Here is a 144,179-nt window from a genome sequence, read left to right as displayed (position 1 = left end):
ATTACGGGGACTCATGGGGGGTTGAGTGTCTGTTGGGACAAATGCTGGGAACCAGATGAGGGAATTTACATCTGTATGTGGGGCTTGGAACACATCTGCCCCACAGGCATCTCCATCTTTTTCCAAAGACAGTGGCAGGATGCTGGGAAAGGGATGAGGTGGGACGTCAGCACACGGGCGTGCGGAGTCCCATACACTCAAATCCCGGTGAATGCCACTGAGCTCTTCACCCGCCCCCGCAAGCCCCCGCCCACGATTCCGGTAGCCAAAGCCTGCAAGGAAGGGTGCCCCACCACTACCAAGGGACCCGGGAACGGATTGGTATTAGTGCCCGCAGGTCAGGTGCTGTACCAAAGGGTGCACTACGCGGTGGCCTCGGTGATTTTAAACCTCACTGAGGTGCGATTGCCAGAGTGGTGCCCCAAGGAAATGGAGCAATTGTACCAGGTCCTGTTAACAAACATGTTCAGACAGTTTTACAAGTTCGACTTTGCCGATGTTGACAGAGCCAGGCTGTACACCACACTACATGAGGTCTTGGACAGGGTAGGGAGACAAAGAAGGGGTACAGTAAATGATATTTTTACAGCCTTTAACACAAGGACTTCTGTCATCAACACTCTGGATGACGTGGAGCTGCAGACTCAGATTAATGGCTTAAAAGGACGGTTAAGAAAGATGCTGACGGACGAGAATAAGGTAGTGGGTTCTGAGTTACATGAGGACCAGGCCATGACACTACACTTAAAAGAAATTATAGCTGAGCTGGAGAAACATGCTAAAACGGTAAATGCTCTCATCAGGGAGGATCGGAATGCGTCAGATCAGGCTGCGCAGAACGAAGCGTACGTGCTGTACGGGGCGTTGTTACCGGGCGAGGGCCGCAGTAATCTGGAGGGTTTAAAACAAGGTTTGGTCCCCTCCTGGATCAGCAATAAGCACCTCGCAGCCCTCCACCCTTTTGAGAACGCATTGAGTCCGTGCCAGCTCAGACTAGCTTCAGAGGCCTACCCAGTCCCAGTGGACTTTGGGAGTGTGGTGATTATTCTTGTTTTATAAGAAGCATTGTAATTGGTTGCCTGTTTTCCTGCCTTGAGATATATGCTGTAAACTTATTGGTTAGTTGATTCCATGTGACCTGTGGTGGCCATCTTAAATTCAGTTTTCTACAGTTTGGTTGAGACTGGGTGCTCAACATGTACTTGCTGGTTTTTTAAGGTTAATAAAGCCTAGCTTTTGAAAGGCAATCTACTCTTTATTTCAATTTATTAACCTTTTTGCTATAATGGAACGATATCTTCGACCGGAACGATTTAATGCTGACCCTAATTATGCAGGAGTGGATGATCAATGGAGACATTGGTATCGTACATTTAAAAACTTTTTGGGTGTGTTGGATCAGCAATCTCTAAATAAGTTGGATATACTAATCAACTACATTGCTCCGGATGTGTATAAGTATATTTTGGACTGTGAAATGTATGAATTGGCTATTGCTACGTTGGAAATTTTTTTTGTTAAACCCAAAAATGAGGTATTTGCATGTCACCTTTTATCTGCCCGTAGGCAGCAGGCGGGAGAATCCTTGGATGCTTATTTACAAGCACTCCGGCACCTTGGTGCTAACTGTAATTATAAGGCCATGTCTGCAGAAGAACATAGGGAAGAGTCGGTACGGGATGCATTTATTAATGGATTACTGTCTAGATCAATTCGTCAGCGGTTATTAGAAAATAAGATCTTGGATCTTAAGAGTGCTTTTGAGCAAGCCTCTACATTGGATTTGGCTCAGAGAAGTTCGGATTCTTATGCTCTTTTTGATCGGCCTGCGACCGTGGTTTCAGCAGTTTTGGATGAAAGGGAGTTACGTGGATTTAATAGGAGTGGTTTATCAGATTCCGAAACAGTTTCTACTTCGGCAGCTGTTGCCTCTAGGATTCAGAAGTGTTATTTTTGCGGGAACGCCCGGCACCCCCGTCTGAAATGCCCTGCCCGGGAGGCTGTGTGTAGTAAATGCGGCAAGGGAGGTCATTACGCATGTGTTTGCAAATCGGTTGCCTCCTCTGCGACCATTCAGCCTTTAGATAGGGCGTTTATTGCATCAGTTTCTGCCGCCTTTTCCCATGGCCTAAACAAAGCTATAGCTATGGCCCAAGTTAATGGGTTAGAAGTGAAGGCCCTTATAGATACGGGCAGTACTGAGAGCTTTATAAGTCTTCAGTTTGTGAGGGAGAAGCGTTTGAAAATTTCGCCTGTTTCCTATCAGGTGTGTATGTCTCAGACGACTCTCACCTCACAAGTAGCTCGTTGTTGCCTTGTGAAATTAATTCTCCTAGGTAATATGTATACTGATATACGCCTATCCGTTCTGCCTAATCTCTGTGCGGACATTTTGATTGGTCATGATGTGCTTCAATTACATTAGTAACTGACCAAAAATCTGTGTCCTTCATGTTTGATGTCAAACATTTCGGAAAGATTAAGAATGATAAAATAATGAGGTGGAGGATTGAGTTGGCATGCTACCATTTTGGTATAGTCTATCGTCCGGGGAAGGATAATGTTGCCGCTGATGTGCTGTCGAGGGCTTATTGTTCTGTGCTTCACGGAGATACGTTTATTAATCTTCATAATGCTTTGTGCCATGCTGGTGTTACGAGGATGATACACTTCGTACGCAGTAAGAATTTGCCCTTTTCAGTTGAAGACGTCAAGCGGATGACTTCATCATGCTCTGTCTGCGCCTGGTGTAAACCGAATTTCTTTAAGCCTTAACGAACTCATCTTATAAAGGCTACTTCTCCCTTTGAACGCCTGAGCGTTGATTTTAAGGGGCCTCTTCCTTCAACGACTCAGAATCGATATATATTTACTGTTGTGGATGAATTTTCAAGGTTCCCTTTTGCTTTTCCTTGTGCAGATGTATCAGCTGCTACAGTTATTAAATGTCTGACTCAACTTTTTGTCATCTTTGGGATGCCTGCGTATATCCATTCGGATCAGGGAAGTTCTTTTATGTCTTCCCAGTTGAAGGAATACCTCCAGAGTCGGGGAATTTCTACTAGCAGAACTACCCCGTATAATCCCCAGGGTAATGGACAGTGCGAACGATACAATGGGGTGATCTGGAAGGCAGTTATGTTGGCTTTGACATCCCGGAACCTTAAGAATACACAGTGGGAAATGGTACTGCCTGATGCCCTGCATTCCATTAGATCATTGCTTTCAACGGCTACTAATGTGACCCCCCATGAAAGGCTCTTCAACTATCCGCGGAGATCCACTACGGGATATTCGGTACCTTCATGGCTTACTATGCAGGGACCTGTGCTGCTCCGACGCCATGTTAGACTGTCAAAGTATGATCCTTTAGTGGAGGAGGTGGAGCTATTGGAGGCAAATTCCCAATATGCTCACATTCGATTCCAAGATGGGAAAGAAAGTACGGTTTCAGTTAAAGACTTAGCTCCTTGTGGTGGCCAGCCCTCTCCTGAGGACATTAACAATAGCCATAATTCAGATAATGTTGATGTCGTCACAGATACTACGAACATTTCCAATCCTATTGCAGACACTTACAATTCTCTTAGTCTGCCCCCAATGGATATTCATGACCCTCCCAGTCTACCTTCTAATGGGACTTCCAATCCGGAACCCGTTGATAATCGGGATATTGATAGCCTCCCTGCAGAAGATATTTCTGTGTCTCCTGGTGTGGGAGGGCAAGGAACTCCACCAAGGCTAAGAAGGTCGACACGAACAAGATATCCGGTCGACCGATTAAAAATGGGCTTTTAAAATAATTAATAATTTAGTAGTAAAATTTTAAAATTGTTGAAGGCATTATACATGTATTGCTCTAGTCATAAATAACAAATTGTAAACTGTAAAGGCTACCTAGGTTGAAGTATATTTTAAAAGGAGGGGTGAATGTGGTGATTATTCTTGTTTTATAAGAAGCATTGTAATTGGTTGCCTGTTTTCCTGCCTTGAGCTATATGCTGTAAACTTATTGGTTAGTTGATTCGATGTGACCTGTGGTGGCCATCTTAAATTCAGTTTTCTACAGTTTGGTTGAGACTGGGTGCTCAACATGTACTTGCTGGTTTTTTAAGGTTAATAAAGCCTAGCTTTTGAAAGGCAATCTACTCTTTATTTCAGGGAGGTCTAATCATACCATTATGGGTATAGTGGTAAGAATGCCAGTTATGGGAAAAACAGCTAAACCCGCCCCGGTATACAGGGTGGAGAACATTGGAGTCATTCAAGGGGGTGCACACATTCGCTACACAGCGGTCCCACCGTATGTCATTCGATGGTAGCATGCAATGATGGGTACTGACCTCTCAGGGTGCCGGAGCCGGGGAGCACACATCATCCTGGGTCCCCAGCACTTGAATGCCTATTCGAAACCACAGTGCGGGTTTAGAACTGCTGGCTCGAAGCCTTTAAATTGCACCATGGAGGCAATGGCACAAGGCCATGTGCCCCCGCAGGTGGCATATATAGGAGGTGGGACTTACTGTGCCACCACTGCAGTGCCCCACTACCAACATGGACAGCACGGCTGGTGTCCGGTCAGTGACAGCAGTTTCTGCTTCAAACCCAAGGCAGAAGTTCAAGTGGCCCAAGAGCGAATTGTCCCCATTCCTGAACCTTCTACTGTTCACATCACTGTTAAAGAAAATTTCACCGATCTGCAACGATTCATTGCACATTTTGGGTATATCATTCCCCCTCTCCCTGAACACCTCACCAAGATACTAAAAGCCATTGCCGTTTCACAGAAACATTTTTACACGCTGGAGCAGAAGACGTTAAAAATAGGGGCAGGCATATTAGATATAGTGACCCCACAGTGGTGGGACCTGTTCACTAATATAGAAGTCCCTTCTTGGATTAGGATAGCCTCCCACATCCTTGTAGTGTGTCAGGTTTTTATTGTGATTTATTTGCTGTTTGTACATTGTAAGAGGGACAAGCATGTCCAGAAGTATGAGAACAGAGGAGAATGGAAAGAGCATTATGTGCGGGTAGAAGAGGAGACACCCGTTTCGTTTTTGCTGCTATGTATAAAGGTAAAGTTTCCCTCCCTCCTCTATTTTTTGATAGTGTTCATGTATGATTTACTGTGTATGTTTCTTTCTTTATGGTATTTTTATTAGATGTGTTGCTATTAGTAAAAGAGTATATGTATGAACCAGGTGGTGTAGGGGTATTAGGCCCCCCTCCACGCCTGGAAATATGTGTGTCAGATTTTAATTCCAATGTATTGCCATCTATAGATGCTTAATGTACACTGCGGGTTTTCTGAAATGAGAAATGCATGTGTCGTGGGGTCGTAGATAGGTAAATACAGGGGATGGTTTGATTATGGAGAGTCAGAAAATTTTGCTCACCCAGAATTATGATACTTCAAGCAAGTTATAGTATCATCAGGGGGGACTGTAAGATTCGCAAAATTGAACATTGCCCTATAAGGGTCTATTGGCAGAAGAGGCCTTAATTTTAAAGACTGTTTTAAAATAAGCCCAGAAAAAGGGGCACACAAATGGCTGCCAGACCCCGTGGCCAGCTTTTGGGACACTTTAAAATGGTTCCTGCAGTCCCCAGACAGCTTGTTGTGGATTTAGCCCACAGGAGGTCCTGGAAGGCAGTTTCAGGGAAAACGAAACCAGACAGAACCACATACATATGGATTGGATGCAGATCCAGTCAGATCAGCCTGTAGATAAAGGCCATCTAAATGTTTGCCCAGACAAAGGGAAACAGTTTCAAATTCATAGGGGGAACATCAAGAACCGTTAAAGACATCAAGAGGACATTAAAAACAATACAGGGTCATTCCAGACCAGAGATGGCCGTTACCGGCCATCCCAAAGTAGTTTAAAACATAATAACTACCCCGCTGTGCTACAAGCCCGCCAAAAGTTAAACAAAGACTAACCTTGATTTGGCGGGAGATAAAAGCCTCTTTTGAGAAGTATATCTGGGGACCCGGAGTAGCTATCGACATTCCTTCGCAGATCGCCAGCTAGGAAGGGTTGAAGAAGGAAGAACATCGCAAGCCATCGAAACACGCAGCCCTGTTCGGTGCAGAGTTCGAGTGGAGACGACGGAGGATCGAGGTTCGAGATGGGAGATCAAGTCAGCATCTAGCCCCGGGGTAACCGTCGGGAGATCATTGACCAACCCCGGGACGCTGACAAGACAGGAAGATACCTATATGAAAATGGTCAAACAGTCGGTCTCTCCCCTCACCAACGTCCAGGCCTGCTGACATCCAGCCTGTCCGTGATCTCCACCTCGAGGGAGGAGAAGGTGTGTCGCAGCCCGCTGCATTCCGCTGACCACGTGGAGGCAGGACGCCTGAAAGGATCAAAACGCAGACCTGTTTCAAAACTCTACTTTTCCAACTGGATTGGTGAGCATGTTTCTGGCGCCTCAGAATCTGATCTAGCTAGGCTTAGGGAATGGGCATTTTGGGTATAATTAACAATGAGATCTGTGTGTTTCCCCATTTCGTGATGACTTTTGTAAAGTATAATATGCCTGTATATATCCTAACCAGTACTGTATTATGATTTGTTTTTCCCTCCCATGTACCTTATTGGCTTGCAGTTTGATCTGTTCCTTTATGCAACAAAGTTTCATTTCATTTTCATTAAACCTGGTCTATAGAGTTTTCTTTGCATTGTAGTTGCTGCCTCAAAACCCAGTGTCTAGAACCTAAGGGGCGAGTGGGTCGAACCACTCAAGGTTTTACTGTGCAAGAGAGAGGGAGGCCTCTGGAGAGAGAGAGACCTCTGTGATCTAAGAAAACCCCTTACAAGCCCCCGACCCGAATTTCTGTGCCATTAAAAAAATCAAAAATATTTAATTAAATGGCATTTTAATTCATTTGAAATATGTAATTTTTAAAAATTTATTTCATGTGTTCATGTATTTTTTAAGTGATCCCCATTCATACTTATGTGGATTCAGTTTGTACGGAACTCCCATAAGTATGAATGAGGAATTCCCTTCTTTTATTGGTTGAGCCGGCCCACGTGATTGCAGGGGTGATCCTGCACCCCTGAGATATGTGGGCATCTACCAGCGGGCACCCAGAGAGGCCCAGGATCACAAGTCTCTGTACCTCCCAGACCACCAGGTAAATTCGTAGGTGTTTTACAGGTCAGAGGCATCTGCCCACGGGAAGCCTCCGGTCGCAAATTTTGGGCCGTTATCTATTCTCTCAAGAGTACTTCTGTAGTAACAAAATCATCATTGGGCCTGATAATTTACATCCTAGGGTACTTAAGGAAGTGGCCCTGGAGATAGTAGATGCATTGCTGGTCATCTTCCAGAACTCGATAGACTCTGGAACAGTACCCATGGATTGGAGGGTAGCTAATGTTACACCACTATTCAAAAAAGGTGGTCGAGAAAAAGCGGGGAATTATAGACCTGACCTCGGCAGTGGGGAAAATGCTAGAGTCCATTATAGAAGATGTAATAGCAGAGCACTTGGAAAGCAGTGACAGGATCAGACAAAGTCAACATAGATTTACAAAAGGTATATCATGCTTGACTAATCTACTGGAATTTTTTGAGGATGTAACTGGTAAAATAGATAAGGGAGAACCAGTGGATGTGGTGTATTTGGGCTTTCAGAAGGCTTTCGATAATGTCCCGCATAAGAGATTAGCTTGCAAAATTAAGGCACATGGGATTGGGGGCAAGGTATTGACTTGGATAGAGAACTGGTTGGCAGATAGAAAGCAAAGAGTTGGAATAAACGGGTCCTTTTCCGAGTGGCAGGCAGTGACTAGTGGGGTACCGCAAGGATCGGTCCAGCTGTTCACAATATATATTAATGATCTGGACGAGGGAATTGGATGTAATATCTCCAAATTTGCAGACGACACAAAGCTGGGTGGGAGGGTATGCTGTGAGGAGGAAGTCGTGAAACTCCAGGATGATTTGGACAGGTTGGGTGATTGGGCAGAAACATGGCAAATGCACTATAATGTGGATGAATGTGAGGTTATCCACTTTGGTGGCAAAAACAGGAAGGCAGATTATTATTTGAATGGCAATAGATTGGGAGAAGGGGAAGTGCAACGAGACCTGAGTGTTCTTGTGCACCAGTCGCTGAAGGTAAGCATGCAGGTGCAGCAGATGGTTAAGAAGGCAAATGGTATGTTGGCCTTCGTAGCAAGAGGGTTTGAGTACGGGAACAAGGATGTCTTGCTGCAGTTGTACAGGGCCTTGGTGAGACCACATCTTGAGTATTGTGTGCAGTTTTGGTCGCCTTATCTGAGGAAGGATGTTCTTGCCATGGAAGTACTGCAGCGAAAGTTCACCAGGCTGATACCTGGGATGGCAGGAATGACGTATGAGGAGAGATTGGATCGATTGGGCTTATACTCACTGGAGTTTAGAAGATTGAGAGGGGATCTCATCGAAACCTATAAAATTCTGTCAGGCCTGGACAGACTAGATGCAGGAAGGATATTCCCGATGGCTGGGGAGTCCAGAACCAGGGATCATAGTTTAAGGATAAGGGGTAAGCCATTTAGGACTGAGATGAGGAGGAATTTCTTCACCCAGAGAGTGGTGAACCTATGAAATTTTCTGCCACAGAGGGCGGTGGAGGCCACTTCATTAAATATATTCAAGAAGGAGTTGGATATATTTCTTAAGGCTAAAGGGATCAAGGGATATGGGGAGAAGGCAGGGACAGGGTACTGAATTTGGATGATCAGCCATGATCTCATTGAATGGCGGAGAAGGCTCGAGGGGCCGAATGGCCTACTCCTGCTCCTATCTTCTATGTTTCTATGTTTCTATCAGTCTGACTATCATTGCTATATTATTCTGTAAGGATCAATTGGAAAGCCTTGATTAGAAACTCAGGCATGCTTTCAAAGCTTTCTTTTACTTAATTACAAGCTTTGATATGCTCGAAGCATTAAAAGAAGTGTGCACTTAGGAGCTTATTAGGATATAACCTTTAAGAGACATATTTTACTTTATGAATATACAATCTGAAAAATAATACAGATCAAGGATTTTTGTGTTTAACAATAATTATTTTGAGAGAGGGAGGATCATTTCTTGAAAGCAGACGTGATGCCATAACAATGGAAAATATCCTTATTGGGCATTAGGGACAGATCTTGTTTGATGTCTAAAGTCTAGTGTTTGGTAGAACTGCTGAATATATTTCTCTTTGATTAAAAGTAAATTAAAATAACTGTTTGTGATTTAAATAAATTTGTCCAGAGCAATTATAAAATAGTTAATTAAAATTCAATTGAGCATTTTAAAGTATCAATTATATTTATAATTCATGTCAATATTAAACTCATGCCAAATATCACATCACATTATATTGCTTTAGGTTAACAATGAGAATATATGCAGTAGAAATCTTTAACAATGATGATATCATGTGGGACCTGCTGGCCTAAACACCTGATATGTGCTCCCGGCAGTGAGGCTCCATGACGGAAGTGTAAATTTGTAAAATTACCCCTCATTTGGTTAATTGTACATTTGTAGTAATCGTTTACAGATGTTAGTAAAGGAGTATTGACTGCTTTCTTCAAATAATGCCACGAGTAGCGTCGCATCCCACTGAAGTGGCAGGTTTAGCATTCCATCCAAAGAAAAAGGGAATTATCATGATTTTATAAAATAGTTTGTGATGAAGAAAGGGATTAGTAAAGCAGGGTATTTTACCAGTGTTAACAATATAGGCAAACCTTACTCAACACTAATTCAGCAAAACCACATACTGTCCATGTGATACTGTGCTGGGATTGATAACCACCCTCATATGATCACCAAGGATATGCACAATCTTATCCTGCATAATTCCATGTGAGCTATTGTGTTCATATTCACATACAATGCATTGTATTGTAATAGGTAACCAACCAATAAGAAGGTTTGCATGTACATGGTATAATTTTGCCATAGCTCCTGAATGGATGAGGACTTGGGTTGGCATGTGCCGCTTTGGGCTGCTGGGAGGAGAGGGAAGATTTATTGTAATTATCTATAGAAGAGAATTTTGAGCAATCTGCAAAGATCATTCTAGATAAAGGATGAGATAAAGACAGTAGTGAGAAAGGATCTTAGCTCGGAAAATCAAAATGTAAAATCACTTTGGGTGGAGCTAGGAAATGAAAAGGGGCATAAAACACTGGTGGGAGTAGTTTATAGCTTCACTAACAGTAGTTGTAATGTCGGGTACAGTAAAAATCTGGAAAGTGGAGGTGCATGTAACAAGGGTAATAAAGTAATCCTGGGGGACTTTAATTTTCATATAGACTGGGCAAACCAAATTTGCAGTAATAGTGCAGAGGACGAGTTTACAGAATGCATTCAAGATAGTTTTCTAGATCAGCATGTTGAGGAACCAACTAGGGAGCAGGCAATTTTAGATCTAGTATTGTGCAATGAGTCAGGGTTAATTAATAGCCTTGTAGTAAAGGAGCCTCTGGGGAGCAGTGATCATAATATGAAGGAATTTTATGTTGAGGTTGAGAGTGAGTTAGTTAAGTTGGAAATAGAAACATAGAAACATAGAAGATAGGAGCAGGAATAGGCCATTCGGCCCCTCGAGCCTGCTCTGCCATTCAATGCAATCATGGCTGATCATCCAAATTCAGTACCCGGTCCCTGCTTTCTCCCCATACCCCTTGATCCCTTTAGCTTTAAGAAATATATCCAACTCCTTCTTGAATATATTTAATGAATTGGCCTCAACTGCCTTCTGTGATAGAGAATTCCGCAGGGTGAAGAAATTCCTCCTCATTTCTGTCATAAATGGCCTACCCCTTATCCTTAGACTGTGACCCTTGGTTCTGGACTCCGTGACCATCGGGAACATCCTTCCTGCATCTAGTCTGTCCAGTCCTGTCAGAATTATATAAGTTTCAATGAGATCCCCTCTCATTCTTCTAAACTCCAGTGAGTACAAGCCCAATCGACCCAATCTCTCCTCATACATCATTCCTGCCATCCCAGGTATCAGCCTGGTGAATTTTCGCTGAACTCCTTCCATGGCAAGAACATCCTTCCTCAGATAAGGCGACCAAAACTGCACACAATACTCAAGATGTGGTCTCACCAAGGCTCTGTACAACTGCAGCAAGACATCCTTGTTCCTGTACTCAAACCCTCTCGCTACGAAGGCCAACATACCATTTGCCTTCTTAACTGCCTGCTGCACCTGCATGCTTACCTTCAGCGACTGGTGCACAAGGACACCCAGGTCTCGTTGTGCTTCCCCTTCTTCCAATCTATTGCCATTCAGATAATAATCTGCCTTCCTGTTTATGCCACCAAAGTGGGTAACCTCACATTTATCCACATTATATTGCATCTGCCATGCTTCTGCCCAATCACCCAACCTGTCCAAATCATCCTGTAGTTTCTCGTCATCCTCCTCACAGCACACATGCCCACCCAGCTTTGTGTCATCTGCAAATTTGGAGATATTACATCTAGTTCCCTTGTCTAGATCATTAATATATATTGTGAATAGCTTGGGTCCAAGCACCGATCCCTGCGGTACCCCACTAGCCACTGCCTGCCAGTCGGAAAAAGACCCGTTTATTCCAACTCTTTGCTTTCTGTCTGCCAACCAGTTCCCTATCCAAGTCAATACCTTGCCCCCAATTCCATTAGGGTCTTAAATCTGAACAAAGCAAACTATGTAGCTATGAGAGGCAAGTTGACTAAGGTAGGTTGGGAAGCTAGATTAAACGATATGATGGTAGATAAGCAATGGCAAACATTTATAGAAATAATTCATAATTTGCAATAAAATATACATTCCCTTAAGGAATAAATACCCCACAGCAAAAATAGTCCAACCATGGCTAACAAGAGAACTTAAAGATTGTTCTGACGAAAGGTCATCAACCTGAAACGTTAACTCTGTTTCTCTCTCCACAGATGCTGCCTGACCTGCTGAGTATTTCCAGCATTTTCTGTTTTTATTTAAATTAAAGATAGTACTGGATTAAAGGAAGAGGCTTATAATGTTGCCAAAAAGAGTAGCAAGTCTGAGGATTGGGAGGACCAAGAAATTGATAAAGAGAGAGAAAATAGAATATGAGAGTAAACTAGAAAGAGACATAAAAACAGATAGTAAAAGCTTCTCTAGGTTTGTAAAAAAGAAGAGATTAGTGAAGGTAAACATGGGTCCCTTACAGGCAGAGACAGGATAAATTATAATGGGGAATAAGGAAATGGCACAGGCATTAAACAAATACTTTGGGCTGGATTTTACCAGCCCTGAGGAGGCAGGTTTGGTGGCGGGACTGCTGGAAAAATGGGAAAAATTGGGAGCGAGTTCCAACCCCGCTCCCAACCCACCTCTGAACCATCTTCCCGGGAGGCAGGTCCCCGACTCGTGAGGGACCCATCTCCTAGTGGCGGGGAGGGGATTAGAGCCAATTAACTGCCTGTTAACAGGTAGTTAACAGGCAGTTAAGAGGCTTTTCCCCATTTTCAGCCTGCTGATGCGGCTTTCCCGCCAGGGTCGGCGAGCTGTGGGTTTGCTACAGTGTAAGTGGGCAAATGACAGCTGCAGAGGTAGTGTGATGGGTGCAATGGTGCACAGGTAAGTATGACAGGTGAGAGAATGTAGTGAGAAATATTTTTAATCTGTTTACAGTATATGTATCTGCAAGTGACAAGATTTGATGTTTCTGTGATGTCTCAATGCTGTCAAACAGTAACAATTCATCTGTCAAAAAAATATGGTGCCTGTCATTTTAACAAAACCGGCAGATGAAGTGTCATGCACTGACGTCATCTGACACTGGCTTTCCCTTAATTGGCCGGCAAGCCCGCAGGGCGAGCTTAACAAGGCCAATCAAGGGAAAATAGCGTCAGGTCATCAGACGTCACTGGGGGTGGGACTAGAACCCAGAAACCAGCAGTCCCGCTCCCACGCGCCTCCTCAGGTAAGATCCCGGCCTTTGTATCTGTCTTCAAGGAAGAAGACACAAAAAAATAATTTAGTATTAGTAAAGAAATAGTACTGGAGAAATTAATGGGATGAAAAGCCGATAAATCCCCTGGACCAGATGGCCTCCTGGTCCCTGTGGGTAGAGGACCTCTCTTGGAGTGTTGCCCCCCTGCATAAAGCTGGCATGCTGCATGTGAGACCTTGGGTGCCCCTTCCCTGGCTTGCTGAGCCATTTGTGTCAATGGTGAGGCATTTTTGCCATTTTTTGAGGTTAGGAAGGGAATTCAGCTTTAAGAGCTCAACATTCACATTTGGGACTTATTTTTAACGTTAATTTTTTTTTGAAAGGCAGAAAGGGCTGGAAACTGCATTGTTTCACTTCATTGTAATTTGTATTGTTTGAGTGTGCATGGCCCCTTTAATCCTCAGACCACTTCATTATCTACAATTCCTTGCGAGCTCCACAGCCTCGCTTTCAGAGGCCTGGGAAGTGGCAACACTGCTCCTGGACAGGAACTGCACCTCGGATGCCTGCAGCAACGCCACCAGGATGGCGTTGCATGGAAGGTAAGCGCTGTGCCAACAATCTCCATCCCCCCAGATCAATTTTGCTCCGTTAGCGTTGTGGAAAATTTCAGCGGCCGTTAACTCCAGTTGCTGGTGACACTGGCAACTTTGCTGGCTGAAACAAATTTCTCCCCCTATGAATTTAGTACTCATTGGCTGGCCCACTGTATTGGAGAGCATGCCCACAATTTTGGTCACAGAATGTAAACAGCATTATTGTAGGTCAACAAACAGGTGTTGAGGGTTTTGTGGTCGGGAGGCCCTGCTGAACTTAACAGCAGGGCCTGATTAACATTATTTGTCTCTGCTTCCCAGCTGCAGTCAACCAGATTGACAGGCTGGCTGGCTGGTAGGCAGGAAGGCCTTCGGTAGTAGGCCACAGCTGGGGAGCGGAGAGGAGGGAGGGAGAGATTGTGGGACAGGAGCCATGGATCAACCGGAGGGTCGGAGTCATGAGGGGACTGGAGAAACATTGGGGAAGGTGGGGTGGAGACATCGGGGAGCCGGAAACACATCAGGGGGTGGGGGGGTGTCAAAGACACATCGGGGGATCATGAGGCACATTGGGTGGGGTACAGAATACACTCGGGGGGTGGGGGGGGGCAGAGACACACTGGGGAGACCAGAGGCACACCAGAGGGACGGGGGTCACATTGCAGGGACCGAATACTCTTCAGGGGGTCCGGAGGGAGGGAGGGATCGGAAAGGCCGGAGGGGAGATCGGAGGGATGGTGGTTGGGGGGGGGAGGCCGGAAGGGTCGGGTCGGTGGGAGATCGTGGCTCGCACGGGTTTTCAATCGCTTGGGGGGTGGTGGGTTGGATGAGCGGGTTAGCTGGATCCAGCAGGTAAGTAGAAAAGCCCTTGAAAGATTTTACCTGCTGGATCCAGCAGTCCTCGCCTCCCTTTAGCTGCCGGGTGAAATTTAAAAGGGAGGGTAAATCTGAGGCACGCAGCCTCACTATAATATTGAGGACATTGTGGATATTACATTTAAGCAGTTGGTCACACCGCAGGCAAAGGTTGCACAGGCAGAAAAGGAATGGGTGACCAACAGGCAGAGTAGTAGGCGCAGGCAGGTAGTGCAGGAGTCCCCTGTGGACATCCACCTCTCAAACAGATATACGACTTTGAATACTGTTGAGGGGGATGGTTTATCAGAGGAAAGCAGCAGCAGCCAACTTCCTGGCACCAGGGGTGGCTCTGCTGAACAGGACGGGAGGAAAAAGAGGGATAGAGCTATAGTAATAGGGGATTCAATTGTAAGGGGAATAGATAGGCATCTCTGCGGCTGCAAACAAGACTCCAGGATGGTGTGTTGCCTTCCTGGTGCAAGGGTCAAGGATGTCTCAGAGCGGCTGCAGAAAATTTTGGAAGGGGAGGGTGAACAGCCAGTTGTCGTGGTGCATATAGGTACCAACGATATAGGTAAAAAATGGGATGAGGTCCTAAAAGCTGAATATGGGGAGTTAGGAGGTAAATTAAAAAATAGGACCTCAAAGGTAGTGTTGTGTATGTACCTTTAAGGGAATAACTGGTCTCAGACTGCAGTACCGGCAGTGACCACCCCTGTATAAAAGACCCTAGCAGGCTTCTGTAGTTTCAGTTCCAGGTTGTGTCCATTCAGTAAAGACTTGTTATAATCAACTCCTGCAGTCCGTGTCTCAATTATACATGGACATAATACTGGCGACGAGCAGATACGAACTTACCTACAGTCTGCACCACCTCATGGGGATTCATCCCTGAAGCGAAGTTATCAGAGGTCGAGGCCAGAAGGAAGAAAGAAACAGTAGAAATGGGCGTCGACCATGGGCTCCGCCTCTGAGACAGCGGAGTTGAAGATTTGCAGGAGAGGCTGTCGAGAGCGGGGCTTGGTTGTCCTATCGATGGTGCTTCAGCTAATCGGGCTGGTGGCAGGTAGTACACTGAACCTTCCTGGGCTGCAGCGGTCTAGAGCTCGAGCGGGTGGCTTGCAATGGGGCCGAGCAGCGTTGTCGGGAAGAGGAGAGAGAGAGAGAGGGTGGAGCACACAGGGCGCGGCCGGTGCTATGAAGCCGGGCAGCGTACAGACCCGAGAAGAGGGAGGGAAGAGTCCCGCAGGGTCGTTCCGACGACGGGGAAAAAATTAAACGTGCAGAAAGCCGCGAGGAGCTGCAGTTTGCCACGGAAACCGTGGAGAGCGGCGTTAGCAGCAGCGCGGGGGGGAAGTGCGCGAAGACCATAGGGCATTGCCATCAAGACATAAAACGCCAGCAACAGCACTAGCAACAGCGGAAAAGACAGAAAGCGTGGGAGGCGCCATCTTAATCCCGCGGGGAAGAAGGCAAAGCGCGGGAGGCGCCATTTTGTTCAATCGGGGAAGAAGGCAAAGCACGGGAGGCGCCATCTTAGATTTCCAAGATGCCGAAGACTGGCTATATCACTGCCTTCGATAATGCAATAGAAGACTGGACCACGTATGTGGAAAGAGTCGAGGTATATTGCGAGGCAAACGAAGTAGCCGATGAGAAAAAGGCATCGCTACTGCTAAACTTAATGGCCGCAAGAACGTACGGCCTATTGCGGGACCTGATTACTCCAGCCAAACCGAAGGCGAAGAGTTTTAACGAAATTGTTGCGATCCTACAGGAACACCTAAATCCTGCACCGCTGCTGATAGCAGAAAGATTTAAATTCCACAGGAGAAATCAGCATAAAGATGAGAGCAATGCTGATTACCTTATGGAACTACGCAAGCTATCAAAGCACTGCCAGTTCGGAGCAGGACTGGCAGATACCCTACGGGACAAATTTGTCTGTGGACTCCTGAGTGAAGGAACCCAGAAGAGGTTACTCTCAGAGAAAGAGCTGACGCTAGATAAGGCTTTCAGCGTGGCAGTATCGTACGAAGCAGCAGCAAGGGGAGCTGCGGAAATACAACAAAAGCCACAGGAATACGGCACCCACGAAATGACACGGGGATTTGCAAAATGTTATCGCTGCGGCAGAACAACCCATGACCAGAAGGACTGCTGGTCCAAGGACAAAATATGCAGGCAATGCGGAGAGATGGGACACATTGCATGAGTTTGCAGGTCTGGGAAGAAGACCAACGACAACAAAAAGGCTACTAAGGAACCATACAGGAAAGTTCAAAAGATGACGGACAGTAGTTCCAAAGACCAGATTCTAGAGTCACTGGAAAATGTCAACTCCACACCACGATCTGATACACCTGGCGATGAAACCGAAGTACCAATTGCATCTACCACAGAATCGGTGATATTGGAAGCAGACGAACCAAACAACGACATTGATCCCGACTCAACTTTGCCAGAAGAACCTGATACCCCAAAGAGGCGTTATCCAGACAGAATCAGGAAGCCTCCTCAAAGACTGAACTTATAATTGCTTAACTTCAACCAATGTATCTAGCAACCGTAATTGTAATTGTAATTAATTATTACTTAGTTGTTAAATGAATGTTATGTACTGTTTATCTAAAAGGGGAGGAATTGTTGTGTATGTACCTTTAAGGGAATAACTGGTCTCAGGCTGCAGTACCGGCAGTGACCACCCCTGTATAAAAGGCCCTAGCAGGCTTCTGTAGTTTCAGTTCCAGGTTGTCTCCATTCAGTAAAGACTTGTTATAATCAACTCCTGCAGTCCGTGTCTCAATTATACACGGACATAATAGGTAGTAATCTCAGGATTGCTACCAGTGCCACGTGCTAGTCAGAGTAGAAATAGAAGGATATGTGGCTAGAGGAATGGTGCAAGGGGGAGAGATTCAAATTCCTGGGACATTGGAACCAGTTCTGGGGGAGGTGGGACCAGTACAAACCGGATGGTTTGCACCTGGGCAGGGCCAGGACCGATGTCCTAGGGGGAGTGTTTGCTAGTGCTCTGTGGGTAGGGTTTAAACTAAAATGGCAGGGGGTTGGGAACCTCAGCAGGGAGACAGAGGAAAGGGAAACAAGGATAAAAGCAAAAGATAGGAAGGAGAAAAGCAAAAGTGGCACTCAGAGAAGCCAACGGTTTAAATCAAACATGGCCACAGCAAATAATAATTCTAAAAGGTCTAAGAGCGTTAAAAAAACAAGCCTGAAGACTTTGTGTCTTAATGCGAGGAGCATTCGTAATAAGGTGAATGAATTAGCTGCGCAAATAGAGGTAAACGAATATGATTTGATTGGGATTATGGAAAGATGGCTCCAGGGTGGCCAAGGCTGGGAACTCAACATCCAGGGGTAATCAATATTCAGGAAAGATAGGCAAAAAGGAAAAGGAGGTGGGGTAGCATTGCTGATTAAAGAGGGGATTAACACAATTGTGAGGAAGGATATTAGCTCTGATGATGTGGAATCTGTATGGGTAGAACTGAGAAATACCAAGGGGCAGAAAACGTTAGTGGGAGTGGTATACAGACCGCCAAACAATAATGCTGAGGTTGGGGGTGGCATTAAAAGGGAAATTAGAGAAGTGTGCAATAAGGGCACAGCAGTTATCATGAGTGAGTTTAATCTACATATAGATTGGGCTAACCAAATTAGTAACAATACTGTGGAGAAGGAATTCCTGGAGTGTATACGGGATGGTTTCCTGGATCAATATGTCGAGGAACCAACTAGAGATCAGGCCATCTTAGACTCGGTATTATGTAATGAGAAATGATTAATTAGCAATCTTGTTGTGCGAGGCCCGTTGGATCGGAGCGATTATAATATGATAGAATTCTTCATTAAGACGGAGAGTGAAGTAGTTGACTCAGAGACTAGGGTCCTGAATTTAAATAAAGGAAACTACGATGGTATGAGGCACGAGTTGGGTAGGATTGATTGGGGAATGTCACTCAAAGGGTTGACGGTGGATAGGCAATGGCAAACATTCAAACACCGCATGGATGAACTACAGAATTTGTTCACCCCAGTTTGGCATAAAAATAAAACAGAAAAGGTAACTCAACCATGGCTAACAAGGGAAATTAGGGATAGCATATGATCCAAGGAGAGGACATATAAATTGGCCAGAAAAAGAAGTAAACCTGAGGATTGGGAGCAGTTTAGGATTCAACAAAGGAGGACAAAGGGATTAATTAAGAAGGGGAAAATAGAGTATGAGAGTAAGCTTTCCGGGAACATAAAAACCGACTGTAAAAGCTTTTATAGGTATGTGAAGAGAGAAAGATTGGTGAAGTCAAGCGTAGGCCCCTTGCAGTCAGAATCAGGGGAATTTATAATGGGGAACAAAGAAATGGCAGACCAATTTAATACATATTTTGGTTCTGTCTTCACAAAGGAGGACACAAATAACCTCCCAGAGATGTCGGGGAACATAGGGTCTGATGAAAGGGAGGAACTGAAAGAAATCAGTATTTGTAGGGAAATGGTGTTAGGGAAATTGATGGTATTGAAGGCCGATAAATCCCCAGGGCCTGATAATCTACATCCTAGGGTACTTAAGGAAGTGGCCCTGGAAATAGTAGATGCATTGCTGATCATCTTCCAACATTCCATAGAATCTGGAACAGTACCCATGGATTGGAGGGTAGCTAATGTTACCCCACTATTCAAAAAAGGTGGTAGCGAGAAAACGGGGAATTACAGACCAATAAGCCTGACATCGGTAGTGGGGAAAATGCTAGAGTCCATCATAAAAGATGTAATAGCAGAGCACTTGGAAAACAGTGACCGGATCGGGCAAAGTCAACATGGATTTACCAAAGGTAAATCGTGCTTGACTAATCTACTGGAATTTTTTGAGGATGTAACTGGTAAAATAGATAAGGGAGAATCAGTGGATGTGGTGTATTTGGACTTTCAAAAGGCTTTCGATAAGGTCCCGCATAAGAGATTAGCGTGTAAAGTTAAGGCACATGGGCTTGGGGGCAAGGTATTGACTTGGATAGAGAACTGGTTGGCAGACAGAAAGCAATGAGTTGGAATAAACGGCTCTTCCTCCAAGTGGCAGGCAGTGATTAGTGGGGTCCGCAGGGATCGGTGCTAGGACCCCAGTTATTCACAATATATATAAATGATCTAGACGAGGGAACTAGATGTAATATCTCCAAGTTTGCAGAAGACACAAAGCTGGGTGGGAGGGTGTGCTGTGAGGAGGATGCTGAGAAACTACAGGATGATTTGGACAGGTTGGGTGATTGGGCAGAAGCATGGCAGATGCAATATAACTTGGATAAATGCGAGGTTATCTACTTTGGTGTCAAAAACAGGAAGGCAGATTATTATCTGAATGGCAATAGATTGGGAGAAGGGGAAGTGCAACGAGACCTGGGTGTCCTTGTGCACCAGTTGCTGAAGGTAAGCATGCAGGAGCAGCAGGCGGTTAAGAAGACAAATGGTATGTTGACCTTCGTAGCGAGAGGGTTTGAATACAGGAACAAGGATGTCTTGCTGCAATTGTACAGGGCCTTGGTGAGACCACATCTTGAGTATTGTGTGCAGTTTTGGTCGCCTTATCTGAGGAAGGATGTTCTTGCCATGGATGGAGTGCAGCGAAGATTCACCAGACTGATACCTGGGATGGCAGGAATGACGTATGAGGAGAGATTGGGTCGATTGGGCTTATACTCACTGGAGTTTAGAAGATTGAGAGGGGATCTCATCGAAACCTATAAAATTCTGTCAGGCCTGGACAGACTAGATGCAGGAAGGATATTCCCGATGGCTGGGGAGTCCAGAACCAGGGATCATAGTTTAAGGATAAGGGGTAAGCCATTTAGGACTGAGATGAGGAGGAATTTCTTCACCCAGAGAGTGGTGAACCTGTGAAATTTTCTGCCACAGAGGGCGGTGGAGGCCACTTCATTAAATATATTCAAGAAGGAGTTGGATATATTTCTTAAGGCTAAAGGGATCAAGGGATATGGGGAGAAGGCAGGGACAGGGTACTGAATTTGGATGATCAGCCTTGATCGCTTTGAATGGTGGAGCAGGCTCGAGGGGCCGAATGGCCTACTCCTGCTCCTATCTGCTATGTGTCTATTTAAATTACCAACCCGCCTCCTGGAAGTGGACTGGTTGCCCGTGCCTCCCACCACCCCCACCGCCCCCCCACCCCCCATCCCGCCTCCGTTAAATCCAGAAATGGGAGGGTTGGAGGCAGGTTTGAGATTTTTGAAATTGTAACATCCCACCCAACCCAAACCCACCCGGTTTTGGGGGTTAAAATTTCCACCTTAGTGTCAGCATCATCACTCACTGTACTGTACTGTTTATATCACTGCGTGCATGTCATAAAAGGAACTTATACCATGTGATTTGCTATTCAGTGAAGCGTTTAAGTGCTGAGAAAGGCTTTTTGTTTAGCTGAAATGCATAATTAATAGGATACAGTGTAGACAGCAGTTTAAGATGGTTTTACCCTTTGAATGCTGAAATCTTATCATCTATCAAAATAAGCGCATAGAGGAAATATGGAAATAAATTTCAATAAATCTTTGCTGAATATTTTTAAATAAAAATTTTTTAATGGACAGAATCATAAAACATCTGTACATATACATTACACTCGGATTAAACTGAAAGTCAGAGGCCTAGAAATTGGGTATAGCCCTGCTTGGGGCGTTAGAATTTGCGGAGCGCAAATTTTATAGCCAGGCGCAACTTATCGACACCTCGTGCGATATTGGGTTGCAGCGCCCCAAAGTTGATTGAGGCACGAGTTCAGGCGTTACACGGGGCACCTAAGGCGCTAACATGCTGGCGCAACCCAATATCGGGGCATCCAGCTGCAGCGCAGGTGCTCTCAATTACCCATGACTGTTAGAGCCGTATATTTTTGATGTTGTGTGTCCTTCAATAACTAGACACGAGACTGCAGGAACAATCAACTGGTATTTACTGGATGAGGGTTACTCTAAAACTAAACGTACAGATCCCTACTCAGGGTTTATATACAGGTGTGGTCACTGCCGGTACTACAGTATACAGGAGCTGTAAAAAGTAGTTCTCCCCTTAAAGGTACATACACTCCAATTCCTCCCCTTTTAGATTGACAGTACCATAACATTCATTTAACAATTAACACTTTTAACATGCACATTAACTGAAAATAGTCCATTTATAAATTCAGTCTTTGGGGCGGCTTCCTGATCCTTTCTGGATAGCGCCTTTCCTGAGTGTCTTGTTCTTGGTGCGGAGGCCCCCTGTCGTCAGTTGGTTCATCAGCTTCCGATGCTACTGTTTCTGGGGTAGATGCTATCTGTATGTCGGGTTCATCACCAGGTGCGCGAGACATGGGGTTGACTCGTTCCTGTGACTCGAGGATCTGGTCGACATGGCGTCTCACAATGTTCTCCCCAACATCCACTGTGTACATTAGTGGGCCCTGCCGTGTGTATATCGTTCCTGGTTGCCATTTCTCTGTTCGGTAGTCGCGGGCCAAGACTGGTTGCCCTACATTGAAGCTCCTTGTCGGCTTCTCATTGATGTGCTGGAATTGCTTATTCTCAACATCTCTTCGTACATTTGGTCTGAGCAAATCCAGACGAGATCTCAACCTTCAGTTAAAGAACATCATGGCCGGGGTCTGGTTGGTGACTGCATGTGTCGCATTTTTGTAGGCTAACAGGAAATTGTCCACCTTATGCTGCAGTGGAATGTCATCATCGCACATGGCCCTTACTGCTTTCTTAAACGCTTGTACGAACCTCTCAGCCAATCCATTTGTGGCTGGATGATACGGGGCGGATGTGTAATGCCTTACCCCATTCCTTTTCATTAACCTTTGAAACTCTTCGGACACAAACTGTGGTCCGTTATTGTAGTGTATGTACCTAGAAGAAGGAACTATATTCTGCAGCCCCTGTATACTGCAGTAGCAGTAGTGACCACCCCTGTATATAAGCCTGTGTAGTAACTTTGTATAGTAGTTCCAGTTTTGTCTCCATTCAATAAACACCTGTTATAACCAACTTCTGCAGTCCGTGTCTCAATTACACGTGGACGTTACACTGGCGACGAACAGATCCGAACTTACCTACAGTTCTGCACCGCCTCATGGGGATCCATCCCTGAAGCGAAGTTGTTAGAGGGCGAGGCCAGAAGGAAGAAATCCAAAAAGAAAAAAAAACAAACAGAAGAAACGGGCGTCGACCATGGGCAACCGCCCTCTGATTCATCAAAGTCGAAGATTTGCAGGAGAGGCTGTCGAGAGCTGAGCTTGGTTATCCAGTCTATGGTTTTCCAGCTAATGGGGCTGATGGCAGGTAGTACACTGATCCTTCCTGGGCTGCGGCGGGCTAGAGCTCGATCGGGTGTCTTTTCAACGGAGCCGAGCAGCGTTGTCGGGAAGAGGAGAGAGAGAGAGAGAGGGTGGAGCACACAGGGCGCGGCCGGTGTTCCGAAGCCGGACAGGGTACAGACCCGAGAAGAGGGAGGAAAGTGTCCCATGGGGTCTGCTCTGACGACGGGAACAGTAATTAAAATAAAAGAAATTAGAAGCGCAGAAAGCCGCGAGGAGCTGCAGTTTGCCACGGGGACTGCGGAGAGCGGCGTTGGCAGCAGCGCGGGGGGGGAAGTGCGCGAAGACCATAGGGCGTCACCATCAAGGCATAAAAACGCCAGCAACAGAGCTAGCAGCAGCGGAAAAGACAGAAAGCGCGGGAGGCGCCATCTTAATCCAGCGGGGAAGAAGGCAAAGCGCGGGAGGCGCCATTTTGTTTAATCGGGGAAGAAGGCAAAGTGCGGGAGGTGCCATCTTAGATCTCCAAGATGCCGAAGACTGGCAATATCACTGCCTTCGATAATGCAATAGAAGACTGGACCACGTATGTGGAAAGAGTCGAAGTATATTGCAAGGCAAATGAAGTAGCCGAAGAGAAAAAGGCATCGGTACTACTAAACTTAATGGGCGCAAGAACGTATGGCCTATTGCGGAACCTGATCACTCCAGTCAAACCGATGGCGAAGAGTTTTAACGAAATTGTTGGTATCCTACAGGAACACCTAAATCCTACACCGCTGCTGATAGCAGAAAGATTTAAATTCCACAAGAAAAATCAGCATAAAGATGAGAGCAATGCTGATTACCTTACGGAACTACGCAAGCTATCAAAGCACTGCCAGTTCGGAGCAGGACTGGCAGATACCCTACGGGACAAATTTGTCTGTGGACTCCTGAGTGAAGGAACCCAGAAGAGGTTACTCTCAGAGAAAGAGCTGACGCTAAATAAGGCTTTCAGCGTGGCAGTGTCGTACGAAACAGCAGCAAGGGTAGCTGCAGAAATACAGCAAAAGCCACAGGAATACGGCACCCATGAAATGACACGGGGATTTGAAAAATGTTATCGCTGCGGCAGAACAACCCATGGCCAGAAGGACTGCTGGTCCAAGGACAAAACACGCAGGCAATGCAGAAAGATGGGACACATTGCACGAGTTTGCAGGTCCAGGAAGAAGACTAACGACAACAAAAAGACTACTAAGGAAAAGTACAGGAAAGTACAAAAGATGACGGACAGTAGTTCCGAAGACCAGAAGAGTGACAGTGAATCCAGGAACAAGAGACTAAGCTGTCTCAAACTACACAGCGTAATCACAAAAGAGGATCACCGAACCATTTGTGTCACCCTCACGATAGCAGGGTCCCAAGTCAAAATGGAATTGGATGCAGGATCAGCCCTGACCATCATGAATCGACGAGACTATGAGCGGCTATTCTCACACTTACCCTTGAAAGACACATCCATTGTCTTGAAGACATATACGGGGCAGAACGTATACCCCAGAGGGAAAATAAGGGTGCCTGTCGAATACAACGGCAAGGAAATACAGAAATTGTATCTGTACATACTGCAAGATGGTGGACCACCGTTATTGGGACGTGAATGGATCAGAAAGATAAGTTTAGACTGGCACTCCATTCAGGCACTGACGGTGGCTGGTAAAAAGGATGACGACGTCACACCTGGACGATTGTCAAAAATCTTGGCTAACGCTAAAGAGGTATTTCAACAAGAACTGGGAACTCTTAAAGGTGTAACCGCCTCGATAAAAATAGAAGAGAATGCAATTCCCAAGTTTTTCAAAGCAAGACCGGTACCGTATGCAATTCGCCCAGCCGTCGAGGCAGAGCTGAAGAATCTGGAGAATGCAGGCGTGTTAACTAAGGTAGATTGGAGCGAGTGGGTGGCACCCATCATTCCTGTTATGAAGAAAACATTAAACAATAAGTCTGAGGAGCCAAGGAAGGTTCGCATCTGTGGGAACTTCAAGGTGACTGTGAACCCAGTCCTTCACACAGTACAGCATCCTCTTCCGAGGATGGAAGATATTTTCGCCTCACTATCTGGAGGGAAACATTTTACAAAAATTGACCTAGCGCAAGCATATCTGCAGATGGAGGTTGAAGAATCCTCGAGGAACTATCTCACGATAAACACTCACAAAGGTCTTTACCAGTATAATCGACTGGTATTCGGAGTTGCATCAGCTCCGGCTATATGGCAAAGAGCGATGGAACAAGTCCTGCAAGGGATTCCGGGGACTCAGTGTTACTTGGACGACATCCTAGTGACGGGTGAAAATGACAGTGAACACCTTGCCAACCTAGAGCAGGTGCTCACTAGACTAAGAGAACATGGGCTATGAGCCAATCGCCTCAAGTGCGAGTTTTTTAAGAAACAAATATCGTATTGTGGCCACGTGATTGATGAAGAGGGGTTACATAAGTCCCCTGACAAAATTGAAGTGGTAGTTAAGGCTCCAGCGCCTGAAAATGTGTCGCAACAGAGGTCATTCCTCGGATTGGTGAATTACTACCACAAGTTTTTGCCGAATTTGTCCACAATTCTGCACCCACTGAACGCCCTGCTACAAATTGGAGTAGCATGGAAATGGAGCGATGAATGTAAGCGGGCCTTTCAGAAGTGTAAAGGCCTGATCACTTCAAGAGAAGTATTGGCTCACTACAACCCATCACTACCGATAAGATTGGCGTGTGATGCGTCTCCCTACGGCGTTGGAGCGGTACTGTCACATAAATCCCTTGATGGTTCAGAGAGGCCGATAGCTTTTGCGTCATGCTCGTTAACTGCAGCCGAGCGTAACTATGCCCAGATTGACAGAGAGGACCTCAGCCTGGTGTGGGGGGTGAAGAAGTTCAATCACTACCTGCACGGACAGAAATTTACTCTACTAACTGAACATCAACCTCTTGTCTCCATTTTCAACCCTAAGAAGGGCGTCCCGATAATGACAGCACAACGGCTACAGAGGTGGTCCCTTTTCCTAGGGGCACACCAATATGACATCAAGTAAAAAGGAACTAAGCAGCATGGGAATGCTGATGGATTGTCGTGCCTACCGTTGCCGACGGTGGAAGAAGCACCTGCAGTGGATCCTGTGGAGATATTCCACTCGACCATAGTCAAATGCCTACCTGTGATGAATGCAAACATAGAAAAGGAAACACGAAATGACCCGACACTCTCCAGGGTCTATGATTTAACGGTGAAGGGATGGCCAGCACATGGCGAACCACTGTTGCCAGCATTCTCGCCGAGAAGAGAACAGCTGTCAGTGTGCCGAGGAACCTTGATGTGTGGATCCAGAGTAGTAATCCCACCCAAATTGAAGGATAGCGTGCTCAATGAGCTTCATGAGGATCATCTGGGAGGGGTAAAAATGAAGAACTTAGCCAGAGTGTTTGTGTGGTGGCTGGGAATCGATAGAGAAATCGAAGAGATGACCAAGAGCTGTACAGGATGCCAGAAGGTCCATGGCAAAGGGTACACGTTGATTTTGCTGGTCCATTTATGGACTCGATGTTTTTAATTGCGGTGGATGCACATTCAAAGTGGCCAGAGGTAATAAAAATGTCCTCAACCACCACAGAAAAAACTATCACAGTCTTACAAACCATATTCGCCAGAAATGGGCTGCCTGAACAGATTTGCTCAGACAATGGACCACAGTTTGTGTCTGAAGAGTTCCGGAGGTTCTTAAAGAACAATGGTGTTAAGCATTACACATCCGCCCCATATCATCCAGCCACCAATGGATTGGCTGACAGGTTCGTTCAAACATTCAAGAAGGCTATCAAGGCAATGTGTAATGAAGACATACCCCTACAACACAAGTTGGATAACTTCTTGTTTGCCTACCGGAATGCGACACATGCGGTTACCAACCAAACTCCAGCCATGATGTTCTTCAATCGAAGACTAAGATGCCGCTTGGATTTGGTTAAGCCAAACATCAGAAGAGTTGTGGAGAACAGGCAGTTTCAGAATATGAATGAAAGGCCAACCAGGAGTTTTAAGATAGGTCAACCAGTTTTGGCCTGGGACTACCGCACAGAGAAATGGCAGCCAGGAACGATCTGCACACGGCAAGGACCTCTAATGTATACCATGGACGTTGGGGAGAGCATTGTAAGACGCCATGCTGACCAGATTCTAGAGTCACTGGAAAACGTCAAATCTATACCACGATCCTATACACCTGGTGATGAAACCGAAGTACCAATTGCATCTACCTCAGAATCGGTGATATTGGAAGCAGACGAACCAAACAACGACGTTGATCCCGAATCAACTTTGCCAGAAGAACCTGATACCCCAAAGAGGCGTTATCCGGACAGAATCAGGAAGCCTCCTCAAAGACTGAATTTATAATTGATTAACTTCAGCTAATGTATATAGCAACTGTAATTGTAAATATGTTATTTAATTATTAATCGAATGTTATGTACTGTTTAGCTAAAAGGGGAGGAATTGTAGTGTATGTACCTTGAAGAAGGAACTATATTCTGCAGCCCCTGTATACTGCAGTACCAGTAGTGACCACCCCTGTATATAAGCCTGTGCAGTAACTTTGTATAGTAGTTCCAGTTTTGTCTCCAGTCAATAAACACCTGTTATAACCAACTTCTGCAGTCCGTCTCTCAATTACACACGGACGTTACAGTTATCAGAGCAAATCTGCTCTGGCAAGCCGTTCCTGGCAAATATGGTTCTTAGGACTGCAATAGTTTTCTCCGTGGTGGTGGACGACATTTTGATCACCTCAGGCCATTTCGAGTGCGCATCCATGGCTATTAGAAACATTGAGTCCATGAATGGACCAGCAAAATCAATATGCACCCGTTGCCATGGAGATGAGGGCCACTCCCATGGGTGTAGAGGGGCATGTGGTGGTGCATTTTGGACCTTCTGGCATCCTGAGCAGCTCTTTGTCAGGTCCTCGATTTGCTGATCGATCCCCAGCCACCACACATAAGCCCTAGCAAGGCTTTTCATTTTCACCCCTCCCAGATGGCCTTCGTGAAGCTCATTGAGCACACTCTCCGTTAACTTGGGTGGCATTACCACTCGGGATCCACACATCAAGGTCCCCTGGCATACTGACAGCTGTTCTCTTCTGGATGAGAATGCTGGCAACAGTGAGTCGCCATGTGTTGGCCATCCCTTCACCGTCAAGTCATATACCCGAGACAGTGTCGGGTCATTTCGGGTCTCCTTCTCTATATCAGCGTTAGTTACTGGCAAGCGTTCAATTATAGTTGAATGAAATATTTCGATAGGGTCCACTGCTGGTGCTTCCTCCGCAGTAGGCAGTGGCAGGCATGATAGCCCATCAGCATTTCCATGCTGTTTCGTGCCCTTATACTCGATTTCGTATTGGTTCGCCCCTAGAAAAAGCGACCATCTTTGTAGCCATTGCGCAGTCATCACCGGCACGCCCTTCTTTGGATTAAAGATGGAGACAAGTGGTTGGTGGTCCATCAGCAAGGTGAACTTCTGCTCGTGCAGATAGTGGTTGAACTTTTTCACTCCCCACACTAGGCTGAGTGCCTCCCTGTAAATCTGGGCGTAGTTACGCTCGGCTGAGGTTAGTGACCGAGACGCAAATGCTACCGCCCTCTCCGAGCCGTCCGGGAACTTGTGCGATGGCACCGCTCCAATGCCATAGGGTGAAGCATTACACGCCAACCGAATTGGTAGTGCTGGGTTGAAATGAGCCAACACCTCTTTTGATGTGATCAATTCTTTGCACTTCTGGAAAGCTCGTTTACATTCGTCATTCCACTTCCATGGTACCCCCGTTTGCAATAGGGTGTTCAGTGGGTGTAGTACTGTAGACAAATTCGGCAAGAACTTATGGTAGTAGTTCACCAGCCCAAGGAACGACCTCAGTTGTGACACATTTTCCGGTGCTGGAGCCTTGACTACTGCCTCAATCTTTTCAGGGGACTTATGTAATCCCTCTTCATCAATAATGTGGCCACAATACGAGATCTGCATCTGGAAAAACTCGCATTTGTGGCGATTTGCTCGGAGCCCATATTCCTTCAATCTAGTGAGCACCTGCTCCAGGTTGGCAAGGTGAGCACTGTCATTTTCGCCCGTGACCAGGATGTCGTCCAAATAACTCTGGGTCCCTGGAATCCCTTGCAGGACTTGATCCATTGCCCTTTGCCAAATAGCCGGAGCTGATGCTACCCCGAACACCAGCCGATTGTATTGGTAGAGACCTTTATGAGTGTTGATCGTGAGGTACTGTTTCGAGGCTTCTTCTACCTCCATTTGCAGGTACGCCTGGGCCAGATCAATCTTAGTGAAGCATTTCCCTCCAGATAGCAAGGCGAAAATATCTTCAATCCGCGGAAGCGGATATTGTACCATGTGAAGGACTGGGTTCACTGTCACCTTAAAGTCCCCACAGATGCGAACTTTCTTTGGTTCCCCAGGCGTATTACTCAACGACCGCTTCATTACAGGAATGATGGGTGTGGCTCACTCGCTCCAGTCCACTTTGGACAGTACTCCTGAACGTTCCAAACCTTCCAGCTCTGCTTCGACGGCTGGGCGGATCGCATAAGGCACCGGTCTGACCTTAAAATACTTTGGGCTTGCATTTTCCTCTATTTTGATCATCGCTGTTATGCCTTTTAGTGTTCCAAGTCCCTCCTGGAACAATTCTTGTGCGTCAGTTAGTATTTTTGACAGTCGTCCAGGTGTGGCGTCATCATCCTTTTTGGCATCTACAGTCAGTGCTTGTATGGAATGCCAATCTAGCTGTATCTTCCGGATCCATTCGCGTCCTAGTAGTGGTGGTCCTCCATCTGGCAATACATATAGGTCCATTTTTGGTGTTTCCTTACCGTTATATACAACGTTCACCCTTATTTTTCCTTTGGGGTAGACTTTTTTTCCCGTGTACGTCTTCAAGACAATCTCTGTATCTCTCAAGGTTATATGTGAGAATAGCCGCTTGTAGTCCCTTCGGTTTATGACTGTTAGGGCTGACCCTGTGTCCAATTCCATTTCCACTTGGACTCTGTCTATCTTGAGTGTAACCCAGATAGTCTGGTGATCCTTCATTTCGGTTACCTTATGTAGTTTCAGACAACCCAGCTCCTTGCTTCCGGAGTCTGTATCACTCTTTTGTTCGTCTGAACTACTCTCCATCACCCTATGTACCTTCTTGTACTTCTCCTGTGGAGATTTCTTGCTGCTGGTTTTCTTTCCCGACCTGCAGACTCTTGCTATGTGTCCTACTTTTCCACACTGTCTGCACACTTTGTCCTTAAACCAGCAATCATTATGGTTGTGTGTTGTTCTGCCGCAGCGATAGCACTTCACTGTTCCGTATGACATTTCATTTGTGCCATATTCTTGCAGTCTCCGTTGTATCTCTGCAGCACCCCGTGCGGCTGCTTCGTGTGTTACTGCCATGCTGAAAGCCTTGACCAGCGTAAGATCCTTTTCTGATAGAAGCCGTTTCTGGGTTCCTTCACTTTGAAGCCCACACACAAACTTGTCCCTTAAGGTATGTGCTAGTCCCGTTCCAAACTGGCAGTGTTTCGATAGCTTGCGCAGTTCCGTTAAATACTCAGCATTACTTTCATCTTTATGCTGGTTCCTTTTGTGAAACTTAAATCTTTCTGCTATCAGCAGCGGTGTGGGGTTTAAGTGGTCCTGTAGGATTGCCACTATGGCCCCGATTTTCGGGAAGCTGTCGGGCGGCTTTTCATGCGGCCGTGGTCCGAAAATCGCGGAAAATGCGGGTCGGGACCCCCCCGCCTGATTCCCTGCCCCGTCCGACTTTCGGACCACCGTTTCCACGCGCCCCGCTTCAGTCCCGCCCGCCGCTGGCGGGACTGCTCGTCGGAGCACTAATCACCAATGATCACCTTGTTAAGGATGATTTTCCCGTGCCGTTGCGACTTTGGGGCTTTCCCCACCTGAAACCCGCCTGCGGGGAACCCCGCCGATGAGAGCTGGTGTGAAAACAGCTGACTTGCTTGCTTGCTGCAGCAGGTCGCTGAGGGCTGAAGAGATTTAAAGAGGCAGCATTTGCAGGCTGCAGGACCTTGTTGATCAAGGCTTGGGGGAACTATTTGAAGCCTTAGGAGCAGCTGCAGAAAGTTGGAGCCTCACACACTTCTTCAGTGTGAGCTCCTGGGAAGCCCCTCTCACCACCCTAACTCAGGACCTCCTCAACCGAGGCATCTGCTAGAAGCATGGGAGGCCTTTGGCACCTTCCCTTCCTGGCATTAGAGGATCTCCAACAGCAGAGGCGGCAGCAGCAGAACCAGGAACAGCAGGATGATTACCAGGAGCACCAGGCTGCTGCTCACGCCAGAAGGGGCCAGCGCTTGGAAGTGGCTTGAGAGCACCTTGCTGCGCTTTAGGGGGCCAGTGGGACCCGTTTCTGCACTGGCAGTCCTACTCAGAAGGACTTCCATGAAGATCTGGTTTCTCTGTTCAACAGATGGCCAACGCTCCTCAAGAGATGTCATTCTCTTATGAGCACTCACCATGTTTTCCATATGCTGGCGAGTTATCTCCTCCATGGAGGTTGCCAACCTTTCCATGGTGCTGCGTTCATGCACCAATGACTCCACAAAGGCTCTGCTCATGGTCGCTATGGACTCCTCCATTCGCTCCACACTCACAGCGACCCTGGAGACAAAACCTGCCAGAGACTCCTGCATCTGTGCATGGAGATCCATCACCTCTTCTCTTGCGGATGGACCCAGAGGCAGAGGGTCGAGATGCAGCACAGCTGAGCTGAGCTGGCAGAGCCCTGCGCCCTCCGACGAGGACTCTCCACTGCTGTCCCTGTCTCCAGAATCTGCTGAGGCTCACTTGTCAGCTGTGAAACACCAGGTGACAACACTACTCTATGTCCCGAAGGTCCCCCCGAGGTGTGAGTGTCTGCGCTGGTGCTGGGTGTGCTTACTTCTGCTGACGCTGCGCCCTCAGAGGTTGGAGCTTCCTCTGAGGAGTCTGGCTGCACAGCCTCTTCCTCCTCCACAGTGAGGACGGGGGCCTGGATGGTACTGTGGGGGAGTAAAGGAAGGAGTTACAGATGTAATGCCAAGGTTCCTCTGGTGACTCCCAACGAGTTGGCATCTGCTGACACCTGCATCCATGCAGCATTGGTCTCAGTGGGAGGCCTCTTCCTCCCTGACCTAGGGAAGAGGACCGCCCTGTGGGCCCTAACCCCATCCAATAATGCCTGCAGCGAAGCCTCATCGAATTTGAAGGCATCTCGGGGTCTGGCACTGTCCACAGCTGCTGTAGGCTCCTCTGCCATCCTGTATGGTTCGTTTGGAAGCCTTCAGAGGATGCAGTGCTTGCCATGGACCTTGAAAGCACCACGAATGATGACATCATACTGTGGGGATTTCTGACTCGATTTAGACAATTAGCAAGGCTTCCCACATGCTGGGAATTAATTGGCCAATTGAGGGAAAATTGCGTGGGGCTGGCTGACTCTTTTTTATGTGTGTCAGAAACCCCACATTTGGGGAAATCCAACCATTCCCCACAGAAGCCAAAAATCGGGGCCTATGTTTCCAAAATCCTTGTCCACTGGCTTCTCTGGGGTTACTGGGTTTCGCAGTAAGCCATACGTTTTTGCACCCATGGAATTCAACAATACCAGTGCTTTCCTCTCATCTGGCACTTCATTCGCCTTGCAGTACACTTCTATGCGTTCGACATATGTCGTCCAATCTTCGACTCCATTGTCGAACGCTGTGATACTGCCACTCTTCGGCATCCCTGGGTGTGGTTAGACTGGCTCAAAATGGCGTTTTCCCGCACTTCCCTTCATCTCCGCTGCAGCTCAAAATGGCCTTTTCCCGTGCTCTCCCTTCTTCTCCGCTGCGGCTCAAAATGGCGTTTTCCCGCGCTCTCCCTTCTTCTCCGCTGCGGCTCAAAATGGCGTTTCCCACGCTCTCCCTTCTTCTCCACTGCGGCTGCTCGGCCCTTGAACACCGGCTGCGCTCTGCGCATTTCCCTTTCTTCCCCGCTGACGCTGCTCATCCCTTGAACACCGGCTGTGCTCTGCGCATTTTCTTTCGCGCCTCTCTCTCTTCTCCCGTCGACGCCGTTCGGTCCTGAACACTGGCTGCGCCCTATGCGCTCTACCCTCTCTCTTCTCCCGTCGACGCCGCTCGGTCCTGAACACCGGCTGCGCCCTGTGCGCTCTACCCTCTCTCTTCTCCCGTCGACACTGCTCGGCCTTTTCTGTGCCGTCGGTCAGCTCTAGCCGCCGCTGTCCGGGAAGGGTCTACGCCGTACCTGTTGCCAGCCCGTTTCGCTGGACCACCATGACTGGAGAACCAAGCCCAGCTCTCAACAGCCTCCCCTGCGATGCTCAATCTCTGCTGGATGACTGGGTGGTTGCTCGTGGTCGACGCCCTTGCTTCTGGCCTCAACTTTCTTCCACTGTTCTCCAGGAGCGAATCCCTGGGAGGTAATGCAGAGTTGCAGGTAAGTTCGGATCTGCCTTGTCGCCACTGTTAGATCCGTGTATTTTTGATGTTGTGTGTCCTTCAATAACTAGACACGAGACTGCAGGAACAATCAACAGGTATTTACTGGATGAGGGTTACTCTAAAACTAAACATACAGATCCCTACTCAGGGTTTATATACAGCTGTGGTCACTGCCAGTACTACAGTATACAGGAGCTGTAAAAAGTAGTTCTCCCCTTAAAGGTACATACACTACAATGACCACGAGGCTTGCAGGTGCCGGCCAGCTCTTAAAGGGGTGGGTCAGGCAGCTCCAGCATCCACACTCTGTGCCTTGTAGGCCTGCAAATCGGCGCAGGCCCTTCTCTGGCGCAAAAAACTTGGATCAGATGGAGAGGGTGAGGCAGAGAGCAGAGCGCTTCACCACTGAGTCTCTGGAGGAATTGGTGTCCGCAGTGGAGCGCCGGCGAGATGTCCTATACCCAGACAATGGCAGGAGGCCTAATCATAAGGACTACCGACGAGCTTGGAGGGATGTTTCTCAGAGGGTCAACTCCAGCAGCATGGCGACCAGGAGCTCTGTCCAGTGCAGGAAGAAATTCAACGACCTCACTCGGGTCATCAGGGTGAGTGGAGTTAATGTAAACTTATGCATCCCTCCATGAGCACCTGACTTTATGGCTACAGTGTGCGCGATACCCCAATGGCCATCTGTCAGCGAGCACCCATGGCCCTTTCTGGTCACACACATCCACATTTGACTCAGGGCATCATGTAAAGACTGTACCACCATGGGGGGCATGAGATCATCACTCAGGGCATCATGTAAGGGATGTTCCACCATGGGGGGCATGAGAACATCACTCAGGGCATCATGTAAGGGCTCTTCCACCATGGGGGGCATGAGATGATAACTCAAGGCATCATGTAACATCACTTCCCGTCCTTTGCCCTGCAGGCCAAGCTGGCGCGGAACCGAAAGGAGCAGCTTCGCACCGGAGGAGGCCGTCCTCAAGTGGAGCCTCTGACGGATCTCGAGGAGAGAGTCCACCAGATTGTGGGAGGAAGTCTGAGTGGTCCTGTCACCACTACAGCTGCTGACCCCATTGTCCACAGCGATGGTAAGGTTCTCAACTATTACAGCTGTCACCTTTCAGTTGTTTCCCCCGCCAGCATGCTTTCTCAATGTGGACCCATGTCATAGCATTGCCGCACTGTTGCATCCCTTGCTGCCAAACTGTCCTTTTGCTAAAGCCACTCTTCAACCTCCCTGCTTTCAGATGCTGCATCACCAGCTCGGGAGCCGGCCCCTCAAGCTGCCAGTGCAAGTGCCTCCGGAGGCGACGACCAGGAGGAAGCTGGACCATCCGTGCCTGGGGATAGTAGTTCCCTTGAGGGGAGGCGGGGGGGGGCTCTGATGAGGAGCCAGTTGCAGGGACCAGCGGCCTGCAGCAACGCGCGAGGGGTAGGGACGCTCGGGGGCCGTCTCCCCGGAGGGCGAGGAAGGCCACCATGACTGCTGCACAGAGTGCAGAGGAGGTGCGGTGCCTTGCCGAAATGAGCGCCCAAGCCCGGTTCAGGCACACTGAGCTTATTATGGCTGCAGTGGGGAGGATGCCTGAGTCCATCGACACACTGGCAAAGAGTGTGGTGGACTTTGGGGCAGCAATGGAAAGGACTGTCCAGGGCTTCGGGGCAGCAATGGAAAGGTCTGTCCAGGGCTTGTCCGAAGCAGTGGCAAGGACTGTTCCGGCCTTGTCTGAAGCAGTGGAAAGGACTGTTCATGGCTTCTCCGAAGCACTGGCACCTGCCACGCAGGTCCTCACTGCTGCCACGCAGTCACTTACTGGCCTCATCCACACGCAGATTGAGGCCACTCAAACACTCACTGCTGCCACCATAGCTGCATCAGGCAGGATCACCCCAGGCCCTTGCAGCACCACAGCAGGCCATGAATCTGTGGAGCAGTCGATAGCGGCGGATGATCCGGTGCGGCACCGTCAGAGTGCCAGTGTGTCGGCCGACAACGGTGCAGGTGTCCTCTCTCTGCATGTGACCCGTCCTGATGCCTCCGCTGGCACGTCAGCAGAGCAGCTGCCACCACCTGCGCGGCACACTGCTAGCAGACATGCCCAGTTGGAGCAGCCTGCTTGCGGGACCTCCAAGCCCAGAGGTCATCCAGGCCGTCCCTCAGGGGCTTCAGCGCTTCCAGACACTCAGCAGGTGTCCCCCAGCCTTGACGCAGCCACTGGGGTACAATTACAGAGGAGCTGTAGGGAGGGAAGGGGCCGACCTCGTAAGAGGAGTCGGTCTCCATCAAGGGGTCACCAGTAGAGGGAGGTGCTAAGACGTCTCTTTTTCCAGTTTTAAGGCAGTCCACACCTGTTGTGTTTGTTTGTTATGGTTTGGTTAGTTTCGCCGGGTTGCCACACAGTTATCTGTTAGTTTGTTAGTTATGATTTCTGTTGCCATTACGTTGTCATGCTGGAAGGAAGCACCTGTTTGAAAATAAAGAAAACGTTTTATTTACAATCGACCTATACACTACTTACATTCATCGATGCCTTCATAGGCTTACAGCGAACCGGAGGGTGCTGTTCGAATCACAGCTACCATTCCGTCCGAGGGGCCTAGAACCGAGTCCTTATGAGCCTCTGACGAACGGCCCTTCCAGTTTCTGGAGCCCTCCCATCTTCCTGCTCCTCCTCCTCCCCCTCCTCCTCCACCTCCTCGTCCGCCTGCTCTGCTGGACCTTGAGGGTCGGCTGGCATTGGCTGGGTGCGTCGAATGGCCAGGTTGTGGAGCATGCCACAATCTCCGGCGAGTACTGTAGGGCACCCCCCGAATGGTCTAGACAGCAGAAACGCTGCTTCAGCACACCAATTGTGTGCTCCACAATGTTCCTCGTGGCCTGATGGCTGCTGTTGTAAAGTTCTTCTGCTGGGGTGCCGGGCAAACGGAGCGGGGTCATGAGCCATGGGCAGAGAGGATAGCCCTTGTCACCCAGAAGCCAGCCTCGTGGGTGAGCCGGGGCCTCAAAAAGGTCAGCCACTGAGGTCTGCCGCAGGATGAAGGCATCATGGCTGCTGCCAGGGAATTGTGCGTTCACCACCATGAACATCTGCCGGTGATCACAGACCAGCTGCACATTAAGGGAGTGGAACCCCTATCGGTTACGGAACTCCTCCGGATTCTGCAATGGCGCCAGCAAAGCCACGTGTGTACAATCAATGCCCCCCTGCACCATGGGGAAGTCCGCAATAGCCGCAAAGCCCTGTGCGTGCTCCCCCTGCTTCTCCAGGGTCACAGGGAAGGTGATGAATTCACGCCTCCTTTTGTAGAGGGCAGATGTAACTTGCCGGATGCAGCAATGCACCGCAAATTGAGAAATATTAGATATGTCCCCAGCTGCTGCCTGAAACGATCCGCTAACGTAAAAGTTGAGCGCAACAGTGACTTTCACGGCCACCGAGAGAGAGGTCCTGCACTATATCCGCGGCTGCAGATCCCCAGCAAGCAGGTGGCACAGCTCAGTGACAACATCCTTACCAAATCTGAGCCTTCGCAGACACTGCTCCTCCGACATGGTAAGGTAGGAGACCTGCTGCCTGAAAACCCTGGCAGCGTATGGTCGTATTTGGCGACGTCCATTGGCCCTCCTCCTTCTGGCCAATCCCGGCCCTCTCTCCCTCCATCACTGTGGCCTTGCCAGTTGTTCAGCCAGGATGACGTTCCCCTCCAAAGCAGCTCCCATTATTCTGGCTGACGAGGAAGACACAGTCAGCTTTCTGGATCCAACTGTTCTGGACAGGGTTGAAGGTCCCAAGGCTCCTTTGGCTCAATAAGAACAAGTCTGTGCCACTGAAGGTCTGCAACTCTCTCCAGCAGCTAGCAGTTTTATACTAGTGCTGTCTGGTGTGTCCGAGAGTAATAAGACACAAGACTGCAGGGTAACGATACAACAGATGTTTACTCAACGTGGCTCACTCTGGAACTGAACTGTACAGATTACTACTCAGTGCTATATACAGGTGTGGTTACTGCCAGTACTGCAGTGTACAGGAACTGTAAAAAGTAGTTCCCCCCTTAAAGGTATATACATTACAATTCCTCCCCTTTTAGATTAACAGTACCATAACACTCATTTAACAATTAAATATCAAACTAATTACAATTAACACTTTTAACACACAACGTTAGCTGAAAATAGTCCATTTATATATTCAGTCTTTAGGGAGGCTTCCTGATCGTTTCTGGATAGCGCCTTCCCTGAGTGTCTCGCTCTTGGTGCGGAGGCGATTCTGGCACCCTGTCGTCGGTTGGGTCATCAGCTTCCGATGCTACTGTTTCTGGGGTAGATGCGACCTGTACGTCGGGTTCCTCACCAGGTACGTATGGGCGAGGCATGGGGTTGACTTGTTCCTGTGACTCTAGGATCTGGTCAGCATGGCGTCTCACGATGTTCTCCCCAACGTCCACTGTGTACATTAGTGGGCCCTGCCGTGTGCATATCGTTCCTGGCTGCCACTTTTCTGTTCGGTAGTCGCGGGCCAAGAATGGTTGCCCTACATTGAAGCTCCTTGTTGGCTTCTCATGGATGTGCTGGAATTGCTTACTCTCAACATCTCTTCGTACGTTTGGTCTGAGCAAATCCAGGCGAGATATTAACCTTCGGTTAAAGAACATCATGGCCAGGGCCTGGTTGGTGACTGCATGTGTCGCATTCCGGTAGGCGAACAGGAAATTGTCCACCTTATGCTGCAGCGGAATGTTGTCATTGTACATAGCCTTTATTGCCTTCTTAAAGGTTTGTACGAACCTCTCAGCCAATCCATTTGTGGCTGGATGATACGGGGCGGATGTGTAATGCCTTACCCCATTCATCTTCATAAACCTCCGGAACTCTTCGGACACAAACTGTGGTCCGTTATCGGAGTAAATCTGTTCTGGCAAGCCATTCCTGGCAAAAATGGTCTGTAGGACTGCAATAGTTTTCTCCGTGGTGGTGGAGGACATTTTGATGACCTCAGGCCATTTCGAGTGCACATCCACGGCTATTAAAAACATTGAGTCGATGAATGGACCAGCGAAATCTATATGCACCCGTTGCCATGGAGAGGAGGGCCACTCCCATGGGTGTAGAGGGGCATGTGGTGGTGCATTTTGGACCTCTGGCATCCTATGCAGCTCTTAGTTAGGTCTTCGATTTGTTGATCGATTCCCGGCCACCACACATAAGCCCTAGCAAGGCTTTTCATTTTCACTCCCCCCAGATGACCTTCATGTAGCTCATTTAGCACTCTCTCCCTTAACTTGGGTGGAATCACCACTCTGGATCCACACATCACTGTCCCGTGGCATACTGACAGCTGTTCTCTTCTGGATGAGAATGCTGGCTATGTGTTGGCCATCCCCTCACCGTCAATTCATATAGCCGTGACAGCGTCGGATCATTGTGGGTCTCCTTCTCTATATCCGCGTTTGTTACTGGCAATTGTTCAATTATTGACTAATAAAATATCTCGATAGGGTCCACTGCTGGTGCTTCCTCCACAGTAGGCAGTGGCAGGCACGATAGCCCATCAGCGTTCCCATGCTGTTTCGTGCCTTTATATTCTCTTTCATATTGATTCGCCCCTAGAAACAGGGACCATCTTTGTAACCGCTGTGCAGTCATCACTGGAACGCCCTTCTTAGGATTAAAGATGGAGACAAGTGGTTGGTGGTCAGTCAGCAAAGTGAATTTCTGCCCATGCAGATAGTGCTTGAATTTTTTTACTCCCCATACTAGGTTGAGGGCCCCCCTGTCAATCTGGGCGTAGTTGCACTCGGCTGAGGTTAGTGACCGAGACGCAAAGGCTACTGGCCTCTCCAATCCGTCTGGGAATTTGTGCGACAGCACTGCTCCAATGCCATAGGGTGATGCATCACATGCCAAACGAATTGGTAGTGCTGGGTTGAAATGGGCCAACACCTCTTTTGATGTGATCAATTCTTTACACTTCTGGAAAGTTCGTCTACGTTCGTCATCCCACTTCCATGGTACCCCTGTTTGCAGTAGGGTGTTCAGCGGGTGTAATACCGTAGACAAATTTGGTGAGAACTTGTGGTAGTAGTTTACCAGCCCGAGGAACGACCTCAGTTGTGACACATTTTCCGGTGCTGGAGCCTTGACTACTGCCTCAATCTTGTCAGGGGACTTATGTAACCCCTCTTCGTCGATGACGTGGCCACAATATGAGGTCTGTTTCTGGAAAAACTCGCACTTGTGGCGATTAGCTCGTAGCCCATACTCCTTTAATCTGGTGAGCACCTTCTCCAAGTTGGCGAGGTGATCACCATCATTTTCGCCCGTGACCAAGATGTCGTCCTAATAACACTGGGTCCCTGGAATCCCTTGCAGGACCTGATCCATCGCCCTTTGACAGATAGCCAGAGCCGAGGCTACTCCAAACACCAGCCGGTTGTATTGATAGAGACCTTTATGAGTGTTGATCATAAGGTAATGTTTCGAAACTTCTTCTACCTCCATTTGCAAGTACGCCTGGGCTAGATCCATTTTGGTGAAGCGTTTACCTCCAGATAGTGAGGCGAAAATATCCTCAATTCGTGGAAGCGGATATTGCACCGTGTGAAGGATTGGGTTCACTGTCACCTTAAAATCCCCACAGATGCGGACCTTCTTTGGTTCCCCAGGCGTATTACTCAACGACCTCTTCATTACAGGAACGGTGGGTGTAGCCCACTCACTCCAGTCCACTTTGGACAGTACTCCTGAGCGTTCCAACCCTTCCAGCTCTGCTTCAACAGCTGGTCTGATCGCATAAGGCACTGGTCTGGCCTTCAGAAACTTTGGGCTTGCATTTTCCTCTATTTTAATCGTTGCTGTTATTCCTTTTTGTGTTCCTAGTCCCTCCTGGAACACTTCTTTTGCGTCAGTTAGCATTTTTGACAGCCGTCCAGGTGTGACGTCGTCATCCTTTTTGGCCTCAACCTTCAGTGCCTGTATGGAATGCCAATCTAATTGTATCTTCCGGATCCATTCACTTCCTAGCAGTGGTGGTCCTCCATTTGGCAATACATATATATCCATTTTAGGTATTTCCTGGCCTTTATATGTCACTTTCACCCTTATTTTTCCTTTGGGGCAGGCTTTTTGTCCCGTATACGTCTTCAAGACAATCTCTGTAGCTTTCAAGGGTATGTGTGAAAATAGCCGCTTGTAGTCTCTTTAATTTATGACTGTTAGAGCTGACCCTGTGTCCAATTCCATTTCCACTTGGACTCCGTCTATCTTGAGTGTAACCCAGATAGTCTGGTGATCCTCCATTTCGGTTACCTTATGTAGTTTCAGACAACCCAGCTCCTTGCTTCCAGAGTCTGTGTCACTTTTCTGTTCGTCTGAACCACTGTCCATCACCTGGTGTACCTTTTTGTACTTCTCCTGTGGAGATTTCATACTGTTGGTTTTCTTCCCAGACCTGCAGACTCTTGCTATGTGTCCTGCTTTCCCACACTGTCTGCACACTTGGTCCTTGAACCAACAATCTTTCTGGTCATGTGTTGTTCTGCCACAGCGATAGCACTTCCCTGTTCCATAGGACATTTCATTGGTGCCATATTCTTGCGGTCTCCATTGTATCTCTGCAGCGCCCCTTGCAGCTGCTTCATGTGATACTGCCATACTGAAAGCTTTGTCCAGCGTAAGGTCCTTTTCTGATAGAAGCCGTTTCTGGGTTCCTTCACTTTGTAGCCCACACACAAACTTGTCCCTTAACGTGTCTGCTAGTCCCGCTCCAAACTGGCAGTGTTTCGATAGCTTGCGCAGCTCCGTTAGGTACTGAGCATTGCTTTCGTCTTTGTGTTGGTTCCTTTTAGGGAACTTAAATCGTTCTGCTATCAGCAGCGGTGTGGGGTTTAAGTGGTCCTGTCGGATTTCTACTATGCTTTCAAAATTCTTGTTTACCGGCTTCTCTGGGGTTATTAGATTTCGCAGTAACCCATAGGTTTTTGCACCCATGGAATTTAACAGAACCAGTGCTTTATTAGCACCTGGCACTTCATTCGCCCTGCAGTAAACCTCAATATGTTCCACATATGTTGCCCAATCTTCGACTTCATTGTCGAACGTAGAGATACTGCCACTCTTCGGCATCCTTGGGTGTGCGTTAACTATCACAAAAGGCGCCTCCCGCGCTTCCCCTTCTTCTCCGCTGGCATGAAATGGCGTCTCCCGCGCTTTCCTTCCTTCCCGCGCTTGCCCTCCTTTTCCGCTGCGGCTTCTAAAAATGGCGTCTCCCGCGCTCTTCCTTCTTCTCCGCGGCTCAATGGCGTCTCCCGCGCTCTCCCTTCTTCTCCGCGGCTCAATGGTGCCTCCCGCGCTCTTCCTTCTTCTCCGCGGCTCAATGGCGTCTCCCCTTTCTTCGCCCCGCGGACCCTGTTCAGCCCGTGAGCACTGGCTGTGCTCTGCGCATTCTTCTTTTTATATTTTTCGACGCCGCTCAGTCTAGAACCCGGCTGTTTCTTACCCTCCCTCCCTCCAGTTTGTTTTATTTTCCTCGACGCCGCTCGGTGATCAACCCCCGGCTGCGCCCTGCGCTCTTCACCCTCTGTCTTATCCCGTCGACGCTGCTCGGCTCTCTCTCCGCCGTCGGTCGGCTCCAGCCGCCGCTGCTCGGGAAGGGTCTGCGCTGGACCTGTCGTCAGTCTCTTACTGCTCGTTGTGGCTGGGGAACCAAGCCCGGCTCTCCACAGCCTCCCCTGCGAAGTTGGATCTCTACCTGGCTGCTGGGCGGTTGCTCGTGGTCAACGCCCGTGTTCCTGGCCTCGACTATTTAAAAAAAAAATTTTTTTGTTGCAGGTAGATTCGAATCGACACTCGTCGCCACTGTTGGATCCATGGTTCAGTGGATATGCTCTTATTAAATAATCACACGGATGCTGTACATTAACAAATAACAGGTCTTTACTGGAGGAGGGTAGTCTCTAGACTGGGGGTACAGAGGCATGCGCAAAGCTTATATACCGGTGTGGTCACTGCCAGTACTACAGTATACAGGAGCTGTAAAAGTAGTTGTGACTTAAAGGCACATACACTACACTTCCCTCCCTCTTCTCGGGTCTGTACGCTGCCCGGCTTCGTAGCACCGGCCGTGCCCTGTGTGCTCCACCCTCTCTCTCTCTCTCCTCTTCCCGACAACACTGCTCGGCCCCGTTGAAAAGCCACCCAATCGAGCTCTAGCCCGCCGCAGCCCAGGAAGGATCAGTGTACTACCTGCCACCAGCCCGATTAGCTGGAACACTATAGACTGGATAACCAAGCCCAGCTCTCGACAGCCTCTCCTGCAAATCTTTGAATTCGATGAATCAGAGGGCGGTTGCCCACGGTCGACGCCCATTTCTTCTGTTTGTTTTTTTTTCTTTTTGGATTTCTTCCTTCTGGCTTCGACCTCTAATAAATTCGCTTCAGGGATGGATCCCTGTGAGGTGGTGCAGAACTGTAGGTAAGTTCGGATCTGTTCGTCGCCAATGTAATGTCCGTGTGTAATTGAGACACAGACTGCAGAAGTTGGTTATAACAGGTGTTTACTGAATTGCAGCACTAAGCATTTGCGTGGCATCTGCCTGTGCTACAGCGAAGTGCTCCACACACCTTGCCAGTGCATCAATGCTTTTGGGCACCATTCCCACTGCACCCATGAGCTCAGTGTGCATGTCCACTGCCTGAGTGTTCATTTCAGCGATGAGCCACTCCTCCTCTGCGTCCAGTGCAGCAAGACTCGCTGGCCTACTCTCCCTCCGGGGAGAAGGCCCCCAAGCTTCCCTCGCCACATTGTGTTGTGTATGTACCTTTAAGGGAATAATTGGTCTTAGACTGCAGTACCGGCAGTGACCACCCCTGTATAAAAGGCCCTAGCAGGCTTCTGTAGTTTCAGTTTCAAGCGCAGACTTTACAGTGGCGACGAGTAAGTTCGAACTCACCTGCAGTGTGACATCATCTCACGGGGATCTCGCCTGAAAGGAAGGTCCTGGAAGGTCGTAGTCTGAGCAACAGGCGTCGACCGAGGGCAACTGCCCAAAGAATCCATCGGTGTTTGGAGAATTGCGGGAGAGACTGTGGTTCCAGCGAATCGTGCTGGTAGCAGGTAGCGCGCTGACCCTTCCGGACTGCGGCGGGCTCAAGCTCGATCGAGCGGCTCTACAACTCGGGCCGCGCAGTGTCGCCGGGAAAAGAAAACAAGAGAGAGGGGGTGGAGCACAGGACAGCGGAGAGAAACTAAACGGGGGAGAAGGAAAGCGAGACGCGCCGAAGCTGCGGGTCACCGCCATTACCCCGTAGAACGCTAGGAGCAGCGTGGCAGTAAGGGGAAGAAGCAAAAGCGTGGGAGGCGCCATTTTATTCCATTGGGGAAGAAGCAAAAGCGTGGGAGGCGCCATTTTAAATCGCCCAAGATGCCGAAAAGTGCCAGTATCACTGCTTTCAACAACGAGGTAGAAGACTGGACCACGTATGTAGAAAGAATCGAAGTGTACTGCAAGGCAAATGAGGTGGCCGATGGAAAGAGGGCGTCGGTATTATTAAATCTGATGGGTGCGAATACGTACGGCCTATTGCAGAATTTAATTACCCCAGCTAAACCAATGGAGAAAAGTTTTGAGGAGATTGTTCATATCTTACAGGAACACCTAAGCCCTACACCACTGCTGATAGCAGAAAGATTCAAGTTCCATAAAAGAAACCAGCACAAAGATGAGAGCAATGCTGACTATCTTACGGAACTACGCAAGTTATCGAAGCACTGCCAGTTCGGAGCAGGACTGGCAGACACCTTACGGGATAAGTTTGTCTGCGGGCTCCAGAGTGAAGGAACCCAGAAACGACTACTTTCAAAAAAGGACCTGACGCTAGAACAGGCTTCCAGCGTGGCAGTATCCTATGAAGCAGCAGCACGGGGAGCTGCGGAAATACAACAGAAACCACAAGAATACAGCACTAACGAAATGGCGTATGGAGCCGAAAAGTGCTATCGCTGCGGCAGAACAACCCATGAGCAGAAGGACTGCTGGTTTAAAGACAAAATGTGCAGGCAATGCGGGAAGATGGGACATATAGCAAGAGTGTGCAGGTCGGGAAAGAAGACCAACACGACAAGAACTACTAAGGAACAGTACAGGAAAGTAAAGAAACTGACAGATAGTAGTTCAGAAGATCAGGAGAGTGATAAGGACTCCGGGAGCAGGCGACTAAGTTGTTCAAAGTTACACAATGTGATCGCAAAAGAAGATCACCAAACCATTTGGGTCACCCTCATGATAGCAGGGTCCCCAGCAAAGATGGAATTGGACACAGGATCAGCCCTAACTGTCATGTATCGACGAGACTATGAGCGGCTATTCTCACACATACCCTTAAAGGACACGTCCATTGTATTGAAGACATACACGGGGCAAAAGGTCTACCCCAGAGGAAAAATAAGGGTGCCAGTTGAATATAAAGGAAAGGGAACACAGAAACTATACATGTATATACTACGAGATGGAGGACCACCATTATTGGGACGTGAATGGATCCGAAGACTACAATTGGATTGGCATTCCATTCTGGCACTAACTGTGACTGACAAAAAAGATGATGACGTCGCACCTGGACGTCTGTCACAAATTCTATCTGACGCGCAAGAAGTGTTCCAACAAGGACTTGGGACTCTAAAAGGAGTAAAGGCAACCATAAAGATTGAGGATAACGCAACCCCAAAATGTTTCAAGGCCAGACCGGTGCCATACGCAATACGCCCAGCTGTGGAAGCTGAACTGGAGAGTCTGGAGCGTTCGGGGGTGCTGTCTAAGGTGGACTGGAGCGAGTGGGCCACACCCATCGTTCCTGTAATGAAGAAAGCATTGAGCAGCCAAGGAAGGTTCGCATCTGTGGGGACTTCAAGGTGACTGCGAACCCAGTCCTGCACACACTACAGTATCCGCTTCCATGGATAGAAGATATTTTCACCTCACTATCTGGAGGGAAATGTTTTACAAAGATTGACCTGGCTCAAGCGTATCTACAAATGGAGGTGGAAGAAGCATCAAGGAAATACCTCACGATAAACACTCACAAAGGCCTTTACCACTACAATCGAATGGTATTTGGGGTAGCATCAGCCCCGGCTATATGGCAGAGGGCAATGGAACAAGTCCTGCAAGGGATCCCGGGGACCCAGTGTTATTTGGCCGACATCCTGGTTACGGGCGAAAATGACAATGAACACCTTGCCAACCTGGAACAGGTGCTCACGAGGTTGCAGGAATACGGGCTACGAGCCAACCATCCCAAATGCGAGTTCTTCAGGAGACAAATATCTTATTGTGGCCACATGATTAATGAGGAAGGGTTGCATAAGTCGCCGGACAAGATTGAGGCTGTAGTCAAGGCTCCAGCACCAGAAAATGTGTCGCAACTGAGGTCGTTCCTCGGGTTGGTGAACTACTACCATAAGTTCTTGCTGAATTTATCTACAATTCTGCACCCACTGAACGCCCTCCTTCAAACTGGTGTAACATGGAAATGGAGTGATGAGTGTAAGCGTGCCTTTCAGGAATGTAAATGCCAAATCACTTCAAAAGAAGTATTGGCCCACTACAACCCAACACTACTGATTCAGTTGGCATGTGATGCGTCACCTTATGGCATTGGAGCGGTGCTGTCACACAAATTCCGTGATGGTTCAGAGAGGCCAAAAGCCTTTGCATCGCGCTCGCTAACCTCAGCCGAGCGTAACTACGCCCAGATTGACAGGGAAGCCCTCAGCCTGCTGTGGGGGGTGAAAACATTCAATCACTATCTGCACGGGCAGAAATTCACCCTACTGACTGATCATCAACCCCTGGTCTCAAATTTTAACCCAAAGAAGGGCGTTCCGGTGATGACGGCGCAACGGCTGCAAAGATGGTCACTTTTTCTAGGGGCACATCAGTATGACATAGAGTACAAGGGTACGAAACAACATGGAAATGCTGATGGGCTGTCGCGCCTACCGTTGCCTACGGCGGAAGAAGCACCTGCAGTGGACCCTGTGGAGATATTCCATGCGATCATAGTCGAATGTTTGCCTGTTACAAACGCAAGTATTGAGAAGGAAACCCGAAATGACCCGACACTCTCTCGGGTCTATGATTTGACAGTGAAGGGATGGCCAGCATATGGCGACTCACTGTTGCCAGCATTCTCGCCAAGGAGGGAACAGCTGCCAGTGTGCCGGGGAACCTTGATGTGTGGATCCCGAGTGGTAATTCCACCCAAGTTGAGAGATAGAGTACTCAATGAGCTTCACGAGAGTCATCTGGGAGGGGTAAAAATGAAGAGCCTAGCCAGGGCGTTTGTGTGGTGGCCGGGAATCGATAAAGAAATCGAGGATATGACCAAGAGATGCACAGGATGCCAGAAGATCCAAAACGCTCCACCACAGGCCCCGCTACATCCATGGGAGTGGCCCTCATCTCCATGGCAACGGGTACACATTGATTTCGCTGGTCCATTTATGGACTCAATGTTTCTAATCGCTGTGGACGCCCATTCGAAATGGCCAGAGGTCATTAAATGTCCTCCACCACCACGGAGAAAACTATTGCAGTCCTAAGGACCATCTTCGCCAGGAATGGGTTGCCAGAACAGATCTGTTCCGGCAATGGCCCACAGTTTGTGTCTGAGGATTTCCGGATGTTCCTGAAAAATAACGGGGTGAAACATTACACATCTGCCCCATATCATCCAGCCACAAATGGATTGGCTGAGAGGTTTGTTCAGACCTTTAAAAAGGCCATAAAGGCAATGTATAATGATGACATACCACTGCAACACAAGGTGGATAACTTCCTGTTTGCTTACCGGAATGCGACACATGCAGTAACCAACCAAGCTCCAGCCGGACTGTTTTTCAACCGGAGACTAAGATGTTGCTTGGATTTGCTCAAACCAAACATAAGACGAGATGTTGAGGATAAGCAGTTCCAGCACATAAATGAGAAGCCAACTAGGAGCCTCAAGATAGGGCAACCCGTCTTGACCCGCGACTACCGAACAGAAAAATGGCAGCCAGGCACGATATGCACACAGCAGGGACCACTAATGTACACAGTGGACGTTGGAGAGAGCATCGTGAGACGCCATGCTGACCAGATTCTAGAGTCACAGGAACAAGCCAAACCTGTACCACAAGCATGTGCACCTGGTAATGAGCCCGAAGTACAGATTGCGTCTACCTCAGAAGCAGGGGTATTGGAAGCTGACGAACCAACCAATGACAATGAGCCAGAATTGACTCCACCGCCAGAACAGGATACTCGAGAAAGGCGCTATCCAGTCCGGATCAGGAAGCCTCCTCAAAGACTGAACTTATAAATGACTATTTCAGTTGATGTATATATTACTGAGAAAATTGTAATTGTAATTAGTTATTATTTGGTTGTTAAATGAATGTTATGTACTGTTTATCTAAAAGGGGAGGAATTGTTGTGTATGTACCTTTAAGGGAATAACTGGTCTTAGACTGCAGTACCGGCAGTGACCACCCCTGTATAAAAGGCCCTAGCAGGCTTCTGTAGTTTCAGTTTCAAGCTGCCTCTTGTTCAGTAAAGTACCTGTTAAACTGTTCTCCTGAAGTCCGCGTATTATTGAGGCGCGGACTTTACACATTGCGTTGCTGCAGCCCACTGGGTCTCGGAGCTTCATCCTCATCAGACCCTTCCCCCCTGCTCCCCTCCAGGGAAGATATGGTCCCAGTGTGGGCATGGGCTTCCTCGGGAGAGGATGGCGCAAAGGCTCCGGCTTCCTCTTCCTCCTTGCCTGCGGCTTCGCTCCCACTGGCAGCTTGAGGGCCCGTCTCCTCAGCTGGTGAAACATCATCTGAAAGCAGGGAGGTACAAGAGTGGCTTTAGCGTGAAGACAGGGGGGCAGTAAGGGAGGAAGGAGTGGAGCGATTTAGTAAGTTGGATTGAAAGTGTCAAAGGCTGGTGTTGTGAGGGACAAGTGGAATGAGAGAGGAGAGAAAGCTGATGACCTTACCATTGCTGTCCTGAACGGGGTCGACCTCTCCAGGGGTGACGGGACCGATCACCTGGCTTGCCACAATCCTGTGGACACGTGCCTCAAGATCACTGAGGGGTTGCAGCTGAGGTCGCTTTCCACCCGTCCGTTGCTGATGTCTCCTGTTATGAGATAGCTTGGCCTGCAAGAAAAAGGATGGCGTCTGAGTAAATATACAGCCATGGTCTTGCCTGATGTGCCTCCCATAGTTAAATAGCCCTTAAGGTGTGGAATGTGCATGTGTGTTTTATGAGAGGGCCATAGCTGTTGGATGAGTGTTGGGCATTGGGGTTATAAGACCCTCTGGCCATAGAGTGAGGTTGAGATGGCGGGATGGAGAGGTATTGAAAAAAGCCACTCACCCTGACGACCCAAGTGAGGTTGTTGAACTTTTTGCAACATTGCATATGGGTCCTGGGCACCATGCTCCTGGAGGAGACGCTCTGTGACACCTCCCTCCACACTCTTCTGTAGTCGCGCGGCAAAGGCCTCCTGCCACTGTGTGGTGATTATTTCCTATGTTTAATAAGAAGTATTGTGATTGGTGAATGGGGTGGTTGTTCTCTGTGTTAGTAAGAAGTATTGTAATTGGTTGTTTGTTTCTACCTTGAGATATATGCTGTAAACTCATTGGTAGTGGATGTCAGGTGATTTGTGGTGGCCATCTTAAATTCAGTTCTCTCCAGTCATGGTTGGAGACTGGTGTTGAAAGATGTGCTACTGGATTTTTAAAGTTAATAAAGCCTAGATTAGAAAGGCAAATCTATTCTTTATTTCAATTTATTAACTTTTTATCAGAATGGAGCGATATCTTCAACCGGAACGATTCAATGCTGACCCTAATTCTGCAGGAGTGGATGATAAATGGAAACATTGGTATTGTACATTTACAAACTTTTTGGGTGTGTTGGAACAAGAGTCTCTGAATAAGCTGAATATGCTGATCAACTACATTGCTCCGGATGTGTATAAGTATATTTTGGACTGTAAAACTTACGAATTGGCTATTTCTACATTGGAGAAGATTTTTGTTAAACCAAAGAATGAGGTATTTGCACGTTACCTTCTATCTGCCCGTAGGCAGCAGGTGGGAGAATCTTTGGATACTTATTTACAAGCACTTCGGCACCTTAGTGCTAATTGTAATTATAAAGCCGTGATGGCCGAAGAATATAAGGAAGAATCGGTACGGGATGCTTTTATTAATGGACTACTGTCTCGATCAATTCGTCAGCGGTTGTTAGAAAATAAGACTTTGGATCTCAAGAGTGCTTTTGAGCAAGCTTCTACATTGGATACGGCTCAGAGAAGTTCGGATTCTTATGCTCTTTCTAATCGGCCTGTGACTGTGGTTTCGGCAGTTCTGGACGAAAAGGAATTAGGTAGACTTAATGGGAGTGGTTTACTAGATTCTGAAACATTTTCTACTTCGGCGGCTGTTGCCTCTAGGATTCAGATGTGTTATTTTTGTGGGAACGTCCGGCATCCTCGTTTGAAGTGTCCTGCCCGGGAGGCTGTGTGTAGTAAATGCGGCAAGAGAGGTCATTATGCACGTGTTTGTAAATCATTAGGTTCAATTACCTCCTTTTCTGCGACTATTCAACCTGTAGAGAGGGCGTTTATTGCATCAATTTCTGCTGCATTTGTTCATGGCCTAAACAAAGCTATAGTTATGGCCCAAGTTAATGGGTTAGAAGTGAAGGCTCTCATAGATACGGGCAGTACCGAGAGTTTTATAAGTCTTCAGTTTGCGAAGGAAAAGTGTTTGAAAATCTTGCCTGTTACTTATCAGGTGTGTATGGCTCAGACGACCCTTACTTCACAAGTAGCTGGTTGTTGCCTTGTGAAATTGATTCTTCTAGGTAATACGTATACTGATATATGCCTATCTGTTTTGCCTAATCTTTGTGCGGATATTTTGATTGGTCATGATGTGCTTAAATTACACGAGTCTCTCAGTCTTTCCTTTGGAGGGACTAAGCCACCCTTATCCATTTGTGGATTAACTTCTTTATCCATTTCTCCATTATCACTTTTTTCCAATTTGATGCCGGATTGTAAGCCAATTGCTACCAAGTCAAGAAGGTATAGCAGTCAGGATAGAGAATGTATTAATTCTGAAGTCCAACGTCTTTTATTGGAAGGAATCATTGAACCTAGTTGTTCGCCTTGGCGGGCTCAGGTAGTTGTCACCACTAACAAGAGGCATAAGAAATGAATGGTGATAGACTACTCTCAAACTATTAATAGGTATACTCAATTAGATGCGTACCCTTTGCCTAAGATTGATGAGCTTATCAACAAAGTATCTCAGTGTAAGTTTTTTAGCACTATTGATTTAAAGAGTGCTTATTATCAGATTCCTATTGTTAAGAGGGATCAACCATATACAGCCTTTGAGGCTGGTGGAAAGCTGTATCAGTTTTGCCGAATACCATTTGGTGTTACTAATGGTGTTGCTTGTTTTCAACGGGCAATGGATGCGTTTATAAGTGATAACTCTCTCTCTGACACCTTTTCATATTTAGATGATATCACCGTGTGTGGTAAATCAAGGGTGGAGCATGATTCTAATTTAGAAAGATTCCTTCAAGCTGCGGAAAAAGTTGGTTTAACTTTTAATAAAGAGAAGTGTATCTTTTCGACTACTGAGGTAAATCTACTGGGGTATATTATCTCGGGAAATAAGATTAAACCAGATCCAGAACGTCTGCGACCATTGATCGATTTACCTTATCCTACTAATTCTAAGGCTTTGCAACGAGTTGTTGGACTGTTTTCTTACTATTCTAATTGGATTGCAAACTTTTTGCAGAAGATCCGGCCCCTTATATGGGTTATGACATATCCTCTATCATGGGAGGCCAGGACATGTTTTGATAAATTTAAAAAGGATATCCTAAGAGCAGCTGTGCATTCTATTGATGAGCAGGTTCCCTTTGTAATTGAGACAGATGCTTCTGATTTTGCAATTGTGGCTACTCTGAATCAAAATGGAAGACCTGTGGCCTTTTTCTCACGTACTTTGAACAATAGTGAAAAAAGACATTCTTCAATAGAGAAAGAGGCATATGCAATAGTAGAAGCACTGCGTAAATGGAGACATTATTTATCAGGGTGACATTTCACGTTGGTAACCGATCAAAAATCTGTGTCCTTTATGTTTGATGTTAAACATTTTGGAAAGATCAAAAATGATAAAATAATGAGGTGGAGGATTGAGTTGGCATGTTACCATTTTGATATAGTTTATCGTCCGGGGAAGGATAATGTTGCTGCTGATGCACTGTCGAGGGCTTATTGTTCTGTGATTCATGGAGATACGCTTATTAATCTTCACAATGCCTTATGTCATCCTGGGGTTATGAGGATGATACACTTCGTACGCGGTAAGAATTTGCCCTTTTCAGTTGAAGACATCAAGCGGATGACTTCATCATGTTCTATCTGTGCTCGGTGTAAACCGAATTTTTTTAAGCCTCAACGAGCTCATCTTATAAAGGCTACTTCTCCTTTTGAACGTCTGAGCGTTGATTTTAAGGGGCCTCTTCCTTCAACGACTCAAAATCGATACATATTTACTGTTGTGGATGAGCTTTCAAAGTTTCCTTTTGCTTTTCCTTGCGCAGATGTATCAGCTGCTACAGTTATCAAATGTCTGACTCAACTTTTTGTCACCTTTGGGATGCCTGCGTATATCCATTCGGATCAGGGAAGTTCTTTTATGTCTTCCCAGTTGAAGGAATACCTTCAGAGTCAGGGAATTTCTACTAGTAGAACTACCCCGTATAACCCCCAGGGTAATGGACAGTGCGAACGATACAATGGGGTGATCTGGAAGGCAGTTATGTTGGCTTTGACATCCCGGAACCTTAAGAATACACAGTGGGAAATGGTACTGCCTGATGCCCTGCATTCCATTAGATCATTGCTTTTAACAGCTACTAATGTGACCCCCCATGAAAGGCTCTTTAATTACCCGCGGAGATCTACTACGGGATATTCGGTACCTTCATGGCTTACTATGCAGGGACCTGTGCTGCTTCGACGCCATGTTAGATTGTCAAAATATGATCCTTTAGTGGAGGAGGTGGAGCTGTTGGAGGCAAATTCCCAATATGCTCATATTCGATTCCAAGATGGGAAAGAAAGTACTGTTTCAATTAAAGACTTGGCTCCTTGTGGTGGCCAGCCCTCTTCCGAGGATACTAATAATAGTCATGATTCAGATAATGTGGATGTTGTTACAGATACTACGAATATTTCCAATCCTATTGCAGATAATTATACTTCTATTAGTCAGCCTTTGATGGATGTTCATGACCGTCCTAGTTTACTTCCTGATGGGATTTCCAATCCGCAAACCGTTGATAATCGGGATATGGATAGCCTTCCTGCAGAAGATACTTCGGTGTCTCCGGGTGTGGGAGGGCAAGGAATTTCACCAAGGTTAAGAAGGTCGACACGAACAAGATATCCGGTCGACCGATTGAAAATGGACTTTTAAATTGATAGTAATGTTTTAAAATTGTTGAAATATTATATTTGTATTTTAGTTGTAAATAAATTAATTATAAATTGTAAAGATTATTTTAGGCTGGAGCATGTTTTAAAAGGAGGGGTGAATGTGGTGATTATTTCCTATGTTTAATAAGAAGTATTGTGATTGGTGAATGGGGTGGTTGTTCTCTGTGTTAGTAAGAAGTATTGTAATTGGTTGTTTGTTTCTACCTTGAGATATATGCTGTCAACTCATTGGTAGTGGATGTCAGGTGATTTGTGGTGGCCATCTTAAATTCAGTTCTCTCCAGTCATGGTTGGAGACTGGTGTTGAAAGATGTGCTACTGGATTTTTAAAGTTAATTAAGCCTAGATTAGAAAGGCAAATCTATTCTTTATTTCACACTGTCAGGGTAGAGTATAGATCTTCTGTGCTCCACCGCGCCAACCAAAGCCTCCAAGGCCCGCTTGCTGAAGCGCTGAGCTCGTTCTCTCACCCGCTCCATACTCCTTGGCTGGAAAATGTAGGCACAGGTCTCTCCAGGCCGAGATTCAAGTCTCCAATGAGCAGGGTGTGGCTGGAGAGCAAGACCGACCATCCCCTTTAAGAACTGACCAGCGCCAGTGTGTCTGTGTTCCATCGCTAATTGACAGCACCAGCGCTGCGCCCCCCTCTGAGTTAGCGCCTCACTCCTCGGTCTTTGCACCTTAAGACAGGTGTGCAGTGCTTGATTTAGCACTCCAATCATCTCCAGGGGTGATAAAAGCCAAGTTTGCAGTTGGAGGCGATAATTAGTGCCAGGCGCTAAACTTTGCGCCCGGCCGATAATCGCGCCCCAAACGGGGCGATACCGAATTTCTCCCCCTTGGTTTACACTGGCACCTGTTCCTCACTCTCACACCTCTTGGCTTCAGTGCACTGAAAAGTCAGTCAGAAAGAAAGAACTTGCAATTATATAGCACCTTTCATGAACTCAGAACATCCTAAAGCGCTTCACTCCAATGTAATACTCTTGGAATGTAGCAGTCCATTTGAGCTCAGTGATGTCCCACAAACAACAATAAGATAAATGACCAGATAACATGTCTTATTTATGTTGGTTGAAAGAAATATATTGACCAGGAAAGCAGGAGAACTCCCCTGCTCTTCTTTGAATACTGCTATGCGATCTTTTACACCTGCCTGAGAAATGTTAATTGGTTTAACATTTCATCTTAATGTCAGCAGTCGCTCAGTACTACATTGAAGTTTCAGCCTGGACCATATGCTCAAGTCCTGGAGGGTCTCATGACCTCGGGGCAAGAGTTGTACCATTGCGGCAAGGTAGACCAACTTGCTTGCTCCAAGCGAAACAATTATTTCTGTTTTGAAGCATATACAAAATCGTTCTTCATTGGTGTAAAATCAGTACAGGACAAAAGCAATGTAATTGGTCTAGGAATGAAAACATAGAAAATAGAATTCCAGCAGAGGTCCAGTAGGTCGAGTGTCCCACTCACCACAAGAATGCAGTCTTGACTCCAGCCAGTTTTCAAGGGTCACTGCCAGTTGCATTTTTTTTGGGTGAGCTTCCTGGTCTCTGCTGGGAGGTCTGCCCAGATGGGGGGGGAGGGGCAGGGGGCGGGGGGGTTGGTGTGGGGGGGGGGAGTGTGGGGGGGCGGGGGCTGGGAGGTCTGCCCAGATGGGGGGGAGGGGCAGGGGGCGGGGGGGGTTGGAGTGGGGGGGGGGGAGGGTGGGGGGGCGGGGGCTGGGAGGTCTGCCCAGCTGGGGGCGGTGGGGGTGGTGGGGTGGCGGGGGCTGGGAGGGGTGTTGGAAACGTAGAGATTTGTTGCAGGAAGCTTTGATGGTCCCAGCAACAAAATGTGACCAATGGTCTCTGTTGGTCACTGGAAAAAAATGTTAAATGTTGTTTTTGTGAAACCCCATAGCCTGTACAATTAATTACCCTGTCTAGCTGGATGGCAGTGATAAACAGGCATCCCTTGCATCCAGTATTGCTAAGGTATAATTTATGAAAAATATGTTTTCTGCCCATATTTGGGCTGATATATTATATATGGGTGTGAGTGGGGGGCCGGTGGAAGAGCTGCCGAAGAATAACATAAGAACAAAAGAGTTAGGAGCAGGAGTAGGCCATACGGCCCCTCAAGCCTGCTCCACCATTCAATAAGAGCATGGTTGATCTTTGACCTCAACTCCACTTTCCTGCTCGATCTCCATATCCCTTGATTCCCCTAGAGTCCAAAAATCTATCTGTCTCAGCCTTAAATATACTCAACCATTCAGCATCCACAGCCCTTTGGGGCAGAGGATTCCAAAAATTCACAACCCTCTGAGCGAAGAAATTCCATCTCATCTCATAATTAAATGGCCGACCCCCTTATCCTGAGACTATTCCCCCTAGTTCTAGACTCCAGCCAGGGGAAACAACCTCTCAGCATCTTCCCTATCAATCCCCTTCAGAATCTTGTATGTTTCAATGAGATCACCTCTTATTCTTCTAAACTCCAGAGAGTATAGGCCCAATCTACTCAATCTCTCCTCATAGGACAGCCCTCTTATCCCAGGAGTCAATCTAGTGAACCTTTGTTGCACTGCCTCTAAAGCAACCATACCATTCCTCAGATAAGGAGACCAAAACTGTGCACAGTGCTTCAAATGTCGTCTCACCAAGGCCTTGTGCTATTGTAGCAAAATGTCCTTACACATGTACTGCAACCCGTTTACAATAAAGGCCAACATGCCATTTGCCTTCCTAATTGCTTCCTGTACCTGCACGCTAACTTTCTTTATTTCTTGTACGAGGGCACCTAAATCTCTTTGAACATCAACATTTAATAGTTACTCACCATTTAAAAAATATAGGGCGAAAAATTCAGGGGTATAATGCAGCAGCCAGCAACAAAAATGGCTGCCTGGCACCTCCCCTTTAATTTGCGCCGCCCCAACCGCACATAGGCCCCCCTTGACTCCATCGGACATAGCGTCCGCGATAATCAGGGGCCGCTACCGAAGATCGCGGCCAGGGCATTGCGCACGACGATGATGTAATCGTTGGAGGTGCAGTGCCGCGGGGAGCTAATGGTTACTGCCACCGCTAACCTCCAAATCAAACAAATCTTTCCCCCAAAGACTCCCATTTGGGACTTCTTTATAATGTTAATTGTTTTTAAAAGGCAGTAAGGGCAGAAAACTGCTTTTTTTCACTTCATTTTTATTTTATTACTTCAGAAGGCATTGTCCTTTCAATGCATTGCCCTTTTAATTTCCCACAATGCTTAGCAAACTCTTCTGCTTCGCTTCCAGAGGCTTTTGGGAAGCTGGAATGCCGCTCCTGGACGACAACTTCGACTCCCATGCCTACACTAATGCCACCAAGAGGTCATTACACAGTAAGTTAGCGCTGGGCTAAAAATCTTTAGCCCCTAGTGTGAATTTTTCTCTGGTAGCGCTTTGTCCATTTTCAGCAGCCGTTAACCCGAGGCTGTGGTGACTCTGGCAACTCTTGTGGCAGCCACAAATTTTTAGCCCATTCTATTTTTCTATTCTTCCTACCAAAGTGAATAATCTCACATTTCCCCACATTATACTCCATTGCCTACTCACTTAACCTGTCTGTATCCCTTTGCAGGCTCTTAGTGTCCTCCTCACTGCTTACTTTCTCAGCTAGCTTGGTATCATTACCAATCTTGGATACATTACACTCATTCTCTTAGTCATAGCGTCATAGAGTCATAGGCCTAGAAATTGAGTGCCCTTAGCGCCGATTTTGCAGCGCTAGAGGGCCTAGCGCTGCATTTGGCGCCGGCGCCGAAATTGCCTGGGGCCCTTACGCCGCGGTAGACCGGTAGCGCTGCGCCGGCACCGATGACGTCATCGGTGTGCGCAGCGTCCCGGTTGCCATGCCGACGGGCCCCAGCGCCGAAATTCAGTTGCGGCCGCCTCGCCCGTGACAGCCGCAACTAAGACTCTGGCAACAGAGTCTTACGAGTCTTTGCGCCGGCGCATTAAAGGCCCCGCGGCGGCCGGCCGCTTTCCCGCCGGCCGCCTGGCCGCAGCTCCCTCCCCGGACTTCCCCCCCCCCCCCCCCCGGAACAGAAGCAAGCCCGGCACTTGTCCGAGGTGCCGGGCTCATTTTTTAAAAGATTTTCGCGGCCCGCGATCGGGTGCAGGCAGCTCCTCCTTAAGGGAAGGAGGAGGCCTGCACTTCCCGAGCCTGCCGCACCGCATCAGGTGCCGCAGCGCCGGAATTGCGGCGCGAAACGGCAGTTAGCGCTGATTTACCGCCGCAAAGACCCTTCAGTAGCGCCGGCAGCCGTTTGGGCGCGGCCCTGCTGAATTTTTGGCGCGCGCAGGGGGACTTAGCGCCGGCACTAACTTCCGGCGCTAAAGCCCTGGCTAAGCCAAAACTCAATTTCTAGGCCATAGAGTCATACAGCACGGATAGAGGCCCTTCGGCCCATCGTGTCCGCGCCGGCCATCAAGCCCTGTCTAATCTAATCCCATATTCCAGCATTTGGTCCGTAGCCTTGTATGCTATGGCATTTCAAGTGCTCATCCAAATGCTTCTTAAATGTTGTGAGGGTTCCTGCCTCCACAACCCTTTCAGGCAGTGAGTTCCAGACTCCAACCACCCTCTGGGTGAAAAAGTTCTTTCTCAAATCCCCTCTAAACCTCCCGCCCTTTACCTTGAATCTATGCCCCCTAGTTATTGACCCTTCTACTAAGGAAAAAGCTCCTCAGTATCCATCCTATCTATGCCCCTCATAATTTTGTACACCTCAATCATGTCCCCCCTCAGCCTCCTCTGCTCCAAGGAAAACAAACCCAATCTGCCCAGCCTCTCTTCATAGCTGAAGCGCTCCAGTCCTGGTAACATCCTGGTGAATCTCCTCTGCACCCTCTCCAAAGCGTTCACATCCTTCCTGTAGTGTGGCGACCAGAACTGCACACAGTATTCCAGCTGTGGCCTAACCAGTGTTTTATACAGCTCCATCATAACCTCCTTGCTCTTATATTCTATGCCTCGGCTAATGAAGGCAAGTATCCCATATGCCTTTTTTACCACCTTATCCACCTGTTCCGCCGCCTTCAGGGATCTGTGTACTTGCACATCCAGATCCCTCTGACCCTCCGTCTTGCCAAGGGTCTTACCATTCATTGTGTATTCCCTTGCCTTGTTAGTCCCCCCAAAGTGCATCACCTCACACTTTTCCGGGTTAAATTCCATTTGCCACTGATCCGCCCATCTGACCAACCCATCTATATCGTCCTGCAGACTGAGGCTACCCTCCTCGCTATTTACCACCCTACCAATTTTTGTATCATCCGCGAACTTACTGATCATACCTTTTACATTCATATCCAAGTCATTAATGTAGACCACAAACAGCAAGGGACCCAGCACCGATCCCTGTGGTACCCCACTGGCCACAGGCTTCCAGTCACAAAAACAACCTTCGACCATCACCCTCTGCCTTCTGCCACTAAGCCAGTTTTGTATCCAATGTGCCAAGGCACCCTGGATTCCATGGGCTCTTACCTTCTGGACCAGTCTCCTGTGCGGGACTTTATCGAAGGCCTTACTGAAATCCATGTATACCACATCCACTGCGTTACCCTCATCCACACACCTAGTCACCCCCTCAAAAAATTCAATCAAATTAGTCAGACATGATCTTCCCTTGACAAAGCCATGTTGACTATCCCTGATTAATCCTTGCCTCTCCAAGTGGAGACAAATTTTGTCCCTCAGAATTTTTTCCAATAATTTTCCTACCACTGATGTTAGGCTCACTGGCCTGTAGTTCCCCGGTTTTTCCCGACTTCCCTTCTTGAATAATGGTACTACATTAGCGGTTCTCCAGTGCTCTGGCACATCCCCTGTGGCCAGAGAGGTCCTGAATATATGTGTTAGAGCCCCCGCAATCTCTTCCTTTGCCTCACACAGCAGCCTGGGATACATTTCGTCCGGGCCTGGGGATTTATCCATTTTTAGGCCAGCTAAAACCACCAATACCTCCTCCCTCTCGATGTTAATATGTTCGCGCATATCACAGTCCCCCCGCCCTATTTCTATGTCTACATCATCCTTCTCCATAGTGAAAACAGATGCAAAAAATTCATTTAGAACCCCTCCTACATCTTCCGGCTCCACACACAGATTGCCACTTTTGTCCCTAATGGGCCCTATTTTTTCCCTAGTTATCCTCTTACCCTTAATATACTTATAAAACATCTTAGGATTTTCCTTTATTTTGCTCGCCAGTGTTATTTCATGGCCCCGCCTTGATCTAATTTCTTTTTTAAGTATCCCCCTGCACTTTTTGTACTCCTCTAGGGCTTCCTCCGTCTTTAGCCTTTTGTATCTGCCAAAAGCCCTCCTTTTTTTCCTAATCCATTCTCGTATATCCCCTGACATCCAAGGTTCCCTGTGGTTTTTGGAACCACCCTTGACCTTTATGGGAACATGTTGCCATTGTATGATCTCAATCTCCCTTCTGAAAGCCTCCCATTGCTCCGATGCGGATTTTCCTACAAGTAGCTGATCCCAGTCCATTTTGGCCAGATCCTGCCTTATCCTATTAAAATCGGCCTTCCCCCAATTTAGAACCTTTATTTCCGGCCCATCCCTGTCCTTTTCCATGACCACCTTAAGGCCTAGAAATTCAGTAAGGCGCTGCAAGCTTTGCGCCCAGTTACCGCCTAAAGAGGGCTTCTGCGCCAGTAGAGGAGGTTGCGCTGATATTGAGCTCAGCGGTAATGGCGGCGGTAGCTGGTAGCGCTGCGCCAGCACTGATGACGTCATCGGTGTGCGCAGTGCCCCGTTTCCGCCCCGATGCCGGCCCGACGCCCATATTCAGTTGCCGCCGCCTCCTCCGTGGCGGCCGCTACTAACATCCGGAGACCAGGGCCTTACTGCAGCCTTAGTGGGGCGCATAAAGGTGGAGGTGCAGCCGGCCGCTTTTTCGGCGGCCGCCTGCCCGCACCTCCTTCCCCGGCCTCCTCCACCACCCCCCCCCCGCGGCATTGCCGGCTGCTTTCTGCGAGCCCGGCACTTCTCCGTGGTGCCGGGCTCATTTGCCGGCACAATCCAGTGGCGATCTCCCCGTTGCAGGCACCTCCACCTTAAGAGAAGGAGGAGGCCTGCAGTACTGCAGCCTGCCGCACCGCATTGGGTGGCGCAGCGGCACCTAGAGCGTTGAAATTCAGTTTCAGCGCCCCAAGCGGGGGCGGGCACACCCTGGAATAGCGCTCGATTCCGACTTGGGGCGCAAAAAGTGAATATCTGACGGTCGCACATGGCTCCGTGCCCAGCGCTAACTTTTGGCCGCTAGCCAGCTGGCGGGGCCATAGTGAATTTCTAGGCCTAAATCTCACCATATTATGGTCACTGGTACCAAAGTGCTCACCTACTAGCACTTTTTCCACTTGGCCGGCCACATTCCCTAGAATTAGGTCCAGCACCGCCCCCTCTCTTGTAGGACTTTCTACATGCTGGCTCAAAAAGCTCTCCTGGATGCACTTTAAGAATTCTACACCCTCTGAGCCTTTCACACTCTGACTATCCCAGTTAATATTGGGGAAGTTGAAATCCCCCATTATTATTACCCTATTATTTGCACATTTCTCTGAGATTTGCCTACATATCTGTTCCTCTATCTCCCCCTGACTGTTTGGAGGCCTATAGTACACTCCCAGCAAAGTGCTTGCCCCCTTTTTGTTTTTAAGCTCCACCCATATGGCCTCATTAGAGGAACCTGCTAATATATCATCCCTCCTTACTGCAGTAATTGACTCCTTAATTAATATTGCAACACCCCCTCCTCTTATACCTCCCCCTCTGTCTCGCCTGAAGATTCTGTACACCGGAATATTGAGCTGCCAGTCTTGCCCCTCCCTCAACCATGTCTCCGTGATAGCAACAATATCGTACTCCCATGTGTTTATCTTCATCTAAGTCATTAATATAGATTATGAATAGCTGAGGTCCAAGCACTGGTCCTTGCGGCACCCCACTAGTTACAGCCTGCCAACCTGAAAATGACCCATTTATCCCTACTCTCCATTTTCTGTCTGTTAACCAATCCTCTATCCATGCTAATATATTACCCCCAACCCCATGAGCCCTTATCTTGCATAACAATCTTTTATGTGACACCTTATCAAATCCAAATATACTACATTCACTGATTCCCCTTTATCTACCCTGTTAGTAACATCCTCAATAAACTCTAATAAATTTTTTAAACACAATTTCCCTTTCATAAAACCATGTTGACGCTGCCTAATCAAATTATGATTTTCTAAATGCCCTGTTACCACTTCCTTAACAATGGATTCCAGTGTTTTGCCGACGACTGATGTCAGGCTAACAGCCCTCTAGTTCCCTGTTTTCTCTCTCACTCCTTTCTTGAATAACGGGGTTACATTTGCTTCCTCCCAATCTGCTGGGACCATTCTAGAATTTAGGGAATTTTGGAAGATCATAACGAATGCATCCATTATGTCTGCAGCCATCCTTTTCAGAACCCTAGGATGTAGGCCATCAGGCAGAAGGGATTTGTTGGCTTTTAGTCCCATTAGTTTCTCAAGTACTTTTTCTCTACTGATATTAATTACTTTAAGTTCCTCACTCTCAATAGCCCCTTGGTTCCCCACCATTTTTGGTATGCTTTCTGTCTTTTCTACTGTTAAAGTCTCTGCCATTTCTATTATAATTTCTCCTGTCTCAGCCTCCAAGGGATCAACGTTTACTTTTGCTACTCTCTCCCTTTTTACATACTTGTAGAAGCTCTTACAATCTGTTTTTATATTTCTTGCTAATTTACTCTCATATTCTATTTTCTCCCTTTTTACCAATTTTTGCTCATTCTTTGCTGGTTTCTAAAGCTCTCCCAATCCTTAGGCTTACTATTATTCTTTGCAACATTATAAGCCTCTTCTTTTAATCTAATACTATCATTAACTTCTTTAGTTAGCCACAGATGGATCACTTTTCCCATGGAGTTTTTATTTCTCAATGGAATGCATATTTGTTGAGAATTTCAGAATATTTCTTTAAATGTTTGCCACTACTTATCTACTGTCATACCTTTTGATCTAATTTCCTAATCTACATTAGCCAACTCGCCTCTCATGCCAAGTAATTGGCTTTATTTAAGTTCAAGACTCTAGTTTCAGACTAAGTATTTCACTCTCAATCCAATGTGAAATTCTATCATATTATGAGCGCTCTTCGCAAGATGGTCCTTTACTATGAGATTACTAGTTAACACTGTCTCATTACACAATACACGATCTAAAGTTGCCTGTTCCCGGTTTGGTTCCATAAAGTATTGTTTTAGGAAACTGTCTCAAATGTATTCCATGAAATTGACAACTTTTGCCAATTTGATTTGCCCAGAAGATTAAAGTCCCCCACAATTTTTGCATTACCTCTGTTACAAGCTCCTATTAATTGTTGATTAATCCAATAGTATAACTATTATTTGGGAGCCTATAAACTACTCCCACCAGTGTTTTCTGCCCCTTGTTATTTCTTATCTCCACCATGCTGATTCTGCTTCCTGACCTTCCAAGCCGAGAACTTTTCTCACTACTGTACTTATGTCATCCTATATTAACATAGAAACATTGAAGATAGGAGCAGGAGTAGGACATTCAGCCCCTCAAGCCTGCTCCACCATTTAATGAGATCATGGCTGATCATCCAAATTCAGTACCCTCTCCCTGCTTTCTCCCCATATCCCTTGATCCCTTTTGTTGGATCTGTGGTTCAGTGGATAAATAATCACACGGATGCTGTACATTAACAAATAACAGGTCTTTACTGGAGGAGGGTAATCTCTAGACTGGGGTACAGAGGCATGCGCAAAGCTTATATACTGGTGTGGTCACTGCCGGTGCTACAGTATACAGGAGCTGTAAAAAGTAGTTCTGACTTAAAGGCACATACACTACAATTCCTCCCCTTTTAGATTAATAATAATCCCCTTAATATTCAAATAACAATTACATTTTTACATGTACATTAAATAACAAAAGTCCATTTATAGATTCAGTCTTTGGGGCGGCTTCCTGTCCCTTTCAGGAGAGCGCCTTTCCAGAGGGTCTTGTTCTTGGTGCAGAGGCGATTCTGACCCCTTTTCATCGGGTAGTTCATCGGGTTCCACTGCTACTGCGTCTGAAGTAGATGCTACCGGTATGTTGGGTTCATCCCCAGGTACTCGAGACATGGGGTTGACGCGTTCCTGTGACGCTAAGATCTGATTGACGTGGCGTCTCACAATGTTCTGCCCGACATCCACTGTGTACATTAATGGCCCCTGCCTTGTACATATCGTTCCGGGTTGCCACTTCTCTGTTCGATAGCCACGGGCCAAGACTGGTTTCCCTACATTGAAGCTCCTTGTCGGCTTCTCATTGATGTGCTGGAATTGGTTGTCCTCAACATTTCTTCGCACATTTGGTCTGAGCAAGTCCAGACGAGATCTCAACCTTCGGTTAAAGAACATCATGGCAGGGGTCTGGTTGGTAACTGCATGTGTCGCGTTTCGGTAGGCTAATAAGAAATTGTCCATCTTATGCTGTAGTGGAATTTCCTCGTCGCACATGGCCTTTATCGCCTTCTTATAGGTTTGTACAAACCTCTCAGCCAATCCATTGGTGGCTGGATGATACGGGGCGGATGTGTAATGCCTTACCCCATTCCTTTTCATGAACTTTTGGAACTCATCAGACACAAACGGTGGTCCATTATCAGAGCAGATCTGCTCTGGCAAACCGTTTCTGGCAAATATGGTCCATAGGACTGCAATCGTTTTCTCTGTAGTGGTTGAAGACATCTTTATCACCTCAGGCCACTTTGAATGAGCATCCACTGCTATTAAGAACATTGAGTCCATGAATGGACCAGCAAAATCAATGTGCACCCGTTGCCATGGAGAGGAGGGCCACTCCCATGAGTGTAGAAGGGCATGTGGTGGTGCATTTTGGATCTTCTGGCATCCTAAGCAGCTCTTAGTTAGGTCTTCGATTTGTTGATCGATTCCCGGCCACCACACATAAGCCCTAGCAAGGCTTTTCATTTTCACTCCCCCCAGATGACCTTCATGTCACTCATTTAGCACTCTCTCCCTTAACTTGGGTGGAATCACCACTCTGGATCCACACATCACTGTCCCCTGGCATACTGACAGTTGTTCTCTTCTGGATGAGAATGCTGGCAACAGTGAGTCGCCATGTGTTGGCCATCCCCTCACCGTCAATTCATATACCCGTGACAGCGTCGGATCATTGCGGGTCTCCTTCTCTATATCCGCGTTTGTTACTGGCAATCGTTCAATTATCGACAAATAAAATATCTCGATAGGGTCCACTGCTGGTGCTTCCTCCACAGTAAGCAGTGGCAGGCACGATAGCCCATTGGCGTTCCCATGCTGTTTCGTGCCTTTATATTCTATTTCATATTGATTCGCCCCTAGAAACAGGGACCATCTTTGTAACCACTGTGCAGTCATTACTGGCACACCCTTCTTAGGATTAAAGATGGAGACAAGTGGTTGGTGGTCAGTCAGCAAGGTGAACTCCTGCCCATGCAGATAGTGGTTGAATTTTTTTACTCCCCATACTAGGCTGAGGGCCTCCCTGTCAATCTGGGCGTAGTTGCGCTTGGCTGAGGTTAGTGACCGAGACGCAAAGGCTACTGGCCTCGCCAACCTGTCTGGGAATTTGTGCGACAGCACCGCTCCAATGCCATAGGGTGATGCATCACATGCCAAACGAATTGGTAGTGCTGGGTTGAAATGGGCCAACACCTCTTTTGATGTGATCAATTCTTTACACTTCTGGAAAGCTCGTCTCCGTTCGTCATCCCACTTCCATGGTACCCCTGTTTGCAGTAGGGTATTCAGTAGGTGTAATACCGTGGACAAATTTGGTAAGAACTTGTGGTAATAGTTTACCAGCCCGAGGAACGAACTCAGTTGTGAAACATTTTCCGGAGCTGGAGCCTTGACTACTGCCTCGATCTTGTCAGGGGACTTATGTAACCCCTCTTCATCGATGACGTGGCTGCAATACGAGATCTGTTTCTGGAAAAACTCGGACTTGTGGCGATTAGCTCGTAGCCCATACTCCTTTAATCTGGTGAACACCTTCTCCAAGTTAGCGAGGTGATCACCATCATTTTCGCCCGTGACCAAGATGTCGTCCAAATAACACTGGGTCCCTGGAATCCCTTGCAGGACCTGATCCATTGCCCTTTGCCAGATAGCCGGAGCCGAGGCTACTCCAAACACCAGCCAGTTGTATTGATAGAGACCTTTATGAGTGTTGATCGTAAGGTAATGTTTCAAAGCTTCTTCTACCTTCATTTGCAAGTACGCCTGGGCTAGATCAATTTTGGTGAAGCGTTTACCACCAGATAGCGAGGTGAAAATATCCTCAATACGTGGAAGCGGATATTGCACCGTGTGAAGGACTGTGTTCACTGTCACCTTAAAATCCCCACAGATGCGGACCTTCTTTGGTTCCCCAGGCGTATTACTCAACGACCTCTTCATTACAGGAACGATGCACCCACTCGCTCCAGTCCACTTTGGAGAGTACTCCTGAACGTTCCAACCCTTCCAGCTCTGCTTCAACAGCTGGTCTGATCGCATAAGGCACTGGTCTGGCCTTCAGAAACTTTGGGCTTGCATTTTCCTCTATTTTAATTGTTGCTGTTATTCCTTTTAGTGTTCCTAGTCCATCCTGGAACACTTCTTTTGCGTCAGTTAGCATTTTTGACAGTCGTCCAGGTGTGACGTCGTCATCCTTTTTGGCCTCAACCTTCAGTGCCTGTATGGAATGCCAATCGAATTGTATCTTCCGGATCCATTCACGTCCTAGCAGTGGTGGTCCTCCATTTGGCAATACATATATATCCATTTTAGGTATTTCCTGGCCTTTATATGTCACTTTCACCCTTATTTTTCCTTTGGGGTAGACTTTTTGCCCCGTATACGTCTTCAAGACAATCTCTGTAGCTTTCAAGGGTATGTGTGAAAATAGCCGCTTGTAGTCTCTTTGATTTATGACTGTTAGAGCTGACCCTGTATCCAATTCCATTTCCACTTGGACTCCATCTATCTTGAGTGTAACCCAGATAGTCTGGTGATCCTCCATTTTGGTTACATTATGTAGTTTCAGACAACCCAGCTCCTTGCTTCCGGAGTCTGTGTCACTTTTCTGTTCGTCTGAACCACTGTCCATCACCTGGTGTACCTTTTTGTACTTCTCCTGTGGAGATTTCTTACTGTTGGTTTTCTTCCCAGGCCTGCAGACTCTTGCTATGTGTCCTGCTTTCCCACACTGTCTGCACACTTGGTCCTTGAACCACCAATCTTTCTGGTCATGTGTTGTTCTGCCGCAGCGATACCACTTCCCTGTTCCATAGATCATTTCGTTGGTGCCATATTCTTGCGGGCTCCATTGTATCTCTGCAGCGCCCCTTGCGGCTGCATCGTGTGATACTGCCATACTGAAAGCTTTGTCCAGCGTAAGGTCCTTTTCTGATAGAAGCCGTTTCTGGGTTCCTTCACTTTGTAGCCCACACACAAACTTGTCCCTTAACGTGTCTGCTAGTCCCGCTCCAAACTGGCAGTGTTTCGATAGCTTGCACAGTTCCGTTAGGTACTCAGCATTGCTTTCGTCTTTGTGTTGGTTCCTTTTATGGAACTTAAATCGTTCTGCTATCAGCAGCGGTGTGAGGTTTAAGTGGTCCTGTAGGATTTCTACTATGCTTTCAAAATTCTTGTTTACCGGCTTCTCTGGGGTTATTAGATTTTGCAGTAACCCATAAGTTTTTGCACCCATGGAATTTAACAGAACCAGTGCTTTATTAGCATCTGGCACTTCATTCGCCCTGCAGTACACCTCAATACGTTTCACATATGTCGCCCAATCTTCGACTTCATTGTCGAACGTAGAGATACTGCCACTCTTCGGCATCCTTGGCTGTGCGTTAACTATCACCAATGGCGCCTCCCGCCCTTCCCCTTCTTCTCCGCTAGCACAAAATGGCGTCTCCCGCGCTTTCCTTCCTTCCCGCGCTCGCCCTTTTTCTCCGCTGCGGCTTCTAAAAATGGCGTCTCCCGAGCTCTTTCTTCTCCGTGGCTCAATGGCATCTCCCACGCTCGCCCTGCTTCTCCACGGCTCAATGGCGCCTCCCGCACTTCCCCTTCTTCTCCACAAGCACAAAATGGCATCTCCCGCGCTTTCCTTCCTTCCCGCGCTCGCCCTTCTTCTCCACTGCGGCATCTAAAAATGGCGTCTCCCGCGCTCTTTCTTCTTCTCCGCGGCTCAATGGCGTCTCCCGTGCTCTCCCTGCTTCTCCGCGGCTCAGTGGCGCCTCCCGCACTCTTCCTTCTTCTCCGTGGCTCAATGGCGTCTCCCCTTGCTTTGCCCCGCGGACACTGATCAGCCCGTGATCCCTGGCTGTGCTCTGCGCGTTCTTCTTTTGATATTTTTCTACGCCGCTCACTCTAGAACCCGGCTGTTTCTTACCTTCTCTCTCTCCGGTTGCTTTATTTTTTCTCAACGCCGCTCGGTGTTCAACCCCCGGCTGCGCCCTGTGCTCTTCACCCTCTGTCTTACCCCATCGACGCTGCTCGGCTCTCTCTCTGCCATCGGTCGGCTCCAGCCGCCGCTGCTCGGGAAGGGTCTGCTCCGGAACTGTCGTCGGTCTCTTACTGCTCGTTGTGGCTGGGGAACCACGGCCGGCTCTCCACAGCCTCCCCAGCAAAGTTGGATCTCTGCCTGACTGCTGGGCGGTTGATCGTGGTCGACGCCCGTGTTCCTGGCCTCGACTATTTTTTTTTTATGTTGCAGGTAGATTCGAATCGACACTCGTCGCCACTGTTGGATCCGTGGTTCAATGGATAAATAATCACACGGATGCTGTGCATTAACAAATAACAGGTCTTTACTGGAGGAGAGCAATCTCTAGACTGGGGTACAGAGGCGTGCGCAAAGCTTATATACCGGTGTGGCCACTGCCGGTACTACAGTATACAGGAGCTTTAAAAAGTAGTTCTGACTTAAAGGCACATACACTACACCTTTAGCCTTAAGAAATATATTTAACTCCTTCTTGAATATATTTAATGAATTGCCTCAACTGCCTTCTGTAGTAGAGAATTCCACAGGTTCACCACTCTCTGGGTGAAGAAATTCCTCCTCATCTCAGTCCTAAATGGCTTACCCCTTATCCTTAGACTGTGGCCCCTGGTTCTGGACTCCCCCGCCATTGGGAACATCCTTCCTGCATCTAGTCTGTCTAGTCCTGTTAGAATTTTATAAGTTTCAATGAGATCCCCTCTCATTCTTCTAAACGCTAGTGAATATAGCTCGAATCGACCCAATCTCTCTTCCTATGTCATTCCTGCCATCCCAGTCTGGCGAATCTTCGCTGCACTCCCTCCATGGCAAGAACGTCCTTCCTCAGATAAGGCAACCAAAACTGCACACAATACTCAAGGTGTAGTCTCACCAAGGCCCTGTACAACTGCAGCAAGACATCCTTGCTCCTGTACTTGAATGCTCTCGCTATGAAGACCAACATACCATTTGCCTTCTTAACCACCTGCTGCACCTGCATGATTACCTTCAGCGACTGGTGCACATGGACACCCAGGTCTCGTTGCACTTCCCCTTTTCCCAATCTATTGCCAGTCAGATAATAATCTGCCTTCCTGTTTTTGCCACCAAAGTGGATAACCTTGCATTTATCCACATTAAACTGCATCTGCCATGCATCTGCCCAATCACCCAACCTGTCCAAATCATACTGGAGTTTCTCGGCATCCTCCTCACAGCACACACGCCCACTCAGCATTGTGTCATCTGCAAACTTGGAGATGTTACATCTAGTTCCCTCGTTTAGATCATTTATATGTATTGTGAATAGCTGGGGTCCTAGCACCGATCCCTGCGGTACCACACTAGTCACTGCCTGCCACTCAGAATAAGACCCGTTTATTCCAACTCTTTGCTTCCTGTCTGCCAACCAGTTCTCTATCCAAGTCGGTACCTTACCCCCAATCCCATGTGCTTTAACTTTGCACACTAATCTCTTATGCGAGACCTTATCAAAAGCCTTCTGAAAGTCCAAATACACCACATCCACTGGTTCTCCCTTATCTATTCTAACAGTTACATCCTCAAAAAATTCCAGTGGATTAGTCAAGCATGATTTACTTTTTGTAAATCCATGTTGACTTTGTCCGATCCTGTCACTGTTTTCCAAGTGCTCTGCTATTACATCTTTTATAATGGACTATAGCATTTTCCCCACTACTGATGTCAGGCTTACCGGTCTATAATTCCCCATTTTCTCCCTACCACATTTTTTAAATAGTGGGGTTACATTAGCTACCCTCCAATCCATGGCAACTGCTCCAGATTATATAGAATTTTAGAAGATGACCAGCAATGCATCTACTATTTCAAGGGCCACTTCCTTAAGTACCCTAGGATGTAGATTATCAGGCCCTGGGGATTTATTGGCCTTCAATCCCGTCAATTTCCCTAACACCATTTCCCTACAAATACTGATTTCATTCAGTTCCTCCCTCTCAATAGACCCTATGTTCCCCGACATCTCTGGGAGTTTATTTGTGTCCTCCTTTGTGAAGACAGAACCAAAGTATGTATTTTATTGGTCTACCGTTTCTTTATTCCCCATTATAAATTCCCCTGATTCTGACTGCAAGGGACCTACGCTTGACTTCACTAATCTTTTTCTCTTCACATATCTATAGAAGCATTTACAGTCTGTTTTTATGTTCCCTGAAAGCTTACTCTCATACTCTATTACCCCCCTCTTAATTAATCCTTTTGCCCTCCTTTGCTGAATTCTAAACTGCTCCCAATCCTCAGGTTTGCTGCTTTTTCTGGCCAATTTATATGTGCTCTCCTTGGATCTTATGCTATCCCTAATTTCTCTTGTTAGCCACGGTTGAGCCACCTTTTTGGTTTTATTTTTATGCCAGACAGGGATGAACAAATTCTGTAGTTCATTCATGGGACCTTTAAATGTTTGCCATTGCCTATCCACCGTCAACCCTTTAAGTAACATTCCCCAATCCATCTTAACCAACTCGTGCCTCATACCATCGTAGTTTCCTTTATTTAAATTCAGGACCCTAGTCTCTGAGTCAACTACTTCTCTCTCCATCTTAATGAAGAATTCTATCATATTATGATCACTCCTCCCCAAGGGGCCTCGCACAACAAGATTGCTAATTAATCCTTTCTCATTACATAATACCCAGTCTAAGATGACCTGATCTCTAGTTGGTTCCTCGACATATTGGTCCAGGAAACCATCCCGTATACACTCTAGGAATTCCTCCTCCACAGTATTGTTACTAATTTGGTTAGCCCAATCTATATGTAGATTGAAGTCACCCATGATAACTTCTGTGTCATTATTGCACGCATCTCTAATTTCCCGTTTAATGCCATCCCCAACCTCAGCATTGCTGTTTGGGGGTCTGTATACAACTCCCACTAACATTTTCTGCCCCTTGGTATTTCTCAGCTCTACCCATACAGATTCCACATCGCCAGAGCTATTATCCTTCCTTACTATTGTGTTAATCTCCTCTTTAACCAGCAATGCTACCCCACCTCCTTTTCCTTTTTGCCTGTCCTTCCTGAATATTGAATACCCCTGGATGTTGAATTCCCAGCCTTGGTCACCCTGGAGCCATGTCTCCGTAATCCCAATTATATCATATCCATTTACATCCATTTGCGCAGCTAATTCATCCACCTTATTATGAATGCTCCTCGCATATTATCAGAGCTTCCCCCTCCTTTTCTATTGTGCCTATCTTTTCAAAATGTCAGGTAACCTGGAATATTTAGTTCCAAACCTTGTTCATCTTGCAACCTCGTCTCTGTAATGGCTAATAGATCAATGCCATTTATCTCTATTTTTGCCACCAGTTTATCGATCTTGTTGTGAATGCTTTGTGTATTCAGATAAAGAGCCTTTAATTTTTATTTTTTATCATTATTCCCTGCTTTCACCTTATTCTCTGATGCATTATTACCGTTAAACTTTCTGTCCCTTCCTGTCATACTCTGCTTATCTTTACCCAATTCACTACACTGCTCCATTGCCTTGACATTTCTCTTTAGATTTCTCAATTTCTCCTCACCTGGCCCCTCCCCCCCTTTTAGTTTAAAGCCCTATCTACTGCCTTAGTTATTCAATTTGCCAAGAAACTGGCCCCAGCACAGTTTAAGTGCAGACCATCCCAATGGAACAGCTCCCTCTTTCCCCAGTACTGGTGTGCCCCATGATTCAAAACCCTTTCCTCCCACACCACTCTTTGAGCCACACATTTAACTCTCTGATCCACTTGTCCCTATGCCAATTTTCACGTGGCTCAGGTAGTAATCCAGAGATTATTACCTTTGAGATTCTGCATTTTAATTTAGACCCCTAATCTTAGAAACTGAGCTTGTATTAATTTGGCTCCAAATTCCAGCATTGCTTAAATGCACATGTAACCATTCTAAAATTATTTACTACTGACAGGTCTTAGAGGGCTAAATTATGAGGATAGGTTGCATAAATTTGACTGCAGTTCTGGGCACCACACCTCAGGAAGGAGATATTGGTCTTGAGAGGGTACAGCGCTGAATTACCAGATTGATAAAGGCCTAGAAATTGGAAAAGGCCCAAAAACGGGCACGGGGCTTGTGATTCATGATCAACCCACACCCATTTGGAGGACTGCAGGCAGCACACAAACTTAATTCTGCCTGTTAATTTGCATGATTGTAGCATTCAGCTTCGCGCTGCTGAGTGGCTGCACTACTTAAAGGCAGTCTGCACCTCTTAAATGGGAAGTGCCTTCTGCCTGCAACAGGTAGTTGAAGTGGCTGGGAGGAATTTGGAGAAGAAAGTTCTAATGTTGGCATAACGGGGGAGAGAGCCTCAACCTTGGTTCTCCGATGCAGCACTGAAGGCCTTGGTCCAGGAGGTCAATTCCAAGAGAGAGGTCCTCTTTCCACAGGGTGCCAGAAGGCCCTCAAGGCAATAGACCAGACTGCAGTGGGAGCAGATATGCACTGTGGTAAATGCCAGCAATGTAGCCCTGAGGACCTGGACTCAGTGCAAAAAGAAGTTTAATGACCTCACATGAGTTGTCAATGTCAGTGAATTCATTTTCAAATGCCATATGCCACCATCAGCATCACTAGTCTCACACAATACTCAATGCACCATACTCCCATCACTCACCTACCAATAATATCTACCAAACATCACATTCATAGCTTCACCTCACCCGTACACACATACCACTGCTGCAACCTCACACCCACATCTTATAACTTGAACACACTGTCAGCTATTCAACGATAACAGCTGCATCACCCAGATCATAACATCAAACTCACTGACACAAGTCCCCTTTTCTTGCAGGAAATGGTGGCGCATAACTGGCGTGAGCAGCAGCAGATCTTAACCAGCAGGGGACAGGCTTGCCTGCATCACCTCACCCCCTTGGAGGAGACGGTACTGGCCATTCTTGGCAGTGGCATGGCTGAGCCCGTGGCCAGTGACATGGCTGAAAGAATACAAGATGCCGGTATACATCATACGTTATCCTTCTTCTCACATCCCACATCCCCCTCATCCCACAATCTCTTTGGATCTGCACATGGTGTAAGCATGCAGCTATTGCTTTCCGCCCCTCCCCTCACCACAACCCTACCCTTGTGCCTTTCTCATTTCAGACACCAAAGAAATACAGCTTGTCTAGCCATGGGTCAACACTAAGAGGGAGAGGAGAGTGAAGAAGAAGAAGAAACACCGTTACTCAATTTTGTACTCCCAGCCATCAGCTCAGATACTGACACTCTGCGTACTTTTAGAGGTTAGGTTAGAACGGGATCTGAGACACCGGGCATGAGTGGGCTGCAGCCAGGGCAAGGGGAAAAAGTAGCACAGATGCCAGCTCCCTGGAAGGCGAGGTCGCACACAAGTTCTGCTGCAGGGGACACAGATGAAGACTTCAATGGGGTGGTCTACAGAAGAATGTTGATGAAATGCTTAGTGCGTTAGCAGGCCTGCCAGAAAGCCTGAATGCAATGTTAAGGAGCATGAAGCAGTCCAGCTCCAACCTTGCACAGGCCTTTGGGCAGAGCTTGGCGCCCATCCTTTCCAGCGTGGAAGGGCTGGGCAGATCTATTAATGCACTTGTGGACTCAACCATCATGCTGCGCCTGATGACCAAAGTCTCAGCTTTCATTGCAGCAGAAGCCACCCAATGTCTGAGTGCTGCAATGGAAGCTCAGACTGAAGTCATGCAAGCACAGACTGCTGCCATCATGGCTGGGTTTAGCAGCATTGAAAGGGGCTTTCAGGGTGTCACAGCGGTCCAGCAGTCTGTGCTCCATCAAATTACTAGGATTGCTGAGGAACTGCTCCTGAGGAGTGGCACTGGCTCCGTTGAGGATGAACCTGCTGTCCTCTCTCATGGTGACAGCATTCATCCTCCCACCACTGCCTGTCAGCCAGCCAGCCCAGACTGCTGCCGCCCATGCCAAGGTGGTGCAGTCCGAAGCCAGGCCTACTAGGCCCAAAGCATCTTGAGGTTGTCCTGCAAGGCCATCTGCAGTATCCCCCACTGAAAATCAGCAGCCTTTCACCAGCCATATAGCATCGACTGGGGTAGCACTGCATAGGAGCACTAGGATGGGCATAGGCACACGGAAGACAGACACTGAGGGAATGCACAAGGGTAATTATTTGATTTTTGATGTAATATTGGATGGATAGATGTAGAAAGGGGAGTGTGACCCGAGCTAAGGGTCTGCTCACCGGGGTAGCCCCACCAGTGACACTCCCTAGGAGATCTCTTCGGGTACCCCAGCCCAAGAGCCTATGGTCACCCACTTTCCAGTGGAGTAGGGTGGACTCCCGAGTCAGGGAGAAGCAAAAAGGCGGAAGTCCCCAACCAGCAGCCATAAGCTGCGAGGGACTGGAAGGTGGAATCAGTCCAGCCACGCCACAGGGTACAACCTGTGGCAGCCCAAACAGGGATTAGGCTGGCCGCCCGGAGATGGGCGGTGCTTGTATATAGCTTGTATATAGTCCAATTAAAGGATTAAGGTAGTGCGTGTTAATTTTAGATTTTATATTGCAATTTATTATTAGTGAATAAGTTTTAAGTATGGTACCATTCCAGAATTGTATGGTGAATCGAGGTTGCGGGACCTGATTACACTCCCCCTGAGCCAGGGGACCTGGCTAGATGTTTTTTTTAGTCTTTTTCAGAGTTCCAGAAAGCACAGAAGACCAGCGTGTCATTGGATGCTCAAGGAAGGAGCACTCCTAGCCCACGAAGGAAGTGGTCTGCAGAAGGCAGATGTCCACAACATTTAAACTGTTATTGGAAATTCAATTAAGATTAAGTATTTACAAAAGCTTGTTAATTATTGTTTGGAGTTAAGGCAACAAATTGCATATGCTTAGGAATTGTTGTGCTTGCAGATGGTGAAAATTCAAAATACATTTACGGCTGAAGAATAGTGCCATTTAATAAAGTGTCAGGCAATTGCATTGTAATAAAGAAAAGGCGAAGCTCGTTTTCTTCCATGTGTATTTTAAGCAGATATTTTTGCTGGGTGACAATCACATTAAAGATGTTGTATCATGTTAAAATTATGTCACAACTGGTGCAGGAGCATTGGACCCTCCATGCTTGAATTATTGTAAATGCGAGTGGTGCAGGGGCATTGGACCCCCTCCGTGTATTGATTATTTAATTAATCTTGTTTTCTGTCGATAGGTGCCTACCATGTACTGCTATTCTCTCTGTGTAGGGGAGATGGAGGTGTCGGGGGATCAAAGATAGATCAACATAAGTATAAGGGAAGGTTGTTTGTGGGGGGGTCAGAAATTATTGCTCACCTTTGGCCAGGATACTACAAGCAAGTTTTAGTATCCGATGAGGGACTGTAGGATTTCGCAATAATTTTGAAATTTCCTACAGTTCCGAAGATTGATTTTTGATTAAAAAATAACTGGGTAGAATATACCTTTAAAAATCCAGGGATCAAAATGGCCGTCAGACCTCGTGGCAGAAGAAAAAAGGACAGCCTCTCTTCAAAGCACGGGCTGACAAAGAGGACTGAAAAGGCAGCGTGTGTGTGTCTGTGAAAAAGGATAATCAAAGATGGCTGTCCGACCTCGTGGCAGGAGACACCACAAAGACTGTGTGCATATGAAAAGGGAAAATCAAAGATGGCTGACAAAGGATTTAGAAAAAACCCCAGCCCTTGAAGCAATGGAATAGTTAAACTGTCAATCAAAGGCAGTTCAGGGAGTTTCCCTCCCTGCAGGACAATCGATGTTTGTTTACACTAAACTGCTACAATGTTGAACCACTTGAGACTGCCAATCAATTGCGGTTGGGCGTGACCACAGGACAATCAGTTTGTTTACACTAACATCCTAGGGCTGTTTACTCAGCCATTAAGGAAATAGACATGGTTTTTCAAACTGGGACAGTTTCATCCAACCCATCACAAGAATGGGGATGCATTCAAAAACCCATCACAATGAATGGGTGATTCATCCAAAACCCATTACAGTCAATGGGGACAGTTTGGATCCCTTTTGTTTAGCCCAGATGCATCCGGATTTGGGCGGGAAGATTTCGGCCCCAAATGGGGTATAAGATAACTTCTCAAGAAGCCATCTCTCTCTCTCTCTCTGTAGCCTGGCCTCCGTGCCCTCTACAACTTGGGAGCCCGCCCAAGGGAGTGGAATGCCAGCAGTTACTTTTAGACACTGAGGTATCTCTATCTTCAGGGTGGTGAAGAATCTAAGACCGCAAGGGCACGGGGCAGGCATTCATTGGTGAGCATATATTTTCTGGCCCATTACAAGGCAACTTAGAATAGGTGTATGGGTGGGAGTTAAGGGGAATCTTGTTAAACTGTAATTTTAGTCACTTTTCCCTCATTGTGTCCGTTTTCTCCTCCCTTTTTAAGTAACAGTGTTGCATTAAGCAGAAAGGTGCTGTGGTGAACACTAAGTAGCTGTATTAAAAGTGTTGTATCTAAGTAACAGTGTTGCACTAAGCAGAAAAGTGCTGTAGTGAACACTAAATAGCTGTATTAAAAGTGCTGTATCTAAGTAAGTGTTGCACTAAGCAGAAAAGTGCTGTAGTGAATACTAAGTAGCTGTATTAAAAGTGCTGTATCTAAGTAACAGTGTTGTACTAAGAAGTAAAGTGCTGCATTTAAGTAACAGTGTTCTATTAAGCAAACGAGTGCTGCAGTAGACACTAAAGTGTACTGTGAGAAGTAAAGTGCTATATTTCAGCATAGGTGTGCTGTATTGTTTATTTTCAATTTGTTTCTTTTTGTTTCAATAAATACTGGTCTGTTTTGCACCCAACCACGAGTCACGTTTTTCTGTCTACATCGCTACCGAATAAGTCCGGCGGTCAGAACCAGGAATAGGAGAGCGCTTTGAAACTGCATGGGGGTCCCTGGAGCAGCTCAGAGGCTTCTGACTGGCCAAAGACAATAACCCCATCCCCGCTTATTAATTCCTACAAAATGTAGGATTTCGCAATAATTTCAAAATTTCCTACAGTTCCGAAGATTGATTTTTGAATAAAAAAGCACCTGGGTAGAATATACCTTTAAAAATCCAGGGAACAAAATGCCCGTCAGACCTTGTGGCAGAAGACAAAAGGACAGTCTCTCTTCAAAGCACGGGCTGACAAAGAGGACTGAAAAGGCAGCGTGCGTGTGTCTGTGAAAAAGGATAATCAAAGATGGCTGTCCGACCTCATGGCAGGAGACACCACACAGACTGTGTGCATATGAAAAGGGAAAAGCAAAGATGGCTGACAGAGGATTTAGAAAAAAAAAACAGCCCTTGAAGCAATGGAGTAGTTAAACTGTCAATCAAAGGCAGTTCAGGGAGTTTCTCTCCCTGCAGGACAATCATGTTTGTTTACACTAAACTGCTACAATGGTGAACCACTTGAGACTGCCAATCAATTGCGGTTGGGCGTGACCACAGGGCAATCAGTTTGTTTACACTAACCTCCAAGGGCTGTTTACTCAGCCATTAAGGAAACAGACATGGTTTTTCAAACTGGGACAGTTTCATTCAAACCATCACAAGAATGGGGATGCATTCAAAAACCCATCACAATGAATGGTTGATTCATCCAAAACCCATCACAGTCAATGGGGACAGTTTGGATCCCTTTTCTTCAGCCCAGATGCATCCGGATTTGGGTGGGAAGATTTCGGCCCCAAATGGGGTATAAGATAGCTTCTCAAGAAGCCATCTCTCTCTGTCTCTCTGCAGCCTTGCCTCCGTGCCCTCTACAACTTGGGAGCATGCCCAAGGGATTGGAATACCAGCAGTTACTTTTAAAAACTGGGGTATCTCTATCTTCAGGGTGGTGAAGAATCTAAGACCGCAAGGGCATGGGGCAGGCGTTCATTGGTGAGCATACATTTTCTGGCCCATTACAACGCAACTTAGAATAGGTATAAGGGTGGGAGTAAAGGGGAATCTTGTTAAACTGTAATTTTAGTCACTTTTCCCTCATTGTGTCCGTTTTCTCCTCCCCTATTTAAGTAACAGTGTTGCATTAAGCAGAAAGGTGCTGTAGTGAACACTAAGTAGCTGTATTAAAAGTGCTGTATCTAAGTAACAGTGTTGCATTAAGCAGAAAGGTGCTGTAGTGAACACTAAGTAGCTGTATTAAAAGTGCTGTATCTAAGTAACAGTGTTGCACTAAGCAGAACAGTGCTGTAGTGAACACTAAGTGTGCTGTTTTAAAAGTGCTGTATCTAAGTAACAGTGTTGCATTAAGCAGAAAGGTGCTGCAGTGAACACTAAGTGGCTGTATTAAAAGTGCTGTATCTAAGTAACAGTGTTGTACTAAGAAGTAAAGTGCTGCATTTAAGTAACAGTGTTCTATTAAGCAAACGAGTGCTGTAGTAGACACTAAAGTGTACGGTGAGAAGTAAAGTGCTATATTTCAGCATAGGTGTGCTGTGTTGTTTATTTTCAATTTGTTTCTTTTTGTTTCAATAAATACTGGTCTGCTTTGCACCCAACCACGAGTCACGTTTTTCTGTCTACATCGCTACCGAATAAGTCCGGTGGTCAGAACCAGGAATAGGAGAGTGCTTCGAAACCACACAGGGATCCCTGGAGCAGCTCAGAGGCTTCTGACTGGCCAAAGACAATAACCCCAACCCCGCTTATTAATTCCTACAAAATGTAGGATTTCGCAATAATTTCAAAATTTCCTACAGTTCCGAAGATTGATTTTTGAATAAAAAAGTACCTGGGTAGAATATACCTTTAAAAATCCAGGGATCAAAATGGCCATCAGACCTCGTGGCAGAAGACAAAAGGACAGTCTCTCTTCAAAGCACGGGCTGACAAAGAGGACTGAAAAGGCAGCGTGTGTGTGTCTGTGAAAAAGGATAATCAAAGATGGCTGTCTGACCTCGTGGCGGAAGCCACCACACAGGCTGTGTGCATATGAAAAGGGAAAAGCAAAGATGGCTGACAGACGATTTAGAAAAAAAAACAGCCCTTGAAGCAATGGAGTAGTTAAACTGTCAATCAAAGGCAGTTCAGGGAGTTTCCCTCCCTGCAGGACAATCGATGTTTGTTTACACTAAACTGCTACAATGTTGAACCATTTGAGACTGCCAATCAATTGCGGTTGGGCGTGACCACAGGGCAATCAGTTTGTTTACACTAACATCCAAGGGCTGTTTACTCAGCCATTAAGGAAATAGACATGGTTTTTCAAACTGGGACAGTTTCATTCAAACCATCACAAGAATGGGGATGCATTCAAAACCCATCACAATGAATGGTTGATTCATCCAAAACCCATCACAGTCAATGGGGACAGTTTGGATCCCTTTTCTTTAGCCCAGATGCATCCGGATTTGGGCGGGAAGATTTCGGCCCCAAATGGGGTATAAGATAGCTTCTCAAGAAGCTATCTCTCTCTGTCTCTCTGCAGCCTTGCCTCCATGCCCTCTACAACTTGGGAGCCCGCCCAAGGGAGTGGAATACCAGCAGTTACTTTTAAACACTGGGGTATCTCTATCTTCAGGGTGGTGAAGAATCTAAGACCGTAAGGGCATGGGGCAGGCGTTCATTGGTGAGCATACATTTTCTGGCCCATTACAAGGCAACTTAGAATAGGTATAAGGGTGGGAGTAAAGGGGAATCTTGTTAAACTGTAATTTTAGTAAATTTCCCCTCATTGTGTCCGTTTTCTCCTCCCCTATTTAAGTAACAGTGTTGCATTAAGCAGAAAGGTGCTGTAGTGAACACTTAAGTAGCTGTATTAAAAGTGCTGTATCTAAGTAACAGTGTTGCATTAAGCATAAAGGTGCTGTAGTGAACACTAAGTAGCTTTATTAAAAGTGCTGTATCTAAGTAACAGTGTTGCACTAAGCAGAAAAGTGCTGTCGTGAACACTAAGGGCTAAAAATTCAGTTTGGGGTGCCCAGCTCGCCTGGGTGCTGGAATTACCGCTGCGCGCGGAGCCACTTGCGCCATCAGGATATTCAGTTTCAGCGCCCCAAGTGGAAGCCGGCCGCTAAACAAGGGTTTCGGCGCCCCGCTTGGGGCGCTGAAACTGACTATCGGCGCGCAAAGTGCCGCAGCGCCACCCGCTGCGGCACGGCAGGCTGCGGTACTGCAGGCCTTCCTCCCACTGTTAAGGGGGAGGTGCCTGCAACAGCGTGATCCCCGCTTGTGAGTGCCGGCAAATGAGCCCGGCACCAAGGAGAAGTGCCGGGCTCTCGGGAAACAGCTGGCAATGCCGCGGGGGGAGGGGTGTAGGAGGCCGGGGACGGAGGTGCGGGCAGGCGGCCGCCGAAAAAGCAGCCGTCCGCACCTCCACCTTAACTCGCCCCACTACCGCCACAGGTAGGCCCCTGTGTACCGGTCGCTGTTTGCGGCCGGCGCGGAGGAGGCGGGTGCAACCAAATATGGCCAATGGGGCGATAGCGGGGCGCTGCGCATACCGATGACATCATCGGTGGCGGCGCAGCGGTACAGGCTAACGCCACCATTAGCGCCCCGCTAAATATCATGGTGGTTGTGGCCAGAGGCACAAAAGCCCTCTTTGGGCGCAAACTGATGGCGCAGGCCACTGAATTTCTAGGCCTAAGTGTGCTGTATTGAACGTGCTGTATCTAAGTAACAGTGTTGCATTAAGCAGAAAGGTGCTGTAGTGAACACTAAGTGGCTGTATTAAAAGTGCTGTATCTAAGTAACAGTGTTGTACTAAGAAGTAAAGTGCTGCATTTAAGAAACAGTGTTCTATTAAGCAAACGAGTGCTGTAGTAGACACTAAAGTGTACTGTGAGAAGTAAAGTGCTGTATTTCAGCATAGGTGTGCTGTATTGTTTATTTTCAATTTGTTTCTTTTTGTTTCAATAAATACCGGTCTGTTTTGCACCCAACCACGAGTTACGTCGTGTTCTGTCTACATCGCTACCGAATAAGTCCGGCGGTCAGAACCAGGAATAGGGGAGCGCTTCAAAACCGCACGGAGGTCCCTGGAGCAACTCAGAGGCTTCTGACTGGCCAGAGACAATAACCCCAACCCCGCTTATTAATTCCTACAGTAACAGAGGGAAGGGAAAGTGTAGGACTAATGTTGAAAGGAGAATTGGGGTTGCACTCACTGGTACCGCAGGTTGATGATAACAAAAGAACATAAGAAATAGGAGCAGGCATAGGCCATTTGTCCATTCAAGCCTGTTCCACCATTCAATAAGATCATGGTTGATCTTCTACCTCATCTCCACTTTCTTGCACTATCCCCATATCCCTTGCTTCCCTTAATAGCCAAAAATCTATCGATCTCTGTCTTGAATATACTCAACGACTGAGTCTCCACAGCCCTCTGGGGTAGAGAATTACAAAGATTCACCACACTCTGAGTGACGAAATTTCTCCTCATCTCAGTCCTAAATGGCCGATCTCTTATTCTGAGACTGTGACCCCTGGTTCTAGACTCCCCAGCCAGGGGAAACATCCTCCCTGCATCTCTCCTGTCAAGCCCTGTAAGAATTTTGTATGTTTCAATGAAATCACCTCTCATTCTTCTAAACTCTAGAGAATATAGGTCTAGTCTACTCAATCTCTCCTCATAGGACAATCCCCCATCCCAGGAACCAGTCTGGTGAGCCTTCATTGCACTCCCTCTATGGCAAATATATCATTCCTTAGGTAAAGAGACCAAAACTGTCGACAATACTCCAGGTGTGGTCTCACCAGGGCCCTATATAATTGCAGTAAGACGTATTTACTCTTATACTCAAATCCTCTTGTAATAAAGGCCAACATACCATTTGCTTTCCTAATTGCTTGCTGTACCTGCATGTTAACCTTCAGTGATTTGTGTACAAGGACACCCAGGTCCATCTGAACACCAACATTTCCCAATCTCTCACCATTTAAAAAAATACTCTGCTTTTCTATTTTTCCGACCAAGTGGATAACTTCACATTTCTCCACATTATATTCAATCCCGGTTATTGCAGCCAGAAAGGGTCTGTATGGGTTGCCTCCCTCTTTCCACTTCCACTTCCTCCTCTTCCTCCTCCTGCTCCTGAGATGGTGGCCGTATCCCTGGTGGCAAGGGCTGTGCCCTCATGAGGCCAGGTTGTGGAGGATACAGCAAATCACCACAAATCTGGTGAGTACTTTAGGGATCCTCCAGTACGGTACAGGCAGCAGAACCGTTGCTTCAGCACCCCACTGGATTGCTGTATGATGTTTCGTGTGGCAGCATGACTCTTGTGGTACGAATGCTGGCCACCTGTGGTTGGGTTCTGGAGCGGAATCATGAGTCAGGTGGTCAAGGAGCCTTCTGTCAGCGAGGGCGGACATCGATGACGTAATCCAACACCGCCTTCAGTGTGTCAGTGCAATCTTCGGCTGTCTGAGGAAAAGAGTGTTTGAAGACCAAGTCCTCAAACCCAGCACCAAGCTCATGGTCTACAGAGCAGCAGTGATACCCGCCCTCCTGTGTGCTTCAGAGACATGGATAACGTACAGTAGGCACCTCAAAGCACTGGAGAAATATCACCAACGCTGCCTCCACAAAATCCTGCAAATCTATTGGCAGGATAGGCGTACCAATGTATGTGTTCTCTCTCAGGCCAACATCTCCAGCATTGAGGCATTGATCATGCTCAATCAGTTCCGATGGACGGGCCACATTGTCCGCATGCCCGATACAAGACTCCCGAGACAAGCGTCCTACTCCAAGCTCTGTCACGGCAAGCGATTTCCAGGTGGGCAGAGAAAATGCTTCAAGGACGTCCTCAAAGCCTCCATGAGAAAGTGCAACATCCTCATCGACTCTTGGGCATCCCTGGCCCAAGACCGCTCAAATTGGAGGAGAAGCATTCAAGAATCCGCCGAACACTTTGAGTTTCTTCGTCGGGAGCGCGCGGAGGCCAAGTACAAACAGCGGAGGAAGCGTTTGACAAACCAAGCACTCCACCCACTCGTCCCTTCAAGCATTACCTGCCCCACCTGTGGTAGAGTCTGTAGATCCTGCATAGGACTCATTAGTCACCTTAGAACCCACACTATTGAAGTGGAAGCAAGTCATCCTCGACTCCAGGGGACTGCCTACGAAGAAAAAGGTCAAGGGATAGCCCTTGTTGCCCAGTAGCCATCCTCTGGTTTGTCTTGGTGGCTCAAAGACAGAGGGAATAGTGAACTGGCACAGAATAAAAGCATCATGACTGCTGCCAGGATACTGGGCATTCACCATCATGATGTGCTGAGCATGGTGAAACACCAACTGCACATTCAGTGAGTGGTAATCTTTGCGGTTGCGTTACATCTCAGCATTTAAATACGGTGCCTGCAAATCCACGTGCATGCACCATGAGAAAGCCCGCTATCCTGGCAAAGCCATGTGCATGCTCCGCCTGCTTCTCTCTGGTCAGAGTGAACGCAATGACGTCCCCTCTCCTGGCATAAAGAACTTCTGTCATCTCCTTATGCGGCAGTGGCGGCTAACTGTGAGATGTTACAGATGTCGCCTGCTCCAGCCTGAAAGGAGCCCGATGCAAAGAAATTCAGGGCCACAGCCACTGGCAGCGTTGTTCTTGTCCCGGAGAGAGGCTGCAGTCTGGTTGCAAAAGGTGGCAGAGTTCTGTGAGCACCTCCTTTGTAAAGTGCAGATGCCTCACACACTGCTCCTCGCTCAGGCTTAGGTAAGAGAATTGTTCTCAGAAGACCCTACATGGGTCAAGCCCCCTGCTGAGAAACCTTCTACCCCTCCTCCTCCTCCCTCTGCAAGTAGCTTGTCCTCGTCTTTACTGCCTCTGCTCTATCTCCCTGTCATGTTACAGGCCAAGGGGGATGACAACTAGAGCACCCATGAGTAAGTAGTCTGAGCAGAAACCTTGAAGTCAGGAGCAAGGCCTTCTCCACTTGCAGCACCTATCACCTGACCAACTTTTTAAAAAACTCTAGAAAGCTGCAAACACTTACACAAACTTACACAGAGCCAGTAGAAATCAAAAAGCAAGTTATCTGAAAGTTGTTGATCCCTTTGAATAGTACTGGTGAGGTTTCCTTCCTGCTGCTGAACACATGTGAGTTAACACAGGGCGCTAGTACCAGCGATGACGATGAATATGGCAGCGCTGGTGTCAAATCAGCATCGCACGCTGATTGACGTCACAATCTGCCTCTTACCATACTTCCAGCGCACACTCTTAATTACCGTCCTACCGCCCTCACCGAGATGACGTCCGGCATGGCCCGCACAAGAAGTGTGCATGCACGGCTCGGACACCATTTTGGACCCAATTCGGTATCTGTAGTGCCCGAACAACAGCCACTACACAACCGAATTTTTAGCCCAAAGGATTTAAACTTTAAATTATGAGTGCTTGAAACTCAACAGATTGGAGATGATTGTCTGGGTGCTGCAGCTGTCGTATGCATCCGAATCTGGTTAATGTTGTCTCCTTTGTTTCATATAATTGAAGATATATAATTAGCAGGCAGTAGAGGTTAAAGAGGCCTAACTACTTGAGTGGCGATGCAGGGAGTCTGGTGTTGATAGCTTATCAGAGAGGAACAGCCTAAACCACAACACTAGCAATAGTGTACATGATGTCAGAAGCACACGTAATCCAGCTTTGAAGAAGACCAGCTACTAGCCCTGAACTGTTAGACTTTAAACCAGTAGCCTGATATCCTTGATTTTCTTGGTAGAATGTTGGTAAAAACAGCAGTTATTGCCTTACACTTTAATATTCATGTAAATGTTATATCTGTAGCGATGCAAATTCATTACATAAAATGTTGTGTAGACCAGCAAATCATTGATTTGTCTTGCCCACTTCTACTTCGTGTGCCTCAGTTTGTAGAAACATTTTAGTACTTCTGGTAATGATCATCACAATCTTAATTACTACTGAGACCCATCAACTAAGTGGTGCAGTAATATCATAAGTGCTGGAGTTGAGTCAAGGGTTGATTTCTCAAACCCCTGCTCCTAGCAGGGAGTTCTACTTACAGGGAGCATAGGTCAGATAATTACGGTTTTAAGAGTGTTTTTTCCATTGGGAGTGTGGGATTGCAAAATTAATCCTGCCATGTCCCAAATCCAATGTACATCATGACATTGCTATAAGCATTTTAAGCATCTCTCATAGTTGTATTCACATCGCAGTAAGTAGACTCAATGACTGGATGACGGGGTTAACCTCGAGGTGCCAGTATGCTTGCACAAAAACACACACATGACACACTATGTATGTATCTATGCAGTGGCACTCTAAAGAGACCAGAGTGTCCCTGTATGTGCCCATTAAAACCTCGCCAGAGCAAATGACCCAGTATTGTTGAATACATTGGTATTGTGCCTGTAAGGCTCAGCAGGTATCACTCTTGCCTCTGGGCAGACAATGAAAAATTTGAAAGCGGAATCTTTTTGTATTTTGTGATGTATTCTAAATGCTTACACTGCTCCTACTTACATTTATATTTAGCACTTAAAAAGAATATTCTTAGAAAGATGTAGTAAGTTCTGAAAAATTGTACAATTATTCAAGTTTGGAGGAAGGTTCTTAATAAATGTCCAAATTTAAAAGTTCTGTGATAGAAACAAAACCAGGACCAGACCCACCAGTAACACAGGCTAGCCCTTCCTTCTAATTTTAGTATGGTGCTCACACATGAGGAACAGGCACAGGGAGGTTAGCCATCATGATAATTGGCTAAAGTGTGGGAAATCCAGCAAGGCATTGGGCTGGATTTTGTCAATGGGAACGTGACGGAGGCGGGACTCCCACTTTATGGGTTGTAGTCCCACCTCCATCAATTTGTGGCCAACCCACGCAATTTTCCCTTGATTGACCTTGTTGAGCACACCCAGTGGGCTCATGAGGTATTGTTTCGAGGCTTCTTCTACCTCCATTTGCAAGTACGCCTGGGCTAGATCAATTTTGGTGAAGCGTTTACCTCCAGATAGCGAGGCGAAAATATCCTCAATTCGTGGAAGCGGATATTGTACCGTGTGAAGGACTGGGCTCACTGTCACCTTAAAATCCCCACAGATGCGGACCTTCTTTGGTTCCCCAGGCGTATTACTCAACGACCTCTTCATTACAGGAACGATGGGTGCAGCCCACTCGCTCCCGTCTACTTTGGACAGTACTCCTGAACGTTCCAACCCTTCCAGCTCTGCTTCGATGGCTGGTCTGATCGCATAAGGCACTGGTCTGGCCTTAAGAAACTTTGGGCTTGCATTTTCCTCTATTTTAATCGTTGCTGTTATGCCTTTTAGTGTTCCGAGTCCCTCCTGAAACACTTCTTTTGCGTCAGTTAGCATTTTTGACAGTCGTCCAGGAGTGACGTCGTCATACTTTTTGGTTTCAACCTTCAGTGCCTGTATGGAATGCCAATCTAATTGTATCTTCCGGATCCATTCACGTCCTAGCAGTGGTGGTCCTCCATCTGGCAATGCATATAAGTCCATTTTAGGTATTTCCTGGCATTTATATGTCACTTTCACCCTTATTTTTCCTTTGGGGTAGACTTTTTGCCCCGTGTATGTCTTCAAGACAATCTCTGTAGCTTTCAAGGGTATATGTGAAAATAGCCGCTTGTGGTCCCTTTGGTTTATGACTGTTCGGGCTGATCCTGTGTCCAATTCCATTTTCACTTGGACTCCATCTATCTTGAGTGTAACCCAGATAGTCTGGTGATCCTCCATTTTGGTTACCTTATGTAGTTTTAGACAACCCAGCTCCTTGCTTCCGGAGTCTGTGTCACTTTTCTGTTCATCTGAACTACTGTCCATCATCTTGTGTACCTTTTTGTACTTCTCCTGTGGAGTTTTCTTGTTGTTGGTTTTCTTCCCAGACCTGCAGACTCTTGCTATGTGTCCTGCTTTTCCACACTGTCTGCACACTTGGTCCTTGAACCAACAATCCTTCTGGTCGTGTGTTGTTCTGCCGCAGCGATAACACTTCCCTGTTCCATAGGACATTTCATTGGTGCCATATTCTTGCGGTCACCGTTGTATCTCTGCAGCGCCCCTTGCGGCTGCTTCGTGTGATACCGCCATACTGAAAGCCTTGTCCAGCGTAAGATCCTTTTCTGATAGAAGTCGTTTCTGGGTTCCTTCACTTTGAAGCCCACACACAAACTTGTCCCTTAACGTATCTGCTAGTCCCACTCCAAACTGGCAGTGTTTCGATAGCTTGCGCAGTTCCATTAAGTACTCAGCATTGCTTTCGTCTTTGTGTTGGTCCCTTTTATGGAACTTAAATCATTCTGCTATCAGCAGCGGTGTGGGGTTTAAGTGGTCCTGTAGGATTTCTACTATGCTTTCGAAATTCTTATTCACAGGCTTCTCTGGGGTTATTAGGTTTCGCAGTAACCCATAAGTTTTTGCACCGATGGAATTTAACAAAACCAGTGCTTTCCTAGCATCTGGCACTTCATTCGCCCTGCAGTACACCTCAATACGTTCCACATATGTCGCCCAATCTTCGACTTCATTGTCGAACGTAGAGATACTGCCACTCTTCGGCATCCCTGGGTGTGATTTAACTGTCAAATATGGCGTCTCCCGTGCTTTCCCTTCTTCTCCGCTGGCACAAAATGGCGTCTCCCACGCTTTCCTTTCTTCCCGCGCCCACCCTTCTTCTCCGCTGCGGCTTCTAAAAATGGCATCTCCCGCGCTCTTCCTTCTTCTCCGCGGCTCAATGGCGTCTCCCGCGCTCTTGCTTCTTCTCCCCACGGACACTGTTCAGCCCTTGAGCCCTGGCTGCGCTTTGCGTGTTTTTTTTTCTGTGCGCCTTTCCCGTTTCCGCCTCTCGGTCCTGAACCCGGCTGCTGCTTTACCCTCTCTCTCTGCATTTTGTTTTTCCTCGACACCGCTCGGTTTTCAACCCCCGGCTGCGCCCTGTGCGCTTCACCCTCTATCTTACCCCGTCGACGCTGCTCGGCTTTTTCTCTGCCGTCGGTCGGCTCCAGCCGCCGCTGTCCGGGAAGGGTCTGCACTGTACCTGGTGCCTGTCGTCAGTCTGTTGCTTATCATCGTGGCTGGGGAACCAAGCCCGGCTCTCCACAGCCTCCCCTGCGATGTTCACTCTCTGCCGGACCACTGGGCGGTTGCTCGTGGTCGACGCCCGTGTTTCTGGCCTCGATTTTCTTCCACCGCCCTCCCGGAGTGAATCCTTGAAGGGAAATGCAGAGTTGCAGGTAGATTCGAATCGACACTCGTCGCCACTGTTAGATCCGTGATTCTGAGAGTATGATGTTTTTCAATAACCACACGATGCTGTAACTTAACAATCAACAAGTATTTACTGGAGTAGGGTAGTCTCAAGACTGGGGGTACAGAGGCATGCTTAAGCCTTATATACAGGTGTGGTCACTGCCGGTACTACAGTATACAGGAGCTGTAAAAGTAGTTCTCTCTTAAAGGTACATACACTACAGTAGAGGTCGTGGTTTTGCGAGGTGCTGCCGAAGAAGCCTTGGTGAGCTGCTGCAGTGCGAACTCCACTCAGAGGTCGAACTCCAAACCATCGTTAGACCTTCACCGAAGCGTACGAGAGCCACACAGTACTGCCCCCCGATTGTCAAAATCCATGACAAGGCCTTTGACAACGTGAACCACTTTCCAACTTTCCATATCTCGGGAGCCTACTGTCAACAATGATGAAGTCCAATAGCGCCTTCAGTGTGCCAGTGCAGCCTTTGGTTACCTGAGGAAGAGAGTGTTTGAAGACCAGGACCTCAAACCCAGCACCAAGTTCATGGTCTACAGAGCAGTAGTAATACGCACCCTCCTGTATGCCTCAGAGACATGGACCATGTACAGCAGGCACCTCAAAGCACTGGAGAGGTACCACCAACGCTACCTCTGCAAGATCCTGCAAATCCATTGGCAGGATAGGTGCACCAACATCAGTGTTCTCGCTCAGGCCAACATTCCCAGCATCAAAGCTTTGACCACGCTCGCTCAGCTCTGATGGACAGGTCACATCGTCCGCATGCCCAATACGAGACTCCCAAAACAAGCGCTCTACTCAGAGCTCCGATGCAGCAAGAGAGCCCCACGTGGGCAGAGGAAACGCTTCAAGGATACCCTGAAAGACTCCTTGAAAAAGTGCAACATCCCCACTGACACCTGGGAATCCCTGGCCCAAGACTGCACGGGGCAGCACGGTGGCATAGTGGTTAGCGCTGTTGCCTCACAGCGCCAGGGACAGGGGTTCAAATCCGGCCTCGGGTGACTGTCTGTGTGGAGTTTGCATATTCTCCCCGTGTTTGCGTGGGTTTCCTCCGGGTGCTCCGGTTTCCTCCCACAGTCCAAAGATGTGCGGGTTAGGTTGATTGGCCATGATAAAAATTGGCCCTTAGTGTTAGGGGGGATTAAATACGTGGGGTTACGGGGTTACGGGGATAGGGCTTGGGTGGGATGGCTGTCGGTGTAGGGACCGGGTGCTAGGGTTTGGATGATCAGCCATGATCTCGTTGAATTGCGGAGCAGGCTTGAAGGGCCGAATGGCCTACTCCTGCTCCTATCTTCTATGTTTCTATGTTTCTAAAGGCGCCGAACACCTCGAGTCTCTTCGCCGGGAGCAAGCGGAAGCCAAGTGCAAACAGCGGAAGGCACACACGTCAACCCAAGCACCCCACCCACCTGCCCGCCCCTTCAACCACCATCTGCCCCACCTGTGACAGAGCCTGTAGGTCCCGCATTGGACTCACCAGTCACCTGAGAACTCATTTTGGCGAGGAGGACTTTGCAGGGTCAACTTGACTGGGAGTGCCATTGCCATGTCTGAAGCTGGTGCCAAGTCGATGCCGGGTGGTCTGTCTCATTTTATTATTATTGTGTTTCGTAGCAGTTTTTTACAACTGAGAGGCTCACTAGGCCAATTACAAGTCAACCACATTGCTGTGGGTCTGGAGTCACATATAGGCCAGACCAGGTAAGGACAGTAGATTTCCTTCCCTAAAGGACATTAGTGAACCAGATGGGCTTTTACGACAATCCAATAGTTTCATGGTCATCATTACTGATACTAGCTTTTTAGTTCAGATTTATTTAATTAATTGAATTTAAATTCCCCAGCTGCCGTGGTGGGATTTGAACTCACGTGTCTTAGATCATTAGTCCAAGCCTCGGGATTACTAGTCCAGCAACAAAACCACTGTGGTACCATTCCCAAGTTAAAGCTTGATATGCAAGATCAGGGCTCATGGGATTGTGTATAATGTATTCGCATGGATAGAGGATTGCTTAACGGACAGAAAACAGTGAGTAGGAATAAACAGGTCATTTTCAGGTTGGCAGGCTGCAACAAGTGGGATGATGCAAGGATCAGTGCTTGGGCCTCAACCAATTACAATCTATATTAATGACTTAGATGATGGGACTAAGTGTAATGGCCCGTATTTTCCGATCGCAGGCCTCCCACAATCTGGAAAAATATATGCCCTTACCTGAGGGCTCCCAGGACGCACACGCTTCTGATCCTGGGCCTCACCAAACTCCAAGTGTGCAGGGCCCATGTATCCCAGAGGCGCATGTAGTTCGCAGCGTCCCTGGGATCACGTATGCCATGGGGAGCCAATGAAAGAAGGGAATCTCCTTTCATACACTTGACAGGAAGGCCTGTCAAATATATGAATGGAGATCAATGAAAAACATAGTAAACTTTAAATACATTTTCTTTAAATCACATTTTTAAAATGACTTGAAATTACAAAAAATTAAGGGCTAGATTTTCAGTTGCTAGCGCCAGCAGTTAGCGCCTTAAGAAAAGTGATTTTCGGGCGCTATGCGTGTAGCGCCCGTGCGCAGCGCAGTTTGCGCCCCGCCCCAAATTAAGTTGCCCGTTAGCGCCGGCGCAAAGTTTAGCGCCCGCCCGGATGCGCGCGCAGAAAATGACGTCACATCCTCGTGCAACGCCCTTTGGCCGCCCCGATTCCAAACTTCAGTCGGACCGCCCCATTGTGCGGCTGGCAGCTGGAGCGTTTGGAAAAAGGAACGCAACACAACCAGCGCGGGCCCCGGGGGGCGCAAATTAAAGGGGACGTGCTCTCCAGTATAAAGGCCAGCCTTTTTTCAGAAAACACTCTTGTGCAACGCATTTCTGGAGACACAACAAGGAGGATAGCTAACTGGTTTCAAGCAGCAAGAGCCAGGTATTTTTGGACTCAGGCCAGAGCGCTGCAAGTGGCCTTTTGGAAATTTGAGTGTTTGCCAGGATTTGATGGGGGTTGCATGGGGTGTCAACGCGGAGCCGCAGCTCCATGTCCGTAGGGCTCGCAGACGCATTGTGAGAGGGGCAGCCCTGGCTAGAGGCAGAGGGGGCTACAGGCGTCGGCCACGTAGGCCTTACCCAGTCAGGCTATACCGCCAGCAGCGCTCCTACCTAAACATGAGTGCCGCGCGATGTGTTAAAAGGCTCCGATTCCGAAAGGAGGTGATTGCAGAGATCTGCCACCTGCTTCGCCGAGATCTGCGGCCAAAGCTCAGGTGCAGGACGTCTCTGTCGGTGGAAGTGAAGGTGACGGTGGCATTGAACTTCTATGCCACCGGCTCCTTCCAATACGCTGCTGGGGACATAGCAAACATCTCCCAGTACGGCGCGCATCGCTGCATCCGCCAGGTGACCGAAGCACTGTTCAGAAGGAGAAGCCAATTCATCTCCTTCCCCATGGCCCTGGAGAGCCAGCATCAGCGCGCATTGGGATTTTCCAGACTCGGGGAATTCCCCTTGGTGCAGGGCGCCATTGACTGTACACATGTGGCTTTGCGGGCCCCTCTGGAGCATGGCGAGCAGTATCGCAACAGGAAAGGCTACCATTCTATGAATGTGCAGCTGGTGTGTGACCACAAGCAGCGCATCATGGCAGTCAATGCCAGCTTCCCAGGCAGCAGCCACGATGCCTTTATCCTGCGGCAGAGTACTGTGCATGACATGTTCCAGGCACAGCCTCCCCCAAGAGGATGGCTACTAGGGGACAAAGGCTATCCTTTGTGCACCTGGCTCATGACCCCGCTCCGCGCGCCCAGGACCGCTGCTGAAGAGGCCTACAACGAGAGCCATCAAACCACCCGCAACATCATCGAGCAAACTATTGGGGTCCTCAAGCAGCAGTTCCGCTGCCTTGATCGCTCCGGAGGAGCTCTCCAGTATTCGCCGGACCAGGTCTCCCAATTTGTGGTGGTTTGCTGCATGCTACACAACCTGGCTATCCGCAGGACTCAGGCACTGCCACCTGACGTTGGACCAGCACCTCAGGAGGAGGAGCAGGAGGAGCATGAGGAGGAGGAGGAGGAGGAGCAGGAGTACGTTCCCAGGAGGGAGCGACCAGGGCCAAGGGCCGCACGACGCCACCTTATTACACGGTACTTCCATGTCCCCTGTCAGGGAATGGCCAGGGGCCATGAGGGAAGATGAATGCAGCCGCTCCACAAGCCCTCAGCCGGCGAAGCCAACAAACACTAAGAAGAACAACCATGGAGACTGCATGAATAAAGATAATTATTTATTACACAAAAATGAAAAGCCCTTCCCACATGAATCCCCAAAAACAATAAACGGGCCCCACAAAACGCCCAACAAACGACTCACTCCCACAAACTGGGGAGGAGTCACTCCACATTTCTTCAAACCGGGCCTCAACGTCGGCCTAACGCAAAAAATAAGCCCTCCAACAACACAACCATGGGCAAAATAAAGATGGCCACCGCCATATAAAAGGAAAGCTGGCCACACCCTCTACTGAGTGGCCCGCGAGGGCGAGACCTTGCCCAGCCTTATGCCTCCCCTGCCCGGCCTGCTGCTCCTTCGCAAGCTCTGCCCAGTGGCTGCTGCGAGGCTGGGGGAAGGCGCCTGAGGCTCAGATGCCCTTCCGCCAGATGCCGCTGGGGGGCGGCCTACACGGCGTTTGGGCCTCGAGGGGCCGTCTGCTGAGTGGCGCACCTGAGCCTGGCCACCATCAGCTGCAGCTGCTTGCCCTTGACGCCCCAGTGGGGGAATGGCGGCGACGGATGGCGCAATGTGGGCCAGCTGGCGTCTGGGATGCGCTGGCTGGTGCTGTGGCGTGGTGGCACTCGGCCGGGCCCGCACTGCAGGATCCACAACAATCAGCCGAGGGGTGGCTTGCTGGGATGGTCCAGCGCGGCGGCTGCCCTGGCGATGCCTGCCTGAGACAGCGCGTGTGGCAGCAGTGAGTGCCCCTGTTGTCCTGGTGTGCGCCCGCATCACATCCGCCAGGGTCTTGACGGCATCAGTCAGCATGCCGCCACTCGCGGCAGTTGCTGCCCCGAACTCGCGCACACTGGTCGCCAGCGACTCGATGGCCTCAGGCATGCGCCCCACCACGCTCATGAGCTCCGTGTGGCTCCGGTCCGAATCCTCGGCCATCTTATCCAGCTTCCGCACCTCCTCCGAGGTGAAGGTGTCCGGACTGGAGTCGCGACTCTCCCGCTGGGGAGGAGGGGGCCGAACTAGGGGACCCTTGCCACGTTGGTGGCGGCGAGTGTGCCGATCAGCAGCACTCCCCTCTGATCCTTCCCCCCTTTGGGGGGAAGGCCGCGGGCCACGCGCACGGCTGCTGGGTGGCTGGACGCCACTGGTCCCAGAAGCTGCATTGCCCTGCGACAGTTCCTCCAGGCACTCGTCCAGTGAGGCGGTGTCAAGCATTTCCTCCTCTCCTGCGGGACGTGACTGTTCCCCCGATGGTCCGGCTTGCTCCTCCTCCTCCTCCTGCTCGGAGGTGCTGTCACTGGCAGCTTCAGGGTCCTGGTCGTCACCAGCTGAAAGCAGGAATGCACAAGAGTAGCTTCAGAGTGAGGAGACGGCGTCAGCGAGGGAGTTAGGACTGGTGGCATTCAGTGCATTGGTGGGACAGTGGCAAAGGAGGTAGCTCGGATGGGCCAGTGCGACGCGAGAGGGCCAAAAGGCGAGGTCCTTACCATTGCCGGGCAGTGGAGGGTCAGCTACTCCGCACGCTGTGGGGACGATCACACGGGCTCCCATGAGCACACACACGCGCTCCTCCAGCCGAGTGAGCTTCTGCAGCTTGGCGCGGCCACCCCTGGCATGGGCCTGGTGATTAAAGGCTACTTTAGCCTGCAAGAGAAAGGACGGGCTGCAAGTGCGCAGTGTAGCCCTGATGTAGTGTGCACTGCCTCCCATGGTGGAATAGCTTGGACAGAGTGAAGCCCTGATGTAGTGTGCACAGCCTCCCATGGTGGAATAGCTTGGCCAGAGTGTAGAGTGCCGAATGGCCAATTGATGCTCATGACTGTCCCAATGCTGCTGGCTGAGGGCTGGCCAATAGGACTTTCAGCTCCCTTTGCCCATCATGTCAGGTGTACATGCAAGAATGAGGAGGAGACTGGAAAGGGTACTCACCCTGACAATCCTGGTCAGGTCGTTGTATTTTTTACGACATTGTTTGTGGGTCCTGGGGGCATCGCCGGTGAACGTCACCCTCTGGGCGATCTGCTTCCAGGCTTTGGTGTAGTCGTGGTGGGTTGGATTCCTCCCACTCTCTGGGAACAAGATCTTGCACCTCACCTCCAGAGCTGTGACCATTATGTCCAGATCACCCTCTGAGAAGCGCAGGGCATGCTGACGGGCCTTCTCTGGCGTTGCCATGACTCCCTGGGGCTGAGCAGCAGTGTTGAGGCCTCTTTGCAAGGCTGCAGTGTGCAGGGCGTGGCAGCAGACCAATTCGTCCCTTCCCCCTTTAAGAGCTGGTCGGCGCCACGGGGTCTGCTGTCAGTCCAAAAATGACCGCACCCGCGCTGCGCCCCGCCTGGGCGCTATCCCTCTGGACCGCCGGCTTAGCGCCTAAAGATAGTAGTGGAACGCCTCTTTTAGCGCTCCACCAACCTCTTAGGGCGAAGCCACTGAATTTCCGGCAATGGGGCGCTACTTTGGGGCGGGCGCTAACTTCGGGCGGGCGCTAAGGTTAGCGCCCCAAAACTGCCTATACTGAAAATCTAGCCCAAAGTATTTTAAACAAAAATTAAATTTTTTGAAAAAATTAATTAGTTTTTTACGGGGCTAAAAATAAACTTACCTTTTTTAAAGCATTTTAAAATAATGGCCCAGAAATTCGGGTCGGGGGCTTCCCGCGGGTGCAAGCCCCCGACCTGCACTTAGCTTGCGCGCCGGCAGTTGAGCTGTAGGGCCCCGTGGAATTGCGATCTGGGGCCTGGCCCAACTGCTGGCGCGCAGTGCTTGCGTGTCCCAGGGGCGCAGTTAGTTCGATGCATCCCCTGGGATCACGTGGGCCATGAGCAGCCAATCGGAGGAGGGAAAAGCCCATTCATAAGTCTTGACAGGAAGACCTGTCAAGACTTATAAATACTACGGGCCCAAAATAGCAGAAAACCTTCAAATAATTTTTTTAAAAATCACACTTTTTAAATAAACTATAAATTACATTCAATAACTCTTGTAAACAGTAATTTAAATTTTTGGAAAAAAGAAATTATATTCTGACGGGGCTAAAAATAAACTTACCTCGCTTTAAAGTATTTAAAAATAATAAACCTGTGGAAAAAATGTTTTAATTTTAATTAATTGACCACTTACCTTGTAAAAAGCAGGCCTTACACCTGCTTTTTACATTTCTAAATTCTAAAGACTTACCCTCCTGGAGAAACCTGTAAAAAAAATGTAAGTTCAAAGCGCATGCGCAGACTCCCCCGCGCACGCGTTCGAACTCTGAACCCCTGCTTTCAGGGGAGCGGAAGTGCCGGTTTCCTGTGCATGTGCAGTGCATGCAGGAAACCGGCACCTCCATTGGGCCCATGCGTGAGTACCCCGTGCGTACTCACCCGTGGAGACCCAAATTTCTGGGCCATAAAATCAGTGAAAAAAGTTTTTTTTTACTTTTTCAACTCTTATCCAGATAAAAGCAGGCCTTACGCTTTTACCAGGTGTAAGAATTGTAAGGGTTTTCTGCGGGCGGAGGGTCTCCAAAAAGCAGAGCTATCCGCCCGCAGAGGCCCTTCCCCAGGGCAGCCGGAGACCATTCTTGACAGATCAGAAATGCTGTACATGCCTGAAACTGGCATTTCCGATGTCCCTACGGGTACACACACCCGTAGGGAATCGGAATATCCAGCCCATTGTATCCAAGTTTGCTGATGATACATACCTAGGTGGGAAAGTACTGTTGTGAGAAAAGACTGCAAAGGAATATAGACAGGTTAAGTGAGTGGCCAATAAGATGGCAGATGGAGTATAATGTGGGAAAATGTGAGGTAGTAAGAATAGTAAAACAGAATATTTGTAAATGGTGAGAAACTATTAAATGTTGATGTTCAGTGAGATTTAGGGTCCTATTACAGGAAACACAGAGTTAGCACGCAGGTACATCAAGCAATTAGGAGGGCAAATGGCATGTTGGCCTTTATTGCAAGGGGGCTGGAGTACAAGAGTAAGGAAGTCTTGCTAAAATTATACAATGCTTTGGCGAGACCATACCTGAAGTACTGTGCACAGTTTTGGTCTCCTTTTTAAGGAAGAATATACTTGCTTTGGAGGCAGTTCAGAGAAGGTTCACTAGATTGATCCCTGGGATTAGAGGGTTGTCCTATGCGGAGTGATTAAGTCGATTAGGCCTATACTATCTGGAGTTTAGAAGAATGAGAGGTGATCACATTGAAACATGTAAGATTCTGAGGGGGATTTATAGGATAGCTGCTGAGAGATTGTTCCCTTGGCTGGAGAGTCTAGAACGAAGAACATAGGCCCGTAATTTCCGATAGGAGGCTTCCTGCATGCGGATCTACAAACTTACCTGAGGGCTCCCAAGGTCCAGACATTTCCGGTCCTGGGCCTCTCCAAAGTCGAAATGTGCAGGGCCCGCATATCCCAGGAGCGCATGCAGTTCGCAAACGTCCCTGGGGTCACGTGGGCCAGGCCAGCCAATAGAAGGGAATCTTCCTTCATACTTTTGACAGATAGGCCTTAAACATTAAACATGAAGTAATTTTTTAAAAATCCATCACGTTTTTAAAATGAATTAAAATTACATTAAATTAAATATTTTAAACAAAAATTTTATTTTTTGAAAAAAATAATTAAAGATTTTTCACAGGGCTAAAAATAAACTTAAATTTTTTAAAAGTATTTTTAAATTATAAATGAGTGAAAAAAAAATTGTTTTACTTTTTTCAACTCTTATGCTAGTAAAAGCAGGCCATACGCCTTATGCGGCACTGGAGCAGCGGATGGATAGATATTGGAGCATTCGTGAGGCTGAGGGAGGCATGGATAGCATGTTTAGGGAGGTGGTCACACCGCAGGTAAAGGTTGCACAGGCAGAAAGGGAATGGGTGACCATCCGGCAGAATACTAGGTGCAGGCAGGAAGTGCAGGAATCCCCTGGGGTCATCCCCCTCTCGAACAGTTATACCATTTTGGATACTGTTGGGGGGGATGGCTTAACAGGGGAAGGCAGCAGCAGCCAATCTCCTGGCACCAGGGATGGTTCTGCTGCCCAGGACGGGAGGAAAAAGAGGAGTACAGATGTAGTGATAGGGGATTCTATTGTAAGGGGAATAGATAGGCATTTCTGCGGCAGCAAACGAGACTCCAGGATGGTGTGTTGCCTCCCTGGTGCAAGGGTCAAGGATGTCTCGGAGAAACTGCAGAAAATTTTGGAAAGGGAGGGTGAACAGCCAGTTGTCGTGGTGCATATACGTACCAACGATATAGGTAAAGAACGGGATGAGGTCATAAAAGCTGAATATAGGGAGTTAGGAGGTAAATTAAAAAATAGGACCTCAAAGGTAGTAATCTCAGGATTGCTACCAGTGCCACGTGCTAGTCAGAGTAGAAATAGAAGGATACTTCAAATGAATACATGGCTAGAGTAATGGTGCAAGGGGGAGGGATTCAAATTCCTAGGACATTGGGACCGGTTCTGGGGGAGGTGGGACCAGTACAAACCGGACGGTCTGCAGCTGGGCAGGACCGGGACGGATGTCCTTGGGGGAGTGTTTGCAAATGCTGTGGGGGAGGGTTTAAACAAAAATGGCAGGGGGTTGGGAACCTGAGCAGGGAGACAAAGGAAAGGGAAACAAGGAGAGAAGCAAAAGACAGGAAGGAGAAAAACAAAGGTGGCAATCAGAGAAATAATGGGTTTAAAACAAACATGGCCACAGTAAATAATAATTCTAAAAGGTCTAAGAGCGTTAAAAAAAAAAGCCTGAAGGCTTTGTGTCTTAATGCAAGGAGCATTCATAATAAGGTGGATGAATTAGCAGCGCAAATAGAGGTAAATGATAACGATATGATTGGGATTACGGAAACATGGCTCTAGGGTGACCAAGGCTGGGAACTCAACATCCAGGGGTATTCAATATTCAGGAAAGATAGGCAAAAAGGAAAATTAGGTGGGGTAACATTGCTGGTTAAAGAGGGGATTAACACAATTGTAAGCAAAGATATTAGCTCTGATGATGTGGAATCTGTATGGGCAGAACTGAGAAATACCAAACGGCAGAAAACATTAGTGGGAGTGGTGTTTAGACCCCCAAACAGTAATGCAGAGGTTGGGGATGGCATTAAAAGGGAAATTAGAGAAGCGTGCAATAAAGGCACTGTAGTCATCATGGGTGACTTTAATCTACATATAGATTGGGCTAACCAAATTAGTAACAATACTGTGGAGGAGGAATTCCTGGAGTGTATATGGGATGGTTTCCTGGACCAATATGTCGAGGAACCAACTAGGGATCAGGCCATCTTAGACTGGGTATTATGCAATGAGAAAGGATTAATTAGCAATCTTGTTGTGCGAGGCCCCTTGGGTCGGAGCGATCATAATATGATAGAATTCTTCATTAAGATGGAGAGTGAAGTAGTTGACTCAGAGACTAAGGTCCTGAATTTAAGTAAAGGGAACTATGATGGTATGAGATGCGAGTTGGGTAGGATTGATTGGGTAATGTCACTCAAAGGGTTGACGGTGGATAGGCAATGGCAAACATTCAAAGATCGCATGGATGAACTACAGAATTTGTTTATCCCAGTTTGGCATAAAAATAAATCAAAAAAGGTGATTCAACCGTGGCTAACAAGGGAAATTAGGGATAACATAAGATCCAAAGAGAGGACATATAAATTGGCCAAAAAAAGCAGCAAACCTGAGGATTGGGAGCAGCTTAGGATTCAGCAAAGGAGGACAAAGGGATTAATTAAGAGGGGGAAAGTAGATTATGAAAGTAAGCTTTCAGGGAACATAAAAACCGAATGTAAAAGCGTTTATAGATATGTGAAGAGAAAAAGATTGGTGAAGTCAAGCATAGGTCCCTTACAGTCAGAATCAGGGGAATTTATAATGGGGAACAAAGAAATGGCAGACCAATTAAATACATATTTTGGTTCTGTCTTCACAAAGGAGGACACAAATAATCTCCCAGAGATGTCGGGGAACATAGGGACTAATGAGAGGGAGGAACTGAAAGAAATCAGTATTTGTAGGGAAATGGTGTTGGACAAGTTGACGGGATTGAAGGCTGATAAATCCCCAGGGCCTGATAATCTACATCCTAGGTTACTTAAGGACATGGCCCTGGAGATAGTAGATGCATTGCTGGTCATCTTCCAGAACTCGATAGACTCTGGAACAGTACCCATGGATTGGAGGGTAGCTAATGTTACCCCACTATTCAAAAAAGTTGGTAGAGAAAAAGCGGGAAATTATAGACCGGTAAGCCTGACATCGATAGTGGGGAAAATGTATAAAAGATGTAATAGCAGAGCACTTGGAAAGCAGTGACAGGATCGGACAAAATCAACATGGATTTACAAAAGGTAAATCGTGCTTGACTAATCTACTGGAATTTTTTGAGGATGTAACTGGTAAAATAGATAAGGGAGAACCAGTGGATGTGGTGTATTGGACTTTCAGAAGGCTTTCGATAAGGTCCCGCATAAGAGATTAGCGTGCAAAATTAAGGCATATGGGATTGGGGGCAAGGTATTGACTTGGATAGAGAACTGGTTGACAGATAGAAAGCAAAGAGTTGGAATAAACGGGTCGTTTTCCGAGTGGCAGGCAGTGACTAGTGGGGTACCGCGAGGATCAGTGACCCCAGCTGTTCACAATATATACATTAATGATCTGGACGAGGGAACTGGATGTAATATCTCCAAATTTGCAGATGACACAAAGCTGAGTGGGAGGGTATGCTGTGAGGAGGATGTCGTGAAACTCCAGTATGATTTGGACAGGTTGGGTGATTGGGCAGAAACATGGCAAATGCACTATAATGTGGTTAAATGTGAGGTTATCCACTTTGGTGGCAAAAACAGGAAGGCAGATTATTATTTGAATGGCAATAGATTGGGAGAAGGGGAAGTGCAAAGAGACCTGGGTGTTCTTGTGCACCAGTCACTGAAGGTAAGCATGCAGGTGCAGCAGGCGGTTAAGAAGGCAAATGGTATGTTGGCCTTCGTAGCAAGAGGGTTCAAGTACAGGAACAAGGAGGTCTTGCTGCAGTTGTACAGGGCCTTGGTGAGACCACATCTTGAGTATTGTGTGCAGTTTTGGTCGCCTTATCTGAGGAAGGATGCACTTGCCATGGAAGGAGTGCAGCGAAGATTCACCAGGCTGATACGTGGGATGGCAGGAATGACGTATGAGGAGAGATTGTGTCGATTGGGCTTATACTCACTGGAGTTTAGAAGATTGAGAGGGGATCTCATCGAAACCTATAAAATTCTGTCAGGCCTGGACAGACTAGATGCATGAAGGAAGTTCCCGATGGCCAGGGAGTCCAGAACCAGGGGTCACAGTCTAAGGACAAGGGGTAAGCCATTTAGGACTGAGATGAGGAGGAATTTCTTCACCCAGAGAGTGGTGAACCTGTGGAATTCTCTGCCACAGAGGGCGGTGGAGGCCAGTTCATTAAATATATTCAAGAAGGATTTGGATATATTTCTTAAGGCTAAAGGGATCAAGGGATATGGGGAGAAGGCAGGGACAGGGTACTGAATTTGAATGATCAGCCATGATCTCATTGAATGGCAGAGCAGGCTCGAGGGGCCGAATGGCCTACTCCTGCTCCTATCTTCTATGTTTCAATGTCTATGTTTCTAAGGGTTTTCAGCGGACGGAGGTTCTGCAGAAAGCGGAACTCTCCACCTGCAGAGGCCCTTCGCCAGGTCAGGCTTCCAATCTGTCAAGAGCATTCTTAACAGATCGGAAATGCCGGTTTTCAGCGCATGCACTTCAGATGCCTGAAATCGGCATTTCCGATGTCCCTATGGGTGTATACACAGCTCGTATACACCCGTAGGCATCGGATAATACAGGCCAATGTCTCAGGATAAGGGGTCAGTCATTTAAGTCTGAGATGAAGAGCAATTTCTTCACTCAGAGGATTGTGAATCCTTGGAATTCTCTACCCCAAAGGCCTGTGGTTGCCGAGTCATTGAGTATATTCAAGGATAGATAGATTTTTGGACTCTTGGGGAATCAAGGGATATGGGGATCGGGCAGGAAAGTGGAGTTGAGGTTGAAGATCAGCCATGATCTTATTGAATGGCAGAGCAGGCTCAAGGAGCCATATGGCCTATACCTGCTCCTAATTCTTATGTTCTTCTGTTCATAGCTTCCCCCTACAAGACCATTCAAACCTTTTGCTTCAACTCTTGTAGACCAACTCTTCTGTATTTCCTCTTTTATTTAATATGTTTTTGTTTTCAATTTTTGTAAGCTCTCTGCTGTTCCTTTTTGATTTACCACTTGCTGGAATTGAGCCAGGCCTCCATTGTCCATTCTTGTCTGTTTTCTCATATTATGAATAATCATATTCAAAAGGTTTGTGTGGACCATGGGATATATTAAGAATTTGAAGTGCGAAAATACATTTTCCTAATCTAATCTTTAATTGTTTTGTTCCCTCCTCCCCCCATTGGATTCTTATAATAAATAGGTGCTAATGACAGTGACCAATTGAGGCAGAGTGATCAAATTTACCAGTTTTTTAGCTGATCGCTGCAGGATCTGCACTACAATGCTCCACACCACTGGGGAGTTGCTGAACGTGGGATGATGGTGTTGTCTTTCAGGTCACGTTTTTAGCCCACAGGCATTCAAATTTCAAGAATTTCTCAACTAGTGAAAACCTTGAAGTTTCACAAACCTTTCTGTAAAGTGGTGGCTTCATCACAAGCCAGCAGAGCAAAACCGAAGCATGGACAATACACTGGTTTGAACCACGAATATAAAATACTTTTCTCCCGGGGACCTAGATGCAGAGTCCAGGAGATCAGTCTGGGAGGGTTGGCAACCCTACTTCCCTCCCCACTTTCCCCCCTGCCCAGGCAGAAGTTATTTTTTCTACCCTCCCAAAGAAGTTTTGGCTGTTTTGAGTCTAATGTAAGCACCTCCATCAGACCAAAAATTGAAGTACTAATTACAAGTGTTCTAGCCATATGGACCTCATTGCCCTGGTCCATTAAATAAGCTAACATTTTCATTGTGCCATTGTTAGAAAGCTTTGCTCTCTCCACAACTGGATGCATGAAATATTCCAATTAATTAGCAATTTAGCTGCTTAAGAAGTGTGAAAGGAGCATTAATACTGGTGCTTTTTGTTTGGCTTTTTTTTCCATTCTCACTAGCAGATTCAGGTTTGATGGAAATATTAATAAAGATATAAGAACATAAAAATTAGGAGCAGGAGTAGGCCATGCAGCCGTCTAACCTGCTCTACTATTCAATAAGGTAATGGCTGATCTTCGACCTCAATTCCACTTTCCCACCCGATCCCCATATCCCTTGATTCCCCTAAAGTCCAAAAATATCTATCTTAGCTTTTATTATACTCAACGACTCAGCATCTACAACCTTTTGGGCAGAGAATTTCAATGATTCGCAACCCTCTGAGTGAGTAAATTACTCCGCATCTTCGTCTTAAATGGCCAACCCCTTATCCTGAGACTATGCCCCCTAGTTCTAGACACTCCAGCCAGGGGAAACAGCCTCTCAGCATCTACCCTGTCAATTGCTCTCAGGATCTTTTATGTTTCAATGAGATCACCTCTCATTCTTCTAAACTCCAGAGAGTATCGGCCCAACCTAATCAATCTCTCCTCATAAGACAATCCTCTCTTCCCAGGGATCAATCTAGTGAACCTTCATTGCACCGTCTCTAAGGCAAGTATGTCCTTCCTCAGATAAGGAGACCAAAGCTGTGCACAGTACTCCAGGTGTGGCCTCACCAAAGCCCTGTACAATTGCAATAAGATTTCCTTATTCTTGTACTCCAACCCCCTTGCAATAAAGGCCAATATGCCATTTGCCTTCCTAATTGCTTGTTGTACCTGCATGCTAACTCTCTGGCCGGGATCATACCTGAAGAAGCGTGTTGGGGGCGGGACTGCTGCCTTTCAGGTAGTGCAACAGGAAGCTTATGATGCTTGTAATAGAAGTCTCTCTAGCAATGCTCTACTTGTGCACTACATCACAGAGCATGAGCTTAAGTGAGCATGTGATGCGTTTAGCTATGACATAGGAGCTGTCATAAGCCACATAATGGATGATGGCCAAGAGAAACCAATCGCGTTCTCATCGCGAACCCTCACAAAAAGTGAAAGAAACTACATGCAAATTGAAAAGGAAGCACTCGCCATAGTGTTTGGAATCAAGAAATTCCAACATCTCCTGATTGGCAGAAAGTTTACCCTGATAACCAATCACAAACTGACCCTAGCCATATTGGGGCCCAAATCTGCCATCCCTGCAATGGCCACATTGATAATGCAACGTTGGGCAGTGTTGTTGTCACAATATGACTACACGATTGAATATCGCACTTCAAAGCAAATCGCAATCATAGATGCCTTGTCTAGGTTGCCACATGAGGGCCCATGTTGTATTAAGTGGGGAAACAGCGTGGTGGTACCAACTTCTTTGAGAGATAGAATTCTGGTCGAACTTCATACTGAACATCCAGGGATCGTCAGTATGAAATCAATTGCAAGAAGCTTTGTTTACTGGCCTGGATTGGACAGTGATCTTGAATCATTTTTCAACAAATGCATCTTTTGCTAAAATTGCAGAAACAAATCACCCAAAACTCCACTACAACCCTGGTCATGGCCAAGTAGACCTTTTCAGAGAGTACATGTAGACTTCTGTGAGATGGTAAATGATTATTTCCTGGTACTTGTAGAAATTCACTCAAAGTGGATTGAAGTGAAACACTACAACTGAACATACCATAGATGAATTGAGGTCTATCTTCACATGTCACAGCTTACCTGAAGAGCTTGTTGCTGACAATGGCCCACAGTTCTGTTCTGCTCTATTCCAAGAATTCAGGAAAAGGAATGGTATCAAACAACCTCTTGTTCCACCATATCATCCGCCTTCAAACTGAGCAACCGAAAGGTCAGTCAGAATAGTGAAAGAAGCTCTCAAAATGCTAGTGTTGCAGGGTTGTTCAGGACTCAGCATGAAGCAACATTTGGCAAATTTCTTGCTGAAGTACAGAACCACTCCACACATTACAACTGGACATGCCCCAGCAGAACTCTTGATGAAGAGGAGATTGAGAACACGATTGAGTCTTGTTCAACCGAATTTGGCCTCAAGAGTTGAACAGAAACAGTTGAGTCAGAAATGTTATTATGACACCAATCAGAAAAAACGCAGTTTCAAACAAAACGAGTGTGTTCATGTTCTCAGTCCCCCTGGCAAGTCAAATTCACACAAGTGGGATGTAGGAACCATAGTAGAGGTTGGTGGAACCAAGAGATATTTGTTTGAATTTGGTGACAAAATCCAAAGTGTTCAAGTAGTTCAAATGATCTCTGTTAGAGATGAGCCAAGACATGATCATGAACCACTTGATCATGAACACATACATGAGTTTGACATAGTTCAGACTTCAGTAACTGAAGTATCAGGTTCTGTAGCGAAAAGTCTTTTGCTGATTAAGATTGGCTGTCATTATGCATGACCGAATTTTTTAATGGACCAGCAGGTCTTAAGAGACCGAAAGCCGTGTTGCTGGGAAAATTCTGTAACAATCGAACTGCTGCATTTACAAGCTATTTACAGATAAGGAAGTAGATAATGAGGTGTTACAAAGCTACAATCAAGACATCTTGAAAAGAGGCCTGCAAGACAGGACACAAGTCAACAACTTTTGCACAATGCATATTGTGTTGCTGATCACCTCTGCAAACTTTGCAACCCTCTCAGACATTGTTTATGTTCACCGAAGCATACGAGAGCCTGGGCCTTACACTAAACATCCATAAGACAAAGGTCCTCTACCAACCTGCCCCCATCACACAGTACTGTCCCCCGATTATCAAAATCCACGACAAGGCCTTGGACAACGTGGACCACTTTCCATACCTCGGGAGCCTACTGTCAACAAGGGCAGACGTCGACGACGAATTCCAACACCGCCTTCAGTGTGCCAGTGCAGGCTTCGGTCGCCTGAGGAAGAGAGTGTTTGAAGACCAGGACCTCAATCCCGGCACTAAGCTCATGGTCTACAGAGCAGCAGTGATACCTGCCCTGCTGTATGCCTCAGAGACATGGACCATGTACAGCAGGCACCTCAAAGCACTGGAGAGGTGCCACCAACGTTGCCTCTGCAAGATTCTGCAAATCCATTGGCAGGATAGGCACACCAACGTCAGTGTTCTCGCGCAGGCCAACATCCCCAGCATCGAAGCTTTGACCACGCTCGATCAGCTCCGATGGATGGGTCACATCGTCCGCATGCCCGATACGAGACTCCCAAAACAAGCGCTCTACTCGGAGCTCCGGCAGGGCAAGAGAGCCCCAGGTGGGCAGAGGAAACGCTTCAAGGACACCCTCAAAGCCTCCTTGAAAAAATGGAACATCCCGACTGAGACATGGGATTCCCTGGCCCAAGGCCACACAAAGTGGAGGAGAAGCATCCGGGAAGGTGCCGAACACCTCGAGTCTCTTTGCCGGGAGCAAGCGGAAGCCAAGCGCAGGCAGCGCAAGGAGCGCACATCAACCTAATCACCCCACCCACCCGCCCCTTCAACCACCATCTGTCCCACCTGTGACAGAGACTGTAGGTCCCACATTGGACTCATCAGTCACCTGCGAACTCATTTTTAATGTGGAAACAAGTCATCCTCGGTTCCGAGGGACTGCCTAAGAAGAAAAAGACCTCGAGTCTGATAAGGATATAAAGACATTAATAGCTGACAATAGCCAGTGGACTCAACACAATGGAAGAATGCCAACTCGACCAACTCCTCCCACATACCGGAGAAAGGAGGGAATGCCCCTTTGCAGGACAGAGTGGGTTATTGAGAAGAACAAAAGACAATGACCAAAAAGATATCTGCACTGCAGTCGGAAGGAAGTGGCCTGGTCGGTCATCTCGCCTATGAAGATAGGGCTGCCATCAGAAGAGGGGTGTGACTTGGTCGGTCGGCCCAAAAAACCTACAATCAACACGAACCGACCATCCATGGGTGATAGTATGTATATCCTATTCACAACATATGTTAGTGGTGATGGGCATTGTATTGCAATGAGTTTAGTTTTGAAATTGTGTTGTAACCTTTGATCTCTGATGTCTCAAAGTTGAGTTAAGGCGGAATCCACGTTTGTGTCAATTACTCACTTATAATTCTCAAGTCAGAATCGTAAACCTGTGACATCCTGAAAGGAAACGTCTTACAGTTCAAACAAATCTGAGATAGAAACAGGATCATCTTTGAGTTCGAAACCAAAACAAAACAACCCAAAAATTGGTTCAACAGCAAAACCTTCTGTAAAGAAATCAGGTTGGCTCCGCAAACTTGTTATTAAACTGGATTTGTAGTTCATTCATAGAATTTGTAGTTCATTTGAAAGAAAAAAAGCCAGGAGTTTTTGCTATGTGGTACATGTAATGCTGGGAAAGGTGGGACCATAGTTTTGTTGTATTTGAGAGGGGAATACATACATTATTTTAAGGGGAAAGCAGTGTAATGTATTATCACATGGTTTGTCACATGGTTTAGTATGAGCATGCTCAGTTCGCTCTGGCCTAATAAAGCAAGCACATTGACTAGCAACTCATCATGTCTCTGTCCTTCATTTGTTCTTCCCACATATATTACATCTATTCTTCCTACCAAAGTGAATAACATCACATTTTACCACATTATACTCCATCTGCCACTTTATTACCTACTCACTTAACCTGTCTAAATCCCTTTGCAGGCTCTTTGTGTCCTCCTCACAGCTTAATTTCCTACCTAGCTTTGTATCATCAGCAAACTTAGATATATTTAGAAACCTTTCATGTGGCACCTTATCTAATGCCTTTTGGAAGCCCAAATATACTGCATCCACTGGTTCCCCTTTATCTATCCTTTTTTGCAGCAAAGTTGTGCACACCCATGACCTCGATTTGGGTTCACTATATAGGAAGGGGGAGGGGTGGGGAGGGAGGAATTGATTGTGGTTACATAGCACCTTTCATGACCTCAGGTCCCAAAGCGCCTACAGACAATGAAGTACTTTGTTGAAATGTAGTCACTGCTGTAATGTACGAACAGGTTTGACTCTCTGATCAGGTGCTTCCAGTGAGGAACGCTGCTTGCAGGGAGAGCTGGTCAGGAAATCATGGCCCTGCAGCCTCTGATTTTCTGTCCATTACTTTGAATGAATAGAAAGTCACAGCAAGCAATATCCCGAGTGTTTGCTGGCTACAAGTGTCACTCCTGGCCGGGAAGGCCCAATAAGGAAATCAACACTGATATTTTACATCTGTTGGCAGAAAGGTATAGTTAACGCTACACTTAAAAGTTTTGTTTCTTTGCCCTCTCCAACAATTAAGTCAGTAATGAGGCTACGAGGAGGGGACATTTCAGTCCAGAAAGAACTCAGTCCAGAGGGGACTGACCTACATTTTTTTTCTTGTCTTCATCTGCCAAGCTCAGTACAACAGCATCAGTGATGTCTTTTTAGAGTCTGTCAGCTTTTTTTCTTCAATTTCTTTTTCGGAAAAAACAGCCCTGTATGCAGTAAAGCTCATTTGTATGTGAAGGTTAAGGTGGAACCTAGAGCTAAACTTGTACCTTGCTTGCATAGATAAACCCTTCCAATGCAGGCCTGGGTCAGATGGGGTCATTTAGAATCTGAGAACACTAAAAGTTAAAATGTAGGGTTTCAGAAATGAAGTTTCTCCTAACTAAATCAGGAAATGACTCAAGCAATGATCTTATACGCTCATGTGGGACTATCCAGATTTGGGGATGTTTACATGTATATACATTAATTGCTTCTGATGAAAAAGTGCAGTTGGGTAAATAAAAATTGTCATAGAGCAATAAAAATAAAATACTTGTCTCATAGGAGCGCAGTAAGGATTGTATGAAAGAAAGAAAGAAAGACTTGCATTTATGTAGCGACTTTCACGACCTCAGGACGTCCCAAAGTGCTTTACAGCCAATGAAATGCTTTTGTAGCGTAATCACTGTTGTTATGCAGGAAACGCTGCAGCCAAATTCATCACAGCAAGCTCCCACAAACAGCAATGTGATAATTGTAATGATCAGTAACATGCCATTCTAGAATGGTACACTAGGTGGAGCTGTATGTTGCTGTATGTAGGAGCTGTATGTATATAAGAGTGTGGCTACCCACGATGCACTAGGCTACCCACAAGGCAGTAGTCAGGATGGATGCCTGTACAAGTCCACATGGCATGAATAAAGTGACTAGCTAGAAGCTAGCTGTTCATAATGAAAACGACTAGTTATTAATGAACATAACATGGTACCAGGAGTGGGGTAAAATCTGCTGAATATTGTGAAATGCGACATGAAGACTTTGAAGCCACCAGAGGGTTTGAAACTCACGGGGAATGTCGACTGCAATTGGCGGACTTTCAAACAACAATTCGAACTCTACATTGCTGCCATCGGGTTCGGTACGATGCCAGACGCAAGGAAAATAGCATTGCTGCTCATGGTTGCAGGCCCACAGGTGATAGAGGTATTTAATACATTTGTTTTTGATTAAGAGGAGAACAGAAAAAAATTGGACGATGTGCTAAACAAATTTGATACACCTTGTTCTCCCAAAAAGAACGAAACCTATGAGAGATACGTGTTCCGTTCACGGACACAGCAGCAAAATTAGACTTTTGATAGCTTTATGACCGATCCGAAACTGAAAGCACAGACATGTAATTTCTCTGAGCTGAAATCATCCATGATTCGTGACCAGATTGTGTTTGGTATTCATGATAAAAAGGTTAGGGAACGTCTGTTGAGAGAAACCGAACTAACATTGGAAAATGCTGTGAAAATATGCCAAGTGAAAATAATAATAATGCGATTGTAGTAAGTGATAGTGCTGCTGTCGGTGCTGTGTCCTACAAAGGGAAGAAACATGGGCAGAACAGAAATGAAAAGCAATCGGAGGAAGGAATTTTTAATTGTAAACGCTGTGGTTACAAACGCCAGTCACGACAATGCCCAGCGTTTGGAAAAATGTGCACAAAATGTCATGGAAAGAATCATTTTGCCAGCAATGCTTTTCAAAAGTAAAAACTAAGAAAGGGCAACGAGTCAATGTGATTGAGGACACTGATTTAAGTGAGACATTTTTTGTACGAATGGTATCATGTGACAATATCAAAAAGGATACCGAAAATGTGCAGCCCTCAGGAATGGACAATGCTGAACATAAAGTTGATGCAGTAAAAGAGGACAAATGGATGATGCCACTGCAGGTAAATGGAGCATTAGTTACATTGAAACTAGACACTGGGGTAAAAGCAAACTTAATCAGTATGAGTGACATTAAAAACATGAAAGAAAAGCCCAAAATACAGAAAAAGTCAGTACTACTGAAGGACTATAATGGACAGAAAATAGATAGCTTAAGTGTATGCAGACTTAAAGTGACAGTCAAAGACAAAGTGCATCATCTCATGTTTTCTGTTGTGGCTGAAGGCCTTGATTCACTACTAGGCGACAAAGCTTGTGAGGACTTAGAACTGGTCAAGAGAGTCTACCGTATAAACTGTGCCATAAGCAGACCAGATGACTCAGTGGATTCTGTAGTGAGTAATTTCCAGGATGTGTTCAAAGGATTTGGAGTTCTACCATTCACGTACAAGATCCAGCTAAAGGAGAATGCTCAGCCAGTGGTACATGCTCCACAGAGAGTTCCAGCACCCCTGCGTGACCGGCTCAAGAAAGAACTGGACAGAATGACCACACTAGGAGTCATCAGGAAAGTCGAAGAGCCAACAGACTGGGTTAACTCCATGGTATATGTAAAGAAAAGCAACAATGATCTAAGAATATGCATGGATCCAAAGGACTTAAATGCAAACATAAAATGTGAACACTACCAGATTCCCAAGCGAGAAGAAATCGCCAGTGAAATGTCAGGTGCCAGATACTTCACAAAGCTCGATGCCTCACAAGGATTTTGGCAACTAAAACTGGATGAAGAGAGCACCAAATACTGTACCTTCAACACACCATTTGGCAGGTATTGTTTCCTCAGAATGTCTTTTGGGATAATATCTGCATCTGAAATCTTTCACAGAGTGATGGAACACATAATTGAAGGTCTGGAAGGTGTTTGGGTCTATGTTGATGACATCATCATCTGGGGCTCCACACTGAAAGAACACAATGAGAGACTGACTAAAGTGCTACAGAGCATACGCCAGAATGGACTGAAGCTCAACAAAGCCAAGTGTCAGTTTGGCGTCCAGGAAGTCACTTTCCTAGGAGATAAGCTATCTGGTAAAGGAATAGAGCCAGATATGGAAAAAGTAAACGCCATATTCAACATGCCCCGCCCCACTGGCAAAAAAGGAGTGCTATGCATCATGGGGATGATAAACTTCATTGGAAAGTTCATTCCTAACTTGTCAGCCAAGACAGCCTGTCTGCGAGACCTGCTACATAAAACAAATGAGTTTGCATGGACAGAAAGACATGAACAAGAGTGGATGAACCTCAAAACAGTGCTGACAACCACACCTGTACTCACCTTCTTTGAACCAACAAAGAGAATCAAAGTGTCAACGGATGCATCAAAAGATGGCCTAGGCGCGGTCTTGCTACAAGCAGAGGGTGAAGATTGGAAGCCTGTTGCCTATGCCTCCAGGTCTATGACTGATTCTGAGTGTCGATACACCCAGATTGAAAAGGAATGTCTAGGCTTGGTAGTTGGACTAGAAAAGTTCCATGGCTACATATATGGACTTCCCACTTTCACAGTTGAGACAAACCATTGCCCATTGGTTGCCATTGTATTGATTTGTATGTGGGTTCAATGACGCCACATTCATGAAAGAGAATGTCTTTTAATCTAACGTGTCTTCAAGCATGTTAACAGTTTTACAGGAGACACCATCTTAGAGATCCATCTAAAACAAAACTAAAACTAAACTGTCTCTCTCACATGCCCTCTGCTGGTAAGGCATAAATAATCAAACAGGCAAATATGCTGGTAAGGCATAATAATCAAACAGGCAAATACCATCACTATTTGCTGATATCATTACATCTCCCTTTCTTAAAACAAAAGTATTTCACTTTTATCTAACAACATGTTTTCTTTGTATTACTCTGCATTTTAACTGTAACACTTAATGAACTTACATTATCATTATCATTATCAAGGTTTTTTAACCTTGTTTTGTGTGTTCACATGAAATATGTAAATACACTAGAACTTGAAGAGAGAATAAGATAACATTACTTCCTTCTATAACAAAAGTCCTTAAATTTGCTCAATGAGTCTCTCAGGAGGCTTCACGTGTCTTGAGGATTTTCTGATTGATTGTCCTTGAATCTGAGTTGTTGCCTCAGATGATGATTTCTCAGCTGTGTGATCAGATTGTTCAACAGTATCAGTCTTTTGACTTGCTGTGTGATCAGGTTGTTCAACAGTATCAGTCTTTTGACTTGCTGTGGCTGGTCTCATGAGAAGATCCCGACGATTTCTTCGCAGAACAGCACTCTCATCTGTCTGAATGGTGTATGATCTTGGTTGAACTTCACTCAGGACAGTTCCCTTCTGAGTCCATATGTTTGTTTTGTCTTTGAACCTTACTTGGTCACCAGTGTGGTGTTCAGGTAGGTTTTGTGTTCCTCTGTCATAGTAGTACTTTTGCTTTTCTTTCTGTTGTTCTCTTCAGTTAGTCGTCTCAGTGGCGCCATCTTTTCTGACAGGTTGGATATGAATTTACCCATGTAGTTGATCATTCCATTAAACCTCTGCATGTCCTTTTTGCATTGTGGCTTTGGCATATTCTCAATGGCGGACACCTTTCTGGGATCTGGTCTGATGCCCTCACTGCTAAGGATATCTCCCACGAATGTCAGTTCTGTCACCCCGAGCTGGCATTTCTCTCTATTCAGCTTCAGGTTTGTTTTCCTTGTTGCTTCCAGCACTTTTTTCAGTCTCTCGTCATGCTCAGTTCTCGTGGTTCCCCATACCATGATGTCATCCATTGATGTATCAACTCCCTCCAGGTGCTCATAGATCATATGGATAGTTTTGTGATACACTTCAGGAGCTGAGGCAATGCCAAATGGTAACCTTAGGAATCTGTATTTGCCAAATGGACTGTTGAACGTGCACAGTCTTGAACTTGCCTCGTCCAGTTTCAACTGCCAAAATCCTGATGATGCATCTAACTTGCTGAAATACTTTGCATTTGCAAACTGTGACATGATTTCCTCACGTGTAGGAAGCTTGAAGTGCTCTCTCTTTATTGCTCTGTTTAGATCTCTTGGATCCAGGCAAATTCTGAGCTTTCCATTCTTTTTGTCAACAACGACGAGGGAACTCACCCACTCAGTTGGCTCATCTATCTTCTGAATTATGTTCAGGCTTTCCATCCTGTCCAACTCTGCCTTCAGTTGCTTTTGAAGAGCAAACGGAACTTTTCTGCATGGATGTATGACCGTTGGCATACTTTTATCTACTCTGAATGTGTATTCTCCTGGAAGGCAGCCTAGACCCTAAAATAGGTCGTTGTACTCTTTCATGAGTTCATCATAGACTGTCTCTCCTTTGCTTTCCACAACGAGGACTCTCTTTACCAGGTTCAGTCTCTCACAGGCTTTTAAACCTAGTATGGCTTGCACATCCTTTGGCACCATGATTAATGCTAGCGTGTGCTCCCTGTCCTTGTGTGTCACTTTGACAATGCATCTTCCTTTCACTGGTATGTCAGTACCTGAGTATCCTGTCACTTTCACTTTTATTCCATGTATCTTTGGTCTGGGTCTAATTTTCTTAAAATCAGTCTCTGATATCACATTAACTTGTGCTCCAGCATCCAATTTAAATGGAATGCCTATGTCATTCACTTTTAGTGTCAACATCCAGTCTCTTTTTTCTTTTTTGTTTTCAGACACAACATCCACATAGAACTCCTCTATCTCGCTTTCATCTACTGCATGGACCTTGCTTTGTTGCGCTTGGTTCTTAAAGCAACGGGCATAATGGTTGTTTTTGTTGCAACTATTGCATTTTTTACCATATGCTGGACACTGTTTTGGTGGATGCTGTGTACCGCATCGACTACATGACTTTCGATTGCCCCTTTCATTCTTGTTCGCTGGCCACGCCTCTTTTATCGCATTGGCGCTCTTTTTGTTAAACGGTTTGTGTCCGTTCTTTCTCACTGCATCCACGTTGCAGCTACTGTCACTGAACAGCTCATTTGCCTGCAACTTCACAGTCTCTATAGCCCTACACAGTGCTATGGCTTTTCCCAGGTCTAGATTTTGCTCTCTTAGCAGTCTTTCCCTTAGACCATTATCTGGAATACCACACACCAGTCTGTCTTTTATCAGCGAGTCTGTCAGTCCCCCAAATTCACACGTTTTGCTTTTGTTTCTCAATTCAGTCACATACTGATCAATAGTCTCTCCCGTTTTCTGTACACATGTGAAAAATCTGTACCTCTCAAACATCACGTTATGTTTAGGTATGCAGTAGGCCTCAAACTGTTCCATTATTTTATCCAACTTCATTTTGTCTCCATCAGCAGTGAATGTGAAGTTATTATACATCTCCAGCGCTTCATCACCCACGACATGTAAGAATACTGACGCTTTCATTTTATCACTTTTCTCGTCAGCTCCGATTGCTGCTAAATACAACTCCAAACGTTGTTTGAACCTCCTCCAACTTTCAGCCACATTACCTGTCAACTGAAGCTTCGCCGGTGGGTGTAATCCTACCATTTTTCACTTCGTTAGCTATTCTCCAAAGGTAAGTAACGATGTTCTCTTTTGGCTTGCTAATATGTGGAGAGCTGATTTTGCTGGATAGCTTGCTTGCCACTATCTCGTCGAGTTGCTAACTTCAGATTTTTCCTCTTCATCTCTTTCAATCACTTCTGACATCAGGTATTGATTTGTATGTGGGTTCAATGACGACACATGTCTTTTAATCTAAAGTGTCTTCAAGCATGTTAACAGTTTTACAGGAGACACCATCTTAGAGATCCATCTAAAACGAAACAAAAACTAAATTGTCTCTCTCACATGACCTCTGCTGGTAAGGCATAAATAATCAAACAGGCAAATATGCTGGTAAGGCATAATAGTCAAACAGGCAAATACCATCACTATTTGCTGATATCATTACAGCCATCATAAAAAAAAATCTGAATGAGATGTCTCCAAGGATTCAACGACTCATGATGAAGCTGCAAAGATATGACTTTGAACTGATCTACACACCAGGCAAATACATAGGCCTAGAAATTCGGTTTTGGCGCAGCGAGGGCTTTAGCGCCGGAAGTTAGTGCCGGCGCTAAGTCCCCCTGCGCGCGCCAAAAATTCAGTAGCGCCGCGCCCAAACGGCTGCCGGCGCTACTGAGGGGTCTCAGCGCCTCAAAACTGGCGCCACGCGCCGCATTGCGGCGCTATTCTGGCGCTGTGGCGCCCGCTGCAGTGCGGCAGGCTCGGGAAGTGCAGGCCTCCTCCTTCCGTTAAGGAGGAGCTGCCTGCACCCGGCCGCGGCCCGCGATAATCTTTTTAAAAATGAGCCCGGCACCTCGGACAAGTGCCGGGCTTGCTTCTGTTCCGGGGGGGGGGGAAGTCCGGGGAGGGAGCTGCGGCCAGGCGGCCGGCGGGAAAGCGGCCAGCCGCCGGGGGCCTTTAATGCGCCGGCGCAAAGTTCTGTAAGGCACCTCTGCCAGAAAGTTGCTTGCGGCTGCCACGGGCGAGGCGGCCGCAACTCAATTTCCGAGTTCGGGCGGGTTACCATGGCAACCGGGACGCTGCGCACACCGATGACATCATTGGTGCCGGCGCAGCGCTACCGGCCTAACGCCAATTTAGGGCCCCTGTCAATTTCTAAACTGGCCATAACTTCGGCGCTAGGCCCTCTAGCGCCTCAAAAGCGGCGCTAAGGCCAGTGAATTTCTAGGCCATAGTGTTAGCAGATGCACTATCCCGAGCACCCATCATGAGTCATGTGAGCTCTACTGAGGAAGACATGGATGTTCATGTGAGTATGGTCACTGCTGCGCTGCCCATGTCAGAAACAAAATCAAAGCAAATAGCAGAAGTAACAGTAAAAGATACAGTGTTACAAACAGTAATAGAGAACATTCATCATGGTTGGCCAAAAGTTTCCTGTCCAAAGTACTTTCACATCAGGTCAGAGTTGAGTGTCACAAGTGGACTATTATTAAAACAAAACAGAATAGGCATTCCACAGGTTATACGTCAAGACATGCTCAAAAGGATTCATGAGGGACACCTCGGAATTGAAAAATGCAAAAGGAGAGCAAGAGACACTGTTTATTGGCCTGGCATAAATAAGGACATTGAGAACATGATAGGCGAATGTGAGACATGTCAGAAACACCAAAACAAACAAAGGAACCAATGATATTAGCTGACTTACCAACAGCACCATGGCAAAAGGTTGGTATGGACCTTTTTCATTTGAATGGTAAAGAATATCTAATAGTGATTGACTACCATTCTAACTATCCTGAGATGGTGCTGCTCTCAAGCACCACAGCAAGCAGTGTCATAACGCATTCTAAATCCATCTTCGCCAGACATGGAATTCCCAGGATTGCCATTAGTGACAATGGTCCGTGCTTCAACTGTAAGGAGTGACAACAGTTTGCAGCACAGTATGACTTTCAGCACATCACATCCAGTCCTTTGTATGCTCAGTCGAATGGTAAGGCAGAGAAAGGTGTTCAAGTTCTCAAACAGCTACTGAAGAAAGCAACAGAAAGCAAGTCTGATCCTTATCTCGCCCTGCTGAGCTACCGAGCCTCACCTTTAGACTCTGGTTCTTCACCTGCTGAACTACTAATGGGTCACAAGTTGCGCACCACGCTACCCTGCTGTGCAAAAGAAAAGCAGAGTAAGGAACTGAGACAGAGACTTCAACTGTTAAAGCTGAAACAGAAATCATACTATGACAAGTCATCCAAAACTCTAAAACCATTGACAAGGGATGATGTTGTCAGGATTGAGGATCCAGATGCATGGAACAGGAAAGCTACAGTTCTTGAGGAAGTAGGACCAAGGTCATACACTGTTAGAACTGAGGAAGGACAGATTCTCAGGAGGAACCGCCGTTCCCTCCTAAAAACACAAGAAACTATCCAAGAGCAAATTGATGACAATGCTGCAACTGAATCTTGTCACTCACCACCAGAACAATCTAACACAAACACACATACAGGCTCTCATGAAAACACATCAGACTTACCTGTGCTGAGAAGATCCACACGTGAAGTAAAAAAGCCTGATAGACGTAATCTTTGAGTGTAAAGTAAAGCTTTGAAAATGTGTTGACTGTTGTGAAAATATTTATGTTTATAGAGCACTAACTAAAGTGTTACTGATATCATCTTTATCATGTTTCTTGAAAGTTGATTGATATTGATTGATATTGGTTTTGTTTAACCTCAAAGAAAGGGGGATGTAATGATCAGTAACATGTCATTCTAGAATGGTACACTAGGTGGAGCTGTATGTTGCTGTATGCAGGAGCTGTATGTATATAAGAGTGGGGCTACCCACGATGCACTACACTACCCACAAGGCAGTAGTCAAGATGGATGCCTGTACAAGTCCACATGGCATGAATAAAGTGACTAGCTAGAAGCTAACTGTTCATAATTAAAACGACTAGTTATTAATGAACATAACAATAATGACCAGATAATGCATTTTTTTTGTGATGTTGATTGAGGGATAAATATTGGCCAGGACACAAGGGATAACTCCCCAGCTCTTCTTCGAAATAGTGCCATGGGATCTTTTACGTCCACATAAGAGAGTAGACGGGGCCTTAGTTTAACGTCTCTTCAAAAGACGGCACCTCCAACAGTGCAGCACTCCCTCAGTACTGCCCTGGAGTGTCAGTATAGATTTATGTGCTCAGGTTTCTGAAGTGGGTCTATGAATTCACAACATTCTGACACAGAAGCGAGGGTGCTACCAACTGAGCCACAGCTGAAACATAGCAGAGTATGCATATAACAGAGCTTAGCTTTTCCTGCCATTAATTTAAATCCATTAATTTAAATGGATGGAAAGTCAAGTGGATTCAGTTACAGTCATATCACTGTCTCCGCCTGTGCAATTATTTTAACATCACCCATCTCCGACCCTGCCTCAGCCCATTTGCTGCTAAAACTCACATCCATACTTTTGTTATCTCGAGACTTAACTATTCAAATACTCACCTGGCCAGCCTCCCATCTTCCACGCACAATAAACTTGAGCTCATCCAGAACTCTACTGTTTGTATACTAACTCACACCAAGTCCCATTCTCCCATCACTCCTGTGCTTGCTGACCTACATTGGCTGCCAGTTCACCAATGACTCAGCTTTAAACTTCTCAATCTCGTGCTGAAATCCCTCCTTGGCCTTATCCCTCCTTACTCTCTAACCTTCTCCAACCCTATAACCCTAAGAGAACCCTGAGTTCACCAACTCTGGCCTCTTGTGCATCCCCCACTTCCTTCACCTCACTGTTGGAGCCTGTTCCTTCAGCCGTCTAGGCCCTAAGCTATGGAATTCTCTATTTAAACCTTTCCGCCTCTCCACCTCTCTTTCCACCTTTAAGACACTCCTTAAACCCTACCTGTTTGATAAAGCACTTGATCACCTATTTTAATGTCTCCTTCTTTGGCTTGGTGTCATTTTTTGTCTGATTAAATTCCTGTGAAGTGCCATGGGATGTTTTACTTTATCAAAGGCACTATATAAATGCAAGTTGTTGTTATTCTTGTTCTGCCCAAGCACAGAAAGAGCACTATCTGCCTCTAAGTCACCAAAGATTATACTGGTCAGACCACACAGAGAGCAGTGTGTTCAATTATGGTCACCATACCACAGAGCGCATGTACAAACAGTGGGAAGGGTTTGAGATGAGGGAATGAATTATAAGGACATATTCACAAATCCTTGAAGGTGCCAGGGCAAGTTGAGAAGGCAGATAAAAAAGCGTATGGGGTATATGGCTTTGTAAAAATTCAAAAGTTGAATACAAAAACAAGGAATCCATGCTAAACCTTTTTAAACCACTGGTTAGGCCTCAGCTGGAGTATTGTGTACATTTCTGGGTACCACACTTTAGGAAGAATGTCAAGGACCTGGAGAGGGTACAGAAGAGGTTTACTAGGATGACACCAAGGATGAGGGAGTTTGGTAATGTTGAGAGATTGGAGAAGCTGGGATTGTTCTCCTTAGAGCAAAGAAAGTTAAAGGGAGACCTAACAGATGCATTCAAAATTATGAGGAGTTTTGATAGAGCAAGTAGGGAGAAACTGTTTACTCTTCAAAGTGGACCGGTGGCCAAAGGTCATAGATTTAAAATAGTTGGCAATAGGACTAGAGGGGAAGTGAGGAGAAATTTCTTCATACAAAGGATTGTAATGATCTGGAACTCACTACCTGAAAGTGGGGTGGAATCAGATTCCATAGTTACTTTCAAAAGGCAATTGGACATGTACTTGAAGAGAACTAATTTGCAGGGTTCTGGGGAAAAAGCTGGTGTGTGGGACTAAATTGTACAGCTCTTTCAAAAAGCCGGCACAGGCACGATGGGCTGAGTGGCCTCCTTCTGTGCTGTAAGATTCTATGATTCTATGAGTAGAAATGCTCAAGCTCCACTCTCTAGAATCATTAAGGGCACTATGAAAATCATACGAACATACGAATTAGGAGCAGGAGTAGGCCACTCAGTCCTTCAAGCCTGCTCCACCATTCAATAAGATCATGGCTGATCCAATTACTCCACATTCCCGCCTACCCCCGATAACTTTTCACCCCCTTGCTTACCAAGAATCTATCTACCTCTGCCTTAAAAATATTCAAAGACTCTGCTTCCACCACCCTCTGAGGAAAAGAGTTCCAAAGACTCACGACCCTCTGTGAGAAAAAATTTCTCCTCATCTCTGTCTTAAATGGGCGACCCCTTATTTTTAAACAGTGACCCCTAGTTCTAGATTCTCCCACAAGAGGAAACATCCTCTCCACATCCACCCTGTCCAGACCCCTCAAGATCTTATATGTTTCAATCAAGTCACCTCTTACTCTTCTAAACTCCAGCGGATACAAGCCTAGCCTGTCCAACCTTTCCTCATAAGACAACCCGCCCATTCCAGTTATTAGTCTAGTAAAGCTTCTCTGAACAGCTTTCAATGCATTTACATCCTTCCTTAAATAAGGAGACCACTACTGTACACAGTACTCCAGATGTGGTTTCACCAATGCCCTGTATAACTGAAGCATAACCTCCCTACTTTTGTATTCAATTCCCCTCGCAATAAACAATAACATTCTGTTAGCTTTCCTAATTACTTGCTGTAGCTGCAAAGTAACCTTTTGTGATTCATGCAATAGGACACCCAGATCCCTCTGCATCTTAGAGCTCTGCAATTTCTCACCATTTAGATAATATGCTTCTTTTTTATTCTTCCTGCCAAAATGGACAACTTCACATTTTCTCACATTATACTCCATTTGCCAGATCTTTCCCCACTCACTAAACCTATCTATATCCCTTTGTAGCCTCCTTATGTCCTCTTCACAATTTACTTTCCTACCTATCTTTGTGTCATCAGCAAATTTAGCAACCATACCTTTGGTCCCTTCATCCAAGTCATTTATATAAATTGTAAAAAGTTGAGGCCCCAGCACTGATCTCTGTGGCACATCACACGTTACATCTTGCCAATCAGAAAATGACCCATTTTTGCCTACTCTCTGTTTCCTGTTAGCTAGCCAATCTTCTATCCATGCCAAGATGTTACCCCCTACGCCATGAGCTTTTATTTTCCGCAATAACCTTTGATGTGGCACCTTATCAAATGCCTTCTGGAAATCTAAGTATATTACATCCACCGGTTCCCCTTTATCCACAGCACATGTTACTTCCTCAAAGAACTCCAATAAATTGGTTAAACATGATTTCCCTTGCGTATTTGAATCGGGTCTCATTCTCCTCCCGCGTTCGGCCCTCGGTGTAGTAATAGGCGTTCTTGGTGTTGAGCGGCGCGGGGAGGGAGAAGAGAGCCCGCGATGAGGCACGAAGCAAGAGGCAAGGGGCAAGAGCAAAGAGAGAAGAGACCTTGGCTACCGGTGGGCCTACAATTATACCCAGTTCTTCATCCCTTATCTGCGCACCAAATCAGGTCAGTCCTTTGTCTAACTTTTGGCGGGCTCTTCCAAAGTGATTACGGTCATCCATTTTAACGGCTTTTGGGGCGGTTGTCTCCTGGTTGCCTAAAACCATCTTGACTCTGCCTGATTACTTTGAACTTTTGTAAGTGCCCTGCTATAACGTCTTTAATAATAGCTTCTAACATCTTCCCTATGACAGATGTTAAGCTAACTGGCCTGTAGTTTCCTGCTGTCTGTCTCCCTCCCTTTTTGAATAAAGGAGTTACATTCGCTATTTTCCAATCAGTGGAACCTTCCACGAATCTAGGGAATTTTGGAAAATTAAAACTAACGCATCAAATATCTCACTAGCCACTTCTTTTAAGACCCTTGGATGAAGTCCATCAGGACCTGAGGATTTGTCAGCCCGCAGCTCCAACAATTTGCTCAGTACCACTTCCCTGGTGATTATAATTTTGATTTCCTCCCTCCCTTTCATTTCCTGATTTACAGCTAATTCTGGGATGTTACTTGTATCCTCTATAGTGAAGACCAATGGAAAATGCCTGTTCAATTCATCTGCCATCTCCTTATTTTCCATTATTAATTCCCCAGACTCATTTTTTATAGGACCAACACTCACTTTGTTAAAACTTTTTAAAATATCTATAGAAACTCTTACTATCTGTTTTTATATTTCTAGCTAGCTTTCTCTCACACTCTAATTTTTCTCTCCTTATTAATCTTTTAGTCATTCTTTGCTGTTTTTTATATTCTGTCCAATCTTCTGACCTGCCACCCATCTTTGCGCAATAATATGCTTTTTCTTTAAGTTTAATACTATCTTTAACTTTTTTAGTTTGTAGGGGGTTTTGGCGTGCGCCCAGTCAGCTCTGCCCCTGACTGTCTCTGAGCGGTTTGAATCGTTCCCACACCCCCTGGGTTCTAGACACCGGACTTTGGTGCAGGCGGCGATACAGAAAATCGAGTAGACAACTGGTTCGGTGCAAGAAAACCGTAATTTTTATTAAAGGCAAAACAAAATCACAATACTGAGAATTACTAGGACAATTACAGGCATATAAAAACAATACACTTATTTGGGAATGGGGAACACACGGCACATCGAGGAAACAAACACATTAAAATCCCACTACCCTTGTCCCACTCTCAATACCTAACTAGGTTCAGCTATGAGGAGCCAGGGATTTATGCTCACCAATTCAAAACCTGTTGATTCAACTGGCTGTGGGTTTTGGGGTTCGCTCTTGTTGTCCTTTGGGGTTTGTTGTTGTCATGTGGTCACAGGGCGCGGCGATGGAGTTGTTTGTGTGAAGCACCCTCCTTTTCCTCCATTAACGTCTTTGTTGGGTACTTTGTCACGATGGGTCTTCTTCTTCTTCTGGCGGTTTGGTCGCCGACGGTTTTATTACGGTTGGGGCTCGGTTGGTGGTCTATATTTTCAATATGATTTTACTACCCATGCTTCGAATGCCAGCTTATGCAACAGACGCCAGCTTATAACTAGGCCGTTTGTCCCCCAACGCGTCTTTCCGCTGCCCTTCTCTGCCTTTATTGGTTTTACCATTTATCTCGTCTCATCTCGTCTCGTCTCGTCTGCCCATTCGTGGCCCGGTGTGTCCTGTGCGTATTTGAATCGGGTCTCATTCTCCTCCCGCGTTCGGCCCTCGGTGTAGTAATAGGCGTCCTTGGTGTTGAGCGGCGCGGGGAGGGAGAAGAGAGCCCACGATGAGGCACGAAGCAAGAGGCAAGGGGCAAGAGCAAAGAGAGAAGAGACCTTGGCTACCGGTGGGCCTACAATTATACCCAGTTCTTCATCCCTTATCTGCGCACCAAATCAGGTCAGTCCTTTGTCTAACTTTTGGCGGGCTCTTCCAAAGTGATTACGGTCATCCATTTTAACGGCTTTTGGGGCGGTTGGCTCCTGGTTTAATGGCTCCGATATCCTGGCTGTTTGTTATTTATGAAATGTAATTGTCCTTTTCCTGGCTTGGTGTCTACTGTGAGCTGTTACTGATTATGTATGCAGAAACTTAATGGCCTCAAGATTAGGCCCATTCTGACTTGATCTGTTCCAAGATGAAGAATGCATATTCTGTGTTTAATTAGCTGTCTGACTTCACAAAGTCTTTCACAGATTCATGCATGTTAGGTTTCGTTTCAAGTTTTGAAAGTGCCTGCCTTTTGCAGGGCCTTGCGTTTAAAATCCTGCACATTTTGGTCACGAGGTTACAGAAGCCATTTTGGATACCCTTTTTAATAACTTGTCAATACAGGGTCCCTTTATCCATAACTTTCGGGGAATGTGGGAATTTTGAGAACCCTACACTCCCCCCTGTTGATACTAAACTCGCTTTAAGTATCATCCTGACAAGGTGAGCAAAATTCCCGACCCTCCATAGTCAATCTTCCCCTGTAATTACCTATCTATGATCCCACGACACATGCATTTCCCATTCTGTAAAAATGTAGTGTACATAAGCATACATAGACAGATTACAGGCGTTTTCACACATCCAAGCATGGAGGGGTCCAACACCCCTGCACCATTTGGTACACATACATCTTTATTAAAAGTTACATCGAAAAGTCTTTATTAAAAATAACCAAACAAAAGAAATAAAAAAACAATCTTTATTCAGAAACACAAACAAAAAAATTCAAACAGGTGTATCTCCCTCCACCTTAACATAATGTTCCTTCCAGGTCCTTTGGTTTCAGAATTCTAGTATTTGGCCTTTTCCCTTGCACTGAGTGCACACTAGGTACAATACTATTCCCAGCTGGCAAACCATGAGGATGTGGGAAGCCAGTCTAATCCACGAAGGGACCTCTATGTTTTCAAAAATGTCCCACCAGGGTGAAACTACAGTGTCCAGTATCTTGGCCCCTATCTCTACCGTCCTCTGCTCCAGAGTGTAGAAATGTTTTTGTGAGACTATTACTGCCTTGAGTATTTTGGTAAGATGTTCTGGGAGAGGGGGAATTTCATGGCTGAAATGCGCTACATACTTTTGTAGGTTGGTGAAATTCTCTTTTACAGTGAGGTGAACAGTGGAGGGTTCAGGAATGGGACAATTCGTTCCTGGGCCACTTGAACTTCTGCCTCGGGTTTAAAGCAGAAACTGCTGTCACATACTATGCTGTCCATGCTGGTAGTGGGGTGCAATATGTCCCACCTCCTATATATGCTACCTGTGGGGGAACATGGTCTTGTGCCATCACCTTCATGGTACAGTTTATAGGTTTTGTGCCAGCGGCTCTAAATCTGCATTGTGGTTTTGAATAGGCATTCAAGTGCTGGGGACACAGTATTATGTGTGCTCCCCGGCTCCGGCACACCGAGAGGTCAGTACCTGTCATAGCGTGCTCCCATTTTATGACATAAGGTGGGACCGCTGTGAAACGGATGTGTGCACCCCCTTGAATGACTCCAATGTTCTCTACCCTGTATACCGGTGTGGGTCGGGCTGTCCCACCCATGACTGGCATCCTAACTACGATACCATGATAGTATGGTTTGAACGTCCACAATCTACTGGGACCGGGAAGGCCTCAGAAGCTAGCCGGAGTTGACACGGGCTTAATGCATTCTCAAATGGATGGAGGGCTGCGAGGTGCTTGTTGCTGATCCAGGAGGGGACTAAACCCTGTTTTAAATCCTCCAAATTACTGCGGCCCTCGCCCAGCAACCACACCCCGTACAGTACGGACATCTTGTTATGTGCAGCCTGATCCGAAGCATTTCTGTCCTCTCTTATAAGGGCATTTACGGTCTTTGCGTGCTTCTCCAACTCAGCTATGATTTCTTTTAAATGGACCATCATGGCCTGGTCCTCATGTAACTCTGATTCTACTACCTTATTTTCATCAATTAAGATTTTCTTCAACTGTGTTTTTAAACCGTTTATCTGTGTCTGCAATTCTCTGTCATCCAAGCTGTTGATGACAGAGGACCCTGTGTTAAATGCAGTAAAAACATCATTCCATGCTCCCCTTCTTTTCCTCCCCGTATTACCCAAAAACTCATGGTGTGTGGTGTACAGTTCTGTTTTGAGAACATTGGCAAAATCGAACTCATAAAATTTCCGAAACATCTCTTTTAACAGGGCCTGGTATAGCTGTTCTGTCTCTTTGGGGCACCACTCCGATAAGTGTACCTCGGTGAGGTTTAAAATCACGGAGGCTGCCGCGTATTGTACACCCTGGTACAGCACCTGATCCGTAGGCACTTGTACCAGCCCATTCCCTGGTCCCTTGGTGGTGGCGGGGCACCCCTTCCTGTGTGTCCTTGCTGCCTGGGTCGTGGGCAGGGGCTTTCCGGGGTGGGTCGCAAGTTCAGTGGCATTCACTGGGATCGGGGAGTATGGGACCACGCATGCCTTCAGGCTGGAATCCCACTTCACCCACTCCCCAGCATCTTGCCACTGCCGGTGGAAAATGATGGATATGCCTGTGGGGCAGGCCCTCTCTGACCCCCACATACAGACATAAATCCCCTGATCCGGTTCCCACCACTTGTCCCTGCACACACTCAATACCCCGTGAGTCCCTGTAATCGTCCGGTGGGTATTGTTCCCCAACCGTTCCCACCTGACTGTGGGGTTTCCCATATCCTTACTCAGTTTTCTGAGCCACCACCACCTATCCAAATGAATCTGTCCCTTGCAAGTTAAACATACACGCTTCCCTACGGTGATGCTGACCCTCGTGGCAATGACCTGTACCCTGGGGCACAGGGGGGAGGCCTCCCCGTACGTGAACCCGGTCTGGCTGGAGTACTGAGTCGAATTGGACCCCAGCCACCCTGGCCACCTTCCCTCGTGGAAGTAGACGGCGAGCTCCTCCATATCTTGTTCACCACTTCCGTCGGTAACTATCGGTGCTCTCTCTCCTGAGCACCCATAGATGTGGGATTCCTCCACATCACCTCGCTTTCCAATGCTCATTCCTATCAGGGCGAGTAGGAGTACACCCCACTTCATCCTGAAATCCTCTCTGCAAAGGGATACAAGAACATATAGCCAGGTCCCGAGGAGATTCTCTGGCTTGGGTGAAGCAATGTCGAGTCTTGCGACCTCGACTTAATATAAACACTCTTAACAAATTGCTACTATTTACACTACCCATCACCTCGTTTAACTTAAACCAAACACCCAAACTTAATAATACCAAACTTAAATTACCTAAACTATGTACATCCACCGCCCATCTCCGGGTGGCCAGCCTAATCCCTGTTTGGGCTGCGGCACACCGCTCCCTTCGGTGTGGCCACACTGTCCTGTACTTTCGGTCCCTCGCAGCCTATGGCTGCTGGCTGGGGACCTCTGCCCTCAGACCGAACCCTCACTCGAGAGGCTGTCCTTTTTAAATGGGGAGCCGGTAAACCATGGTTTCCTTGGCTGGGGCGTCCGTGGGGACCTTCTAGGGACTTTGGCGGGTGGGGTTTTCTTGGCTGGTGGGCCTTTAACCCGAGCCACTGCCACCTCCGGTGCGGTCTGTGGACTTACCACTACCGCTGGCTGGGGATCTTCTTCCTCAGGCTTTACCTCTCCCGAACCTGGGCTAGGGGTAGGTAACTCTTTGCAGCCTGGTGCTGCAGGCTGAGAGTCTCCGCCCCCAGGTCCCAAACCTGGGTCCGGGGCGGGGTCTTCACCCTCGGGTCCCTCCTCCTCTAAACCTGGGTCAGGGGCAGGGTCTTCGCCCTTGGGTCCCTCCTCCTCTAAACCTGGGCAAGGGGCGGGGTCTTCGCCCTCGGGTCCCTCCTCATCTGGATCCCAAAAGAGTGTGGGAGTGTCCCAATCGATGGGCGGGATGGCCCCTCCCCTTAAACAAGCTACAGCGCCTGCCTGCGCAGTCTGTGAACTTGTTCCCGCTGCAGGCTGAGGATCTCTATCCTCAGACCTTACCCCAACTGGCTGTTCTATCCTCTCGGGCTTAAACAGTTTACATTGATTAATGTAACTAGCAGCCTGTTTCAAAATCTCGTCCACTGCCCCGAACGGGCCTTCCATGGACTCCCCATTCCTTCTCCTTACCGGGATGGCCTTAAGGACGGGATCTTGGCTTGGACCTGGTTTAGGTCCGGGGCCAAGGCTACCCCCTGTGTGCCTCCCTTGTCCCGGATTGTGGCTACCGAACCTGTCTGATAGGGGTCCCAAGACTCTAGTTCTCTAGCCCTCTGCTTGGCCACCTCGTTGGTCCTTTGGTTACCCTCCCACGTGGTATGGAGGGATCCTAATTCTATGGCCAAATGTTTGGCCATTTCCTCAGCCTGCTCGTTCCCTGTAAATCCCATTAGGCTAAATGGGACCTTGTTAGACCTGGGTGGATTGGTCAGGTCTTCCGAATGGGCCACCGTGCTGGAAGCTCCAGTGTCCACCGAATATCTCCCTTGCACCGTCTCCACCCGCATCGTGACACAGGGCCTGCTCCCCTCGTTGTTTTCAAGGGGACACAGGTCGACAGGCTGCACTGGTTCTAGTCAGGGCTGTGGGTTGGATGGGGCTGACGGGGTCAGAGCACCGGTAGCGGCAGCTACTCTCCCCTGGCCAATCAATAAGGACCTCATGGTGTCCAAAAATGACTCGACCGCAGCGGGAGGGATCCCTGCCTCTACCTTTTGGGCGGAGGCTGTGGAGTTCTTTCCCTTGCTATCATTCCAAGGGTTTTTGCACTCCTTCCTCCAGTGTCCATCCTTTCCACACCTGTAGCAATTGAGCTTTGTGCTCGAAGGGTTATTCCCTTCCTGATGTCACTCCTTCCTACCCTGTCCGGGTTTTACCTCATGCACCTTCCCCTTAGGTGGGAGTGCATCGGTTCCCCTACCGTTCTTATAGGCTAGGGTCAACTGTCTGATCACCGTAAGTTCGGTGGTCTGTGGATTCTTGGGGTCGAACCAGACTTCCACCTTGGCCCGGACCTGTGGCAAGCTGTTCGCCACCAGGCACTGGAGCCAGTGGGTCAACTGATCCCTGTTCAGGAATGCCCGGTTAGGTGTCCCAGGACAGGCACTCCTGTACACCGGCCATAACCTGTCCGCGAAAGCCTGCGGGGTTTCCCCTGCGAGCTGCACTGTCTTCTCCACACGGGAGAAAGGACTTCCCTCATTCATCCCCATGGCCTCCAGAACTTCATCCCTGAGCGCATCATACCTGCCCTGCCCCCTCTTACACTCATCAGAGAGGGACTGGAGGAGCCTACTCTCCAAAGAGAACAGCAGCATTTTAGCCTGCTCAGCACCATCGCATTCGTTGATGCTGGCTGCCTTTTCCACTTCCCTGAAGTGGACCGAGGGGTCCACTTTCTCGGTGAGCTTTGGGATATGGCTCACCATAGCCCAAAGCTGTTGGGTGCTATAGGGTAATACGAACTGGTTTTGGAGGGGTCCCTCTTCCTCGCCATCTACAGGTGGGCCGAACCTCCGATGCCGGGCTGGGCACATCGGCCCTGGTTCTAGCCTCTCCTGCGGGGGTTGTTCCAGCTCCGCTTCTACCCCTGACCTCAACCCCCTTGCTGCCAGACCTCACTAAAACCTGGCGCTACGGGTGGTGGTCACGGGACCTCGTGTTCCTCAACCGGGTCGCCGCTTTGCACTACCTGTGGTGTCTGAACCGTTCTCCCCTCGTTCCCTGTGAAACCCGCCTGGCCTGCCTTCGGGCTTATGAGGCACACCATGCCCTTTGCCTTCCTCAGGGCCAGGCTCAGATTTTCTATCTGTTCCTTGCAGGGGCCATGATCTGTGTCTTCAAACCCCTGTTCGCTTGCCAATTTATAGGCTGCCTTTACTTCCTTCACCTTTTCCTCCTGCTCCCTTACTTGTCTCGCTAGGCGGGTGTTCTTTTCCCGCAACCTCAACTCGTTACCCTTGGTTTCGGTGACGTGGCACTGTAGATATTCCAACCTGGCCTTATGTCCTCCCATTAACTGCACCCTTTCCTGATTCAGGGCCTGCAATGCTACCAGTAACTTCTCCCCTGCTAGAGCTTTGTCCTGGACCTCCAGGGCTGACTCCCTTATCTTGGCTGCCTGTGCTGCAACGAGCCTGTCCAGAAGCTGGACCTGCTTTTTGAAACACATCAGCCAGACTGCCTTCTCTAGGGATTTCTTGTGCTCCTTTCCTTCTGTCAACTTAGCTGTGGCATCTACCGAACGCCCAGCCTTTAACAGATTGGTGATCCAGTTCTTTGTGATATTCACCTTACTAAACACATAATCAGAAATCCTTTCCTCCATCATGGTTTGTGTAGTGTATGTAATCTGTACCACCTTAAGAAGATACCTTAAGGTGATGGACTACTTTTTGATGGCTCCTGTACATTGTAGTACCGGTGGTGACCACACCGGTATATAAACCCTGCGGAGCAAAGTGTATCCCAGTTCAGCCCTGACCCTCAATCACTAAAGACCTGTATACTTACTTCTGTAGTCTGTGTCCTGTTATTCAGTATAACTACAATTGAAAACACAGACTCAACAGTGGCGACGAGTCTGATCTTACCGAGCGACAGTTTTGCATCAAAGGAAGCTTCCTCCTCAGAAACGGGCGTCGAAAAAGGGCATCCACCCTCAACATCCTGCATCGCATGGGAGGCCATCGGAAACCCGGGTTGGTTTGCTGGCCACGAAGTCAAGCATCAGTGAGCATCCCTTCTACGACAGCGGTGGGTAAGCCCGATCGAGCGGCACGGGGGGGAAGTCGGCCGAGTTGTCAGTGGGAGAAGGGGAGGGAAAACGACGAAAAGGGCGGAGAACATGACCGCAGCCGGTGTCAGGGGCCGGACTGCAATCGGGCAGAGATGCGCAGCAGCCAGAAAAGCGTTTATGGCCACAAGGACCGCGGGAGCGGCGGGGGAACAAGAGCAGCAACGCAGGGGAAAATAAAGGACCACTGGGAGGCGTGGACGGCAACAGCGCGGGAATCGCCATTTTGAGTCGGCGGGGGAAGAAGACAAGCATGGGAAAAGCCGCCAAGCGCGGGAAAAGCCGCCATCTTGAAAAAAAAAGTAATAATAATATCCAAAGGGGAAGGAGAAACTCAGCAAGGATGCCAAAAACGGGTAACATCACTGCTTTTGATAACGATGTGGAAGATTGGGCCACTTATGTGGAACGCATCGAAGTTTACTGTACAACGAATGAGGTACCGGATGATAAGAAAGCACTAACCCTATTAAACTCAATGGGTGCGAAGACATACAGGTTATTAAGGAACCTAGTAACACCAGACAAACCGTTGGGAAGAGTTTCGTGGATATTGTTACTATCCTGCAGGAGCATTTAAACCCCACGCCACTGCTGATAGCAGAACGATTTAAATTCTACAAAAGAATTCAACTTAAAGAAGAAAGCAACGCTGAATTCCTAACAGAACTGCGCAAGTTATCAAAGTACTGCCAGTTCGGAACAGGGCTAGCAGACGCACTGAGAGATAAGTTTGTGTGTGGGCTCCTAAGGGAAGGAACCCAGAAGCGACTGCTAGAGGAAAAGGACCTTACGCTGGACAAAGCTTTCAGCATTGCAGCATCCCACAAGGCAGCAGCACGAGGGTGCTGCAGAGATACAGCAAAGGCCATTGGAATTCAGCACCAATGAAATGGCATTGGGCACAGTAAAGTGCTATCGTTGTGGAAGGACAACGCATGACCAGAACCAGTGCTGGTTCAAAGATAAAGAATGCAGGCAATGTGGCAAACTTGGTCACATAGCGAGAGTATGCCGGTCCGGAAAGAAGACCAGCAGCAAAAAGTCACCGCAGGAGAAGTACAAAAAAGTACACAAGGTGACAGAGAACAGTTCGGATGAACAGAAGACGGATTCAGACTCCAGCAGTAAGCAACTAGGTTGTCTGAAAATACATAATGTGGGTAACACAGCAGACCACCAAACTATCTGGGTCATGCTTCGGATAGCAGGAGTCCAAGTGAAGATGGAATTGGACACTGGGTCGGCATTAACGGTCATGAATAAGCAAGATTACAAAAGGTTATTCTCGCACATTCCCCTGAGGGATACGGAGATTGTATTGAAAACATACACGGGGCAAATAGTATACCCCAAAGGAAAGATAAAAGTAAACATGGTCTACAATGGTAAAGAAAGTCAGAAAATGGACTTGTATGTGTTACCTGATGGAGGTCCGCCACGACTGGGACGGGAACGGATCCGGAGAATAAATGTGGACTGGCATTCCATACAAGCACTGACTGTAGATGCCTGTAAGGAGGACGACGTCAAACCTAAACGACTGTCCAAAATCTTAGACGATGCTAAGGAGGTGTTCCAACAGGGACTTGGAACACTGAAAGGAATTACGGCAACCATCAAGGTTGAAGAACATGCAAACCCAAAATTTTTCAAAGCCAGACCGGTGCCTTATGCGATACGACCTGCTGTGGAAGCAGAGCTGGAAGGGCTAGAACGTTCAGGGGTACTGTCCAAGGGCTACACCCATTGTTCCTGTCATGAAGCGTTCGTTGAGCAACAAGCTGGGGGAACCTGGGAAGGTTCGCATCTGTGGCGATTTCAAGATCACTGTTAATCCGGTTCTTCACACGGTGCAATATCCGCTTCCGCGGATTGAAGATATCTTCGCTTCGCTGTCTGGCCGGAAACAATTCACTAAGATAGACCTGGCGTAGGCGTACCTACAGATGGAAGTTGATGAAGCGTCACGTCAGTATCTCATGATCAACACGCATAAGGGCTTATATCGGTATAATAGACTGGTTTTTGGAGTGGCATCGGCTCCAGCGATTTGGCAAAGGGCCATGGAGCAGGTATTGCAGGGAATTCCAGGCGCACAATGCTACCTGGATAACATCCTGATTACAGGAGATAACGATAAGGATCACCTCGCAAATTTGGAGCAGGTGCTCATCAGATTGAAAGAATATGGGCTCAGAGTTAATCGCCAGAAATGCGAGTTCTTTCAAAAGCGAATCTCGTACTGCGGCCACGTCATTGACCGGGAGGGGCTCCATAAGTCATCTGACAAGATCGAAGCTGTTGTAAAAGCTCCTGCACCGGAAAATGTATCCCAGTTGAGGTCGTTCCTCGGGTTGGTTAACTATTACCACAAGTTTCTTCCAAATTTATCCACGGTGTTACACCCGCTAAACACTCTTTTGCAAATGGGAATACCATGGAAGTGGAGCGATGATTGTAAGTGGGCTTTTCAAAAGAGCAAGGCACTGATCACCTCTAAGGAAGTGTTGGCTCACTTTAACCCAATGCTGCCTATTCGCTTAGCTTGTGATGCTTCTCCATATAGTATCGGGGCAGTGCTCTCACATAAGTTTCCAGATGGCTCGGAAAGGCCAGTCGCTTTCGCATCCAGATCATTGACCTCCGCTGAGCGCAACTATGCTCAGATAGATAGGGAGGCTCTCAGCCTCGTTTGGGGAGTTAAGAAATTTAACCATTACCTGCAGGGCCAAAAGTTTACGCTGCTGACAGATCACCAGCCGTTGGTTTCCATTTTCAACCCTAAGAAGGGTGTTCCGGTAATGACGGCACAGAGGCTTCAGAGATGGTCCCTTTTCCTAGGGGCACATCAATATGATATTGAATTCAAAGGTACAAAGCAACATGGTAATGCTGATGGGCTGTCGCGCCTGCCACTACCTACAGCGGAAGAGGCACCGGCAGTTGACCCTGTCGAGATATTTCACTCGACCATCATCGAATGCTTACCAGTCACCAATGCGGGTATTGAGAGAGAGACCCGAAATGACCCGACACTGTCTCGGGTCTACGACTTGACAGTGAAGGGATGGCCAGCACATGGCGAACCACTGTTACCAGCATTCTCAGCCAGACGAGAACAGCTGTCCGTATGTCAAGGAACATTGATGTATGGAACAAGGGTGATTATTCCTCCGAAATTAAGAGAGAGAGTTCCGAAAGAATTGCACGAAGGTCATCTGGGGGGAGTCAAGATGAAAAGCCTTGCTAGGGCTTATGTGTGGTGGCCAGGTATCGACAAACAAATAGAGGATCTGACTAAAAGCTGCTCAGGGTGCCGAAAAGTTCAAAATGCACCTCCAATTGCACTGCTGCATCCGTGGGAATGGCCTTCAGCCCCATGGCAATGTGTGCATATCGACTTTGCAGGTCCATTCATGGATTCCATGTTTTTGATAGCAGTAGACGCACATTCTAAATGGCCAGAAGTGATTAAGATGTCGACCACTACCTCTGAGAAGGCGGTCGCAGTTCTAAGAACCATATTTGCAAGGAATGGGTTGCCGGAGCAAATATGTTCAGACAACAGACCACAGTTCGTGTCAGAAGAATTCCAGAAATTCATGAAAAAGAATGGGGTGAAACACTATACATCTGCCCCATATCATCCGGCTACAAATGGGTTGGCCGAGAGATTTGTACAAATGTTCAAAAAGGCGATAAAGGCCATGAGTGAAGACCATATTCCACTACAACACAAGGTGGACAATTTCCTGATGGCGTAGCGAAACGCCACGCATGCAGTGACAAATCAAAGCCCTGCCATAATGTTCTATAACAGAAGGTTGCGGTCCCGGTTGGATTTGTTAAAACCCAATGTGCGAAGGGAAGTCGAAAACAAGCAATTTCAGCATGTAAATAACAAGGCTACTCGTAGTTTCGAAATAGGACAGCCAGTGTTGGCCAGGGACTATAGGGATGATAAATGGCAACCTGGAACAATTCGTGCACGACAAGGACCCTTGATGTACACGGTAGACGTTGGAGAGAACGTAATACGACATCATGCTGACCAACTTGTGGAATCGAGAACAAGGGTCGACCCCATGTCTACGGCAGAGACACCAGTTGAAGAACTTATTGAGCCTGTAGCATCTACCTCAGACTCGAACATACATGGTGATGTTCAATCCATAGGAGATCAAGTGGATGAGTCACCCCAGCAACGAGAACCAGAGACCCCTGAAAGGCATTATCCGGCCCGGATCAGGAGGCCTCCTCAGAGACTGAATCTTTGAACAGTTTTGTGTGTAAATTGTATATATGTTATTCATGTAATGTTTAATTTGGGGTGTACACTGTTAAGCTAAAAGGGGAGGAATTGTAGTGTCAGTAACCTGTACCACCTTAAGAGGATACCTTAGGGTGATGGACTACTTTTTGATGGCTCCTGTACATTGTAGTACCGGTGGTGACCACACCGGTATATAAACCCTGCGGAGCAAAGTGTATCCCAGTTCAGCCCTGACCCTCAATCACTAAAGACCTGTTTACTTACTTCTGTAGTCTGTGTCCTGTTATTCAGTATAACTGCAATTGAAAACACAGACTCAACAGTTTGCTCTTCCGAACCATTGTCTACTGTATTGCACCCCTGTTGCCAGTGTCCTGCCACGGTCGCAATTTCTGTTGGGGGTTTTGGCATGTGCCCAGTCAGCTCTGCCCCTGAGTGATTTGAATTGCTCCCACACCCCCTGGGTTCTAGACACCGGACTTAGGTACAGGCGGCGATACAGAAAATCGAGTAGACAAGTGGTTTGGTGCAAGAAAACCGTAATTTTTATTTAAGGCAAAACAAAATCACAATACTGAGAATTACTAGGATAATTACAGGCATATAAAAACAATACACTTATTTGGGAATGGGGAACACACGGCACATCGAGGGTACAAACACATTAAAATCCCCTTACCCTTGTCCCACCCCCAATACCTAACTAGATTAAGCTATGAGGGGCCAGGGATTTATGCTCACCAACTCGAAACCTGTTGATTCAACTGGCTGTGGGTTTTGGGGTTCGCTCTTGTTGTCCTTTGGGGTTCATCGTTGTCACGTGGTCACAGGGCACGGTGATGGAGTTGTTTGTGTGAAGCACCCTCCTTTTCCTCCGTTAACGTCTTCGTTGGGTATTTTGTCGCGATGGGTCTTCTTCTTCTTCTGGCGGTTTGGTCGCCGACGGTTTTATTACAGTTGGGGCTCGGTTGGCGGTCTATATTGTCAATATGATTTTACTACCCATGCTTCGAATGCCAGCTTATGCATCAAACGCCAGCTTATAACTAGGCCATTTGTCCCCCAACGCGTCTTTCCGCTGCCCTTCTCTGCCTTTATTGGTTTTACCGTTTTTCTTGTCTCGTCTCATCTTGTCTGCCCGTTCGTGGCCCTGTATGTCCTGTGCGTAATTGAATCGGGTCTCGTTCTCCTCCTGCATTCGGCCCTCGGTGTAGTAATGGGCGTTCTTGGTGTTGAGCGGCGCGGGGAGGGAGAAAAGAGCCCGCGATGAGGCACGAAGCAAGAGGCAAGGGGCAAGAGCGAAGAGAGAAGAGACCTTGGCTACCGGTGGGCCTACAATTATACCCGGTTCTTCATCCCTTATCTGTACGCCAAATCAGGTCAGTCCTTTGTCTAACTTTTGGCGGGCTCGTCCAAAGTGATTACGGTCATCCACTTTAACGACTTTTGGGGCAGTTGTCTCCTGGTTTAATGGCTCCGATATCCTGGCTGTTTGTTATTTATGAAATTTAATTGTCCTTTTCCTGGCTTTGGTGGCTACTGTGAGCTGTTACCGATTATGTATGCAGAAACTTAATGGCCTCAAGATTAGGCCCATTCAGACTTGGGCTGACAAGTGGCAAGTAACATTCGCACCACACAAGTGCCAGGCAGTGACCATCTCCAAAAAGCTAGACTCTAATCATCTCCCCTTGACATTCAATGGCATTACCATCGCTGAATCCCCCACTATCAACATCCTGGGGGTTACCATTGATCAGACCCTGAACTGGACCAGCCATATAAATACTGTGGCTACAAGAGCAGGCCAGAGGCTGGGAATTCTGCGGTGAGTGTCTCACCTTCTGACTCCCCAAAGCCTTTCCACCATCTACAAGGCACAAGTGAGGAGTGTGATGGAATACTCTCCACTTGCCTGGATGAGTGCAGCTCCAACAACACTCAAGAAGCTCGACACCATTCAGGATAAAGCAGCCCGCTTGATTGGCACTCCATCCACCACCTTCAACATTCACTCCCTCCACCACCGGCGCACTGTGGCTGCAGTGTGTACCATCTACAAGATGCACTGCAGCAACTCGCCAAAGCTCCTTCAACAGCACCTTTCAAACCCGCGACCTCTACCACTTAGAAGGACAAGGGCAGCAGACGCATGGGAACATCACCACCTAAAAGTTCCCCTCCAAGCCACACACCATCCTGACTTGGACCTGTATTGCCGTTCCTTCACTGTCGCTGGGCCAAAATCCTGGAACTCCCTTCCTAACAGCATTGTGGGTGTACCTACACCATATGGACTGCAGCAGTTCAAGAAGGCAGCTCACCACCATCTTCTCAAGGGCAATTGGGGATGGGCACTAAATGCAGGCCTATCCAGCCAGCGACGCCCACATTCCATCAATGAATAATTTTTTTTTTTTTTTTAATCTGACGTGATCTGTTCCAAGATGAAGAATGCATATTCTGTGTTTACCTAGCTGTCTGGCATCACAAAGTCTTTCACATATTCATGCATGTTAGATTTTGTTTCAGGTTTTGAAAGTGCCTGCCTTTTGCAGGTCCTTGCTTTTAAAATCCTGTACGTTTTGGTCACGAGGTTACAGAAGCCATTTTGGGTACCCTTTTTAATAACTTGCCCATACAGGGTCCCTTTATCCATAACTTTCGGGGAATGTGGGAATTTTGAGAACCCTACAGTTAACCATGGACGGTGTATTGATTTCTTTGTGAGTTCAATGATGAGACATTTATGAAAGAAGATGTCTTTTAATCTAAAGTCTGTTCAACTCTTTTTAACAGCATTACAGGAGACACCATGCTAGTGATCCCTCTAAAGTGAAACTAAAACTAAACTGCTTGTCTCTGTCACATGCCCTCTGCTGGTCAGGCATAAGTAATCAATCAGGCAACTATGCTGGTAAGGCATCATAATCAAACAGGCAAATACCATCACTATTTGCTGATATCATTACATCTCCCTTTCTTAAAACAAAAGTATTTTACTTTTAACTAACAACATGTTTTCTTTGTATTAATCTGCATTTTAACTGTAACACTTAATGAACTTACATTAACATTATCATTATCAAGGTTTTTTAGCCTTGCTTTGTGTGTTCACATGAAATATGTAAATACACTAGAACTTGAAGAAAGAATAAGATAACATTACTTCCTTCTATAACCATAGTCCTTAAATTTGCTCAATGAGTCTCTCAGGAGGCTTCACGTGTCTTGAGGATTTTCTGATTGATTGTCCTTGAATCTGAGTTGTTGCCTCAGATGATTGGTTCTCAGCTGTGTGATCAGGTTGTTCAACAGTATCAGTCTTTTGACCTGCTGTGTGATCAGGTTGTTCAACAGTATCAGTCTTTTGACTTGCTGTGGCTGGTCCCATGAGAAGATCTCGACGATTTCTTCGCAGAACAGCACCCTCATCTGTCTGAATGGTGTATGATCTTGGTTGAACTTCACTCAGGACAGTTCCCTTCTGAGTCCATATGTTTGTTTTGTCTTTGAACCTTACTTGGTCACCAGTGTGGAGTTCAGGTAGGTTTTGTGTTCCTCTGTCATAGTAGTACTTTTGCTTTTCTTTCTGTTGTTCTTTGAACTTCCTCCTATTTTCAGCCACATTACCTGTCAACTGAAGCTTCGCCGGTGGGTGTAAACCTTCCATTTTTTCACTTCGTTAGCTATTCTCCAATGGTAAGTAACGATGTTCTCTTTTGGCTTGCTAATATGTGGAGAGCTGATTTAACTTCAGATTTTTCCTCTTCATCTCTTTCAATCACTTCTGACACCATGTATTGATTTCTTTGTGAGTTCAATGACGAGACATTTATGAAAGAAGATGTCTTTTAATCTAAAGTCTGTTCAACTCTTTTTAACAGCATTACAGGAGACACCATGCTAGTGATCCCTCTAAAGTGAAACTAAAACTAAACTGCTTGTCTCTGTCACATGCCCTCTGCTGGTCAGGCATAAGTAATCAATCAGGCAACTATGCTGGTAAGGCATCATAATCAAACAGACAAATACCATCACTATTTGCTGATATCATTACAGGTGGGTCCTCCCCTTGGAATTTTTTTTTCTTATTGGTATGTACATATTCTGTGTATTTTGAAATATCCCCTTAAATGTCTGCCACTGCAACTCTATTGACCTATCCCTTAACCTAATTTGCCAGTTCACTTCAGCTAGCTCTGCTTTCATGCCCTCATAATTGCTCTTATTTAAGTTTAAAATACTAGTCTTGGACTCAATCTTCTCTCTCTCAAACTGAATGTAAAATTCAATCATATTATGATCGCTGCTACCTAGGGGCACCTTCACTATGAGGTCATTAATTAATACTATTTCATTGCACAATAACAGGTCTAGTATAGCCTGCTCTCTGGTTGGCTCCAGAATGTGCTGTTGTAAGAAACTATCCCGAAAACATTCCATGAACTCTTCATCTATGCTACCTTTGCCCATCTGTTTTTTCCAGTCTATATGCAGATTAAAATCTGACAAGCTCCCATTATTTCTTCCTTTAAAATCCATCCTACCATGTGGTTACTGTTAGGGGGCCTGTACACCACTCCCACAAGTGACTTCTTGCCTTTATTATTTCTCATCTCTACCCAAACTGCTTCTGCACCCTGGTTTCCTGAACTTAGGTCATCCCTCTCTATTGTGCTAATACCATCATTAATTAACAGAGCCACCCTTCCACCTTTTCCCACCTTCCTGTCCTTCCTAAATTTCATATACCCTTCAATATTCAGGTCCCAATCTATGTCATCCTGCAGCCATGTTTCTGTAATGGCTATCAGATCATATTTATTTATTTCTATTTGCACTATCAGCTCATCTGCTACGTGCATTCAGATGCAGAGCCTTTAGTTTTATCCTTTTATTATTTTTGTATCCTCTAGCCTTATCTGTTGATTTACTCTTAGATTTGTACTCTCTATCCCTTCCTGTCACGGTCTGTTTATCATTTCTCATATTAATACCTTTCTCTATTGCCTTGTTTCTAAACTTTGAATTACCACATCTTCCCAAATTTGATCCCATGCCCCCAATATTTAGTTTCAAGCCCTCTCTACCGCCCTAGTTTTACGACTCGCCAGAACACTGGTCCCAGCATGGTTCAGGTGAAGACCGCCCCAACGATACAGATCCCACTTTCCCCAGTACTGGTGCCAGTATCATAAAGGTAAAGGAAATATTTAGGAAAATAAAAAACCTAGAAAGGTACATCAAAGCAAGCCATAAAAGTAGGACCAGAGGATACTGACCTATTGTGGTGATTATTCCTTGTTTAGTAAAAGTATTGTGATTGGTTGTTTGTTAACTGCCTTGGGATATATGTTGTAATCTCATTGGTAGTTGATGTCACATGATGTGTGGTGGCCACCTTAAATTCAGTTCTTTTCCAGCTTTGGTTGGGACTGGATGTGGAAAGATGTGCTGCAGATTTTAAAGTTAATAAAGCCTAGCTTTGGAAGGCAAATCTATTCTTTATTTCAATTTATTAACTTTATGTTAGAATGGAGCGATATCTTCAACCAGAACGATTCAAGGCTGACCCCAATTCTGCTGGAGTGGATGATAAATGGAAACATTGGTATTGTACATTTAAAAACTTTTTGGGCGTGTTGGATCAAGAGTCTCTTAATAAGCTGAATATGCTGATCAACTACATTGCTCCGGATGTATATAAATATATTTTGGACTGTAAAACTTATGAAGTGGCTATTTCTACATTGGAAAAGATTTTTGTTAAACCAAAGAATGAGTTATTTGCACGTCACCTTCTATCTGCCCGTAGGCAGCAGGTGGGAGAATCTTTGGATACTTATTTACAAGCACTTCGGTGCCTTAGTGTTAACTGCAATTATAAGGCCGTGACGGCTGAAGAATATAAGGAAGAATCGGTATGGGATGCTTTTATTAATGGATTACTGTCTAGATCAATTCATCAGCGGTTGTTAGAAAATAAGACTTTGGATCTTAAAAGTGCTTTTGAGCAAGCTTCTACATTGGATGTGGCTCAGAGAAGTTTGGATTCTTATGCTCTTTTTAATCGGCCTGCGACTATGGTTTCGGCAGTTTCGGATGAAAAGGAATTATGTGGACTTAATGGGAGTGGTTTACTAGATTCTGAAACAGTTTCTACTTCGGCGGCTGTTGCCTCTAGGATTCAGAAGTGTTATTTTTGTGGGAATATCCGGCACCCTCGTCTGAAGTGTCCTGCTCGGGAGGCTGTGTGTAGTAAATGCGGCAAGAGAGGTCATTATGCACGCGTGTGCAAATCATCAGGTTCAATTACCTCCTCCTCTCCTGGTGTGGGAGGGCCCTCCTCTACCACCTCCTCCTCTGTGACTATTCAGCCTTTAGATAGGGTGTTTATTGCATCAATTTCTGCTGCATTTGCTCATGGCCTAAACAAAGCTATAGTTACAGCTCAAGTTAATGGTTTGGAAGTGAAGGCCCTTATAGATACGGGCAGTACTGAGAGTTTTATAAGTCTTCAGTTTGTGAAGGAGAAGCATTTGAAAATTTCGCCTGTTACGTATCAGGTGTGTATGGCTCAGACGACCCTTATTTCACAAATAGCTGGTTGTTGCTTTGTGAAAATGATTCTCCTAGGTAACACGTATACTGATATACGCCTATCTGTTTTGCCTAATCTCTGTGCGGATATTTTGATTGGACATGATGTGCTTCAGTTACACGAGTCTCTTAGTCTTTCATTTGGAGGGACTAAGCCACCTTTATCTATTTGTGGATTAACCTCTTTATCCATTTCTCCATTATCACTTTTTTCCAATTTGATGCCGGATTGTAAGCCAATTGCTACCAAGTCAAGAAGATGTAGTAGTCAGGATAGAGAATTTATTAATTCTGAAGTTCAACGTCTCTTATTGGAAGGAATCATTGAACCTAGTTGTTCGCCTTGGCGAGCACAGGTAGTTGTCACGACTAACGAGAGACACAAGAAACGAATGGTGATAGACTATTCCCAAACTATTAATAGGTATACTCAATTAGATGCGTACCCTTTGCCTATGATTGATGAGCTTATCAATAAAGTATCTCAGTATAAGGTTTTTAGCACTATTGACTTAAAGAGTGCTTATCATCAGATTCCTATTGTTAAGAAGGATCAGCCATATACGGCCTTTGAGGCTGGTGGAAAACTGTATCAGTTTTGCCGAATACCATTTGGTGTTACTAATGGTGTTGCTTGTTTTCAACGGGCAATGGATGCTTTTATAAGTGATAACTCCCTCTCTGACACCTTTTCATACTTAGATGACATCACAGTGTGTGGCAAATCAAGGGTGGAGCATGATTCTAATTTAAAAAGATTCCTTCAAGCTGCGGAAAAAGTTGGTTTAACTTTTAATAAAGAGAAATGTATCTTTTCGACTACTGAGGTAAATCTATTGGGGTATATTATCTCGGGAAACAAGATTAAACCAGATCCAGAACGTCTGCGACCATTGATTGATTTACCTTGTCCTACTAATTCTAAGGCTTTGCAACGAGTTGTTGGACTGTTTTCTTATTATTCTAATTGGATTGCAAATTTTTCACGGAAGATCCGGCCTCTTATTCGGGTTACGACATATCCTCTATCATGGGAGGCCAGGACATGTTTTGAGAATTTTAAAAAGGATATTTTAGGAGCAGTTGTGCATTCTATTGATGAGCAGGTTCCTTTTGTGATCGAGACGGATGCTTCTGATTTTGCAATTGGGGCTACTCTGAACCAAAATGGAAGACCTGTGGCCTTTTTCTCACGTACTTTGAACAATAGTGAAAAAAGACATTCTTCAATAGAGAAAGAGGCATACGCAATAGTAGAAGCATTGCGTAAATGAAGACATTATTTATCGGGGCGACATTTCACATTGGTAACTGATCAAAAATCTGTGTCCTTTATGTTTGATGTTAAACATTTTGGAAAGATCAAAAATGATAAAATAATGAGATGGAGGATTGAGTTGGCATGTTACCATTTTGACATAGTTTATCGTCCGGGGAAGGATAATGTTGCTGCTGATGCACTGTCGAGGGCTTATTGTTCTGTGATTCATGGAGATACGCTTATTAATCTTCATAATGCCTTATGTCATCCTGGGGTTACGAGGATGATACACTTCGTACGCAGTAAGAATTTGCCCTTTTCAGTTGAAGACGTCAAGCGGATGACTTCATCATGTTCTATCTGCGCTCGGTGTAAACCGAATTTCTTTAAGCCTCAACGAGCTCATCTTATAAAGGCTACTTCTCCTTTTGAACGTTTGAGCGCCGATTTTAAGGGGCCTCTTCCTTCAACTACTCAAAACCGATATATTTTTTACTGTTGTGGATGAGTTTTCAAGGTTCCCTTTTGCTTTTCCTTGTGCAGATGTATCAGCTGCTACAGTTATCAAATGTCTGACTCAACTTTTTGTCATCTTTGGGATGCCTGCGTATATCCATTCGGATCAGGGAAGTTCTTTTATGTCTTCCCAGTTGAAGGAATACCTTCAGAGCTGGGGAATTTCTACTAGTAGAACTACCCCGTATAATCCCCAGGGTAATGGACAGTGCGAACGATACAATGGGGTGATCTGGAAGGCAGTTATGTTGGCTTTGACATCCCGGAACCTTAAGAATACACAGTGGGAAATGGTACTGCCTGATGCCCTGCATTCCATTAGATCATTGCTTTCAACGGCTACTAATGTGACCCCCCATGAAAGGCTCTTTAACTATCCGCGGAGATCTACTACGGGATATTCGGTACCTTCATGGCTTACTATGCAGGGACCTGTGCTGCTTCGACGCCATGTTAGATTGTCAAAATATGATCCTTTAGTGGAGGAGGTGGAGCTGTTGGAGGCAAATTCCCAATATGCTCATATTCGATTCCAAGATGGGAAAGAAAGTACCGTTTCAATTAAAGACTTGGCTCCTTGTGGTGGCCAGCCCTCTTCTGAGGATATTAACAATAGTCATGATTTAGATAATGTGGATGCTGTTACAGATACTACGAATGTCTCCAATCCGATTGCAGATAATTATACTTCTATTAGTCAGCCCTTGATGGATGTTTATGACCGTCCCAGTTTACCTTCGGATGGGATTTCTAATCCGGAAACCGTTGAAAATCGGGATATGGATAGCCTTCCTGCTGAAGATACTTCTGTGCCTTCTGGTGTGGGAGGGCAAGGAGTTTCACCAAGGTTAAGAAGGTCAACACGAACAAGATATCCGGTCGACCGATTGAAAATGGACTTTTAAATTGATAGTAATGTTTTAAAATTGTTGAAATATTATTATATTGTTTTAGTTGAGAGATACTTAATACTTATGTGCAATGTTATTATTTGTTGTTGTTCACTTAGTATTGTGTCATGTAAACAGTTTTACTCTTGTTGTGTATAGTTTTAGTTGTAAATAATTAATTATAAATTGTAAAGGTTATTTAGGTTGGAGTATATTTTAAAAGGAGGGGTGAATGTGGTGATTATTCCTTGTTTAGTAAAAGTATTGTGATTGGTTGTTTGTTAACTGCCTTGGGATATATGTTGTAATCTCATTGGTAGTTGATGTCACATGATGTGTGGTGGCCACCTTAAATTCAGTTCTTTTCCAGCTTTGGTTGGGACTGGATTTGGAAAGATGTGCTGCAGATTTTAAAGTTAATAAAGCCTAGCTTTGGAAGGCAAATCTATTCTTTATTTCACCTATTATCAGTGAAAAGGAATGAGGTATGAGAAAGAACAGGGCTGTACATCTGGAGGTCAAAATCTCAGCATAAGTGCTTCATGCACCAGCCAGGAAACTCTGGTGCCAACTTGTCATTGTATGCATGGTCAAGGGAAAGTTCACCAGTTTAAGTATAACTGGCAGGCACTTGCACAGCTATGGGCGTATTTCAGGCACCCACCAGAAGAAGCTCAGCTCGCAGGTGTGCCAGCACCATTGCCTAGAAGAGCCCCCATCAACCCTCATTAAAAGGGGTGCCAATGAATCTAACAACTCTTCAATATCTGCAGGGGTCTAAGCCCAATTCCCAGGCCGGAATCCTCAGGTGGGCCCCATGTCTGCCGGCCAGCAATCTAGTACTTCTCCTCTTAACTGGCGTTCTGACCCACTGGCAGATTCCCAGGCTAGGGCTGAGGAAACTCCTGGCCTGGGAGTCCCATCCCCTGGCATCTCCCCCTCTGTTGCAGGTGACCTTATTCAGAGCAGGCTCACAGAAGCTGACAACGGAGGCTGGGATCCCTATTCATGGTGGGAGTGCACTGGAGATCTGCAGAAACTGGCTCTATGCCCTCTGGCCCCAGGATTTGAAGGCACTTGCCAGAGCATCGGGCCTGTGTGTGAGCAGCGAGGCGAGGCGGAGGATAAAAGGAGCAGCAAGCAGCGAGGCCCGACCAGAGCGGACCTGTGTGGGGAACAGTGAGGCGAGGTGGAGAATAAAAGGAGCAGCGAGCAGCGAGGCCCGACCAGAGCATCGGACCTGGGTGTGAGCAGCGAGGCGAGGCAGAGGATAAAACCAGCAGCGAGCAGCGAGGCCCGACCAGAGCATCGGACCTGGGTGTGAGCAGTGAGGCGAGACGGAGCATAAAAGGAGCAGTGAGCAGCGAGGCCCGACCAGAGCATTGGACCTGGGTGTGAGCAGTGAGACATACCAATTCAACAGCGGGGGAGAGAGGTAAAAAGTAATCAAAGTGTGACGTCACCAGGAAGCAGGTAAGTGATTGGTTGCTGAGTATTTCTCCCTTTTTAAACTTTAACTCTGGTTTATAGTTGCTAAGGTCTCTCTGGTGTAGTGGGGGCTGTTGGTAAACCAGTTAACTGTAGTGTAATTAGTGGGATTGATTGATTTAATTTAAATTCAATTAATTAAAGGGTAAGTCATGGCAGGACAGCCCGGCCACATGATATGCTCCTCCTGCGATCTGTGGGAACTCAGGGAAACTTCCTGTGTCCCTGACAACTACATGTGCAGGAAGTGCATCCAGCTGCAGCTACTGACAGACCACATTGCGGCACTGGAGCTGCGATTGGA

The sequence above is a fragment of the Somniosus microcephalus genome, chromosome 2, assembly GCF_052327205.1.
Source record: "Somniosus microcephalus isolate GS21.2 chromosome 2, FLI_Smic_1.0, whole genome shotgun sequence".
Lineage (NCBI taxonomy): Eukaryota > Metazoa > Chordata > Chondrichthyes > Squaliformes > Somniosidae > Somniosus > Somniosus microcephalus.
This window is presented reverse-complemented; position numbering follows the sequence as displayed.